The sequence below is a fragment of the Thunnus thynnus genome, chromosome 3, assembly GCF_963924715.1.
Source record: "Thunnus thynnus chromosome 3, fThuThy2.1, whole genome shotgun sequence".
Lineage (NCBI taxonomy): Eukaryota > Metazoa > Chordata > Actinopteri > Scombriformes > Scombridae > Thunnus > Thunnus thynnus.
In genome coordinates this window covers 1,735,276-1,879,454 of record NC_089519.1, presented here as the reverse complement: position 1 = coordinate 1,879,454, position 144,179 = coordinate 1,735,276, and the positions used below count along the sequence as shown (strand labels likewise).

Below are 144,179 nucleotides of genomic sequence, written 5' to 3'. Positions count from 1 at the left end.
TATTTGTGATATTTGTGATTTGTTTTCTGCTCACTAATGCAGAGAGAGAACTGGACACTGGAATCAACAACACTCGTAGAAAGATACTCAAAGATTAATAGTGCTTGATGTCTGCACAACGCTTTTACCTTCGAAACACCTCGCAGACAGTTTGTTCTCTCGTTTGTTCCCAGAGAGGTCTGCTGTCTGCAGTAGCGGCTGTTGCCATGGAGATGAAAGAGAGCTACCTTGATTGGTCGTATTCCACTGGAGGCTACAAGAAAGCGAGGAAGACCTTTACGAGGTAAAAAGCTAAATGATAAATAAGACAAAAGGAAGTGTTAATTAATCCCAGAATGCTTTGGGGCTTTAAATGTAAAACAAACTCTTTTTTAGATTTGAGGCAGGAAAAAATCATCTTTTTTCTTTCCTGTAGCTTGCAGGAAAGTCGTCCGTTTTCCAAGGCCTTTTTCACCAGGATGATTCAGATGGAGAAAGAACAAGTAAGTATCCAGACTGCTGTGTGTGAAAACACTGAGACCTCCGGTGGTTTTAGTTTAGTTTAAACTTGTTTTACACAATTCATTGATTGATTTGGTTTCACTGATAGTTTGATTGACACATTATTATTGTTGTTGTAAAGAACTTGTCGAGACAGACAGTGGACTTTGATATGATTTGTATTACTAATAAGTCAAGATAATCCTGATCTGTTTGATCTTCCAGGAGACTCCCAGGATGAACAATCTGAGGGATTACTACGAACGGGCCCTGCAGGAGTTCGGCTCCTCAGATGACGGTGAGATGATGCGTTTTTAAAGGAACGAGAGTCAAAAAGAAAAGTAGTCCAAAATATTTATTCACAATATCTTGTTATTCAAGTATCACGGACATATTTGTGTTATTTGAGCAGATGCAGCTCAGATCTAGTTTAGAGGATCAGGAGGAAAATACATTCTGGGGGCAGAGACGTTAAAGACCCCACATAAGAAAAATTTACAGTGTGGCTGCTAGAATGAGCATAAATATTTCAGTGGAGACATGGAGCTGTACGTCTCCACCTTTTTAAATTTAGCTTAACATTTTTCCCTGTTGTTTTTATTTTCCTAAAGATTTGTGGCTGCAGTACATCCAGGAGGAGCTGGGAGACCTCGGCCGGCCAGAGAACTGCGGCAAGATCCACTGGAGAGCCATGAAGTTTCTGGAGGGGGAGAGTGTGGAAAGATTCATTTCCAGATACACTCTGCTTCAGACCGGACACTTATGAGAAGATCCAGAAGGTCCAAGTCGTGTCGATAGAGGCCTGTAAACTCAGATGACGACAGCCAAAGTTTCTCAGAACAAGCCTTCTTCTTGTTTCAACGTCTTTAAGTTTTTTCACTTGTGAAGTTTGCTGTCCGTCAGGAACAGGCCTGTCTATTTTCAATCAAAAGGTTCCTCCAGTGTTTGGAGATATATTCTTACATTTGACTGACAGTGTTCTTGGTGATAAGAGTTTTACAGCTGTGATACAATTTTCCATTTTTTATATACAGCTGTTTTGTGCTGCATTTGATATCAGAGTGATGTTGGAAACAAAGTCTTCTAAGGAGATCCTGTTTAAGAGAATTCCACATTTTATTTGGCTTTGATGCTGTTATAATGATATTAAAACAGTCTCTCATTCATGTTGTGGTCCCGTCTGGCACAGTAACATACAGATAAACACTTTCTGAGCTCAGAGTTTCTTCTTTAACAGTCCTCCTGGTAGGTTAGTGAAGTTACTTTAAGTTACTAGAACATCCTTTATCCGCTAAATATAGTTCTGATTTCACATTTACATTTACAGTAACATGTCTAATACTAAGTTCATTCTCACCTTTCATGGTAGAAAATATTACCCTTAAAAAAGCAAAAGCATAAATATGAAGCTGCAGCACATCTATGAAACATTTCAGTCCAAAAAAAAAACTGTTAGTGAAATATATTTATAGTTTTTAAGGACACTTCAGATGGTTGTTTTATACAGTGATGTGACAGCTATGAGGTAAAACATGATGTTAAAGTAGAAATCATGATATTTAATTTTTAAGTCTACCTGTACAATTATACAATTATGTTTTTTTTTTCTCAAAATGCAAAATGCTTACAGTCATCTGACTTAATGGCCTCCTCTGTTCATTGAAAGATGGTCGTCAGAGATCCACGTGGCCTGTGATAGAAAATGATGGAAATGACTCTTTCCCCTGATGTCTCTGTCTTATTAACGTCTTCTACCAAAAGGTCTTTGAGACATCACATCACCTCCAGGCTCTCTGGTCACCTGTTTGACAGACACTAGTGTCAGCAGAGTTCACTTCTGCTGAGACGTCTGTCCAGCTTTGAGGAAACGAGTGAAAACAGAAGATGCTTTAAGGCAGGAGTTGTTATGGTGAAATGATCCCTTTAGATAATGATGAAATAGTTCTGACAGATCTACTGGTTTGCTGACATATAGGCCCGCTTCATTAAAAATAAGATATTGACAGTTGATATTTACTGCTCTCTGTGCTGACAGGAGGCTGTTGTTCTATCAGATATCTACCCTGAGGAATCATTTCAATGTGTTTCAGTCAACAGCTTTGGTCTGCAAAAACCTTCAGGAGCTGCTGAATCACTACGTGTCATCATGATCTAAACGCTGTTTCACAGCCTTTCTAACCCCACAAGTGGTAACACTTTGGAGGGGGGGGGGGGGGGGGGGGGCTATGAATCCTTTTGGCATTTTAGGCATGAAAATGAAACATTACATGAAAATGTAAAGATATTTTATATTTGCACAGACTCTGTAGCGCCTCATGTTCGCCTCCTACAGAACCACTGCGATGCTGATGAAAGACGTGAACCTCAGTGTGTTTTTACTCCAATGATGATAAAAAAGTTTTTAAAAAATTCACCCCATGTGGTTTTTGTAGAGGGTTAAGTTTCTCATGAGCCATCAGTGTGTTGGTTGCATCTCACCACTCTGTCTAAATAAAGCACTCCTGTATGTCTGAGGTCCCTCACCACCTCCTCTTTCATACCTAAAGATTAGATTTTTTACCTTTCACTCTCTGGTAGATGTTTGCTTTTACCACACTGGAAACAAACATTTGATTCTGGTCAGTCCACTTCCCTCTCATGTCACCCCCAGCCTACTCTCGCTCACACATCCTCAGAGCTTCTTGAAGAGGATGTAGGTGAAGAGAACCAACACGCCTGCGGACAGCAGCCCAATCACACACTGGTGGATGGTGATGACGTTCTCCAGGGCGTGGATGCGCTCCTCCATGGCGTTGGTGTGGATGTAGTCATAGATGGAGGCCCCGATACTCCACACTGCCCATACAGCATCCACCACCGCTTTCATGGTGGGAGAGACCATCGAGAGGGCCGCCTGCAGCCGGGTGTCGGCCGCATCCGCCGCTTGCCGGTCCCACAGCACTACAGAGAGAGAAGAGTGAGTGCAGCGAGGAGAAAGCAATGTGTGGGCATGCTGAAAGCCTCCAGCACAGACTTCTGATATCTCACATCATTTGATCCTCGGAAAATCTGTCCTACAACTTTGTCAGAGCAGAACTGCTGTGGGAAAAATTTCTGATCAACACATCCATCTTTATCCATCTTTATGTATTTGTGCTCATTTTTAGGAGTCACTTATAGCATAATCAATCTTGTTATAGGGGCCAATTTGATTTCAATTAGATACATACATAAGAGATCTACATCTATTTGACTGTTGTAGTTTTTGCTGCAGATTTTAAGAGTTTATTAAACTAAAACTAAAGCTTATTTAACTAAAGGTTATAAAATATGAAGCAGATGAAACTAACCGGGATACAAAATAGAAAAAATTAGATTTCCACATGAATGCATCACAATAATAATCCAACAGATTAATATATGAAATAATACAACACTGAGTGATTTTACTGGTGATACTGCTATACTTGTGTACTTTTACTTGGTTGTTGTTTTTAATCTACAGTGAGGTATTGCTGCTTTTAGTTAAGTAATGTATGATGTATTTATTTCCCTGCTTTAGCCACAGCTGCAGTATATCTTTCAACTATGATGTATGAGTTAGTGTTTGTCCTCCTGCCCTCAACTCTTTACATCCCCCCCCCCCCCCCTCCTCCGTCTGCTCTGAAGCACTGACAGCTCGCATGCTGACGTCATTTCTCTATTAAACTTGCTCCGGTACTGAAGTGGATTCACATGATCCGGTTCAGTGAGATCATCCTTCCTCAGAGACACACATGTGAATCTGCGGTGCAACAGGACAACAGGTCTGAAGGTCTGAACAACACAACAACAACGACCAGCAGAGATTATTGCGCGCGGGGTTCATGACGAAGGCAAATATGAATGAGCAGCAAAACTCACCGACAGGAGTCAGATGTCGCTGTGATGATGAAGATGAGGATAAACATCCGTCCTGCTGTAGCTGGAGTGAGGAAGGATCCTGTTTAGGAGAGGCCAGGCCGTTCCTGTCAGGCTCATGACTGTCAGTGTCAAAGCAGTCTGAAGTAAACACGTCGCTTCCGGTCACACCTTTCAAATTAAAATGACTCCATACTTAACATGACTTGCAAAGCTGTTGAGTGACAGAAAGCGAACAGAAATGTGTTTTACAAGAAAGAGGTGTGAGGCCAGCAGATGAAATATAATCGCTATTCAGCTAAAACACTTCATCCAGGACAGAGTGTCGGTTATACTTTGAATTTTGAAAGTGAAATCGCCCCATTTCCGGTATTAATGTGGTCTCCTTGACTACAGTGAAGCAGCTGACTGCTGCCATATGAGAAGTCTCCACAGGCACTGAAAGTGGAGCATGACCCCAAGAGTACAACAGAAAATTAAAGGTGAATGAAATAGAATAGAATAGAATGAGAAACACAAAAATAGAATCTAATAGAAAAGAATAAAAAATAAAAGTGAAAGAATGAAACATATCAAAATAGAAAAATATATAATAGTAGAACAAATAGAATGCAACAGATAAACAATAAAGTATCAGAAAGAACAGAATGAGATGCAAAATAATGCAACGAAGCAAAATAGAAAAGAACAGAGAAAACGGCAATAAAGCAGACGTAATAGAAGAGAATTGAAAGAATTAGTCAGAGTTTGCAGTTTGAAGTGTTAAATCTGGGTATAATCACAACATGGAGATTTATCCTGAGGCAGCAGAAAAGCTCTAAAGCTCCAACTTCCACTACTAAAATGATGTTAATCAGAAGATTAGAGACAAAAGACACAAACAGAAACTAAATATGGGAGAATTGACTTATTTTTCTTGTAGGTTCTTTTTCTACTTTTTTGTTTATTTTTCTCCTTTTCGTGTGTATTTTGTTTTTCTTTATAAGCTGTGTTGTTTTAAGAATAGTTTATGAAGAATTGTGTTCTTATATTTATTTATTTTTGTTTGAAATATAGCCTAAATACACTGGGGGGAGAGAGGAGGAGGGGGAGACAAGAAGAACAGAACATAATGTATTAATGTAGAATAAAAAAGGAAAACAGAATACACAACAGCAGAGAATGAAGCACAGAACAGACTGAGTGGAGACTTTTATTCAATTTCCACAACAATCAGGCTGTAATCCCCCCGACACGTGACCACCACTCAGTCATCTGAATAAAACAATAAAGGTTTGTGTTTGACGTTAAATGACGTGTCGTGTGGCGTCGCTGCCACCAGGGGTCGCAGCTCACTCACATGTTGCTGGTTGTCAGGGAGGTGTGATGAACCTGGGGATGTATGACCAGGGTGCGATGTGTGAAAAAAAAATCAGAGGAGGGGGGGAGGGAGGTGGGAGGGGGCTTGAAACGTTTTTCTTCATGAAAACAAATCAGAGCCACAGTGGGCCTTATACACACTATCAAGCCCATTAGATTATTTCTTGCAGCTGTTACTGTGACATTTATACAATAATTATGAACTTTAATAAAGCTGTTACTAGACTTGAACTTGACCACTGCATTTGCAGGAACATTTTAATCCTTTTTTTAATTTAATTCATGAAGTATTGTGTTATTTTCATTTGCAACGATGTTATGTCAAGTTCACACCTCGTCCTTTGCTCACACAGGAGATGTGATCATACAGGGTTTTGGTTAAATGCTAATTGAACTTGCCAGAATTAAATGATTGAAATCCCTCAATGCTCCTTTCAGTACTGTGGATAGCGCCACTCGGCCAGATGTGCTAAATCACCTGATGTCATTCTTCAAGTCACCGTTTAATTCATCTCTGTGCGCAGCAAACTTCAGAACTGAATAGAAAATAATCAACGTGCTGTCATCATAAAAGTAAACAGGCTACTATATACCAGTCAGACTAACAGAACAGCCTGCTTTGATGATGGACTTCTGTCTTCTTTGAATGCTTTCCTGTGGGGGGGTCCATCCGCGGCGTGTGGCCCCTCTTTTACCCACATCTCTGCAAACCTCCCAGCAGGGCAGGAGGCAACCCCTGGTCCATGTACTGCGTCATCACGTAGCCCAGACGGGGTGTCATCTCTATTGTCACACGAGCGCTGACAGTGAAAGTCCATTTCTGATTTTATAATTGTTTGCACTAATGACTGTTCTCACGTTACAGCGCTTTACTTACATGTTTTTTTTTATAATAGCCTATTTTTATTTGAGATATTTTATATTATATATGTGTGAAGCAGCATGAATCATTATGAGGGGGATACATTTCTGTCCCCACCGGGGACAAAAAACAATACAGCAGTGGCAGGTATAGACTAGAGGGTGTGTGTGATCCCCACCACCACCACCACCACCACCACCCCCCCGGCAAGTCGCACCCTGTGTCTAACCTGAACAGCATCGATAAAAGAGGGAACACCTTGAAAGAGCCGCAGACGAGCCGCAGCCGCAGCGGAGCACAGCGCCGAGGCAGCACACTGCAGGAATGTGTGCAGTTACAGACAAACACACATACTCGGACATTTTAACTCAGTCTAGCGCGTTTTCAAGTCCCCCCTTTCAGAATAATTGGAAATACGGGGCCACATTGCTGCACCCTCCGACGGAAACCTATAATTGGAGACGAGCCAGTGACGCGCTGAAAATAACCAGGTTACCACTTAGCACCGGTCCATTTTGGGGAGGGCCCAACACGAGGGCGCAGCACCATATAGGCTATCAGCTCCTTCCAGCTGTTTGGGAATATCCTGCTCATAATATCGAGGCTGCAGCATGGCAATAGCAGCAGCGGGCTCCTTCTCTCTCCGTCTTCCTGTCTCTCTCCGGCTGTCTCTTGCCAGAATGGATACTGGGTGACGGGGCTGGGTGCTGGGTGCGCACCGGGGATCTCTCGGTGGGAAACGAAGAAGCTTTTTTTTTTTTTTTTTTTTTTTTTTTTTTTTTTTTTTTGAGGGGAGGGAAGGAAGGAGGAGGGGAGACTGGCACAAGGCGCGACACTGTTGCGTCTGCATGTTTTTTCTCCTTGGACAGAGGGGAAAAGATAGGCCAGGGGGACTGTCCGACTTATTCCAAAAGACAATTTGTTCCCCCCACCCCCAAAAGGATAATCTTGCTCAATTTGGGATGCGTGCAACACCAAGTGATCAGATATTAGTGGGGCGGCGGTGGTAGTGGTGCTGGCGGTGGATGGACGGGTGAAGTTAAACTTCGCTTGCAGACGCGATCTCCTCCAGGCAGCCATACAACCAACCAGACAGTCGGCGCGTCTTACGCGATCTCCCCAATCCCCCATATGGCTACTGGATGCTGACACCTGCCCGGTACGCAGGTAACAACAGTCGGGCAGCATCACCTACTTCTCCAGACACTGACAGACAGCAGATGATTGGGTATGTATCGGCGTGGTCACAGATGAAAGCCATCGCATTCCTTCATTACCTTGTCTGGAAGTAACATTTTGTAGTAGCACAGACGACATTTCTAGAATCTATAGGTGTTTGGAGTTTCCTCTTCATTGAGTCCCCGGCGATGGGGCTGATGATTGTGATGGTGATGATGATGATGATGATGATGATGATGGTGTGTGTCAGAGGCTGGGTCTTTGCGGGCAAGGTGAGTCCTCAATTCATTCAACTGGCCTACAAAGTCCCAGTTTCTGGCTCATGTGACCACCAACTTATAGGAAATACACAATATTCATCTTTTAAAGGTCAGAAACAGGCCCAGTCAACAGATGGAAGAGTACAATTATCGCCACACTATTAAGTAGATACCGTAATATCATATTTAATATCGCAGATATCGTTATAAATGGCAGGTAATACTATGGGATCATTCTAGTGTTTCTTCTTTAATATTTAATGTAAAGGCTTCACTTCAGGTTGTGAAACGACACAAGAGAATGAATGTAAAATCAAGCTGAGGGTCAAACGCTGAATGCCATTGCTTAATAATTGGCTAAAAAACCTCCACATTTGATTAGTCAGACTTGAACTTTTCACATGCAGCCAATCGTGAGAGAGAGAGCATGCCCATTAAGTGTCACAGGAAACCAGGTTCTTTGGTACATTGCATACATTGATGAACAACCTTCATGGGTCATTTCTCTGCATCTAACTGGCCCCATTCTGCTCTACAGCTCTTGATAAATTGTTTTTGAAACAACTCAATTTTTTTTCCCCTGGCTTTAAAAAAAAAAAAAAAAAAAGAAAGAAAAAAAAAGCTCGAACTAAAATAGGCCAAATTAGAAAAGAAGAAAGAAGTTAAACATCCAAAGAAAACAGCTGATTTATTGAATTCAAAACTTGAAGCTTTAAAACTTGATCTTCAGGTATTTCGATGAACAATTGAATCCAAACTTGAACCGTGTCTGTGCTATCTGCTTACAGCTCAAACTTTACATAAACTGAAGTGAAATGAACAGAAACAGATAAGAGTTGTCCAAAAAAAAAAAAAAAACGACAAAAAAAACAAGACGTGCAATCCTCTATTATACTGAACAAGTGCGTCAAGTGGGGGAAGAAGTTGTTTTGGAGGCCTGTTTCTATATCTGTCCTGACCCTAGCATGCCGTACATACCTCACTAATGAATTTAGCATCCTGACACTAGATGCTTTATGTAATTAATAGAGCGGAGGGCCACGGTGGCATCTCCATGCTGCAAGTGACACATAGGTAAGACATTCGCTGAAGCATGGGATTTTTATTTTAAAAACTCAGCGAGACCTCGGTGATTATTAAAACACACTTAAAGCAGTCCTGTAAATGAAACGGGCTCCCCTGACAGTCAGAGTAGGTGGGAAAGCATTACATTTATATTTAATCTTTCCGTCAGTTTTACCTCTTAAAAAGCCCACTGCGTGATCATAAGTTATTCATAGTCTGTGTATAACAAATGGGTGGCAGGTCATTTGTTTTTACATGCCTGCTATTCCTCCTTCCAATAATAAGCATTAAGTAATAGGTTAGTAAGTAATAACCTGCTGTGGACTGAAGTTCTTTTTAAAGCTCTAATTAAATTCCTTTTGATTGTAAGTGATATCCTAATGCTAATTAACACTGTTTAAAATATTTCAAACCCTCTTAACTGCCTTGTTGTCAGATGGTTATCGTTAAACATATTTAAAATCAAATGTAGAGACTACATGAAAATGTTTTCGAGTGCTCCCCAGATTGTTAGAGATGCTCTCAACCGTCATCATCGATTCCCTCCAACGTAGCCCACTAAAGTGCCATGACACATCACAGAAAGCAGATAAAACCACTCCAGCCAAAAGCTCTCCATATATGCTGCAGGAGAGTAGGAGCCAGCGCGAGTATGAGAGCTGAGGGCCTAGTAAGGGAGGCTTGGTGGAATGAGCCTGGTTTGAATAAGCAGCATGGCTACGGGGAGCTCTGGGATAGTCACCAAGTGTGCTGATTAAAGTTGTGATATTAAACAGTGCTGGCTGCTACCGCCTGCCAAGCCTCTCTCAGTGGCATTTCACATTGTTTAAAAGGCCCGATCGGACTCATCTCGCCACTTGCTGCACAGTGTTGCTTACATCTTTTTTTTTTTTTTTTTTTTTTTTTTTTTTTCCAAGCACGGCTGTCTCATATTCTCTCTCCTCGCACCATTTGTTAGCAGGGTTGTAGACTTACTTTAAATAGATTTTGCCTACATTTCCCAGGTTTCTGCTTTCTGCTTTGGGTCACTGGGTTCGCTTAGCTCTCCAACTGACCACAACTATCGGTGCACAGGTATGTTAATGCCAGCATCGTATACAAAACTGTGCTAAGGTATTGTGTTGACCTTCTCTGTGAAAGCTGAACTTTCTAATGAACACACGGAGCGCTCCTTCTCGGAAATTCTGCTCTGAACTCATTCAACTCCCTTTAAAAACGTCACTGCAAATCCCAATAAAACTCTGCCATTATAAATATACAATTCATAAACACTGGAAAGCATGCTTGCGTTGTGTGAAATATATGACCCAGCGCCCCCCCCCCCCCTCCCCCTCCCCCCCTTAAAAGGTCAAACTTCAGACGTTGTGGTCACTGCAGGTTGTTGCATTTCTTCAGCCACGATTGAACAGATACCAAAGTTATGCACCGAATCGCACTCGAGGAGCCAGCAAATGCTGTAGTTTGATCTCAAACGTTTGGAATGAGACATAGAACGATTAAGCTAGGGAGGGAGGGAGAGAGAGAGAAAAGGCAGCAAGAAAAGTGAGGGACTTTTAGGGGCAGCTGTGTTTTATTAACCCAGTCATAATGCCCCTAAAAATCCTTATTGCTCTTGCAATGGTCAACAAATCTCCTGTTGCAGCATGTAGAGGATCTCTGAGAAGCGTGTATGGATTCACATCAACAACCTGTCGCACTGCAGGGCCAGGGCACACTATTCAATGTATATATGTAACGTGTCACATTCAGAGATTCTCTCCTCAGTTAAACCACCCATGAAAGTCACAGGGCTTACTGAATTACTGAACACATGCATTTCAGGATGAAGTCTCATGGGAGCTGCTGAAATCGAACAGCAACAGCAGCAACCTTTGAGGTTTTGTCAAAACTTTCACACCATGTTTGCTGATGGCGATTAGTGCAAAGTTGGAAATGTTCACTGTTGTATCAGGGAACTGCGCAGGCAGAATGAAAAGCATCTCTAAACTAAACAATACCAATGTTTCCCTTTTGGCAGACTTATGAATTACGCTGTCATTATATTTCTATCCGAGTCCTCATAGTTTAACATGCAGACAGGGGAGTCGACGGCGCTCTGTGTCCTTCGGTGTTTTTACTTTGCGTTTGAGTGCCAAGGAACAGACTGGAAGACAGAGAGAGAAAGGCAGAGAGGCAGGTAATAGGCTGGCAAGCAGCGAAGAGTATGAAGATACACAGTACAGGCTGGCTGAAATACAGGCAGGCAGATGAGACTGTAAAGACAGGTAAATAATGAGACCTCTTGAAGGAGTCGAGCACGCTGGAAAAGAGAAAATGACAGACAGAAAGGCAAGAAAGACACAGAAACAAGTAAAGACAGAGAAAGACATGGAGGCAGGCAGGCCGTGGAGGACTGGGATCCAGGCCTGGGTGTGGTGTGGTGGGCTGTCGTGGCTGGAGAGCGGGTGGTGTGGAGTGGAGCTCTCGATGTTGGTGAATGAGTCATCGGAGGGAGGCTATTCTGTTGAGTTTCCCCTGTGGGACGGCCGCCGCTGAAGGAAGGAAGGAAGAATCTTCTCCACATCGAGGGAAAGACAGTGAGAGAGAGAGAGAGAGAGAGAGAGAGAGAGAGACAGACGAGCAGACAGACAGACAAGGGGAGAGGGAGTGAGGGAAAGTGTGGACGATGACTCAGGGCCACGAACCACATGGTGATGGAGAAGGGAGGGAGGAATTACTCATCAGAGCATGTGGAATCTCATACGGCTATCACAGGACTGACAGTGTGCTTCCCTCATGGCTGCTACTCACCCGCCATCCAGCCGCCGTCACTCCCTCAGGCTGAAAACCAATCAGCCTCACTCTTACTAACCCAGAACGGAGTGACGATGGGGGATCAGGGTGAGCTGGGGGTCAAATTCACACGTGAAGGGTTCTAAATTGTTTCATCAAAGCCGGGTTGCCCTCCGGTATGGGCACCTCGGGGTGTCACAAGTGACAATTTGATAATAACGGAGTTTTTTTAACTCCTCTATCAGAGCCAAATCCATGCCAGTAGTGTTGAGTCACAGCAGTGGCGTAGGCAGAAATTGTATTTTGGGTGGGCCAATGCAAAAGTGGGTGGGCCAGCTTTTCCCAGAAAAGCGGACTTGTGAAAAGTTACAAGAAGAAAAAAGAACAAACTGAAAAACAAGCGACCGGTTTAGTTTGCAACATTCTGCATCACAAAGGCAATAACAGGAGAACACTGCCAACATGCTCCACCAACAGAGCATCAGACCTGTACATGAGAGTATAGACAGAAAGCCAACCTAAACCCCCCCAACAACCCAACCGAAAATACAGCAAGACCGGCTGTGCATTGGCTCTACAGCACACGGTACTGTTAATGAACTGTTTTATTGCATTTTATTGTCACTAAACATAAACCCAGACAACATGTAACACATCCCTCGTGCATTCATTACAGCCTTCAGTACCGGTCAGCTCACGAAAAATCTAATCTGCACATTTTACAGAAAACTGCGTCCTTACACCTTATTAACTGTCTGTGCCACTTTGATGAGAAGCACCTTGATTTTCCAGTATCAACTCTTCAGGGACATACAGACAAATTTAGCTGTGAACGTGGTTCATAAATGGCACATAAATCGGCGGGTGAACCCGTAGCCACGAAAACATGATTTCAGTTGGAAGTGGGGGGTGCTGACTATTAAAAATCCCATCCCAAAAAATGTTATATAAGTGCGTCTCCCTATTGAGATAAATAATACATTCATTAACACTGAACGTAATGTACTGGAGGCCACACCTATATCGTGGCCATGTGACCCTGCCCACCCCCAACCATTCTCATCTGGTCACCCCGCTGAGCTCCATCACAGCTGTCTAAAACATTTATTTCAGAAGTTACATGTTTAATTCAGTTTCCTCTGTCCTGTCAAGTTGATAACTACAGTTTTTAGTAGAGACAATCCTAACTGGCATGTGTCAACCGGGTCCGTGAGCCGTGCACGTATCACGTCCGGTTCTTTTCCCCACTCCATTCTCGTTACGCACAGGGTCAATTTTTGCCAGACAGGCTCATGCTTGACAGAAAAAAAATGAATTATTGTGACAACACAAACGGGCCTCTAGGCCACAGCTCCCCCAGCACCTCTACTTCCTGCGGCTATGAGTGAACCCGCGTCAGGCCGAGCGGGAGAAAGTGCTTTACCGCCAGGTAGCAGGCGGCCGGGCTGACCTGGTTGTGGGCTGATTAGTCTGGTGGTCGATGGAAGCGGTGGAGTTTCTTCTTCCTTTTAAAAACTTTGTTTAGCCGTTGTTGTAGCGTTAATGTTACATCAGGCAGTTCAGGAACCAGAGCAACCTACAACCTATTTTAATCAGACAACAAATTCAACACACGCGTCAAGCCAACAACAAATCAAGTTCATATTGATTTATTTCCTTATATATATGTTTTATACTTATTGTTACAAACCCGTGGCTGGGTGGGCCAGTGTCACCCAGGCCCATTACTGGCTACGCCCCTGAGTCACATGACTCTTCCCCCAAATGTCTCCACTCTCGGTCACCTGGCTTTCTGCAAGGTCTGAATCCACGTTGAAAATACTGCATCGTTCAATTTCAGCTGACGATGTATATATGTATAGAACAGCCCTCCTGTTAACCATGTTTCTGCTTCAGGTTTGAAGTCCTCCAACAGAAAGTGGTTCTAGTTGTAAGAGAATATGTACTACCAAGTGTAGTAGCTACTTTAGCTTCTAGAAACATGTGAGTGTGGGAGGCTAGACAGGCTTGAGTCCTGGCTTTAATCAAGGATGAGAAGTATTATCGAGTGTAAATATCGTGGGGGTTTTGAAACAGAGTTTCACCTCAGTCCATGTCTGCTTATAGTTGGGTTTTAAATTACTGCAAGTCGGTGCAGGCCTCACCGCTCTTGCTCCGAATTAGGCAATCCTGTCAAAATATTTAATCAAAGGAACTTTTCAAAAGGAGAAGAACTGAAAATGGCTTTATGAATATGTATCTACAGCACGCGGTGAACAGAAGGTGACATTTTGAGTCCAGTATTTTCTCTCTCTCTGTGTCGCTCAGCTTACAAAACAGCTCTTTCATGGCTGCGTACACCCACCTTAACAGTGATAAATGTGCCACTAAAGTGAAGCTCTGGTTGACAAAGTTGCACTGAGTGATGACAAGACAGAGAATAGAAATGGGTGAGAGGGCCACCGACAAAACATGCGCCATGGCTTCTCTTTTATCTGCTTGAGACTCAGAGGCTGAACCTGTAGATGTCCTTGAACGTGACCGGTTGTGAATTAGTTGCTAACAGATGGCTCAGTGGTGGAGTTAATGTGTTGGTGTGATTGTCAACATATCCTGCCACCTCTATTTTATGTGTATATGTGCCTGACGCACCTGTCACTAAGATTTATGGTGTGCAACAAGTTTTTTGGGACCTTTGAATATGTGCATATGCAGCAAAAAAAAAAAAAAAAAAGATGGTGATGAGTGCAACATGGTGGCATGACTCAACAGGTGAAAGCGGCACGCCCATGAGACTAGTTTATGCTCCCCTCTTACTAGTGGCGGCACAGTCCCAGATCTGTCTAACAGAGGTTGCCATTACTGTAGGGTGTGGGCTGACAGCGCTCCCAACACCAGAAGAACCACTCAAATCCAGAGCAAACACTGCAGACAAAAGCGAGAGGGCAAGAAAAACTGGAGCAGACCTTCCCTGTGTGGATCCCACCAGCACCTCTCTTAAAAAATGAGAATGAACCCTCCTGACCTGCTTTCAGCCAATCAGACTGTAAGTTCTGGCTTTGGTATGACTAAAGTAAATAGAGAGGAGTTTAATCAGCCATCACTTATCTGCAATAGTAATTTCCCCTTCCTACTAATACCTTAACCCAAATGAATGTGATGCTTTTGTTGCTGTCCACTGCCTTTGTGGAGCCAGTTGCAGCAGCTCTTCTTATGTTCATACTTGGCCCAGATATAACGGGAGTGTTGAGATTTATGCATCATTGAATGAAAACAGGTTTCACCAAACAAACTAGTTATTTTGAAATTAGTTATGACTAAATAGTTACACCCAGTAACTGCCAAGTGTTACTGTTGCATAGCTGACTGACCGAACTAATGTAGCTTGCTTACATGAGACTCATTTAGACTGAAGAGGAAAAGAGCTAATATGGAATAAAGTCGACACACTGGGAAGATTTTCATTCTTATTTCACAAAAATATACATGAAATTATTAACATTATGCCAATACTGTTTTGATAAATGACCAAATAACTTGAGCTTGGTTAGCATAATCAGATATTCCCTCACTAGTATCTCTGTCACATACATAGAAATAAAAAGTGATACTAACATTTAAACAAGATTGGTGGTTAATTTTAAAGGTTCCCTCCAGACATGCTAGGAAAAAAATTCAGTTAAAAATTCTTAAAATCACATCTACTCCTTTTTCCTTATTAAAAAAACTCAGAATCTATGAACATACAAATATTTTTAATTTCAGAAGTTTTCCTGCTGGACACAGGATGTAAAGCCCATTCTCAGTATATGTGAACAAGTTTCCTCTGTGAGTTGAATACTGGATCAGGGTTGGCTCCGACCTATCTGTGATGTCACAAATCCTACTCGTAGGCCCGCCCCTTAAAAATCGGTTTTTCAGTGAGCTCAGAGAAACTTTCCCCTTTCGGCAGACGAATGTGAAAACAGCCTTCAAGTGTTAAACTCTGCATGTACATCATTCTGCACAGCGAAGCTCAAACATCCAACTGTAGGAACAAAAAGAAAAACACATTTTTGAGCAGAGAGGTACTTTAATGTTACGACTCAATTATAGTAAATCACTAGTTCGAGAAGCAGCTTACTGAGAACCAGGAAAGGAAAGGCTTTACATGCAAACTATTGCAACTATTTGATGAGAGAGATCCATTTACAGCATCAATAAATCACCTCAGAAGGAAACAATTTCCAGTCGTCCCCTTTGAAAAGATCTGGCAGCATCATGTTGCCAGTGTAAACAAATATAATAACAGAGCTGTGCTGTGCAATGCAGAAGGTCTAGGTGGTAGGTGGACTGAAAGGTTCAAATAAACACCAAACATGACTCGCAGGCTTCAGCTATAGGCGGCAGGAGGCGTGTCTCTGTCTCTCACGCACAAATCGAAATGAGATCTGTAGACTCAGGGGTCGGCGCTGTGTACACACAAACGTATACTCGCACAAATGAGACACGTTAACTCTCTACCCCTCGACCTTTCTTTACTCGCTGTTTACTTTGCATATGGAATGTCAAAGTGCTCACAGGTATTGAACTTTCCTTCACTTAGTCGGGTTCAATCGGCAGCTGGGCCTCATTTCCCACTGTTTGTCTTAGTGACTATGTTTGCGGATACATAAGCATGTAGTGCCGCCTCATATTTACACTGTTGATGTTTGCATTGTGTGCAACTATTTGCTATAGTATGAAGAGAAATGCAGCCTTCATAGTCAAGAGCCTGAGCTTCTGTTCCACTTCAATATTTGGACAAGTCATTCCTCCTCTCCTCTCCTCTCCTCTCTCTCTCCCTTGTCAACCATCTACAGAGGCACGTTGGTTTCCAGTTGTTTTCTGGCTATTTGGGGTCAACGATGCATGTTGGCAGACCTCATCCACACTTTCTCTTTGCATTGCAAAATCTGTTGGAGGCTGAACTCGGCTCAGCGTTTGTTTGCCCCGTGTTGTGTAACAATGAGCTCCGCAGGGCGATTGGCAGCTGTCTGTTTAATGCTGCAGATACAGTCATGCCATTGTGTGGAGTCAGCAAGTGAATGTGTGTGTTCATGTGTATAAGGGGTGAGGAAAAGCGGGTGTTTGTTTTGGCAGATAGATCATTTGCCAAAGAAGCTGTTCTACTGCCAAAACTCACCAAATAAACGTGCGGCAGCGAGTGTTTTATCTGTCCAACCTTTTCGCTAGTCATGATGAAAAAGGTAGCCATTTTAGCCTCCGTGCACAGGTTTTTTTTATTTAGCTAATGGTGAGCTGTGGTGAGTTTGTACTTACTGTATTTCAGTGAGGTGTAAAAATAAAAGGAAACAACAGTGGAGGTAGGTTGCTAAATCCTGAACTTCTCTTTAACATTTGTAGTTAACATAATGAAGTTCAGAACATTTTCATCTAATCAGGGGCCCGACAGAGCCTCATGGTCGCTCTGATCTTTTCCTCTACTAGCTGTGGCCGACTTGAAGTCCCATTGTCTGGCCCGAGCAGACGTCCTCCAGTCCAGAAGGCCTCCATGCCAAGCTTGGCTCTGAGACTATTACAAAAAGGGAAAACCCATCTTCCCCAAAACCTTCTTCCATTACAGAAAAGAGGTTTTCCGCTTCTATCGAAACTGTCAATGGAAGTTATTCAAGCCACTTGGAAAACATCAGTTGCTCCTTTTTTCGGTCTTTATGTTGGCAAAATCATCAGTCATGGGGACAGCATGATCCTTCCATGGTTGGTTTTCAGAAACAAGGGAGATTGTGTGTATGTGTGTGTGCCTGTGTTTTTTTTACCCTTGATGCTCTCTGGGGAAATGTCAGCATCTGCATTGCTTTTCTCACTGTAACCTTTGCAAGCTGATGTGGACATGAATAAATTGTCTGTGTGTATGTATGTACGTATGTGTGGAATCTTTTTAAGTGTTGAATGAAGAGCTGTTTTATGTTGGCACCAGAGAGATGGGAGCCACAATGTGACAGGCAGGCCCAAGGCGACCTTAAGCCCAGCAATGTGCCTTCTTGGAAGTTCCTTCTCATTCCTTGGGCATAAGAACAGTGACGCAGCGCCCGTCTGACTCCAAAACCAACAGTTTTGGAAAATATCTTTTACATCTGCATCCCAAATATTCAGATGCGCTTTCATGACAGTCTTATTTAGCATGACAGTTTTTCTTCCTTTATGCCCCTTGTGTTTTCTTGTCGTACTTGGTTGTTTTTTTTATTGACTCATCTCCTCGGCACACAGAATGGGTTATTTTGGGTAATGAGGATGTGTGAATGCAAACAGTATGTACCAAATACAGTATGACTCCATGCAGAAACAGTGTTTACTGTAATTAATACATTGTTCATGTCATCTCACCAACTGTGACATCATCTCCTTTTCTTTTAAGCCTTTTTCTATCGTGTTCCTTGTTTATTCTTAAAGGAACAGTTTGACATTTTTGGGAAATGTGCTTGTTTGGTAATCAATACCACTCTCATGTCTGCATGCTAAATATGAAGCTACAGCCAGCAGCGTGTTAGCTTAGCTTAGCATAAAGACTGGAAACAGGGGGAAGCTAGCCTGGCTATGTCTAAATGTAACAAAATACGCCTTCCGTCACCTCTAATTCTCACTAATTAACACATTATATCTTGTTTCATCACTATGCTTAAAACAAACAAGTCGTCTAAACGTGTCTGAAGGCTAAAGTGTTTATGCCTTTTCCAAATGTTACACTCGAAGGTGGTGCAAAAAGCCTGCCGTCGTAGAGAGGGGTGAACCGTGATGAATTGTGCGAAAGGGGATAATGGCACACACTTTCAGACCATCTCTTCAACATCAGTCATGGTGTTACACTCAGCTGTATACACAAAAAGTGGTGTAATTAGTTGCGTGAAGACTGAAGAAGAGGGGTTGAGAGTTCAAGTCCCGTCTGCTTTCTCGCCTTCGCTGGGTGAAGTGGGCGAACTCGTCAGTACTTGTTTGCAAAGTTACAGAAATTGTCGAACTTGGTCTACTAAAATCCAACATTGGAACGGTGCGAGTGGGAGACACTATCTGCTGATCAGACAAGCACTTTGTTTGAAGCGTACTGACACCTTTAAGTGGAACTCCAGCACTGCGCAATGTACTAATCCTCGTCTGTCCAGATGCTGAAATATTAATGTGGTCATGAATAACCACCTCTATCACAATCTGATCTCACATTCTCTCAGTTTACTCACGTCTGGTGACATTTCAAGTGCTCTGTAAGCTTAATTGTCAAACAGCCTCTGACTTTATTAAGCATGTGGGGAGGATAAAGATGTCTCAAGACAACCGCAGCTGAGGAGTTGGGAGGCAAAAATTTATGCAACAAGCACAGAGTTCTTATCCTATCAGCAGAGCCTTAGCAATAGCTACAGTGGTTTCATAAATCAGCTTGTTCTAAAGGAACATGTACAGTACATAATAGGTTACACACGCCCCTGTTCCAAAGGCTGTATGGGAGTGCGGGGGAGGGGTCAGAGGGGGATGGAGTTTGGAGGATAAACTCAGCTTAACTTTGCCTTGTCAGCGCACCCAAATTCCCCTCATCCGTCTCATGCTCCCTTCTCCACCGTCCATATTAACGTGCTTTACTACTGTGTGCAAAGCAAACCTATTCTGCATCTTAAAAGCTATTAGAGAACCTGAGCAACTTCATTTAAGTCGTTAAAATGTCAAAAGCTTGAATAAGCACCCTTTTATACAAAAAGCAGGTCCCTCCAGGAATAATTGACACAATTTCAACAATTCCTCACATTATTTGTGTGTTTGCAGTTTTGTCCAACTCGTTTTCTGTAAGAAAAAAAAAAAAAGAAAAGAACCTGAAGAGTGCTTGCAGATTTTATTACTGACTGCATTCACTCACATACAATAATCCAATTGACAACCAGCGCTACAAGCACAGGTAAAATCAAATCAAACCTCAATATTGCAGATGTTAATCAGTTAAAATGGAAAACCATTTGTAACCTTATAACACTAACTTCATATAACGTGAAAGTACTGGTAACTACTTGATTTGGTTTGCGGGATGCTCTTCCATGATAACATTTAAAGCTCTGATTTAATTTTGGTGCTGATGCACTTTATTTTAAATACTTAACATTACAGAAGTTGTTGACCTCGGCGACAGACAAAATAATTCTGACTCACATTTTTGGGGTGACTGTGAAGTCCCAGACACTGTGTCAATTGTCTTCCACTACACGGGGATAAAATGAGTAAACGTTGCGGCTAAAGCTAATTTTTATTCCACATGCTCCACGTCTTTCGGGTCGGGTTAATGTCCCGTAGTCTGATCCTGGCATACATGTAAGAAACACTAACTGAAACATCTGAAGACGATTTATACTCTCATTGGAACTTAGTGCGTAAGAAAAAGATGCAAAAGATGTTATTTAATATAAAGACGCTGTTAGCATAGGGAGGTGGCCAATTCACAAATAATCTCTGCAAGATCTTGGCGGGACTGAAGGAAGTGCTGAGGAGAATGAACAATTGGATGATTTATTTCAAACCTGGTGCTGTTTTCAGTTGCCTGCTGAGCTTTTACTGTCATTCTGACTGCATCTTAGATTTGTGATACAGCTTTAGGCGTGTTCTTGGTTAGCTAAATAAGAGCATTTCCATAATGCTGGCGTTCACGATGTTCCTCAAAGCCGGAGCGATAATCTAAGATTGTTGATGTCAGAATATATAATAGATTGTTGAACAGGGATAATAATACTCAACCCTGTTATACCAACCCACCAAAGCAAGCCCTTACATGTCAGAAAAGATGATATAGTTCACTCTGACAGGTTGTCCACCATGCCCAAAACTTTTCCTAACCAAAACAGCAAATCATTAAATTTTTTGAAAATGTGGGCCACTTTTATGCCGGATTTTCCCTCTCAGTCTCATGTTCCAGGCAATTAGGTAGGAAAACACCAAATTTGTAAGTTGGCAGCAAATCTAGAAGCCAACAGTATTTCATTCAGACTATGTTACATTGCAAGGACTTATTTGGGTCGACTTTGGCAACATACTGTAACACCGCTGCAGACATATTTTTCTAATATATTTAATGTCATTTTGGGAATCGTTCCACTCTCAACTTGATCTATTCTTGCGTTTCCGAGCCAGCGGTGGCTGCATGAAAACCAAATTTGACTCTCTAGCTAGCCGGTAAAGCACCATGTTGGCTGCCTTGTTCTTTGTGTGAGCTGCCGGGTTCAGGCTGTGTTGGATTGCAGACATCAAGATAATTAATTCGTCACAGTATAGTTTTCTGGGAAGTCGACTGTATTAGCGAGAATCTCTTCTGTTATGTTCTCACCTCTTCTTCCATTTTTTTTTTTTTCTCACTGGCAACTGTCACACAGAAAGCTATGAAGCTACGGCTGTAAATAAAACGAGATACACGTTTAATGAGCAGGTGTCAAAAAGAAAAAAAAAAAAAAAAGCTTACTGGTAACTCTTGTTTTAGCATCGGCACTCTGTTTACTCACTTGTCAAGGATTGAATCTCAAGGCAGAGGAACTGTTTAATTAAGTTGTCTGTTAACACAAAGAGGCAAAAACAGCTTTTTTTTAAAAATAATTTGACATTTGTTATTGTGTCAGCGAATTCGTTTCTGTTTTATTTCATACTTTCATACTAAGTCTGCACATCTGCAACCAAAGATGGAGACTTTACCATGTGAACTCACTTGTCAAACAGATTAACTTCTGACTGAGACTTGCCAGACGGATATAATGAGTCCATATTAAATACTGACAGTCACTTCTTGTCAGTGATATGTGCAGCACCGGAGAGTAAAATGGAGAAAAAACATTTAAAAAAAAAAAAAGCAAGAAGTAAGGAACTGGTCTTCTACTTTCAGATTTACAGCTGTGGGGTCACCAGTGGAAGTGGAGCTGGAGCAGAGTGGTGCAGCGCTCTCCTCCTTCCCTCCCTCCCTCCTTTCTTTGCCTCCCCTGCAACCCTCCCACCCAATTTCTGCTCTCTCTTACTGTATATGGGTCATACTGCGATTGTGTGTACATGCAGGTGAATATGTTCTCTTTTCCAGTGAGCTTATGGAAAGAAGTGCTCAAACCTTTACTTAAATAAAAGTCAGAGTGGGACAATGCTGCATTGAAAGCTAAAAGGTCATGCATTTAAACTTTTACTTACTTCCAGTGAATGTTACAGGAGAAGTGATTCTGAAGGTCGATGCCTTTCAGAGTTCAAAATGATCGAATAACGGACCTTTAATAACTTTTTTAAAACGTTGTAGCTGTTGACTGAAGTGTCAAAAATGTTTTATGTTTTGCTTGTAACATTTTTCCTCTGACTTTCCTCTCTTCCTATCTGTCATCTGTGTGCATGTTTATCACTGTGTGATAATATACAGATATATACAAATATATAGAAGCCATACAGGACACTTTATTTGAGGAGTTTGCTCACGTGGTGCACTTCCTTCCTTCAGGACATGTTACAATGGAAGGAAAAAGAAATATTGTAATTTACCAGAAAACTACTAAAATTGTAACTTTGCCACAACAAACTGAATCACTGATATATAACAAATATGAAAATATCTTTTTCAAAGAATCTGAAACAAAACATACATTATTTGGTTTTTAGCAGTCACAGAAAATCTTATTTAATCCTCACAAATGTGTGTGTGTGAGTGTATTTGTGTGTGTTTTTGTTCCCACTGGTTTACCTGCGCTGCCCATGAGAAGTTACCACAATCTCAGCCTGAGCAGGAAGGCAGGATGTTTTTGATGAAGCAGAGGGCTTAATTTAGGCCGAGGCATTCTCAGTATCTGTCACCTAACTCCCAACGATCTTAACACACAGAACAGGAGGCATTTGTGTGTGTGTGTGTGTGTGTGTGTGTGTGTGTGTGTGTGTGTGCTCATGTTTATTCAGGCAGGCGGGATATAAATTCAAGAATTGTACACCGACACTTCTTAAAAAGACGAGACTAGTAAGAATAAAATACATGCTCATTCTTTTTAATGATAAGAATTACAGCAGCTTTATAGCACATTATGGTGATATGGTATGATATGATTTTATAATGAATTATGAAAACTAGCTATTAAAAAAAAAAATCAGCCCAAATTTGATTTTTTTTCTTCTAAAGGAATTGGCTTGGTTATAGCTCCTGCTTGGCCATAAAGTAACCAAACAGGCGAAGGCATCGCCAGCAAACCAGCAAAAGCAGAAAGACGAATGCCAACAATCCCTGCCAAAGCCTTAAGCTTGCACCCAGTGTTCTCTTTCTGGTACATAAAGACATTTTCAGCCTACCTCTTTGAATTACAGAATTTATCTGCCTGTATGAAAAATGTTTTCATTCATAACGCTTTAGGAAGGGCTAACTCTGTTATAAAGCAGCTGTATTGTTTAATATAATTACACCAAGCTACATTCTCTAGCCTCCTTTAAGCCTGAGGTGTCGTATGTGTTTGATGAGCGCATGCATGTGCTGAAAAGGAGAAATGTGGTTTTTGGAAACGCCACAAAAGAAATCTCATGACACTGCGACCTCCAGCTCGTCGTCATTTTAATGTTGCATTAAATGAACGTGCTCCGACTCGTCAAGTGACTGCACAGTGAGTGCTGAGAGGAGAGAGGCGTGTGGTCGTCATGCATCCATAACGAATGGAAAGAAAGGAAGACCACACAGTGGCGTGGTCAGATCAGGTTGTCAGAGACCATATTTAAAATTTGGGTCAGAGTCCAGGCCATAACCTCCCTCTCTCTCTCTCTCTCTCTCTCTCTCTGGCTTTACTCTCCCTCTCCTGAAACCTATTTCTCCTTCATCTCGTCCTACTACCCTCTCTTTGTTTTTTCGCCCTCTCACAGCTTTATCTCCTCATCCAGGTCTTTATTTCACTCGCTCCCTCTGCCTTTCACTCTTCTGCTCGTCTTTCTTTCTTTCTTTCTCTCCGCATGCTGTGTGTGCTGCCTGAGTCATCCACACAGGCATAGACGTTGACTTTCACAGGCAGCATCTTCAGATTAACATCATATGAGTTTAATTGTAAATGAATAAGATGAACACTGCATTTAAAAAAATGCAGTAACAATAGCAGTAAAAATGTCACTTTAAACTTTATGAATTGTTAACTGTTAACTGTCTCCCATGAGAATTATGAACATTTGAGGCGGGTGTAAAGCACAGACATATGATTCATATGCAGGTCCAGTGGCAGCCAGATGACTGAGCGTTATGAGTGTTACAATAAGCCTATTCAGTTCAACTTTATAACATTTAAGAAAAAAAAAAAAAAACAGGGACAGCTGTTGCTGCAGTACTTACACAGGACTGAAAAATATTTTCAAGGGCTTCCATTATATGGTAAACAAGACAAAAAAAAAAATATCAGAGTTTAGGGTGGTGAGCTAAATTTTAAAGAAATACTCTGAAAAGTCTACATCAATTTAATGTCTGTGCTTTCAGTAGAGAGACTGATCCAGGATGTGTTAAGCCTGGTTAAGCACAAAAACTAGAGGCCTGGGAGAACAGCTAGCCACTGTCAACAGAGAACACAATACACCTTCCAACAGCACTGAAAAGCTCTTTACTTTCATGTTGTATCTTGTTCGCTAACAAGCAAGCTAATAATACATCATATTTCAGAATCATGTAATTATGTAAAGCTGGTAACTTCACAATGAGTATGGACTTCTGAGGGGCTTCTAACTGTACAGTCTCTGCTCCCAGCTGTTGTTGGTCAGTAAATAGCTCCGAAGCACAAGTTAACTGCTTGTTAAACTGTGCTCAGGATACAATATATAAATACGACTGAGCTAGGCTAGCTGTTCCTCCTGCGTATTAAAACACACAGCGAGTGTTTATTTACTAAAATGAGTATTTCTTTAAGCCATGAAATTGTAAATTACCCACTCAAGTAGTACAGATAGTCTGCATATGTCTTTAGGAAAAATCTGATGTCCTGTTGCTTGGAAACTGTTAAATAGCCAGCGATAAAGTTTGATTTAAGATTTAAGAGGTGCCACACTGCTGCCTGTTCTCTAAGGCAGCACTGGCAGGCCTGCAATGACTTAAGCAGTGCTTGTGCTACTATTCATCATGGTAAAATGGCAAACGCTGTGCAAATCCACTGGCATAAAATGTCCATGCTTCTTTTCAGCTCGGTGAATCAGAACCTATTGTGGAACTATGAACATGGCTGCCAACAATAAGACATGATGACATTGTCCTGTTTTCACGCTGGAGGTCTCCCAGTAAGGAGTTCTCTTGAATACCTCTTCGGAGTGACATGGAGATGGGCCCGCAACTACCAGCGAAGCCGAGCTGAGCAGAGCTGAGCTGCAGAGCTGCTTTAGAGCCCTGCTGAGACCTGCCAGACCCACAGCTTTCCCTGCCAGGGGCCTCGGCTCGCAGTCAGAGTGAGTTACAACCCATGCTACTGACACACAGGCTAATACAGAAACACACATACAGATAGATTCTACTCGTACAGTACGCAGGCATGCAGGCGCATAGATGGAACACACACATATGTGCATCACCACACACCAACACATATATGCAGATAGAAAAAAAACACACTTGCATGTAAGCATAGAGACACATGCAAATGTATGCACACAAGCACCTCACTAACAGTGAGCGTAGCCACAGCGGACAGCTGAAACGTGGAAGGTCACTGCATGCGCAGCTACTTACACTCAGTCTCCAACTTTTTTTATTCACGTTAGCACTGCAGTATTTGTGTATTAAAGTGAGCAAGTCCTCCTCCAGCAGCTTTATCTCTCAGGGTTAGTTTAAGGTCAAGGTCAGGCAAGTTGCTAGATGAGCTGGATTGATCTGTCTGGGTAAACATGTAGGGTGGAAATGAGCATGTTTATGATTAAGGGCTTAGCAAAAGGAGTGTGTGTGAGTGAGAGCGAGAAAAAGAGATTTAGTGAGAGACGGAGAGCGACAGCATCGATATGCGGTTGTATATATCCTGCAGCAGAGAGCAATGTATATCAACTGCACAGGTGTGTCAGTATGTGCTTTCAAATTTATCTTTTTCCTCGGGGGCTCAGACAGGATCATCTACATCCCATCTCAACATGATGAAACGAAGCATATAGTTTACAGAAGGGAATCGATCCCACCGGCTCCTGGTCAGTTAACTGTGATGCTCTTCATGATGAAATGTCTGTAATTGTGTATGTTTTTACCCTGTAAACCCAACTATGATGATTTTCCATTTCCATATATGAGACTTTAGTTATATGTTTACATGGTTTCCTATTAGTTTGGAATATTCCACGGTGTCACACCCACGCAAAGTAATTCAATTTAAAAATGAATTTATGACAGGGCTGTTTTTCTTAGCTCACATAAAGTTAACATCTTGGAGGTGCAGCCAGTGTTCGGGACCTCATTTATGAAGGAGAATAAATTGTATTATACATAATACTGAAGGAAAGAGAGAAATAAGCACTGCTGTGAGTGAGGAAATGACCTCAACATCTCCCCAAAGGCATGTCCGTTTGGTTTCTGATCGCTGAAATCCTCGGTTGGACTGATTAGTTAGTCCAACATTCACAAGTGACAAATAGTATGAATAATATACGGTTAAGTGTGGTCGACTAAAACACTATGGTTAAGGGAAGGGAAAAATAATGGCCATGTTCCAATATTAAAAGACATGAGACTGAGGAGAAGTTGAATGAATGACGTCGTGTTTGGCTGCTCCTGATGACGGCGACTATCTCCGCCAACTATCTGGTTGTTTGAGGTCATTTATCCTTCAAACAAGGCTACAACTAACAATTATTTTCCTTATTGATTAATCTGTCCATTATTTTTCCCCAATTCATTGATTACTGATTTGGTCTCTAAAATGTCAGGAAATGATGTCCATCATAATTATCCCAATGCCCAAGATGACATCTTCAAATATCTTGTTTCCTTTAACCAACAGTTCAAAACCCAAAGATATTCAGTTTATTTTCACAGAAGACCAAGAAAACCAGAGAATATTCACTTTTCAGTAGCTGGAATCAGAGAATTAAAGCCTTTTTTTCTTGAAAGATTATTTAAAATGATTCATTGATTATTAAAATAGTAGCAAACAACCGACTTCACTATACCAACCACTAGATTTTTTCAGCAAAGCCGTTACTAATAAGCTCAAATTATACTTTTTGGCATCAGCGTAGCTGCGAATGTCAGCACATATGTTGTACAGCCCAAAATTTATGTGAACCAAATGCATCAATTCCATGTGTGGACAAATCTGTAAACACACCCAATATAGTGTTACATTTCCGGTCCACCCTGCTGTCCACGTCCACGCCTGTTTGGGCTGCATCGGACAACGAAAGTAGAAGAGGAAACTTTTAAAATGTTTGACTGACACAGTTCTCTTATTTCTATCATTGCGACACACACACACACACTGGACAGCCAGAAAGTGTAACTGGGATTCACTTTCAAATGTGGTATTGGGTACCTGAATTATTTAATGTAGTGACTTCACTTAGAAAACGTGGTTGTCATTCTCTTTTATGAACTGGATTAGATCATAACCATATTTATCACTCACATGAGGGCTGACAACCATCTTTCTACTGGCTGTAATAATTTATCTCACAGCAGTAATATACTGTGTGTGTGCATGAGTAGCTATAAAGCTTGTGTCTAAATTAATCTCAGGAATGTTGATGTGGTCCAGAGTTTAATAGAACGAGGCGTGGGCGTCGAGTAAGAGTCCCCCGGGGCAGAGTTAAGGTCTTAAAGTACTAAAAAGCCCCGACCCAGACCCTACACACCCACTCGAAGGGATGGAGCACCTCTCTTCCAACCCAGCACATGCTTTCATACTTTGACAATGAGGCAAAGACAAGAAAAGAAAAAGATACAAACTTAAACAACAAACATACGTTTCTTAGATTAAGATGAGCACAAAATGTACCCGGCTACGGATGCTGATGCCTTCGCTCGCCCGCAAACGCACACAACCAAACACATCCCTGTTGTCTTGTGTTGCTCGTCATGCAATGAGGAGCACATGACTTAAATCGGGTGTGGTGCATGACCTCTTATCGGACAAAAGCGTCCCACAGAGCGAGAGCTGATGGGGGTGGAGGGAGGCGGGGGGGTGGGGGGGATGGGTGGGGGGGGACTGTGCCTCCCCGCCTGTCATGTCTGTCGGCAGTCATGAGGTCTCCATCCCGTTCGCCACACTGTGTCTCGTGGTTCAAACACCATAAAATGTTTGAGCTAAAAATCCCCCGCTTTTAAAAACATCCAGCCATGGCGGCGTGTTGTCAATAAATCAGCTGCTTAGCCCGAGGAGAGCGGCATTAACCGGGGGGAAGGAAGTGTTCGAGACTTCTTTTTAAGGCAAGAAAGAAGCCTTTGACTTTTTTTTTTTGTTGAGTCTCTTTTTGAGAATAGTTGGTTTGTATTTCATGCAATTACCCCTAAAGCTGCAGTCACCAACCCTGCTCCTGGAGAGCTACTGCCCTGCATGTTAGAGGTATCTCTCCACTCTAACACACATGATTATCATTATTAACTCGTTATCAAGCAGCTGAAGCTTGTCAAGAGCTTGATAACAAGTCAATAATTAGAATCAGGTGTGCTAGAGTGGGGAGATACCTAAAACATGCAGAGCAGTAGCTCTGCAGGAGCAGGGTTGGTGACCACTGCCCTAAAGCCTCGACATGCTTCCGCAGTCAACCAGAGCTAAATGTAAATGTTTTATCTGAGTGTCTGATCTCATTTCAGTGTCTCGCTGATGAACTTGTATCATTTAACTGTCATGATGATGATGATATCTGTGTGTTGGGAGTGATGAGTCATGTGTCTCATAGCTTGTATATCATATCTCAGGTTCAGGACAGGAGTAACTTAACAGCTGAACTGATGTTTTCACTAAAACTTCTGCAACACTTTTAGAGCCCAATAAGGCTAATACTTATGAAAATACCATATATTTTTATGTTGCACAGCAGGTTTCATAGGCGGGTAGTTAAAATGCTTGTGCAGGTGTTAAAACAGCTAATAAAGCAATAAAGTGCTTCACCAGCAGGGCAAGGTATCTTTTAGAAATCAGTGAAACGAAGGCCAGCAAGAAGAAAAGGAAAAGGGAGATGAAGGTTATAAAAGTTTACTACTGAACATCCTGTCAGAATATTTGATTTGGTTGATAGCTGGAACAGGCTGGCAAAGTGGAACCAAAGAGGGTGAAATCAAACTGAGCAGAAATGTGTGAGGATATATGTGTGTGTGTGTGTGTGTAAAAGCCGGCCATCCCATCACAAGGTATCGTCATTGAGAGGCAATGCCCCCAGGCAGCTGGCCACAGTCCACCCAGGGCACTTTAAATTAGAGTAGTGTTCACTAACACAAGGTTACAGGGTTCATCCGCAGTCAAGATATGAAAAGGGCCAATTGTCTCGCCGAGCGCTGATGGCTGCATGAAAATCAAGTGAAAAAGCTTTGAATCGCAGGCCTATATGTGACCGTGGCTAATTGCGGAGTGAATCGAAGGACCAAAAAGGATGGATGGAGGCATATGTAGGCAGATGCAAAGATAGATAGCTGTCCCTTTGAATAATGGCTGCCTTGAAGAATTAACTTCATGAATGTGGAGTATGCGGTGTTAAATGAATGACTGGAGTTTGTAAAATGTTTGATTCCTGGATGATGTTTTCTAATCATGTGTAATATGTTCAATAAAGAGTCAAAATAATATGAACTGTGTTGTGCTCTGTGTGTTTTATACTTTTGAGAAATAAAAAGGAGATAAGATAAATGTTTTCAGTGCCTCTTATTCTCAAAAAGATAAATCTGGTGACATTTATATGATATAAGTCCCGCTCCACTCAGCCATATGTGTTCTTCTTGTTGCCGTTGTTGAATGTTTGACCTTCACCATACAGGATGATGCATGTGCAGAGTTTGACTCCGGAAGGCTTGTTTGCATCTCATTTTCATCGGCTGACGGTGGAGCATGATTAGTGACATCACAATTAGTCCTGGTTAAATATTCAACATACACAAGTGTGATGTGGAAACCTGAAGCCTCCAGTGCACAAACACAGTGAAGTCACACAGTTAAACGTGAGTTTTCAGTGAGGAGTAGATGCAATTTTTTTTTTTTTTACAGATTTTTTTGGAGAAAAAAAACCATATCAGACACAAATAATTATTCAAAGTGGAGTGTTTTATATACATCTTAAAACATGTCTGGATGGGATTCATTATTGTCAACAATTTACATGAAAAGAGCAAAACTGAGGATGAATTGTTTTGACTGACCGGTACGCTCGGTGCAGCCAAAGCAAAGATATATCTTATTCCATCAGTGAACCACACTGTTGCAATTATGACATGTTCCTTGATTACAATGAACATGGGCACTGGAGTTTATTTTCAGTTTGTCCCACAAACGCCGTCCTGCTGCTGTAAATACTTACCAGTGCACCCGACATGCAGATGAAAACAGTCCCCCCCATAAACATACTGTTTACTTAATAACATTTGCTAAAACTACAGCGTCCAGCTCTTTTAGGAAATGATTTAGACTTCTTAAAAAATGAAAGTACATATTCATGAGCTGTTTAAAGACTCATATTATCAGCAGAAATGAACAGACTCCGGGCAAAGAGCCACAGACAGTACTGAGAGACGGACAAACACATTGTTGGTCGCTAGCCTTATCCTTTAAGAATGTTTTTGAGACCCACCCTTTCAGAGGGTATTTAGTGAGTGTATGCATCCAAAAAAAGCATACTTGACAGGTCATGAAACCACATCACCTGTGTGAATGCTATTTATCTCTGCTAACTGCTCTGATAAAAGCCTAGAAAAGGCCAAACTGTTTGTACCCTGCTCTTAATAAATACAGTAGGACAACAAGAAGTGTGATTCATTATTTTGCTGGAGTGTGGGTGACATGCAGCTTTTAGTGATCAGTTCACAATGAACAGCAACAAAATATTTTCACTTCATCTCATTCACAACATCTGCTATGGTTGAAAATGCTGATGGAACAACTAAAGAATCATGCGAGCATATTTGAGGTGAAACTAGGAAGCTTATCCAGCTCTCGGAGAAAGAAAAAAAAAAACATGTTATCAGGCTTCAACTGCTATGTAAAACGGAGTAGTTAGAGCTCCATTCTCTATGCAAAGTGACAGCTAAAGACTCAGTGGGGAGAAGAAATGTGTAAATGATCTAACTAACCTTGCTTAGCTCAGCCTCTCTGAAGATGTGACTGTCACGCACGCACACACAAACACACACACACGCACAGGATAATGAGTCAGACATTCCTCGCATGTAAAAATCCTCTCTGCTCTCTCACACAAATGTTTGATAAGCTAGATGTTAGAGGGTCTATGGTATGTCACATACTTTCAAAAAAAAAAAAAAAACAACAACAAACAAACAGTTAGCTCTGAGAATGAGGAATGACAGAATCACTGTGACTTTAAGATGTTTTAAAATAGACCCTCTTTAATTGCCGCCGTTTTCAGTACCTTATCTGGTATATGTTGATATCACTGTTAGTCATGTCTGAAGAATCTGTGGTGAGTGTTTGTGTGAGTTTTGTTCTTGAGGCACAGTTTGGCAAACCACAAAATTCCTTCAAATCCCCCCAAATTATTAACTGCTCTGAACAAAGCAAATTGTAACCACAAGGAAATGTCCCATGAAGCAAAGAGTTGGAATAAAATAAAGAGCCAATGGACACAAGCAGGATCTCAGAAGTGTTATCCTGATTTCGCAGAATTTTGATATCCTGCTTCTTACTCATGGCTTTAAGTGCTGTAACTGCTATTTTAAGTGATTCCTGCTTATTTGTTATTAAAGCTCTGTATTGTTCTGGTTTCATATGACCGGAGGACTCGGTATATGAGATGAATACTCAGAGACTTTAACTGCATGAGCCAAAGTATTCCGCATTACATGCACTCTGGGTTAAACCGGGCGAAGCACCCCTTGTGTTACTCCGCCTCCACATCAGTTACTCCATCACTTCAGTGTAAGTGATGTATACTACATGAAATGTTACGCAGCTGTGGGAAAGCACCCATCTGATGAATTCAAAGATCTTTTTACTTCTTGTCCAATTTTAAAAGAACAATTGTGTTCCCGCCGTGGATCTGAGAAGAGCTTTAACTGTGAGAGGCTGGTGGTGTGCCCCACCCCGGAGCTGCATCATGTGGCCCATTCATAAGGCCTGATAGCTCAGCCCTGGAGCTGCATCCTGAGGCCTATGCACAAAATGCCTACAAAGCCTGACCCAGGAGCTGCATCAGGAGGCCCGGTCATACAGCCTGCGATCCACACCCCGGAGCAACATCGGAGGAACTGCTTACATAGTCCAGCGGGACACGTCTAGGATTTGCAAACATGCAGACACGCCTTATCTGCGCTGCATGTCTTCCAAGATACCGAACATACACGCAGACGCTCGCAGATAAAACAGCAAAAGGCTCAAAGCCAGATAAACTCACACCTTTCCAACTTTGAATACAGCTCTTCACATCCTACATTGAAAACACCCGCTGTTAACAATAACTAAATGTGGCTACAAGGCTAAAATGTCCGCAGTAACTTGTGTGTTTATCATCAGTAAATACACACAGCTGTTAGCGTCCAGTGTAGCGAGTGAACAATGCTGGCAGCTCCACACCTCCAGCACAAGGGACACATTAAGAGAAATAGTAGGAGGAACTGGCCCACTCGCTCCACAGAGCAGTTCTCAGCGTGTGTGTATGTGTGTGCGTGTGCGCGTGTACGTTTAATGTAAAATGTCCTCATCTTTAGAGTAGGATGTCTTATTGCAAGTCACATGGATTGCAACATGTCCGCAAACTTTAAAAAGTACACGTGTAAGATGAATAAGATGAACTAATACAGACGTGGGAGCCAATATGTTGGATTTACGTTTACTTTTCAAACACATGAATCAAAAGCTTGAAAGCTTCTCAGAAACTATTTACTACTTATTACTCCGAGCTGTTCAGTTCAAAGTTCACTTATCTCTGAATCAGGCCACTTTATTCACCGTATGGGCTTTAACTCGCTAAGTTCACTTCAAAAGTGTCGTCCCTTTGACCTTCACACATTTTCTTACTCGCATTAGTCAAATCCCACACAGGGAGTCGACGTTTCAGATGGAAATAGAGAGAGATGCCACGTTCGCTTAATGGCTTTTTCCATTGCTCAACCTGTTGATCAGGCTCTTTCTCTAAGGGCCTGGATGCATATTTCACTATAGGCTCTTTCTGTTAAAAGCGGCACCAAACGCAGGTGGTTTTGTCTGCCAACAGCCCTGAGCTAAATGAATTATTTATTTGAAAATTTCCATAAACCGGGCATATTGTAAGTATCAGACATGTACAGACTACATGTGCAAGTTCGCGCGAATCAGCACGTATACTGACGTCGCCCGAGAAAGTGTGTAGGGTCTAGTTCTACTTTAGCCTTTCTAAAACTGATACGTTGATAAAGATGTGAGATGTGAAAGGAGCAGTTGTCAGAGAATGAACTTCAGCGTCTGTCTGGGTTTTGCAAGCGTATGAAATCTCCGATTTCAACAGCAATCCCTCCGGCCTACAGCGACACATGACCCCGACACTGCACTTGGTCACTGGGGTGGTTGGTTATGAGCACACACACACACACACACACACACAGACAGACATAGAGACATGTCTGCACGCATACATACACAGGAGGACCCCTCGACTCCCTTTTCACCAACTTACCCGGAGAGCACTCCCTCTCTTCGCAATCCCTCTTTTTTTTTTTTTTTTTTTTTTCCGATGGCCGTCGCGAGTAGCAGACGGTTTTGCCATCCCTCTCCCAAAATAGCCCCCCGTTAGCACAGCCAGGTCAGATGGTTTTGAAACATCCATGGCAAACGGTGCTGGAGTGCAGGGGTGGAGGGGGCATGAGTGTGTGACCACGTCTTGGAGAGCTCCAGAAAGGTGGTCATGGGTGGGCCTCAAGTGGTGGTTTCTTTCACACTTGGGTGACAATGAGTGGTGAGGAACAAAGGTGGGGCGTGTGTGCGTGTGTGTGCGTGCATGCGTGTGTGTGTGTGTGTGTTTGCAAGCAACAGGTGGCATTCATTTAATTCATAACATTTTAACGCAGAGATATTAGTATAGTACGAGTATGTACACGTGAGTGCAGGATTTTGTTGGGTTTTTTCACAGTCAGAGCTTTTGATGGGACTTTCTGCTGAGCAGGAACTCATGATGGATATTCCTAAAAAAAAAGTAAGGAAATAAGGTGGGAAATATTGTTTTCTGTTGAAGCTGCAACACTCGTAAACACACACAGGAAGCGGTTTCTAAGAAACACGACTCTGAAATCATTCTTGTTGATTTTCACAGAATAATCGGAATCATGATGGAAGTGATTGTAAATGTCAACTCGATAGAATTTCGCTGACAAATCTATAGGCAGAAGGAAGTAATCGCAAAAACATCTGGTTTGACTGATGTCATATCGAAGGTACTTTTACTGTAGTAGAGTTGACTTAAAGTTTTAATGATCCGAGCGAAGCAGAAGATAGATTTACTCTTACTCTGCGTGTCTCTTTCGCAGGCAGTCGGCTTATTGATTTATCAGAGAAGTAGGCCGAAGCTCGACATAGCAAGCGAACATGCAGTCTCCTAATGACTTAACCACATCAACTCTTTCTCTTCTGTGCTGTTCACCCTCCCCTCCATCTCTCCCTCCAGGCACCAACCGTGGCTAGAACACAGTGAGTCACGTTGGAACAAAAAGCCCCATTCAAAACACACACACACACACACAACTCCTGATCAACTCTAGCCAGCCTAACTCTTAATAAAAACTCCTCCTCTTCTTCTGCAACCTTCTCTCCCTCCCCCCCCCCTCCCTCCCTCCCTCTCCCACCCCCACCCTCTCAATCTCCAGGCAGAACCAGATCGCCATGGCTGCGGTGAGACCAGATTAAGCCAATCCAGTTGCCGAGCGTGGATCAAGTCACCATTCTGGTGCTGCTCCCAGAAACCAGCAGGAGCCAAACCTCCCGGGGTCTTCCCACCACATCACACACCCTGCTGCCTCGGCACATGAGCGTGTGTGTGTGAGCGAGTGAGTGTGTGTGAGCGAGAGAGGCAGAGAAAAGAAAGCAGGATTAAAAGATAAAAACCATACGAGCAAACCAAATCTATTTTGAAGTACTATGACTTCCTTCCTCAAACAAGGCCTCACTTACTTTTTTGTCCCACATGACACATCATCACGCTCCCTCGCTGGCCTTTTCACAGGACTACGCTCTGGTTAAGGGTGATTTATTCATTTTATTGGCTTATTTTTCACAAGGTTGAGAAATATTCAGTAAGTGCAACTGCAAGTGGCCAGAATTAGCCAACGAAGGGCTGGTCAGCTGAAGAGGTTGTTTTTTTTTTTTTTTTTACTTATTTGTTTTTCTTTAGCAACATTGGATTAGCAATCCCCAAGTGATTCACTGATGTCTGGGTTTGTTTCTTCTTCTCATCTTTATCCTAAACTGACCTCTGTGTGCAACTAACTGAAATTACAAACCGGGCAGGAGGTTTCCACATGCATGTCTATTAATGTCAACACACACTCACATCCTTTACTGGAGTAAAAGTACATATAAGACAATGAAAGGCACATTTTTAAGTATTACATTATTATTATATTAACGTTATTGAATCAATAACTTTTAAGATGCATTTTAATGTTGCGGACGGTCGAGGTGGAGCTCGAAAATAAATGTAGCGCTGAAAAAAAAGAATTCCTCTGAAATGAATCAAATAAAGAGTCAGCATGAAACGGAAATAACTATATTTAAGTGTAGTATTTCATTCAATCTATTTTCAGGAAATGATTAATATACGTGCTAACTAAAAACATAAGTGAAGATCTAGGAAGTTTTAATGGTGAGTCACTTCTGGTTGACAACACGGCAACTCAAACCGCCAACGAGGAACCAACTAAAATAATCATTTTAGTCATTGTTCTGAAGGAAGGCCTGCGCCGGGCTCACTGATGTGCTGCTCTGCTCTGGAGGAAGACTCTCAGGATCTCCTGCACTCATGGAACATGACAACAGTGTCAAACATGTTTTTCTCTTGGCGCGGTGCCAGTATTCACACTAGCGGTCCACATAGGAGAAATGTCTGTGCGCGGGTCACAGAGTTGGAGTTTACATACTGGTGTGAATGCCATGTATAGACTGTGATAATAAGTTCATAGAGAGGCTCAAAGCGCTTTGTGATCTCATGATCTTCTGTGTCTCGGCCTTTTCTATGAGTCAGAGATTTCTGAGCAGATTTTCACATAAGGGCGCTCGCCAGGCAGATGTGGGTTTTAGTCATTTTTTACTAACTTTACTTTTGAATCTAACCGTAAATTTAGTCTTTGCTGCTAACTTTAAAACTAAGATTCCCGTGAGTGACCGAGAAAGAGCCCAGAACAAAATGAAATGAGACATGGAGTCAGGGTAAGAGACCTCTCCAATACCTTCTGTTTTATCTGAACGTTGGAGCTAATTTGCCTGGAAAAGCTGCCTTTTGTCCAGGATTGTTCTCTCTGGGCGTGTAGGGGGGGGTGGTGGTGGTGGTGGTGGTGGTGGTGGTTAAGTTCCCAGTCAAAAAGCACGTCAATTATTCAGCACATTTGCTTTGATATTGTGAGGATGAGGGCAGGATGGGGGGGGGGGGCAGGAGTGATCCCTGAGGGAAACTGTCTACTTGTGAGATATTAGGCAATTATTCACATACACAGAGCTTTACTGCTGACATCAATTCCAGCAGGTTAACTGTCTCTGCATGTTCCCCTCGCTACCTGCTGTCTTCAAAACATACATTAAAAAAAGTTGATTTGCATATTCTCATAAAATAGTCATAAAAGTTTAAATACGGAGCAAATCAAAATTCCCATTACATACATTAGTGATATAGTTGTGATATTTCTCTCAGCTCAATGAAAACACATATTTACATTTGACCTCATCATGTTTATTGACTTCTACTGTTTGCATTCTTGACAATGAAATGTTTATTTGCAGGATATCTTAGTCAGAAAAATATTGGTTTAAAGGATAAGTTCACTTTTTTTTTTTTTTTAAAGTCGGTCCCAAAGAACACTGACACATGTTTTTCTTGCTGTAATCATTCATCCTGTTCACACCGGCCATTAAAAAGATCCCTTCAGAAAGCACTCTCAGTGGAAGTGATGGGCTACAAAATTCACAGCCCTCCATCTGTGCAAAAATGCAATTAAAAGTTTATTTGTAGCGAACATGAGGCTTCAGTCGTCCAAATTACCCAAATCAATTTGGTATCTTTAAAGGTTACCATCTTTTTAGAGCCAAATTCTCTCTTTTTGTTACAATCCTTCCACTGCAGCTGAACAGGAAAACACTGTCTAGACACAAAGAGGAAATTTTTTTTTAATACTAAAAACACTGTAAGATATACACTTTGTTTGACTAACTGTGGCTCCTGAAGCCTTATATTATCTTCAAATAAACTTTTTTTAAGATGTTTTTGCTCAAAACTGGGCTTGTGGATTTAGTCCCCCATCACTTACACTGTAAGTGTGTTTGAAGGGTCACTATGAACAGCAGGAGAGATTACAGTGAGCTGTATGTAGCTTAGTTTGAAGATAGAGGATTTAAACCTACCTGAGCAGGTGTGAATCATTCCTTATACGTTGTTGTCATGAGACAGAGGAGACAAATAATAGAAGAGCACATTTCCTGTGACAGACTGAGTCTCTTTACATTTATGATGATGAACATTCACTATTATGCTCTACAGTTACTGTAAACTTGGATTAGATGTGTGATTTTATGCTGCATTCACTTGAGATGGGAACTGACACCGGAACCACTTAATAACAGAAACTACAGTATTTCTTTTCAGCACGATGGAGACTTTTGTTTAGCTATTTCTTATTTGTGAAAACATCAAAAACCATCAACACACAATAGAAGCAACTGATAAATGAACATGAATTAAAATAAAAGGTATGAAGATGGTATGAATAAATCTGGACATCCATAAACAGTTGGGGAGACTGTGTGCTTCACTGCACATATTTTTAACCCAGTTTTCCTTGTGAACCCGTATTGTACAGTATTCTCAGTCTATTGTGTTTGCTTATCTGCACAATGAGTTGCATCATCTGGAGTACTGTACTGTAGGTATGATGCAAGTCTCTCCCTTAGCATGAAAAATGACATATCTAAAGGCTCCAGTGTATTTCATCCTCACATAGTAGGGAAACAGGAAGGCTCTGGGTCTCTGTTAAAAAGCCAATTTTCTCAGAATGTTTGAGAGGTGCTTTTTAATCTTCCCTTAACACACAATTGGGTCCTGACCCAGATTTTGTGCGTGTGTGTGTGTGTGTGTGGACCTACAGCGCTCCATACAGTGTGTGTAACACTGGCAGGATAGGGTGTGGTAAGAACGGGAGCCATGATGGAGAATATTAATAAGAAAGAGGAGAGCTTCAAATGCAAGGATGACTCAGTGTCATCACCCAAAGCTGTATCTCACTATAAAAGGGTGGAGGTGAAGACCTGTCACCCACCGCCCACTCTCCATCTCCTACCATCAGTCCATCCTCAGACATCAGACAGGGTGGAGGAGGAGGAGGAGGAGGAGGAGGAGGAGGAGGAGAGGGAGGAGGAGACCAGAGGGTGGCGGACTTTACCCCGATTCGGAACAAGATGACACCAACGCAGTGTGAGTCACGAAGGAATTTCCCTGACACATTTTTAACCACAGACGGTCTTTCTTACGTTCAACTTCCTAGTGGAGATGATCGTGTAATCTAGGTCATGTGCACTAAAACCACACCTTAACCAACATTAGCAATCATCTAAATATGTATAAATCTGTTTTCGTATGATTATAGAGCAATTATTAATATAAGCATACCGTCTTATTCCATTCCATTACTTCTATCTTTTTCCTCAGACCCGACATACAACGAAACCACAGAGGAGGCCAGATATAACCGACATGTGACTCTCAACAAACCAGTATTGTCAACCTGTGTGTGTGTGTGTGTGTGTGTGTGTCTTCTTGTTTGTCTGACAGACGAACGGACAGTGATGGAGGGAGCGGAGATAATAAAATACCTGCAGCTGGACTGTTTGATATTTTTCTCTCTGTCTTACTTACACTGTTATAAAAAGGAGATCAGAATAGATTGGTGTGTTTTTGTGTGCATCACAGGGGAAGAGAGAGTCTGAGATGTATCAAGGATGTGTGACTGTGTGTGTATTTGTGCTGTGTGTGTGTGTGTGTGATTAGAGGCTGAAAAGCACAGAGTTGAGGTGGTGTTTGATGCTAGTCTCAGTGGCAGGCTTCAAACAAGCTGTCGTTCTGCTTCTGTCTGAGGTATGTGCACACACACACACACACACACACACACACACACACACACACACAAACACATGTGCATACATGTACTGCATTAGTTTATACTGTAGCGTGTCCATTAACACACACACAGATAACAAAGAGGCCAAATCAGGTTCACCGAGAACATCAGTTTGTATAAAACTCCTTCACTGTGTAACAAAAACACACACTATTGTAACACACACACTTATAGTATGCATATGGAACAATTGTGTGTAATCATACATACACTCCAGAGTGCTGAGTAAATAGATAAAGAAGCGAGTATATTCTCTTCCTCACGTACACACATTTAAACAGCACCCAGATCAGCCGGGGTTATCATGCTCTTTCCTTTACAGTGGGCCATTTCCTTAAACAGATTTATCACCAGTATTGCACAAGCCATTCGATTAGTTCTGTGCATGACTGTGTGTGTGTGTGTGTGTGCGCCCTTTGTGAGAGAGTGACCAACTGAGCCTCTGTGATCGTGTCTCTGTGGGTGTGTGTGTGTGTGTATCACAGGGCCGTGGGCTCAAGCTATTAAGATCAGTACAGTGGTTGGATATGTGATCTGAAGGATGATACTTGAGAGCCTAGAACAAAGCGGATGCTATTCCAGAGAAGAAAACTGTGCAGGGCCAAAATATAAGCCCTGGGGGACCCCTCAACAATGCTAGCTTTAGAGGAGCTATTGTGGTTGGCCAAATATATTACAGCCAACAGTTAAACCTAATACACTATAAAGCACTGCCAAGAAAATCTGCTGCGCTATCGACACATTTAACCATCTGTGTGCAGTGTTCTCTAATATGATATTTTTGTCCAAATTTCTTATTCACAAACCACATATAAAAGCGGGTGATGCATAAAGAAAGAAAGTGAGTAATAAAGTAGAGCAGAATTAAAAAGATAAACAGAGATAAAGACGAGTTTTTAACTAAAGCAAGAGTTTGGAGAGATGGTAAAAGGGATGATTAGAAAAGTAAGGATGGAAAGAGATTAAGACATATATATATATATATGTAGATATAAGAGAACAGGAGGAAGAGGGACATAAACTGATGAATGAGGAGAAGAGCGAGGTGGAAGCTGATTAAGTTGAGTCAAGGCCTCTTCTTTTACAGCTAAATAGCGACTGTAAAAACATAATTAATTACTGTATCTTCATTCCCAGAGCTGCCAGAGCTCCTTCAGGCTACTTCACAAAGGGGAAGTGAAGTTGGGAAGGTCCACCGGGATGAAATTCCAAAGCTACCGTTTCAATGTTAAGGGAGCGACAGATCAACCACGGTGACACATAAAAAATGAATGGAAAAGCTAAGAGGTCAGACTTGAAACAACAAGTATGATAAGTCATCCGGAAAACCGTCAATGAGTCACTGCGCAAATTAAATTAATTTTTTTACATCCTATTGGCACAGAGTGAGGCCACGTAATATTTACCACGTTACACTGAAATTCCTTCAGAGATATTATTTACTTTGACTAAGAAGAACATACGTTATAATACCAAATTATAACCTTTATAAAATTTAAAACAATCAACTTCTAACAAATGATAACATATTTAATTCCCATAGTTGTTTTTCCTCTTCTAATATGATAATAGTTAGAAGAACTATCTACTGTTAATCTATATACTCTCAGAAAAACCTGCTTATATAGAAAGAACATTTATAAATGAATTTATAGGAATTTCAGAAGTTGAGAGAAAAAAAAACAATGAAAATCATTTTCCAGCTTTATGGTTTTTAATTTTGAACTGATGGTAACAATCATAATATGTTGCTCTGTAACATGAGGGAGAGACGGTTTATTAATTATATGAATAAATATAAAAAAAAGATTGTCTAATGTGGGTTCACATGGGGGAGAATTTGTGAACTGGTTATTATTTTTATTAAGAGAATAAAGAAGTTATATATAATTAGTCTTGTTAAAAGAAAATGATTCATTTTAGCTGTGATAAGAAAATGAATGAATACTGTGTTTAACTGCACATTAACAACAGGCTACCTAACCTACCAACTGGACACATTTTTAATTTTTCTAAAGTAATACTGATTTGTATTGTATATTTCTCTTTTCAAATTAATTTTCACATATGAATCTTTTTTTAAAGCTTAGAAATGATTTAGCAAATTTCTATTGTTGAGCCATTTGAAATGTTTAATTGAAATTAAACTTTTTGGAGCTTTTAACAGACTTTTGGACTTTTTTATGCCATTTCCTGGGTCCATGCAATTATTACAATGCAATGAGAATAAAGAGTAAGGGGAATTATTTTAAATGAACTACTTATAATAATTTCAAAAATGGGATTAGTTTGTTGCTTTTGGGGATCTGGAGATCATTTATGTAGAGAAAAATATCAAAGAAAAGTAACAGTGATCTTTTTATGCATCGATGTTGAAGGAAAGCAACACTGAAGTTAAAAGGGCATGACGTGTCTTTTATTAATGTGGGATAATTAATCTGTAATTTTAAGATATTCCTTTAATGGTTTTTCACGTCAGATGTCTTCTTTTTACAGAAAGTCAAAGAAAATACTTGAATGGATACTTGAAAACTGACATAAGCGTGTCAAAAAGGCATTCATTTCAAGCATCGATACGTTCCTTATTTCCAAAGGAGACGACATAAATCAGCAAGAACTCGTAGCCTTGAAACTGTGCTTGGCAGCAACTGGCTGCCTTCAGCTGGCTCCAGAACGACAGTGCAGCACATAATCATGTATGAATAAGTTCAGAAACAAGAACCTTTTTGGTCTATTTTCAACACATCTTTCTCTTTTATTGCACTTATTGAATACGGTACATCTGAAAAAGCTTAAGGCCTAAATTCAGCCAAAATTCTTATAAAGGAATCTTCTGTCAATTTCACTCTGTTTTCATCAGACTTCGCTTTGCGCTTTGGCAGCGGGAGCTGAGCCAAGCACATTTCTCTGAGTCATCAGAGTGGGGGGGCGGAGGGAGGAGGAGAAAGAAGAGGAGGAGGTGGAAAAGAAGAAGAAGAAGAAGGAGGGGGAGGAGGAGAAGCAGGAGGTGGCAAGTCCGGAGTTTCCCTCTTGCTCTTGCAGGCGAAGGCCTACGCTGAGCAGCAACAAGCTGAGAAAACCATACTCTATTGTTTCAGGCCCGCTGGCAAAGTGAGCCTTCCTGAAACTCAGCAAACAACTATCACACACACATGAGGGAGGCGTGCCAACACACTGCTTACAGAGAGACCTGCCAAAATGGTAGAAAGCTGTAGTGTGAGAAGTTAAGGAGGACTTTCGTAGAATCTGTTGTTTTCTTTGCCTGGCTGCTTCACAAAAATACTTTCCGTACAATCTTACAAAATCAGCTCCATGAGAAAGTGTGGTCTGCAATCTCTCGTGAATCATTTGTGACTAAAACAAAGGAGAAACCTATAAGAATCCATGCGTTTCTGCTTATACTTGTCTTGCCTCAGTGTAGCAGTGAGAGTTGTGTGTGAGACAACCTAAAATCACTAATCCAGATCATCAATCAAACATAAATACGTACATGTAGACAAATGACACGTTTTAAATGACTCTGTGGTTACGTGATGCCACTTTAGTCCCATTAAACTGCATAATAATGATGCTAAAATATATAATTTACATGCAGGCTGTGCATCCTGGCAGCATCCCAGCTTTACTACGCAATGCTGACACAGAGGCCTGATGTGGAAAAAGGAAGAACCCGGCAGCGGTCGGTACTACTTCCAAGAGAAAATAGACAATGCTGTGACATGATTGACGAAGGCTTCTAAGAAGTGACTGAACACCTTTTCCTTCTAGGAATCAACACAACTTAATTTAGAATCATTTTCAACATGAGAGGCTACTGCTGAATATTATGAAGTAGACACCTTGAAAGCAGCAGAACCATCTGACAGCTTGGCATCTTCGCGCCAGCTGAGCGCGTAAGGGACTATTTATGAAGGCCAGCACAAAATGATGTATAATAACAGGTTGTGATGTAAGAGGGAGCTTTGACTCACGGTGGCAGAGTTATCGCTGCGTTTGTCTGGAGATAGGTAGAAGGTGATAGGAGTGATAAATGAATGGCGTGGCAGGAGAAAAGGAGCCGGGAGAAACGCAGCAGTGCAGCTCTGAAGTCAAACCTTTTTCATTTCTGCTGTTTTGGGTTCAGTTCAAACTGTCCGCAGGTTCTCATGTCCCCCCCCTGGACCTGTCAGGCAGCTCCACTGTTTGTTTTCCACTCCAACGTGGGGACAGATTTGGACAAGGGTGACAGCGGAGTCTATTTTCTCCACCTGGAAGCTTGGAACGGAGGGGAGGGAAACTCAAGACTGGTTTTACCCGCTTCCTGGAAACGGTAAAGCAAGCGGGAGGCCCCGCTCTCAGGGAAAGGGGTAGAGAGAGAGAGAGACTATGTGACTGAGTGTGTGCAACAGAGAGAGACTGAAACCTCTGGTTGACAGATAAGGAATATGTGTGAATGCACGAGTGTGAGTGTTTATGTGCCTGCCTGCCTGCCTGCCTGTGTGTTTGTGTGTTTGTGTGTGTGAGTGAGAGAGAGAGAAAATGATAGAATGGTAAAGAGCACATGCTCCAGCCAGGGGAATTGCTGATGCCCATGAAGATCTGTTTACAGTGAGTGCCCCTGATGACCCCCCGGAGGATGCAGGAGTCACTGCCAACACGCACACACACACACACACACACCCACCCACACGGACACACACATCACCCCGGCCACATATCTCAGCAGACATAGATACAGGGTGTCTAAAGGCACCTGTTAGAAACATCCGGAAGGCTAGATTCCAGACAAAGTATGTATCCCTATCGTAGCACTAAAAACCCAGCCTGAAGGTAGGTGTTAGTGAATGTGTGATAGTCCAAACCCAGTAGACGATGGAGCACTCCTCTGAACACTCCTTTGAAAACTGAATGGCACTGTGAGGTTGTGTGTTCGAAGATAAAAAAAAAAAAAAAAGCAAAATAAACTTGCACAGCAGTGGAGGCTGAAATGTTGAGCTGTGGGAGTTTAAAGACTTGTTCCAAGGCCCGAAGGTAGAGAGACCGGAGAAAGGATAAGAGATATTCACGCGAAGAGACGGAGAGAAAAGCTGAAAAACAAGGACAGAGGAAGAAGGAATCAAACAAAAGTATCTCAAACAATGGCTGCACTGTAAAAAGAAAAGTTAAACATTTGTTTTATCACCACTCTTACACCTGTATGCTCACTATGAAGCTACAGCCAGGAGAACAACATGTCATAAAGTACTTTCCTCCTCCTCCTCCTCATCTTCTTCTTCTTCTCTGCCCTTCACAGATCAGCCCCACTGTTTGCACATGACGGCAAGGTTTTAAGCCTGTCTGTTACATTTCAGTGGTGGACCCCCTTGACACACAGGGACGTGCACGCCTGCTGACTCACCAACCTGCTCGTCTGTCACCGTGATTAAGTGTGATCAACGCTGCGCAGCAACCATGGCTCTGCTAATGTACAATATTATGGCCTGTGCAAAACAGGCTGGTATTAATGACTAAAGTGGCTGAGACAAAGAGAAAGTCACAGATTAACTTCACATAAGCTCTAAATCATAGGCTGTTGCTTTGATGCTATATAACAGTCAAGGTCAAATGTGTTTATATGTGGTGTGCAGGCACACCAGAGTACACTCAACGAGTACACTTTATGTAAGAATGTAATGAGAGGTAGGGTGAATTTAACTGTGTGTGTGGAGGTATACTGTGCTGCACTGTGTAAATATGTGAGTGTATGGGAATACAAATGTGTCTGTGACCACAGGGACAGAGATGGAGAGAGAGACAGAGAGAGAGAGAGAAAGTGGGACAGACAGCAGCGATACACGCTCTTCCTCCATCCTCCCCTCGTTCTCCTCTCTCTCTTCTGCCACCGAGGGGAAGCGAAGGAGGTCACCCACACCTACAAGCACTCAATCAACCTGCTGGCGACCTTGCTCGTCCTGGATACAGTGCCCGCTCCCTCTGTTTGTCTGCCTGCTACGCTGCCATCTTGCTGCCATCTCTCTCTGCAGCCGGTGCCAGGTTACACCGCCACGAGCACAGAGGTACTGTTGCACCAGATGCCCATTTTTCTGACCGCAGTGTGCCAAAATCCAATTGCAGACGGCTCTGTTTTACGTCAGTGTATATTATTAAGAGAGGTCTTTTGACAGGGATTATGACAAAACATGCCCAGGTTAATTAGTATGTGGGAGATCTTTCCTTTTCATGTGCAATGGTGATGTATTGCTGGAAAGTGATTTATTCATTATGAATGAATAGTTTTGGTAAAGTGAAATATGGTGAATGAGTTCGAGCCAATCCTTGAGAGAGTTGCATATTAAGTATTACCTGAGGACATCATTCAGGAAATCCTGTCAATTACACGTCTAATCACTTTGGGTAATTGATAACCAATTAGAAGCCATGCAACAACAATCTGCTGTGACTCATCAGGGAATCATATTACTGAAACCAAACAAACAAATCAAAGGTATCACGTTATTCAATCACATCAATTATTGTCATATTGATTAATCTGTTGATTATTTTTCAATGAAAGCCCCCCCCCTCCACTCTGGTTCCTTCAGTTGGATGTTTGAGCTTCACGGTGCAGGATGATGTATGAGCAGAGTTTGACACTTGAAGGTTCAAGTAGAAAGTTTCTCTGAGCTAATTGAAAATCTGATTTGAAGAGGCGGGCCTCTCAACAGGATCTGTGACGTCACAACTAGTTTGGAGCCAATCCTGGTCCAGTATTCAACTTACATGAGTGTGATGTGGAAACTTGAAGCCACCAGTGCACATAAACTGAGGATGGACTTTACAGTGAAGTAGGAGACATCTTGTGTCCAGCAGTTCAACTTCTGAGATTAAATATATTTACATATTCACAGATTCTGGAATTTTTAATGAGGTAGAAAGATCAGATGCCATTTGAAGGATTTTAAAGTGGTTACTTTTTTTGTGGAAAGACCATATCAGACACACATTATTATTCCAAGCTGAGTATTTTATATGTCTTCATATACGTCTGGAGGAGATCTTCAATCATTTTGAAAAGTAAAAAAAAAAAGAGTTCATCATAAGTTCTGAGAGCCCAAGGTGACTTTTTCGAACGTCTTGTTTTGTCCAACCAACAAACTCCAAATATATTTAGTTCACACTGATATAAAACTGATATAAAACAGCTGTGGTTACACCATTATTGAAAAGACCCAACGTAGGCTGATCTCAAATCTCCCGTTCATGTCCAAACTGTTAGAAAAGGTGGTTGCTAGTCAATTCACTGCCCATCTATCCAGTAATAACCTCTTTGATGAGTTTCAGTCCGGTTTCAGACCCAAACACTCTACCGAAACTGCACTAACCAAGGTAACTAATGATCTATGAATTGCATCTGTTTTGCTGTTACTTGATTTAAGTGCCACTGACCCTGTGGACCACGACACCCTCCTACAACATCTTGAGATCCTTATTGGTCTCAAGGGGCTGGCGCCTTCTTGATTTCATTCATATCTGAGAAATAGAATACAAACTGTTACATACAATAATACTATGTCTTCTTGCTCTAAGGTCAAATATGGTGTCCCACAGGGACCAGTACTTGGTCCACTTCACTTGTTTTGTGTTTACTTGCTGCCCTTGGGTCACATTTTCAAAAAACACAACATAATGTATGTACTGCTACGCTGATGACACACAAATCTACCTGAAATAGTCAGTGACTCCTCCTAGCTGGTTGAATTAGAAACGTGTTTGTCAGAAGTCCATCACTGGATGTGCAATCATTTCCTGCATTCGAATAAACACAAGACTGAAATGCTGCTTGTTGGTCCAGCTAGATTCACATCACTTTTTTCACAATTAAGAATCTGAGAATAGTATTTGATCCATCTCTTACATTTGAGGCACATATCAAGTATAAAACACAAACTGCCTTCTTCAACCTTTGTAAAATAGCCCAAATACGCCCCATTTTTAAATCAAATTCAGATGCTGAAATCCTCATAGATGCCTTCATAACATCTACAATAGTATTCTGTAAAACACTTTGCTCTAGCCTACCTAAGACAACAACAAAAGGTCTTCAACTGCTGCTAGAGTTCTCACAAGGTCTAAAAAGATGAATCATATAACACTGGTACTGATGTCTCTGCATTGGCTACTGGTTCATGCATGAACTGATTTCAAATTCCTCCTTCTTAACTATAAGACTTTAAATGGATTGGCTCATATATCTCCAGCCTTATTGCTCCATATACTCCATCACGTCCTTTACTTTCCCTTGGTACCGGTTACTTAATTATTCCTCTTCAATAAGAACACTTTTAGTGGTCGAGCCTTTGCCCACAGAGCTCCGTTTCTCTGGAATAATCTACCACTGCACATTTGGGAGGCAAGCTCTGTTGATACTTTCAAGTCCATTCTGAAAACACAACTTTTTCCTGTTTACTATGAACTTTCACCAGCTGGGAACACATATCACTAACTGTTATCCTCCTTGACATACAGCTTCCCCAACCCTGTTAAGGTTTTATGATGTCTGTTTTAAAATGACTAACCTAAACCTCGATGTAATATTAACATTACTGCCTGTGTATTTGTGTGTATGTGTGTGTACTTTTACATGTAATATTGTTTGCTTCTTTTTTTCTGCTGTCATTTTTATTGACTTGTAAAGTGTACAGAGACTAAAGTGCACTTTAGATAAACTGAGGTGGAAGTTGAAGTTGAAAGCAGCCAATCCTCACATTAGAGGCTGTAACCAGTGAGTGATGAGCAAGATATAGTTTGTCATTTTTGGTAAAAAGCCATTCATTTAATATAAAATTTGTTGCTGATTAATTTTCTGTCGATCAACAAATCAATTAATTGGCTGATTATTCCAGCTCTACCTTATTACACTGTTTTATTTGTCAGCCTGACAGAAGTGACTCCTAAAAAGAGAGTCAAACTTAGCAAAACTAGCATATGTGGTGTATCAACAGCCACTGATTTTGACTTTTATGAATGACATGACAGCTTTACTTAAGGGGAAAGTGCCACCACCAAATCCTGGCAGCATCCCAGCGCAGCAGATGGCCAAAGACATCCTGCGATGTAGCATTCTGCGTGTCAGAATGAAAGGTGCAGCTTCTCATCTCCAAAAACTTTTAGGAGCATCACTTTCCCAAACTGCCACCCATGATTTAACTTCGGACTGTGTGTCTAGACTAGTTTTCCATTGCAGATAAAGAAATTTAGCTAACACTGGGAGGCTGATTGAAGGACTGCTGTAATATTACAAGGCTTGACCCGATACCATAATAAAGGAGGAAACAGCTGAACTCCCCACCAGCTACTGCTAGGGTGCAAATTAACACACTAGGCCACAGATATCTATCAGCTGTGACAGTAAGGTCACATTCCTTTGTTATGTGCTGTCCGATGGGCCTTCCCCTACGGAAAGTTAGTTATGACTGTGGATACAGCTGCAAAGATGGCTCCGCTGACCACAGCTACAAAAGGCATGGAAAGACAACACATGGGCCGAGACAGACGAGGGAGGGCGGAAAAAAAGGTTACGTTTTTTTCTGAATGGATGGCAGGAGGGCCGGAGAAGCTTGGACTTGGTCATGTGTCAGTCTGTTCAGTTTGTAGATTGTGTGCGTATGTATGTGTGTGTGTGTGTGTGTGTGTGAGAAAGAGGGAGAGGCAGACAGAGACAGGAAAGTGAATGTAATTCATCTTTAAAAGGGCAGATTCCTGGGTGATATATAGTGTGCAGAGAGTGTGTGTATGTGTGTTTTTGTGTATTGTAGAAATGGGCGTGGGAGGTGTAAGCTAGCTAGCTACAACTCCTCTTATCACTCCACAGAGCAATGTGGAGAATGAGGATTCTAAGTTCTGCCCTGCCGATCAAAGACACAGAAAGGCTGATACGAAATCCCCCAGCAAACAGCTCTCTTTCTTTCCAGCTCTTTCATGCACATGCACACATGCGCACACACACACACACACACACACACACAAAGAATTACAAGCTCAGCAAATAGCATGTAGGCTAATGCTATCAGCAATCACTCAACATTGAATGAAAGGACAGTGGGAGTGTAGCTGAATATATGAGCTGGACATCTCATTTTTAATGAACAAATGCACCTGCTTTTGTATGTGCTCCTAGTTTTTTGAGTCTATTGTACATTGCAGAGTCACTATGTTGGACATTGGACTGCACAGAATAAATTAATAACTTAAATGTGTAGCTTTATTGCATGCCCATAAAGGAGAAAATATTATTCTAAAATAAATATTCTATCACCTCCATTTTAAATGGAGTCATAGCAGAGTGTTTGGTAACAGTATCATGCATGCAGAGAGACTTCAGGGCCAGGTTGCATGATGAGTTTAACTACTGTACACTCACAGTTTTGTATTTTACAACTTATGAACACAGGAGCTCCATTAAGAGGAATGATGTAATCAGACATTTCCATGAAAAGCAACATCACATTTCATCTCTATTTTTTTATAGTAATGAAGTCCAGCCAAACAGTTGGTAATGTCAATTTTCTCAGGAAAAAGAGAGAAGAATTTTGGATTTTCTATTTCAAAAGCTTATTTACAGGAGGCATGAATAAGGACTCAACTAATGAGTTTTTATAGTGGTTCTTAAATATCTCATTTATGTGGTTTTGTAGTGGTTTTTATGATGTATTGTTTTATGATGTGTATTGTTGCTCTTCCTACTCTTTCTATATATAGCACTGTTATAAAAACTTTCTTTAAATTAAAATGTTTTTAAAGTATACCACATCAAATAGGAACATTTTGGGTTAAGGCCTCTTCTGTACAAACTCAAGTACCACCCCTTAGCTGCACTTCTCCAGTTTATGGACCAAATATGGTGTCACCCATGTCCCTTATTGGACACTCCCCTTGCCTCTCTGCCAGTCTGGGACAACAACTGGCCTGAAGCCACATGACCATATACCCAACAAATCTTTGTAGGTGCCCCATTGGCTGCTATGTGTGTGGATGTACATGATTGGTTGTCTTTTATATATACACATACATATATATACATATATATATATATATATACACACACACACATATATATACATATATACACACACACACACACACACACATATATATACACACACACATATATATATATATATATATATATAAAATATGTATATATATTTATTTTTTTAAATTTTTTTTTTGACTTTTTCTGCTTCATACCTACCTTATTTAAATATTGTTTGTAATGTGTTTCATGATGACCCTGATGAAGGCCAAAGCTGAAACGCGTTGGTCTAACAATAAAGTTATTCTTTATACTACAAGTGTTGCTGGAGTTTTGACCTGTTTAGACTTTTTTCCCTTCTCCATGCACCTTGGAAGTAGGTGATATTGTGCCAGAAACTCTGCCTCTATAGTGTTTTACAGATGAGACAGTCTTATCTGTAATACAGATGCAGCTTTCATCACAATGACTGTGTGCAGAGACCCAGGAGTTATACACTAGAGGACTGCCTGTATTGGTGTGTATGCATATGAGCATATGAGAAGGCGTGAGAGAAACAGTGTGTGTGGTGTTTTTGTGCGTATAAAGTCCCTAGAGTTACAGTTTTGCACCTCAGACTAACAGTATGTCTGTGTGTTAATTCAATAAAAGGAACAGCAGCCGAGTGTAAGGCTCTTAATAAGCATTTTACCTCGTTTCTCTCACTACTTCTTTCACTCACTCCGCTATGCTTTCCCACCTATCCATCTGCTTTATCCTCCCTTCATCTCATCTGTCTCTGCTGCTCTCCAACGCATGTCTATCTCCATGTGTTCACGCCTTCCCTACCTCTCACTCTTCTTCTCCTTACTGTATGTTCTCCCTCCCTATTCCTTTACTCCTTTTTTTTTTTATCCATTTATCTCTCCTTTCATCTGTCACAGCCTCCTCCTGCCCCTTTTTTCTCTCACCCTCCCTCCCTGTCTCTGTTCTTGTATGCGAGTGGTGGGTCTGCGGGTTGCTCGTTATCCAGCACCTATCCAGACATCCCTCGGCTGGGAAGCCAGACAGCCAGACTGGCAGCAAGCGGGCAGACAGATAGACAAAGAACAATCAGAGTGGAAGGAAGAGTGACAGCAGCCCGGCAGCTACTGCGGCAAGACTGATGGGGAGGAGGGAAGGCAAAAAAAAATGTAAGTGGACAGCAGACGTTCAGAGAGGCAGCACTGAGACAGCCAGACGAGAAGAGAGAAAGGCCGTCAGTTAGAGGCTATCAAACAGGTAGAGAGAAAGATACAGGTGGCTATGTAAGAGGTAGACAGGTAGGCAAAGCAGCCAGACAAGCAGGTCGTCACAGGCCAGCGCGTAGCAGGCAGTCGCGTTACGAGCTCAGCATCCCAACAGGCCAGAGGGTCAGTAGCTGCATGGCTGATAAACACCGCCTCTGTCTGGGCCTGGCACAGTACTGCAGGCATTAAATGATGCCTGCATAGAGGAGAATAACCCTTTAATTACTGTGTGTTCAGCCCAAGACTTCAAAGAAGAATCTAGAAAATGTAATATGGGTTTAATCAGGATATCGGAGGAATTCAGTGAAGCATAGTAAACATAAAGGTCTATCTGGGCTTGGCAGTCAGCTCAGTGTGAGATGAATATTACATAAAATAATTCAATGAACTTTCCCATTAAAAATAATGTAGTTTATCTTCACAAAGAAATCCGATTGAGAATAGACTGAATGGAATATGAACTGACCACAGCCACAGTAGCTTCCAAAACTAAGATCCTGATAACCAGCTGCACTAAATTCAAAAGAAATTATTACTCATATGTTGCAGGGGAGGCCATGACAAGAACATAAACAAGTCTAAACCAGAGCAAAACTAACTCAAGCTGTATAAACCAAGCCTAGTGTGTTTGTAAAAGGAGAAGAACTTTCCACACAAATTCTTAAATATTACGTTAATAACCCATAACCCTGGGAAAATTATCCAGGCACCGTCAGTCACTTTCCCTTTTTTCTATTAACACTCTGTGGAAATGTGTGTGATGTTAAAGAGTCGAGGATGGCCCAGTCTCATTATATCTCATATCTTATGTTGCATTTTGTAATATTAAGAGACAGTTGTGTTTTCCAATACAAACTGGGCTGACAATGAGCAAAGCTGTGATACGTTGCAGGAGGAATGTCTGTTAAAACGTATTAATTCCCTCTAATAAAATGAGAGTTGCTAATCAGGTTCAAACAAGAATGTCCTAGAATAGCATTACAGTGACTCTCAGGAAGTGAATTCACCAGACTTGTAGCAGTGATACAGTGCTCCAGTTTCACCATATGGTGAAGATTTCACTCCAGGCAAACGCCTCCTGATTCCAATCACTCTGACTCAGCAAAATCTGTTGCCCTTCCTGTTCACCAGATGTGGCAATCATTCCTTACAGAACAATCCACCCCAAAGCACTATTATAACATATATCTGAGTTTAAAGTATGGATTTAGATGTGTACCAAGCTAACCTAGTTGGAAGGACTGTCAGAGTATTACAGAACCAAGACGTTTTTGATTTATTACTGAGTGAAGAAACAGTGTGCATTGTCATCAGGGCTTGTAACCTTTACTGTAGCCTCCGGCCAGCTATGTCCACAGGATGGTCTGTCACCCAGATCTCTATACCCTGGCTGTCTTCCGACTGGGTCATGTCACAATGACAGGAAACCATGTACACTTTTTCTTGGGAGTGATACAAATGGCATTATAGAACCTAAGAGGAACTGAAGGGTTCACATCCTCACAGCCTAAAACAAGCCATTAAATACTAACCACCATTTCCATAAAGTTTAGAGAATTTTAGGTGCCAAGGAGTCATTAAATTTAATGCTGCCAAATTCTGTGAAAAAAAAAATCCCAAATTAAATAACACTGGCATGGATCTAGGCTGAGTGAGGCAATTTTTCCAAGGGCCTTGTAGTTCCCATCTTTTACCAATTTTCACTAGTGGACTGCAGATAATGGTTCTAATTTACCGGAATCCCTTCTCTCCAAAACAGCCAATTTATTTATGTTTTTGTACTGGTTAGTTCTGGCTGTGGTTAGCTAACCACAGGCGTCTTCCTCTACTTGCCAGCATACCATTACAAGATCAATCAAGACAAGGCTCAGAAAATGACCGGACACACTGACGAGAGATGAAAAAGCAGTGACTGGAGGTGAGTCACAGAGGAGAAATGGATAGCTAGCTGCCTGTCTGAACTGGGTGTACAATTTATCAAGCACTGCGGGAGGTCATTTAAAGGAGGAGGAAGGGGGACAGGATCCTATTGATGCAGCACATATTATATGCCGTTTGTATGGAAACATGAGAAAGAAGAGGGGAATTTCTCTGGCGGTCATTCTGCCAAACGGTAACCAGACTGCATCAAAAAAAGCTTTTTGGATTAGAAGGAACATTATTTTCATGTTCTGTTATAAATTATCTTCAGTATTTGGTTGCATTTTGGTTGAGTTTCTTAGTTTAGGCTGAATCAGTTTGGTAAGGCTAGAGTTAAACTTCAGATCAGATCAGGACAAGGTTTCTATTATGATTTGTGTAATATAATACAAGAAGACTACCAGTCTACAGTTATGCTAGTGGCTTTGGACGATGCTTTGAGTAAAATGCTAACATCAGCATGCTAACAATGGCAATGCTAACAAGCAGTTAACAAGGTATTGCGTTTACCATGATAGTTTAGTGTGTTGGCACACTAACATTTGAGGATTAGCTCTAGTATTGGACAAACTGAATATGTGATCTGATGATGGCACTTAATGGAAAGTGAGGGAATTACAACTCATCCTCTATATCCTTTATATTTTTCTATCGTCAACAAATTCCATAAAAGACTAAAACCAACCTGTCTGTAACATGTTGCCCCGATGCCCACTGCTTCCTATTGACCCAGTAATTTCCTAAAAACAGCTGCACAGTTTTTTTTTTTAGGAAACATTACTGTAATAGTTGTAAATAGTGCATTTGTTGGGGATTATTTTATATGGCAGATAAATACACATTTGTCACTCTAGAAAGTATTTACAGCTGCAGTTTTTTTTAAAGCACTTTTGGACAGGTTAGAAGGATCAATTCAATGTTGATTTTGGTCTCTACATGGGATTTGTTTATATTAAGAAAAATAGTAGAATATCACCAGAGTTACCATTTAAGTGGACCTGAAGTTACGACTTGTACTTACAACTGGGCTGTGCAATTGGCTGCTGCCTCAACAGGAGGGATTAACGATTTAGGACCGCACAGTGAGAATAACCGTCATTTTCGTGACAAATGTCTATCCTCTACTGCAATGTGTTTGCTTTGGTTAGCTGCAGGAGGTTGAGCTGACCACAATCCTCCTTCCCATCTCCTCCAGGGTCTCTTCCTGTGCCAGGCTAACAAACCATTATGTTGGCAGATCAATAAAGATGCTGAATGGTAAATTACTGGTCACACTGGAACCAGATGAACCAAAAGGTGGTGATTCACATCTCAGACATGTGGCCCTAAAGGCCTGGAGCTGATTCCCCAAAGTCATCTCAAGACTTTATGGCTTTAAGAGTTTCTCAAGCATTTACAGCCTAAGCTCATTTGCAACGCTCGTCCCTTGATGGGCCTTTATTACGTGGGCGGATTAGTGTACAACCAGTCCAAAAGGTGCAAATGTCACTCCAATTTGCACAACCTTACTTAAAAAAGGAACAACAAACACAGAAAAGAGCAAGGCTGGTCAGTAGAGACCTCCAGAATATCTCTTCATATGTCCAAACACAGGATGTGGTGAAAGGATCCCTTGGGACATGCGTATATGGGGCATTAATCATTCATCAGTATTACAACATATCTGAGACACGCTGTTACTTATGCTATTTCTTAACAACGTAACTCTAATACCACCTCCACAAAATGGCACTGCAAGACTATTACAGCTACTGCAGCAATTCAAGGGGAAATCCACCCTAAACCAAACATACTTTTTTTTTTTTTTTTTTTAAATGATGCTGGATTGGTTAAGATTTTTGAATGTGAAGCGGTCTCTCACAAAGCTAAAACTTAGAGAACTCTAGTATGTGAGCTGCTCCAATGACAATGAGTAACAGATGGGCTTTGTGAGCAGATTGATGGTGTTGAGGGGGACATGAAATGAGGAAACGGGCACATTTTTTTGTGAATTACAGTCATTTCTAAATGACATGGGTCACAGGGATTTGAAAACTGTGACAATACAACCTTTTCCTGTCATAGAGGCAGCTACAGGATTTGATTTCATGATGACATGACAAATTTCTGGTGTCTGGATTTTGGGAGAGTTCTTCATGCTCACAAATATTTATTAAACTGTCGAGGATCAAACAAATAACATATGTGAATTCTGCAGTGGAGTGGATTTCCACTTTAGGGAAAGCCAAGTTTGCAAAGAATGATCATCAGTAGAGTAAATTAACACTGACATTTGGTATGGGTCAGCTTCCTGGAAACTAATGCTTCAACACAATGTAAAATGAACATTCAGACAATCATCCATCCATAAATGTGTTTTATAAGCCACTTAGTCTGGAGGCTATCCCAGCATGCATTGACTGAGAGGCTGGGTAAACCCTTGACAGTGCATCAGTCAAAATGCCATCACATGTTTACACAGAGAAATGTTCCACATTCACACTCACAGTATTTTGGAGCATGTCTTCAGACTGCGAGGGGCACCCGCAGCACCTCGAGGAAACCCACACTGACACGCAAATCTTCCTGCTGTGATGTAAGGGTGTTAACTAATGAGACAATGCTCCACCCTGACAGAATCATCCCTATGATATGTTAGAAACCTTCATGTCATGTTTCTGTCATTTTTGGCACTTTATCCTTAACTGTCTGAAACTCTTATAAACAATTTACACCCAAAAGGAGTGCAGGAGTCCATCTCCATCTTAAGTATCTGCCAGCACCATAAAAGCACAACAATATCGTCTCTGTGTGTGTCATCACCACTCCTCCAGTCACATTTGCCCAAAACATTAACAATGGAACTCTCACAAAACGCAGAGGAACCTCAAAAGCAACTTCATCTCCTTGCTAGTCATGGATTTGATGATGCATACTTTTGCTTGAAAAAAAAAACAAACAAACAAAAACAAAACAGACTTAAAATTCAACTGCAAAGCCTATCAGAGTGCACAGCTGTAGATTTCACCACAGATTACAACCTCAATGTATTATTGACATGGTGTCTGTGGACATGAATGATTTAATATTACTAGATGACATTAATCAGTGCAGTAACAGTTGCCTGCAAATACATCTTTAGTTGCATTCTGAATAAAAGTACTGGGAGAAATGGGGTTAAACAGTGCGCAAGTAAATGCTTGTGTCTCCCAAGTCCTTGGGAATGAACCCAATGAACTCCCAAAGGTGTGTGGAAATAACTCCGGGAAAACAAAATGTTACACCGACGCTACCATCTAGTGGCCAAAAGTTGCCATTGCTTCAAAACTCTCTCCAATAACAACAGATGAGAAAATCAGTTGGTTAATGTGCTAAAACGGCAGTGAGAGCGTCCTGCTTCACATGTGAACCTAATTTTGACTGGAACAGTGACTGGTGTAGATAAACATGCAGGGTCTGACCTCAAGTTAGAAGAAAATTTATTGCGATTGTAAAAATGAAAATGAGGCTCTGAACAGGCAGATAACGATTGGTTGTTGTTACATAATCAAACCATAATTTCTTAGGTTAGGCTTGCTGTCTCATGAGAGTCAAATTAAAATAGTTACTTCATATACTTGCTGTGAACATGTGCAATTTGCAAACAATAAAATTGATCATACAGCACAAAAGAGTAACTTATTTTGACAACAGAATTCCCATTTCAGGCATTTTAAAACAAACTTTTAGATAAAAACGATTACTTCAGTTCTTGAAAGATGAGCAAAATGATGTTGACAAGAAACGACCGTTTCCAGTAGCAACGATAAGTGAAGCGGTAGAACAGCAAAGCATGGTTAACTAAAATCATTCCTCAAGATCAGAAGAGACTAACAAATTTATGTAGCGCAATATAAAACAAATATAAAATCTGAATTTAAAATATAAAATAAAACCTAGGATAAAAAAACAACCTCCAATCTTTCATCTATGATAGCATGAACAGATTTGGATTTGAAGCTAAACTAGAGCAAGTTTTGAATTCCATTTCTTCCACTAATCCTTAGATGAGGAAAAAAAGAAAATCTCTTACTAAACAATTATTCTAAACACATGTATTGATCCAGGATCGCCATTAACGACTAACTAGATCCATAGCAGAACTACGGCAGCATTTGTCTGGCTTACTAGTCAGCGTCTGCGAACTGGTCTGGCTCAGTGGGAATTCTGTAGCAGAACCACTTGATGGGGCGCGGGTGGCGAGCTGAAGGGCTGTAATTGGCTGTCACCGGTGGGTCGACAGAGTCCCTTTGCTGAAGGGTCAAATCCCGCAAAGCAAAATGGAGCACGTCTTCTGGACCTGGAAGAGGCACAGAAAACCAGTAAAACATCTGTACTTGGCCTGACCTGAATTCCAAAAATAGCACAGAAACCCCAGCGTACATGAAAATACTGTATCCTTCAAGTTCATTTATACAACCTAAATATTCATAAATGTATGTACATTTCAAGCATCAGCATATAAGTATCAGTACAGTGCTGGGGATGGAGAAATTGTGATTTTAAAATTGTATAAATGCATTTTATTTACCATAAGATTGGACCCCAAAACACATCTTTTCCCAGTTGGTAACAGTGACCTCTTGGATCTCTTTTTCCCAGTCCTCCTCCTCTTGTGGTGGCACCAGTGGGGGTGTAGGATTCTCAGAACAGGCCAAATCAGTGTCTCTATGAAAGTAGTCAGATTATTACAAATATTCAGTAATACATAATGAGGAAAATGTTTCCTTTACATAGGGACTGCTTTTTGATAAGAGAAGCCAAATGTTCATTATTTCTGTTTATCTGACACTGTTCTTGTTTTTTTTGGCAATACATACTTATTCAATATTTAGTCAGGGAGCAGTGGGAGCTATTACAGGGATAGTTAGACATTTCGTGCCATGTGTTAGATAACAAGATTGATACCATATTCAAATGTGTACACAGCCAGCAACAAGTTCGCTTAGATTAGCATAAAGACTGAAAACTGGCTAGCCTGGCTCTGTCCAATCAGAAAGTATCAAAAAACGTATCAAAATCCACCTACCAGCACCTCTAAAGCTCACTAATTTAATCTGTGCAATAATCAAACTGTAAAAAAACAACACTTGGTGTATGGGACTATGTTCTGGCCTAGCTGTTTCTAATCTTTATGCTAAACTAACCGGCTGCTGGCTGTAGCCTTATATTTAACAGACAGATGTGAAAGTGGTTTCAAACTTTTCATCCAACTCTCAGCCAGAAAGCCAATAAGAATATTTCTCCGAATGTCAAACTATTTCTTTAGCACTAATTGAATTGCACATCTCGAGACAGTAGTTAGACCAAATGATTGAGGCATTCAATATTATCTTGTCAGTTGAAACAGGCCCAGCAAAAACATAGGAGACAGTATTTCATCTTCTATAAGTCATATCCTGTCTTCACTCCACAACACATTCTTTCATCCATCTGTCTGACTGTCAATTTAACCACTACATCTGTCTACCTTCTAACAGCTCACACTTCTGTCACATAAGGGAGATTCAACTGACAGGAGTGAGTACTTGTGAATTAATTTGCATTTTCTGCACTCAAAGCGATGTCAGGTAGGCGGCACACCTCCTCTTATGTCTGAATTTCCTCCTTCTCTGGTTCTTCGCAGCTGCAGACAGGCTGGGCTCTGGTGCCATTTGGTCAGATCTGGGCAAAGTGTCTAGACTGGTGGCCTCATTTACCAAGATAGCACCTGAAGTGCCTCCACTGCTGACCCTGCCAGCTGTTGAGGCATCCGTAACGGCCGAAATTGTGCTTCTTTGTTTCCAGAAAGTCCTTTGGGGCGGTGCTTTTGTTCTCTTGCCCTTGTACCCATGATTAATGTAACCATTAACCATGCATTGTGGTTTGGTACCATTCGGTGTGCCAGCTGGCGTGCTCTCACTGGTTCTAGTGGCAGCAGCTGGGAAGTCATTGTGAACAGCAGCTCCATTAACCAAATCTGAGCCTGGGACCTGACTGTTCATCAGACCATTGGCTCCACAGGTGTTGCGACGCGTTTGTCTTCTTCTGCCCTCGAAGTTCATACCATTCTGGGGCATTGCGTTACCTATAATGTATAGTTAAATTAAACAAAACAACTTCAAATTTAGAATAACTTTATCCTGTTCCATTTATCTTGCATGATTAACATATATATTTATATTAGGGATGTATTAATATCTGTACATAATAGTGAAAATATAAATTCATTCGCATTGTATTTTATGATTAATTCGTTTAAAACAATGTGAAAATCCAACACTTTTGTGACTAGTGAAATATCTTAGTAACTACTGGATGGATCATCATGAAATTTGGATATGGTCTCCTGGAGATGAATTCTAATAGAAAGTATAAAATGGCCTGACCTTTGACCCCCTTTGTACTTCACAAAATCTGATTGTATTGATGACATTAATAAAACATATCAAGTCATATCAAAACCAGTAAATCTAACATACACATTGGAATACCTTTAAAAATATGTTGCAAATTTTACTAAAAGCAAAACCTCAATTTCTGTTTCTTTCCATGTATTATAACATACAGTCCAATTTACCAAAATATGTTTTCGATGCACTTGGAAAGCTGTTGTTGATAGAGGTAGGGAAGTAGAGGAACTTAGACATGAATGAATATTATATGACTTGCAGCTAGAGCACTTACGAGGTTTGGATGGGCATGAAAATATAAGATGAGCAACTCCACCTGTCAATATGTGGAGGGAAGACCATTTTGGTCCAATCAAAGAGTGTCATAAATGATGAGCTGAAGGTAAAGAGTAGGCTTTGTGAAACATGTTCATACATGCAGCAGTTTAAATCAATCTGTGATGGACAATGGTGCAGTCTGATCCATGAGTCTGTTAGGCTTCTCCATAGCAACAGTGGCTGAAGTTTGTTGTACTTAAAACATTTGCTAAACCAAACATGATTTCTTATAAATTAGACTGATTTAATTAAAATGAATGGCCATAAGATAAACTTATATCATTAAATGATCCTTTTAGACTCCCATGTTTTATATGGAGGAAATCGATTGAAAACAACTTTATAATGGGACTTTTACGGTGGTAAAAATACTTCGTAATATAAATTTACAGTATCCAACATTGATTTTGAATGAGAGTCATCTTGGGCAACTGTTGAAAGTTTTGTTTTATTCCACCACTAGCTCTTATTGACACCGTTGTTCTCCTGTATTTTATATTTTATATTCTCCTCCATTGTGCGGTCCAACAGAAAATGTAGGCCATGTTCCCATGAAGAATACACTCGCTAATATTTTGTTGGAGTAATGTCACACAGGTAGTTGACCTTTAACATTTAGCTACTTTAATGAGTTACCTGAATTCTCGCAACAGTATTTTTACCTCTTCAAGACTTGACATTAATCAAAAATCACAGTTGTCAGTGACTTTCAGTGGGACATGCCCTGATGAAAAGACAGCATCTGTACCAGGTTAGCTGCTAAGTTAGCTAACGTCAGGCTACTTGTTGTAGTTAGCATCCTTGGCTAGTTGTGATTGACAGCCATGGTTGTGTTGTTGATGGTTTGGGGACAAAGCAACAACGAACTAACAAAACGCCGGATACAGCCGAGGGAAAACAACAGATCCAGTTGATTTTAATTCATTACTTAATTCTAAATGGCCTTCGGTTTAATTTCACTACATCTCACCTGTGCTGTGGTCTGAGGCACACCTCCTCCGTAGAGCACTGGCGTTTATTCACGGTGAAGGAGGAGACGACAGGTGGCGCCACAACACACCTAACTGATGTATGTGGATTTAATGTTTTTAAGATAGATAGATAGATAGATAGATAGATAGATAGATAGATAGATAGATAGATAGAATAATGATATAATGATAGATATACACACACATGTCCTGCGCATACACTTTTATTTACTGTTGGACCGGGGCTGTTTTTCACAGTTTGGGTTAGGCTTCTAACTTCTAATTAGGGGAAATCTTAATGCAACAGCAGCATACAATGATATTTTTTTTAAAAATAGTGTGCTACTACTACTACTTCCTGTAGTTTTGTGCCAACGGTTTGGGAAAGGCCCTTTCCTACATAACAAAACCCCAGTGCACAAAGTGAGGTCCATAAAGCAATGGATTTCTGGCTTGAAGGAACTGGCCTGGCCTGCACAGGGCCCTGACCTCAACCCCATCCAACACCTATGGATGAATTGCATGGGAACAAAATCCTGCTGTTAATGCAGCATATTAATGTCTATGTTTTTAATACGAAATGTGTATTTTTCTAGTGTCCACATATTTTAGTAGCTGTGGATAACTAGATAGATCTGTGCCTCCCTCCCCAGTTATATACAACCCTACAACATTTTCAGATGTTTTACATTATCTCGGTACTGTAGCGATGTGCCTCCATACTGCTATCCTTCATCATCACAGCAACTGGCAAAATATAGCAAAGGAAAACAGTGCTTGGTATTTTCTCTTGTGACATTGTATCTCCAAAAAAAATGACCTAGCTTGAATCATATTTTTCCAAGGGTCTAGATTTTTATCTCCGAGACATAACAACAAGGAAAATTCAAAAGAATACTGTCTAAATCTTGGAGCATGAGCATGAATACCACCACTGAGTGCTCTTACATTTGCCATAATCACTGAAAGCCAGTGGAATACACTATCTGAAATCAGTCATGCAACCAGATGGGAATGGGTTATTTTCATGCCAGGACAAATGTTTTTATTCACAGCACAGTATGCACATTACAATGACAGCTAAGACATCAGCAGCGTACACTGTAAGCATAGAATAAGTGGTTTAATGTTGTATACTGTATAAATGGAAATGAGGAGAAATAAATGTCGATCAAAATGATAGAAATTTCACGAGACAGCATCACTGCCAAAGCCATTTTTATTGCCATGTTCTGCTTATAGTAACTACAACATATTTGATAGCCCTAATAATTCATAACTTAAGAGCTACAAGAAATGAGTTTGTGACAAATTTTATAGCTCAATGTACTTTTTATTTTTTTCAAATCTAGAATGGGACGAGCAGCCGTAGAGTGAGACGTTTTGTGAAGCAAAACAAGACACAAATCAGCAGGTATTGGTAAATAAGTTAATATTGCTCATAATGCTCACCATTTAGTTTAAGTTAGGAAGACAGCTTACGACCATATAAAAAAGCCAGTTTAAAGCAACTTGAAAAGCAATGGACTTTCTGTTGAAAAATTAAGAAATGCAACAAAGCATTCCCCAAAGCATCATACAATTATTAGATTGACAAAATGCTCCCAAAATGCTAACCTTGCCTGCGTACCATATAATGCTTTGTGCTATGCTGTTTTACTAATAGGACACAATCACAAGTTCTTTCCTGATAAAACTGTATAAAATAGATATCTTAGTATCAATCTGAAAAAGACTGGTGAGTGGCACATGAATACAAATTATCACTATATAATTACAACATTTACAAGTCAAGAAAATATGTCAGACATAGACATAGAATGTACCTTGAAAAACTGTAAATCTATAGCAACATCATCTTGAAAAATGTCCTCAAAAGGCACAGACAGAAGAAAATGTGAACCATGCAAAAGGAAACAAAAAGTTGTTGTTTTTTTTTGTGTGCAAGGAAGCAAAACTCAAGTTTAGAATTATCACGTAATACAGCAGATTGTAATTGTTTTCCCATCTCAAAGCAATGCCCTCTTCATTACAGTACTGAATACCGTACACATGTGTTACAACATATCTTAACCAATTACAGATTTAACTTCAAAAAAAGCCTTTTTTTTGGCCACACAGAGCAAAATATCAAGATGTACATTCATGATATTTACAGTATTAGAGAGTTTCCGAGAGCCATTGGGGCTTTAATTACAATCTGCAACCTGTAGGCTTCAATGAGATTGCTAATGTATGTAGACTTTTGTACCAAAAAGTGAGTCTCCTGTGCATGCTCACATCCAGTATCTGAGGCGATATCATAGAGACATAAAGAGATGATTCAGTAACCCATGTTACACTGGCTACTGAAGTACCTCGGTGCAGTCACACCAACGTAAATCCACAACACATCCTGTACATTCATATCATATCATTACATTTCTGTGCAACATCACTGGGTCTATTGCTAGCAACAGTGTACCTTTCCAAGCTTATGCTATGCTAGCAAATAGGAAGTTACAGTTTAAAGACACTCCTCGGTTGCAGCTTCTGCTCCATAAAGTGACACTCTACTGTTCATCTGAACAAACTAAGGGCCATTTTCTCGGTGAGAAATATTCACCGTTGAACTGATTGAGACTGCATGTGCTGTTGCAAGGTTCCTGGAAGACATGTTCTCAAGATAAAACAAAAATCATCACTTTCAATGAACACTCACCGACTTCACTAAAACCCTCCTTTACCAGCATACACAGTCCATTATCTGACTCCTCAACCTTTTTAGGGAAGAGGTGTTTTACTCTTTCTACCTTACAATCTTAAAGGGTTTCTTCTTGTTTTCCTTCTCTGACCACTTTTGCCACTTGTCTCAATCTTCTCTTAAAATGTGCCTGTCCAAATGCGTCATCAACATGCGTTCTTCAGAGAACACCTACATGACAGATAAGACTGGCAGTTTACAGATCAGGCAACACTTGACCGGTCTGCCTTCACGCCTCCGAGATTCAGGTTTACAGTCTGCTTGCCAGTTTGTAAATCTGTCTCACTGTATTTTTCTAAAAATGTACACCATACCAAACTGTGTGTCTGTGGATAATACAGCTAATATTACACTAGGATACAGAAAAACCCATGTCCAGTTTGTTACATTGTTCCAGTTTTTATGCCAATGTCCAGTGTACTCCTCAAAGCATCCCAGGAAGAAATCACCAGTTTTGTCTCGTGAGATCAAAGTTGTGACAGTATTTCAGTTCACAGCATAGACAGAGATTAAAAAACAGAACAAGGTAGAACCAGTTGAAGAGCCACAGTAGTATGACCATCAGTCAGTGAGCAATCACTGGCTGAGAAAACTCCCTTTAGTACATCTTACCCCCCTTCTACCCTCTCTGCAAAAGAAGTTCTTTTCACCCCACGAACAGCAGGGGGAGACGTGTGTCTAGTTAAAAATGTTCCAGTTTTCAAGACTGCCACTGGTTTCCTGTACAGGTTCCTGACTCGGGTTGCAGGTTCTAATAAAACAACTGGAATGATCCTCAGTCTCCCGAGGTCAAGAGCGACTCTCATTCCAGTTGAGTCACTGCTAGTTCTTGATCTCCAGGATGGAGGGGTTGTGATCCAGGATGGACAGGATGATTTTGTCCATATATTGTCGCAGGCGTAAGTTGATCTCCTCCTGCTCCTTCAGGGCTTCCATTAGCTGCGGGGATAGTAGTATGTCAAACATATTTTTATTTCAGCTTATCAAGGAGGTACACTATCATCTTACCAGTTGTAAAAGATTATAATGAAATAGTTTCTTTACAGCTTTAATTAGAGCTACAATACTCTGTACAAACTATTAGTTACATATAGTTCTCTTTCTATAGGTACGCCTGCTGCTATAGGTGTTTCATAGTTATTCAGTTTGGACAATTTGTTTCAATGCTAATGTAATATTATGCATAATAGATTCAAATCTAGAATAATGTAATATCTAGAACACTGTCATGCTGTGATACGCCCTAGAAATACAGTCATGCTCTAACTATTCAATGTAGCTTGTCCAGATGAAATCCATTTAAAAAGCTTGTTAGATTGCAGATGAAAATCAACAAATGTTGTCACAGAGTGGCTCAAGAATAAAATATACTGGCCATGTTCTTTGTGATGAAGAGCAATAAGTAACTGAACAGCATTTCATTCTCTGTGTGTACATACAGCGCACATTGTCATGACTTTACCTGGTCTCTAGAGGCATTATCTATCTCAGCAGCCAGAGACTGGGCCTTGGTCTGTGTGGCGAACAGGTTCTTGGCTTCATATAGGCTGAGGCTGAGGATCTGACCGTTCAGCTCATCGTTCTGCTCCCTGAGCCGCTGGTTCTCCTAAAATACAGAATCAGGGTGGGATGTAGAGGAGAGTAGTGGGAGGAGAGAGAGATAAGTATCTGGACCACACAAGTGTATCAGTAATGATAATGCTTTTGAAAAAATGGCCACTACTCAAGCCTCACTCAACCCATACAACAAAACACTGCACTTGATGCCTCATCCAGAATCAAACACAGCAATGCAACATCTATTCTGGCAACACCTACAGGACGTAACATGGGTTATGAGTGTTACAGAACAAACTGCTCCCCTGCATTGTCTGGTGGGTTATGAAAGCTCCATGATGAAGTTGCCCTTGCGTGCCAACAAGAGGTGAGTTTGCTCTTCCCTTGTTCTATACTTTACCATTAGTAAGGGAATTGCAGCCCTGACCCCAGCTTGGGCAAGTTCACTCTACTCCATTGAGATTAGTGGTTAATCAGGAGGTCAAAGTCACAGAAGCAATTTTACCATCAGACCAGGACGGAGCAGCGCCCCAGACAACACCAGGTGCTGGATTTCAGGGGGAAGAAAGTCCTGGGACACAAATCGCTGGACACACATACACATACAGACATTTACAGAGGTGCACAGGCAGGCATGAGATAGTGAGTTCATCCTTGTCAAGGACGCCACAGGGAAGTATTCTCTCAGTCACAGCTTTCACCTACACAAATCTACATTATTCGTCCAAACCACAGACAATCAAATTGAATTGTTTGAAATCTAAAACTGCAGGAAGTAGCTGAGTTAATATAAAGAAAGATATACATATCTGCAGATTGAAGCTGGTATTAAACCATAATTATGATTCCTCTTCTTGTTTGCCTGCACTGGAAGTATAATTTCTGATGGTATCACTTACAACTCATGAGTATGAGTCAGACACAGCCTCCTATACAATTTCGAAGAGCATTAACACTTTTACTTGCCTTATCATAGAGGACATCTGAAACACACTATGCACTCCTTTATCTATGTTTACTTTGCACCAGGTCTGATTGGAAACAGTAACATGGCATTTTAGTTTCTAACTTTGGCGGCCAGATAGCCAGAGCCAAAATGTTATTTAAACTAAAGAACACCATTTTCAGAGTTTATACAGAAGATATATACGCTGCAGCTAGTACTCTCATAAATCATGATGTAGCTGGGTTTAGCTGCGCTGGACTCCATTACCAAACTATCAGTACATCATGTCAGGAACTGCTTTTAAAAAAGAATTTATGGGGGATGAGAGGAGATAATGTGATCGACCATGACTGTTACCACTGATAATGTATCATAATATATTCTGCCTAAATGCACCCTGTTTCAATGAGTGTCTGCAGCCACCACTGTATCAGCACTCAGTGGTGACAGTGGTGGCACCAAATGCCTCGATTTATGAAAGTATCATAATTAATGTTCCCGTACATAACGATACATAAACCAAATCCTCAGGATCAACTTTTTTAATAGCAAGGTAAAGTCAATGACTTCTGCATGAATAAACATAACTCAAGTTACATTTAGTATCATATGAACCCGTCTGAATCATTCTGCAAGCAAGAGCTTCAGACCTAGTTATAACATCAAAAAGACAAGTGTAAAACAAGTGTGTTTTTGTTCTGCAACTGTGCCATTGTTCTAAAAATCATTAAATTGCTTGTTTAACTACAAGGCTGTAATTTGGCCATTGTGTGTGAAATGATAATTCTTACAAATAATGCTGGGATTAACTGAATTTGCATTTATTATGATGATAACAAAATTGCAAGTTCCTGGGGGGACTGACAGGGAGTTAGAGTCTTACAGGAAGTAGCATGATGCTCAGTCAAACATGAGCATGATTTTTGAATGGTGAAAAATATATTTAAAAAAGATTATGATATGTAAAGTCAACCTGTAGGATCAATCAATAAAAAAAAAGTCCAATTGAAACAAAAAAAGAAGAAGAGTAATTTCTTCCATGTTTGAAATAAATAAAAACAGCAGCTTTCAGTGCATCATCCATGGTGAGTAATAAATATAATAAATATAGTGAGGAATTAAGTTCATACATCTTATGCAGCATTCACTCTGTAACTGTAATTATGGAGCTCATTTTGAGATTTTGCATCTCTGTGCATCTCGAACATTTCACTGCACCTGAGCCATTCCTTGAATGGGCATCATCTTACCACAACAACACAAATAAATCTGATTTGGTGTTATTACTGCCTCTGTGGAGACTAGCAGTTGTACAAACACCAGTAGATTTTAGAAAGATATACAACAACAGGCGCCATATTGCATCCCATTCTCTGAAATTTACCTTGTGTCATCTCTTCTATAACATTTTAAAGCACACTCACTGTAAAGGCATCCCTGAAAACCACTAGCTACAATACTTACTGAACTGACCATGCATGTAAATAAAGTATTAAGTAAGAGAGCCCTTTATCAGTACCTGCTTGAGCCTCTTGACCTCATGCTCCAGCTCCACCTCCCTGGTCCTGCTGTTGAAGTCTGACAGGCTAGAGGAAGAGCTGCGGCTGCGGCCAGGCCTCTCTGTCTCCAGCTTGAAGAGCTGTAAATGCTCCAGCTCTCGACGCAAGTCCTCTATCAGCTAGACAAGAGAAAGGACAGATGAGCAATGTTATATAATGTAAGTGCAGTATTTTGTAGGTGTAGGTATGTCAGCTGACATAACTGAAGTGAGGAAGAGAGGAGTGAAAGAGAAAGAGGTAACAGAGTGAGCAGTAGAACAAAAAAAACCCCTGATGTGTGTGTCTGATTGCATAAAAGAATCCCTCCCACCTCCTGCATGGCTTCCTTCTCTTTCTGGAACTGGTGTCTGTTCTGTCTCAGTTTGTCCATCATCTTCCTGTAGAGGTCCATCTCATCCTTCAGGCGCAAACTGGTGTCCTCCAGCTTGTCTGTCATCCTTTGCTTCTCCTGAGCATAATCAGACATATAAACACAGTTATAAATTGAAGTTTGTTTTGTTTTATTTCTGTTTCAAATGTCAAATCGGATAAGGAAACTCCACAAAGACACACACTATATCTACATACACACAGGTTTCCAAAAAAAGAAAAAAAAACCACGTCATCATGACTCTAAAGTTCCTCATTATTTTCATCTGCGTGGGCACACATGTTGATCGTAACTTGGCTATTTTGGAAGGGACAGCAGGACTGTGTTGACAAATGAACCGTGATATGGAAAATACAAAGGCCTCATATGTTAAAAAGAGAAACAGAACAGAACACCGGGTGAGTTCAGTGTAAAAATAAAGACAGAATAAAGGCAAACAAGATAAAAGGAAGCAAATATATACAGAAAAACAAAAAGTAAATATGGCTTACCTCATCCAGTTTCTCTGTTTGTGACTTCAGCCGGCTCATGTTAATGGACATCTGACTGTTGTCATCCTCCACCTGCTTCACTCTAAAAACATAAAATCGTTGCATGTCACTATATTTTTATATATAAGCTGAGTGTGCCCCACAGTCAGATGAGGCATCCACCATATGTATATATATACAGGTCCAGAGGCAACTGACTAACCTCCGCAGGAAGCATTTTACATTCTGCATTTTCTCTTAACAGGCAGACATGTTAATTCCATTACCAAGGTATTTAAGAGCAACGCAGTACGTCCGGTTCTCTTACATTAAAAAGCCCTCACCTAAACTTTATCTCATTTTGATAGAAATTAAAAACATGTCAAACTAATCAAATTGTTTGTCTTGTGTGTATTTCTCACCGGTTGGTCAGAAGCTCAATCTGTGTGTTTTTGTCTCTCTCCATCTTGCTGTAGGCCTCTCGGTGTCGTCTTATCTCCTCCTGCATATTTTGCTCTGCACGTGTCTCCTGGTCTTTCAGCTGCTCCTCCAGCTCATGAACCCTGCCATGATCAACAAATCACACAATTTATTTTTGATACAGTATAATAAGTGAGCTAGTCCAGTGAGATGCTTATTTATTACTTCTAAAATGAAACCCAGTTTTCCGACTGTACCTGTGTACTAGTTGTGTGTTGTCCTGCTTCAGCTTGGACTTGAGATCACTATTCATCAAAATCTCACTCTCGAGGTCTGCCACCTTCTTCTCCAGAAAACTCACCTGATTGAAACAGAAAATAATTTACTCAACGCTGTAAACTTGACTCAATGTGAAGATAAAGAGTTTAAAATGATGTTAGTTAGAAAACGATTGTGAATGTGACAATTTGTAATATACTTAAAAAAAAAACAATTTGTGTCTGTATTGACACTAGATAACAACATTTTTCACACTTTCCAAAACTAGTTATGCAGTGCACAAGGTTTCAAAGGCTATAAAATCATGACATTCATATACAGTGAGAGGAACGCTGACAGGGCTCATCATAAGAATTAGCACTATCAACTTCAATTTTGCATCCAACAGGAACATCCCTTCAAGGTGAGCAATATTTAATCTGAAATTTTCAGTAGTCACAAGAGCTTAGTTAAATAAAGGTCTGTTGACACAGATCAACATATGGACAAACAAACAGGACAACACAAACTGACACAAACACATTCTTACCTTCTCATTGAGGTCGATATCACAGGAGTCGATGCTGTCTCGGAAAAGGTCCTCCGTACTGCCGTTGCTGCTGCTCAAGTTGCTGTTGTGGAGCAGCTGCCTGCTCAGACACACAGAGACACAGCAGAGATGCACAAGCTTAAGAGGAGGAATCTGCTGGGAATAGATCCAGGTGGGAACCAGCTGGTTCTGAGTGTTTGCATATGTGAAACAAAGTGTCTCTGTCCTGCAGTGATGCTGCTGCAAGGTAGGACAGATGATACAGGACTATAAGCCCCACAGTGCCAAGCAGAGAAGCTGGTGCCAACTGCATTGAAATTAGAACAAACACTTTCTTACAGCAGCCTCACAAAGGCACCTACACAGGTGAGCTTATGTCTGTGACATGTGACACACATTCAAGTGTGACATTTATGCCATGATGTGACTACAGCTGCCTCCTCTTTCACTGATGGAATAACTTGACAACAGCAAGCTTTTGCTCCATTACTGAGATTAGTAATTTAGAAAGGAGAGGAGACAAATGAAAACAAGAGGAAACAGAAAGGAGAAACAGATAAAGAGAGCAATAAAGTGGAAGAAGTAATCAAAGCAGACAGAGAGGACAGTACTGGGAAGAAGGAGAGAGAGCCAAACCTTATATTGAATACATAGATCAGGCCTGACAGGCCATTTTCACTCTGTCACTATAACTCAGTTACTGTGGGTGAAAATAGGACAAAGGCCTAGATACAAAACAGTTCACCCAGTACAGACCAACAGGCCATGTAGATGGATATATGGTTGCCACTCAAAAAGCTGACGCTCAAACTCATTTTCTCAAGTCTGGAACAATAAAAACAGCACACCTGGTGACAAACATCCTGTATTTTCTCTGAATGACCTATTTGTAATGAACTGGTTGTTATGGTGGGTACAATGGAGGGACAGCTGAGTGATAAGGAAGCAGTAACTGCTAATTTCACTGTGTGTGTGTGTGTGTGTGTGCCTCTGTCAACAAATAGAGCAAACACGTGCTGTAAAAGATGTATAATGCACAAACACACAGAGCACAAGTTAGTGACCTTCCCTGAAACAAACACATACACACACATGCAAACACATTTGTCTTTCCATACTTGTGAGGACTGTAATTAACATAATGCATCCCCTCACTCACGCCTAACCTTTACCACCACAACTAAATGCTTAACCCCAACCCTTACACTAATCCTTACCTAAACATAATTATAATATTAACTTTAAAACCAATGTTTAACCTTTAAACAGTCCTTTCAAGTAGTGAGAACCAGCCAAAACGTCCTCACAAAGATAGAAAGACAAGCACACTTGAGCACACATATACAGGTGAGTGACCTACCTTCCAAAAGCGGTGCTGGAGATTTTTCTGTTGGGGCTGCAAAGGGAAAAACAAAATGACAAAATGACTTGATAAACGACAATTTAACGAGTGAATTGCCACGGATACGTCTAGACTTGCAGCTGAACAACGCGCTGCAACCGACTGCTGATGGCAATTAAGATTTGGGCTATTCAGTATGTCAGATATGTTGGAAAGAGGAAGAGAAAGAAATGCTGAAGGACCTGTCAGTGATAATACAATTTCAGTCCTGGTTCAGTGAGCGGGGTTTCTGTCAGCTCAGCAACTGTCTCAGGGGGACAAAAGCCGAAAGACTCTCTCAATCTCATGTGTCTGTCTGTGCCGGGCTTCCAAATGGATTAACAAAAATGAGCAAGCATACTGTAGAGTCAGGCAGATGAGAGTTCATGTAGACATAAAAAGGCTAAATTAATATAGCAGAATATACAAAATCAGGGCCGTACAGTACAATCTAGTCTGTTCAAATACAAAAATGATCACAGTTCTAACTTGTCCTAAATAATTTGGAAGTTGTAATCAGTCATGTCAAACACTATTTTCACTTCTTAAAAAGTCCAACATTGGAAATAATTTCCTTAGTTTTCTGATTAACAGTAACCAATAATATAGTTGTAAAAACTGTGAAGAAGCTCAAAATTGATTAACTATATTCAGAGCAGACAGTGAAGCAGTCAGAGAACCAAAAAATGAAATAATACTTTTTAAGTGGCTGGGTGGGACGATAGCAAGAGACTTCACAAAGAAAACACGGGGTGTCTGAAGGGCTGATATTCAAGGAGGATCCTCTCAGCGCTCAGTTAAAGCAAAGTTTTACAGATACTGTTTAATCCTGAGAGATAAAACTACTCCCCTGCAGCTGAATCTATCTCTTTGAAGAGGTCCAGAGGGCCAAACTGTACTGCAGAATTTATTCCAGCAGAATAAACTTTTAATCTATGAACTTTTGACTTGTCCTCTGTCTGAATAAAACAGATCACGTACACATGTATTATTGGATATATTGCATGTGCTCTTGTTTTATTTACCAGTGTGACTAAATAAACTCATTGAAAAGTTTCACCTTTAGAATTAATAGAGAGAGGACAACTCAGTCCTTGGAGAAGTAAAAGTACACATTTATCATCATTATGTCATGTTAAGCATTTGTATATCTTTTCATTTTGAGATCAGCTGAGTTTTTTTGTATCTTTTATTTGTGACGCATGTTTTTTTTGTTGTTTTTTTCTTTGCTTGAAAAGACTTTTGTTTACATTATATTTGACCAATTAGCATGAATACCACATACCGCATTGACTGTCTGAATGTATGTATGTATATGACCTATTTCCAAATGAACCAAACTCCACCCACTAATTTCACCCGTGCTTCAATGTGGCCAATTGAATTAAATTAATTGTGTGTAAAATAGCCTGACATGCACATGTAATCCTTTAAATACTGTACGCTACTTAGCAGCAAAAGCTCCTTCCTCTGTCCATTCTTTATCCATTTTGTTGTGCCAAAAATCCCTTTTTGGATCTTTATGGTGCTTTGTTTTACTTTTTAGACGTTTTCTGTCCACATGACCTGCTAAATCTGTTTATCCTTCTTATTCATCAAAATCCATTCCCGCCCTCATCCTATTCAAACTTCCTACTGTATGTGCTCACTCACCTCTAAGTCATTTCTCCCATCAATCTATTTTCATTTATTTTCATCACCCTCATTCATTATTCTTGCTCTTTTCCACTCTATAATCATGTCTTTCTGCCCCATTCTTTCTGCATTATTCATAAGGGGAAAGCATTGGTCTAGTTAAGAGAGCCATGTTGGATTATAGAGCCACTCCCCTATAGGGAGAAGTCCTGCAGAGTCAGCAGGTAAAAGAAGAAAAGATGACTCCACAATCCACACAACATTCAAGATCATTATTCAACAAAATGACTCTGTGTCTGCATGTGTGTGGGTGTTTGCAGGCAGACTGAACAGCTATTAATGGTCACCCTTGATTATGTTTCCAATAATAGGTTCCCTATTACAATGCCTGATGAGGTAAGTGCAGGAGTGCCAGCCTTATATAAGAATCAATTAGTGTTTGTGTATGTGTGGCTCTGTGTGTGTGTGTGAGTGTGTGCGTGTAAATGATGATGTGCTTGTTCATGCATGAAACAGGGGGAGGAACATTTTTCACGCCTCTGTAACAATATTGCGTCAATCTTGATGATGAATTATAATCAAAAAACAGCCCCTGAGTCAGCCTCACTAGTCCAATGTGAGCAGACCAATACACTTCAAAGCCCTTTATGTGTATCTTAAACACACAACAGCATGATGTATAGTTCTTGTCATGTATAATTATTATGTTATTGTCTTTCAATGTACCATGGTTGTGTCTAAAATCACCTGCCAGTAGAAGTAACACAGAAATAGTTGTACATGTACAGTAGAGTTACTATTAAGTTCAATTTAAATAAAACTAGCAGTAAGAAACAGGTGTATGGTGGTCAGCAGAACAAGTTTTGAGGGCAGGAAAGGAATGAAATCTATTTCAAATTGAAGTATTTCTTGGCTTGTAAAGTTGCTGTGTGTACTAGTAACTGTGATGTGTGTGTTGTGTTTGTACCAAATGTGTGTCCTACCTGTTAGCCTTGAGGTTTTTGAGGCGAGCCTCCAGGTCATTCAGCAGGTTGACCTTTTTGCTGCACTGAGAGCAGTAGACATCCATCAGTTCACCGGTATAATGCTGACGCACCTTACGAGGAGTCTGGCCCGCACTGTAAACACACACACACACATCAAGTACAGAAATTAAGTTGGCATCTGATATGATTTGATTACAAGTGCATTTGTGAACATGAGTACGTAAAGAAGAAAAAACCATGTGCCAAGACATCTGGAGAATTGAGAAGGAGAGAGGGCGAGAAAGAGAAACATTTCTGACCATCTATGACACTACATTTAATGCACGGCAATAAAACGATGGCCTCAATACCACAACAGTTTCCAAAATAAAGAAAAGCCATATTGTGTTATCACTTTCAAGGTTCGACCTCCCTGATTTTGCATCAGTTTCTATTAACTCCCCCAAATCTTATTATTTTCTCCAGGATGTCTGTTGAAGCTTTGAAAGTGAACACAGTTGAGTTTTAGACTTCAAACCTCAACCTTAAAACCTTCCTCTCGGCTCAACAATCAGTAAAATGCTTGGTTTAGGAGGCACTTCACCAAAATTAGTGAATGTACCTTCAACCTACTTTGTACTGTAGTTATTTAAACTTCTCTCCCATGCTGACTTGTCTAAGACTTCTTGTAAATCCAGGCCTCATTTTGAATTTAAATCTCCATGCCAACTCCATTTGAGTTTTGTCTGCTTGGTATGCGTGGAAGGAGCATGAAGCAGTATTGCCAGTCTATCAGCCGGGAGACTTAATCCCATTAAACACAGGACTTTGATGAATATTAATATGGCCTTAAGGGCAAAAGCTCCTAAGCTACACTTCTACAGTCAAGACTCAGAATAATATGAGTCAGGTAATGAATCTGGAGCTTGCAGAGTGGAGCCTTAAGTGCATAAAATGAAAGAGAGTTGAAGCTACTGAAACTGGTCAGTGTTGCATATATTTTGCTTCATCATGACTTTACCTTTGAGAAACAGCACAGACACCTACAAACACCAGTAGCACAATGGTACCCAACTCTGGGACTGTGGAATATTTGCTACTAATCTGGGAGGACAGTTAATTACATATATTTAATTATATATATATATATATATATATATATATAAAACTTCATAGGCTAATGAAGGTTATTGAAGGTAATTGCATTGACCTTGTGGTCTGTTAATACTTTTTCCACTCCACTCCCTGTCACATCCAAAACAACAGGACACTTATTTTAAAGTAGGTCATCAGTACACAAGGTAATCAATCCGTCATCACCCACTCAGCTACTCAATTAGCATGTGCGGTGTTCCTATTACTGTTGAAACAAGCTGAGGTAAATTTAGGTAAAGAGCAAAAACATTAGGCTGTATTTAGACCAAATCAGGAGGTGCAGCACACCTCTGCAGGGTTGAGTGGAGGTGTGTCGGGGTGTGGGTGTGTTTATTTGTGCTCTAGAACATAACCATAGTGAAACAATCAGAAAATAATGTTTTATTGATCTGATTCATCAGCTTTCTCACCACCAGTGCTCCTTCTCTTCATTCACTCTCTAGCTCACTCAACCACAGCTGCTCTCTCTCTCTCTCGCTAGCGCTCTCAGCTGCTCTCTCTCTTTTTCTCTCGTCTTTTTTAAAATGAGTCGGGAAGCCGACAGCAAAGTCTAACTTTACTTTAAACGTTATCAAATGATGAGAAATGTCCTCTCCTCCTCCTAGTAATATCTTTGTACTCCCTCATGGCAGGATTTTACAGCTCTGATCAGTCTGAGCCACCCAGACCCTCATAAATGTAGGATAGTCTAAACAAAAGCCCGACTAGACTATATTGGGTAAAAAATATCTATTTTTCTTTTCTTTCTGTCAAGGCTTATCTTTTATTTCATACATTATTGATTCTTTTATGATGTTGAGGTCATCATTATTTCAGGTGAGGTGGCTTAAAATACACTGTAGAAACTCCTGATATAACAGTTTCTTTTAAAAATGATCATAGGCTCAAATGAGTATCATTTTAAATAGTTCAAAAGTGTTGCCAACACAATACTGACGTTTGGTACCAAAATTCTTACCTTGAGGGAACAGATGAGCCGAGGTCAGAGTACCCGTTGGTACGAGTCTCGTCGTCTGGACTGGGGCTGCTTGGAGTGTAGTCTGGTTCTTCCCCTTCTCCGTAGTCCTCAAACTGCTCCTCGTTGAGAGAAGCCGAGGATAGGTCAGAGGTCACTGAGATGCTAGTCTGTCCACACCTGTCCATACCAGGAAAAATATGGAGATGTTGGTTTAATACTTATTATGCAGTAGTCACTCTGTGATCGTCATCTTCATTTTTGAGTGGTGAATTAAAACGCAGGCACTTAATGATGACGTGATTATAAAAGTAGCTTCCCATTATATACTTTTATTAGGTTTTAGAGAACACATCTGCCCCAAAATATCACTTATAGATACAAGACAGCTGACAGTGGTTGTAGGACTTGACTTCAAAGTAATGTATCTTTATTTTTAGTCTAACAGAGAAAAGAGAAGTGAAGACAAATGATGCTGAATAGAAACTATACAGATAAATGGTTGTGAAACAGACAAGACAGGAAGGTCTCTACCGTACGTAGCACAGGAATAAAGAATGTGCACTGGAGATTTAAAGACAGTGAGACAGACTTAAAAAACAGAAGTAACAAAAGACGGCAGCAGTTCTTACTTCTCCCCGGGGAAGAAGAGATCCCCCAGTGCGTCTTCCTTGTCCCCTGGTCTGGTCAGTCCCTCTGAGGTGTCTGACCCTTGTGTGCTCTCCACAGCGCTGTCTCTGTCTGATTCCCTCTCCCTGCCCTCGTCTGCCACCTCCTCCTCAGGCTCCTCCACCTCTTCGGGGAACAGCTGGCACTCAGGGACTGGGTCAGGATAGGCCCGCGTGCACATGATGACCGGACAAACCCGCTCCTCCTCACCACCCTGGACAATGATGGGATGAGAGGCAAAGAAGAGAGGAGGAGGAGGGAGAGAAAGAAAGAGTATATGATGAGTTAAACAAATTACAGACACTGACCCATAAAAAAAGAAACATTTCTTCTTAGCCAAACTCAGTGTTAACACTGTAACTACAAAGTACTTCCAGAAACTGGATTACTCCATTAGTAAATTCCATTATTGTGGGAATGGTCTACAGTTTACACACAAGGGGTCTGAGGGTTATAAGGGTGAAAGGGCAACTGGTCAAAGGTCACGTGTCCCGCTCCATCTAGTTGCACTCGTCAACAGCTCAAATGTGGTACAAGAACAAGGCCTTATCTATCAACATGACTGAACAGCTGAAACACACATCAGCATGAAGGAGAGAGGCAGGTGAGACAGAGAGAGAGAGAGAGAGAGAGAGCAGTGATATATTGGGTATGAGTGAGTAAAACAATCAAAAAAGTGGAGAGGGAGAGCAGTAGTAATGGAAGAGGGTACAGATGGAGAGGAGGAAAAAGGGAAAAAATAGAATAAAACAACCGGTGAAAAAAAGGGAAAAGAGTGCACCAGCAACAAAGCCTGAAACGAATGAAAAGGAATTAGTAATATAGCGTGTATGAGGGTGAGATTAGAGGAGAGTGTCAGAGCTGTTCAGAAAGAAGAAAGATAACAAGGTAGCATGAGGACAGGCAGGTTGATATTACACAACAATACAGACTAATATAAATTCAGACTGTCAGCCTCTGTTGCTCTCTCTCTCACTCACAACTCTGACTTAGCATCTTTCTAAGCTACACTGGTGTAGACAGCTTCAACAGCTAATATTCAATGCCGTGCCTAAACAACCATGCACACATGTCATCAATACGCCCGCAACTAGCAATTATTTCCATTATCAATTAGTCTTATGATTATTCTCACAATGAATCGATTAATTGTTTGGTCTGTAACATGTCAGAAAACAGTGAAGAAGGCCCATCACAATCTCCATAAATTTAGGATGATGTCTTTAGGTATTATTTTGTCTGATTAATCTAAAAAGAAAACAAAGATTATCAATTTATTATCACATAAGACAAAGAAAAGCAAGAAATCCTCACACTGGAAATGCTGGAACCAGACGAAGTTTGAAGTTTTTGCTTTAAAAATTACTTTAAAAAATTAATCGATTATCAAAATAGTTAAATTGATTGTTTCAGCTCTAGGCATGATCAACACAATCTACACGACTAAATTAAAAGGTACCCTTTAGACACAGGCACCGAGGCTCTGTACTGCTACAAAGAGCCGACATGAGGTCTGTGGCTAGAGAACAAAACAAAGGATAAAGGTCTCTTTTGCATTCCTTAGACCAGCCTCCTTATTTCCCTGCAGCAGAGAAAGAAACACAGTGTGAGGCAAGGAAATAGGCAGCACCCCCCTCTGTACTCCACCCCCACAGTTAAAAACAACTGAACAAGCTAAGACGACGGGAAAGCTTGACACCTGTTGAGTTTGTTATGTGGAAGGAAGATAGAGGACGGTTTTCATACGTAGTGCTGCTACTTCACATCATGCAGACAATGATTGTTAGAGCTTGTCAAACTATAGGGCCATCGTCACAAAATACCCTCATTATAACATTTAGGTTAAACTTCCTGAGTTATTAATACCTTCATTTTCAATAACTATACTATATTATGACTATGCTACACTAATACAATATGCCTACTAAAGGCTGCAGACTGCTCATTTCAAAGCATTAAAACTGCTTTATTTTCTTCTGTTCAGGTGAATGTGTGTCAGGATCCTTTCATTCACTCAGGCGTCCTTGCAGAAAAATAGAAACAACACATGTTGAGCAGTCAGTCAAGTACCATTTTCAGGAGAACAGAAGCACATGTGCCATCATTTAGGCTGCCAATTAAAGCCTCTCTGACAGTTCTTGTTTCGGGCAAAGACACCGACGGACATTAACATTTCACTGTGTGTGTGTGTGTTTTGAACCAGAAGCGCTTTGGACTCTGACAGCCACTCTCATTTTGCTCTGACGAGAATAGTAAGAAAAGGGATGATGTGTGTGTGTGTGTGTGTGTGTGTGTGTGTGCAGTATGCCTCCTCCCGTACCAGCAGAACAGCCCAGGGGCTGTAACTGCCAAAACATGAGTCTACAGAGTGTTTTGAGTTGCTAGATTCCCCAGAGCAGAAACACAGCTAAGCTGCCAAACTGCATCCAACCTGCCAATGGCTCTGAACTGACGACGCCAAGATCTGCTGTGCTTTTAAGAAGAAGAGGAAGAAGACAAAGAAAATGAAGAAGAGGAAGAAGAAGTACTTTATTGATCCCTGTGGGGAAATTGATCCTCTGTATTTGACCCATCCTATACACACAAAAGGAGCAGCGGGCAGCCGCAGTGCAGTGCCTGTGGGCAAAATCCGGTTCCTTTCTTTGTTTTTTATGCCATTGCCAGTGGTCAGGGGCACTGACAGGAGTATCAACCCTAACATATAGTACATGCAGCCTAAAGCCTGACATGCCTTCACATCCCCTTTGACCAAAGGATTTTTCTATGGCCATTACATTTTTGGTTCTTTTTTTGATGATTCACAGTATCAACAGGAGTCTGAAGCCTCTCTTCATGTTATTTACGACAGTATACTGTACTAGCTTTGCACACTCCTGTCTTTAATTAGCATTTTTAAAAATACAATTAAATCATGTTTGATCCAGTTTTTCTTTAAAACACCAACACCAGAACACCGTTCAATACTTGTGATGCTTTTAGCCATAACTTATACCAAACGTCAGCATTTATGACGTATGCTGCATCATGCCAAAGGGCCCAAATGCATAACAGAACATAGTGATGAAAGAGCATCTGTACAGTTCTGTGTATTGATCCACGTTCATGTTCATGGATTGCCTTTTTCAGACGTAAAAAATGAAAAAAAAAAAACCCGACAAAGCTTTATATCATTACTTGCAGTTGAAATAAAATAGCAAAAAGATTTTTTCTGATCTCTCCGTGAGCCTGTTGCTGCAGGGTTTGACCTAGTTAAAATACAGACATCCCTACCCTGCTCTTCTTCCCATTCTCCCAGGTGAGACTAATGTCAGAGAGGGAAAAGATGGAAAGATGAAGAAGACAAGGAGAAAGAATCATTCTCCCTCAATTCAAGTGTACTGTATATATGAATGATCTCTGTCCACCTACTCACTTAGACAAGCAATCAGTGATGCTAAATTACCAACACATGACAACATCTCATCCATCACACATCATGTGTGGCTGTAACCTGACGCGCCAGATGGTTTGTAGCACAGAACCATCTGAGAAGTCGTCCTTGGAAACTGGAAAAGGGCACGCACTTTCAAAAAGAGAGTTGGCAGGTGATTGGATAAACCGTCTATCACTGTCTATTACGGGCTAACTTCTCGCTGTCATCAAACCTTAACTATACACCATTCCTCATGGGATGCTGATTGGTCCAAACCACTTTTCGTTCACCCACAAGCGCATAACTTGAAGCCTGACAAGATGGATTCTCTTCAAACTTTCCCTGGAAAAATACAGGTCAGACACCTATAGTATACACACAGACACATACACTTGAAGATTGACAGCCAAGATTTTGCGAGGTAGAAAAACAGTTGTTCAGCATGAATGGTTATGTATGAGACAAACACAGGCAGGCTGTCAGGGAAGGTGGATGAGTGAATATGAATGGCGTATGTATTATTTACATCCATTGCAGCTGCGACAGAAACGTAAGAAGTGAGGAGTAAAGAGAGAAGGTGTGGGTACACTTGTCACTTCTCTCAGATTAGCAGAAGAAAGACCACCGCACGTCAACTGGAGAGAAATATATGGAAAGTGAAAAAGACAAGAGGCAACTGAAACCAACTTAAAAAACAACAAGCACCACTAACCAAAGAATATGCTTCCAATACCTAATTGGTAATTAATACCACATACAACTTTTTGAAGTAATTGGATAATAATTATGTCAAGCTCGGCAACAACATTCATTTTTCAGCAGTGCATAGATGAAAATGTACGTAAGGAAAGATGACTACTGTTAACACTGTGTTGACACAGTTCTGGGACTCAAAATGTTGCGTAATGTATTTGTCATTCTACAGCTGTTGAGCAACGCCCTGAGGTTACAGTACAAAAACTGTAAAATGTCAATAACATTACCGTATTGATATTACTGCTTCAATATTTGTTGCTAAGGAGACAAACAGGCAGTATTCTCACATTGCATAATAAAGTGTGTGTTTGTGTAACCGAAACTTGGAGCAAAACAGGTGAGTGGGAGAGAAACCGAAAGTTTATCTCCAGTCCTCCTACCCAGATTCAATACAATGCTATTTTATTTCCTCTGATGTGACCTGTAGTCAAATCGTGAACCCATCCAAATTCTTGATGCAAATTCATCATGGACATAAATATAACAGAGGTGCATCAGTATTCTTAGGAAGTCAAATTGACTTGTTATTGGTAGGAAACTGAGAGTAGATGGACTAACAGAGTTTTATCATTCTGGTCTAACAATAACATTAATGATGGCCACATGTTATTGGTAACAACTGTGCTTTTATTGCTTTCAGCTGTGTGACCATTGAGTCTAAACTATGGTCTTGGTTTAAATTTGACATGTTTCTAACTGACATTGACGTTGCATTGTACTGTTTGTTGTTGTGCTGTTGTATGTTTTTTGTCGGGGACGACAGATGCAAACTTCAAGCTAACTCTGGTGCAGCACATCTTCAATGTTTCAAACTGCACACTGTCCCGGTCAATAAATCAATCAATCAATGAAAAGTCAAAAGGTCTGTCTTAATCATCTTTAGTTCAACAAGTTAAAGAAAATCATTTCTTTCTCTTCTGTGTCTGACAGTTTCCCCTTTTTACTATTTTCACAGAGTCAGTAACTATCCCACAGAGCCGAGACCATATACTCTTGTACACAATAAAAGCTTTACACACACGCATACACAAGAGAGTGACAAGCGGAGTGATTGGAACTAATTACTAAAAGGCCAATTAACTTACGGTTAGTGTTCAATCTCTGAGCTATCAAAGGCCCAAACTCTATCAAGTTGAACAACAACATTTCTGGAGCCGCCATTAAAGAGATAGACTCTCCATCCACCTCTCCTCACAGCCTCTTAGTTTATGCTGAGTGCTGAGGGTCAATACCATTTTAGTGCTGAACAAATCATTAATCTGCCCTCCTGGCACAGCGGAGAATTATGTGGATGACCATGCATTTCAAGACGTATTGATCAGAATGTAATAGGAGGGAGAAAAGGGCTTTGAACTTGCCAGACTATGACTGGACACCAGCCAGTACAGTGAGATGTCCACACGTGTGTTCAAATTCACTTTCACTCATTTATCGTCAACTTGTTTTTTTGGAATATTTACTGAATCATATAAAAGTATCTCATCATGTAATAGGTGTTCATAGAAGGCAGGAGATTTCAGACAAACTAATGATCTGCCTTAGAAATGTAGGAAATCACATTTTTAAGCGTCACCATTTAAAAGAGCTTTAACACTCTTAAAAAGCTTTCAGATGATCTCTTTTGAGGAGTGCCCTCCAACAATATTTAGGGAACATTTTTGTGGTGTGTCATTAGAAATTAACAGCATTATGTAGCTTATAAGCTTTTAAAAAGTGTTGCATACTTGTCATATAGCTAGTTAGACAGTAATCACCTTGTTGCTAAAGAATAAAGCCAAACAAATGTTAGAGAAGACAATACAGAGACAGAGTGCTACAGCAGAGTGTGTGGGTGGGATTGGATGAGCAGACACATGAACTGACATCGACTGGATCGATCCACACTGACGAAGCTTTGATTTAGTGTGAGTCAGCAGTAAAGGGACGAGAGGATGAGCAGAGGAGCGAGAGACACGTTGATAAAGGGGATGGATGGACGATGGAGAGAAAAAAGAAAGAAGGAGAGGAGGATTGAGGAAGGAAAGCTGGAGAGAGAGAGAGAGAGAGGAGGGCGGCACTGAAATAGCAGACGGAGAGCAGCAGAATCTCTCTGCTCGTCTTTGTCAGACTGAGCTACGGAGATAAGAGGCATTTCTCTGCAGAGGCTTTTTCTTCATCTCTCTCTTTCTCTTTGTTCATCTCTCTCTCTCTCCTCTTCCCTCCATTCCTCTCAGTCATGAGCTCCTCAAGAGCTGCCACCACAAAAATATTCACCTTCATTAAATGAATCGTTTAATGCTTTTTTTTTTTTGCTTTGATATTCGGCAATTTCACTCAGCAAAGGCGGCTTCTGTCATGTCAGATCCCCACAGCTGGTACAAGAAGCTCCGGGACAGGAGGGTATAAACGGCTTTAAAGATTCACAGATATGTTACACTAAAGCTGAAATAACTAGTTGATCATAGTCAACCAAACATTTGTTGGTTCCAGCTTCACAAATGTGAAGATTTGCTGCTTTTATTTGTCTTACATGATATTAAACTGAATGTTTTTGAGTTACTGTTTGGACGAAACAGTTGAAGACGTCCTTTTTGTTTTGTTATTTTTCACTATTTTCTGACATTTCATACACAAAATGAAAATAACCAGCAGATTAATTGATGATGAAAATCATTAGTCACAGCTCTAATATACATATATTACTATTAAACATAATTAATCTGCTGAATAATGATTATATTCACATCTACATCAATTATTTTCAGTATCACTTTCGCGACATACCATGACGGGAACATAAACAGTCATTATTTAGTGTGTATGTATCTGCCTGTGTGTGTGTGTGTGTGTGTGTATTAATCAGCTCATACGGTAAGCAAAACTCTTCCTACGCACTCACACACTCACTCATTACACTGAGGGGAAGTTATGACTCATGACTTCGCACTATGAGGACCTTGAGTTTCGGCAAATGAGAAACACACACACATGCCCGAGTGACATAAAAAAAAAACAAAACACCTGAGACCTGAGAAATCCTCCCTGCTCATTCGTCTTCATCAAAACATTGACACAAGGAAGGTTTTTCTTAACAATACAACTCTATCTGCACAGGTCACACACAAACACACACTTGTTTCCACCTGAGTCCCGATGAGAACAGGTAGCTGCTTGGATTACCAGGAATGTTGCTCTGGACAAAGGACAGTGTAGGGAGGGACTGGACTATTCTCAATGAAACACACAGGAAACTTCAAGATGTGTGACAGTGTTTGTGTTTACTCTTGTATTTCTGAAGCAAATGTCCTTGAAAAAGTAGAAAGACGAGAGGAAAGAACTACATCATGTTGGGGATAGTTTAGAGAATAAATGAACATTCAGATTAGGTTTTATGAGCTGAGTAAAGGGTTAAAACCAGACAGGCAGAGGTGACAGTTCAGTTTAGCTGTTAGGGAACAGTGTGTCAATCCAGATGTTGTTATGAGTGTGTGTAGGTGTGTGTACAGGCCCGTTATAAACAAGAAAAACTTGAAATTCATCTTATGATTCAGAGTTATTTAAGTGTTCTGTTACATTGTTTGTTTGTTTGTGTGTGGACTGTATCTTTAATTACAAAGACACAATCCTTGAGAGCGTGACAGAACAATTTAGCTTATTAATTGTAGATTACAATTACTGGTGCACAACAAACAGTGAATGCTCTACATGAGCAAGTGTGACTATCAGTGTGTCTCAATGTGTGACATTAACGAAAAGGCACAATCCAGTTGAAATGTTTAACCAAGTGTTTTACTGTCTTATCTGTGCATCTGTGCATGTTAACAATCCTTGAGAGTGGCGTCTACTGCAGAAACACACAAGGAAGCTTAATATATGTGTGTCTCACAAAAATCCAAGTGTGGGTTGATCAGTATTAGTGTCATATTGAAGAGTAATTAAGAGGAGCTCATGCCAAGTAAGCAGGTGTGCGTGTGTGTGCGCGCGCCTCCAGGAAGCAACCACCTGTTTTAAACTCTTAAATGTTTGACAACTGCTCATGGAACGGAACAAGGAAGTCAACATTAACATCGAAAGTCAAACTAAAGCCATGAGTCTGTTTTGTTTTTTAGTCCTCTAACACTATAACAGCTGTGTAATAAATGAACCAATTAATTTAACCTAATAAAACATCAGATAATAGTGAAACATGCTCCTCACGATTTCCTGCAACTACATGTAAATTCAATTTGTCAGTCGACTAATTAAATCATGTCAGTGCCTCAATCTTCTGATTTTGCATTTGTGATGTGGTTCAGTCATGTTCCCTTGAATTACGGATTACAAGAGGAGAAGTTATATTTACCTTGAAGGAGAAGCACAACACCCTGACTCATAAGTAGCTGCACAAACACTTGACAACTCTCTGTCTCGTTCATTGTTCCAAGTCTGTTGTGTGTGAAGTTTGTTGTGTCTGGCGTGCTGATTGTCCTTTCTGTGTCCTCAAATGCATGTTCAATAAGAAGCTGTTTTTTCTTTAACAAAGTGCATTGTCTTTCTTTACGCGTCAGCCCTCTTGCTGCTGCTCTCTTGAATGGGGGCATTTCAGTGTCATTAGTGGCAGACCCTCAGCAGGTGGTCGAGCCCCGGCATCTTTTCAGCTGTTGCATGTGAATTTTGTCAGTTAAATTTTTGTATTTTGTGCTGCAAAAACCCTTTTTAAAACATTTCCCAACAGGGAAACAACCAACAAGTTTAATGTCAATATTTAGCTTTAAAACTACAGTACATTAAATCAATGACTAAGAACTTGTGAATGTTTCAGAATGATTCTTTGTTTTGTCTTGAGATTATTGTTTGCTCACTCTTGTGTTAGAGAGTACAGAAGAGATCATGAAATAGGAGTGTCTGTTTTAACTGCTGCAGATTAGCTTCCATTCATCCAGTCCAGCTCAGTACTGTACTGCATGTTAATCTAGTTATTCTAGTCCTGGTGTACACACTGTGCACAGTCTAACACGCCTGGATGAATGGCGGTCTTGTTTAAGGAAACAAGACAACAAGTTACTGCAAAATTCAAAATGCTACAACAAAAATGCCCACAAGCTAAATGTGTAAAGAGAAAAAACAAATGTCTTCCAGGAATAAACTGAGCCAGAGACAAACAACAGAGAACGTCCTGCTCGGCTGAAGAAGAGTTAATCTCATTATGTAATGTCCAGTGACAGACCAGGAGTATTCAAAACGACTACAGAGTCTGATGTCACGTTGCTATTGAGATTCCTACAGTACAAATACAACTCACCTTGCCTTTCTATTTTTGGAGTAATGAATGCGCATTAAAAAAAAAGGTACAAGAGGCTCAGCGAGCATCAGTTGTACTGTCAACAGCACATGACTAAAAAGGACAATATTTGTGCACGGTCACCTTTTTAACATCGACTAAACGTCGCTGTATGATCTAAATAATAGAAAAAGTCACAAAGACGTTTAGCTGGGTGTCAAAGTTATTTGTTAATTGTTAACTGTAACATGATAAATTTACAGATCTATACATTTACAGGAAATCAGTTGTCTTTATAAATTTTAAGTTCTACAATATTTTGTCTGGGTATTATGAATTATATAACAGAATACCTACAATCCCTTGCAGCACTGTGAGTGTGGTTGTTCAAAACACAGCGTTATGGTTGAAGGGTACACTTCTCTTTTTTCAATGAACTAGAATAAAACGACGGGGATGTTACTGGTATTTATATAGAGAACATTTTTAATACCCATGATGGACTAACATTTCCATATCTAAATCAGAACAGTCGACACTGTCTTAAATAAATATTGTTCACGTCAAACCCATTCAACAGCAAACCTGTCACCTACTCCTCTGTCTTCTTTCTTTTTCTATCTGCACACGGTCAATCCATCAGTCCACCTCCCTGCACACTTATTTTAATCACTCTCACTGTCATCCTCTGTCCTTCCAACAACCCCGGTTTCCAATTAATCCCATTAACATCAGAGACACATGTTGAACCGGAACAGAGACGCCAGAAACTGAACGACATAGACTGAGAGAGGGATAGAAAGCGACGCTGGAAAGCAGACAGGGATGTAAGAAAGACAAGAGAGCGAACAGGACACAGACACCACTAGCTGAGCGGGACAGACAGGCAAGCTTTGAGACAGGGTCAACTCCATATAACACACACACACAAACACACACACACACACAAACGGATTGGGAGGGGGGAACAATGGACTCTGCACTGCCGTTGAGCTGCCCCCTCTTTAACTCACCAGTCTTCCCCCCTCATATAAACTATCTAGGCTTTCTTCTTGTTCTTTCATAAAACCTTGCATCTCTCTATTGGCTCCTTTCTCTGTTTTGTTCTCTTTCTGTCAAGTTGCCTTTCATCACCTCATATTCCAGCTAGCTGGGTGCAGTCTGATGGCTTACCCCGTTTACTAGTGAGGGGAGTCCATGGTCAGCAGTCCCCCTCTTTCCACCAGCCAAACCCTCATCCACTGAAGTCATCCACTCGCCCCGTTCACCAGGGCTAAGTCCGCTGTCTCCGCTCTCTCTCTCTCTCTCTCTCACACACACACGCACACACACACACTCACACAACACACACAGGTGTTCCCTTCAAAGGCAAGAGGAGGGAGGAAGCGACGGGATAGTCCAAAGGGTGAGTCCCTGTTAGTGGTATAGTCCAAAGAGAGGCAGAGGAGCACTGCACTGGCTGCCTGCCTTTTCTTACACCGACAGAAACTGCAACACACACACACACATTCACACACGCTCACACACAAAACACAAGCACAGACTCTGCAACTCGCACCCTCACACTTCCTCCCTCACTGGCTGGTTCGCCGGCTGACTCGCATTCACACAGTGAGAGCTCAGATCAGGCAACAGTTGTTGAATTCATGGCACCTCCTCCCCCCCCCCCCCTCCCTCCTCATCCCTCCCCCTTGTAGGTGGTTGCTTAGCAACTGGCTTCTGTGGGCGGAGCTTGTGAGAGTCCTAACATTGCTGCACACTCTGCTCTTGGCTGCCGCCTACTCAGGCGAAATTTGCATGTGAAGCCCTGCCTGCCTGTGTCTGTCTCTGCTGTGGAAGAGGCCAGTGGCTGTGTGGGCTGTGAAGAGGGGGAGGGAGGAAAAACAGTTTGTCTTCAGTGATGCAGCAGATTCCACAAGATGGGTCCAAAAAGAAAAGACGCACTGGTTAGTCACAATGGGAAGGGGGGGAAAAGAGCGGAGGAAGCGTTAGCCAGAAGGAGAGAGGTGGCAGAGCAAATAAAGATCATATGTTGTTTATTTTTTCACCCAGATAAAAACTTGAAAATGAGTTCAGAAAATCACTTATGCCTGAATCTGTCCCTGTGGCATCTGGCCAAATGGACTTATCAGAAGAGCAGAAATGGAATATAATATTCATAAGTATGTTTTAATTAGTGTATAATGACCTGAAAATAAGAATCATTCATAAATTCTTCATAAATGTGGAGACAACAGGGAAAATGAGAGAGAGTGGAGGGAAATAACAGATGAACATAAAGTCTTCCACGTTATTAAACTGATATCTTTGAGTTTTGGACAGACAGAAATATGACAGCTTTGGTAAATGGTGATGGGTGTTTTTTTAACATTGTCTGAACATTTTGTGGACAATTAATTAATTGTGAAAATAATTAAATGATTCATCAAAAATTAAAATAATCTTTCGTTGCAGCCTTATCAGCATTATAATGACCACAATCTAATCTCATATAATTATATAATCTGTATGACACATAAACTCATTTCACTGTGGTAACTTATCAACTCCCAAACAAGTGAACATACAGAATGTTGCTGTTGGCTGAAACTGATCCAGTGTAGGTGACTTAGACGTTTTCATTTCATTTGTGGGATCATATGATCCAAAGAAAATCCTCTAAATCTTTATGAAATCCCTTCAGAAATGCACAGCAGTCAATCTGTAAATAAACCTGTTTTTCCTGGTTTTCGGTAAGTTTAAATTTTCCAGATACAGTGTGCGGTGATAGTGAGGAACAATTTAATTCCAAAGATTTTCAAAAGAGGTTTGGAGGTTATAAAAGGGTTGATTATTACTTTAAATACTAGTCAAACTAAGAGAAATGCCATGTGTTATGATTTGATGGGCAGAATAGACAAACTTCCCACTGCAGCTTCTAAAAGGCAAAACTATTTTTGTGAAAACACTTCCATAATCTATAACTAACTTTTTTCTGCTATGCCATCTCTGCTACATTACTACATATCTTTACACAATTTTAGGTCTTATAGATTTGCCGTTAAGCATAAAATTTATTCCTCTACCAGGACGGTGGAAGTAAATGAACAGAAATATTCTATGTGTGTATATACTGTTGTTTCTCTCTCAGCTCTTATCTCAGCTCCACAGAGCACTTCAATCTTTCTTTCAGCTGTCACTCCATGCTTCACTCCTCAATTGTATCTTTTAAATTGCTCCTCTTCTGGCTGGATGCGGACCAGACTCTCTTACCGGAGTCAGGGAAACAGAAAACAACTTCCAGATGATCATGTTTGTTGCTCTTGTTTGGTGGCATCAGTCTCAACAGTGGAGCATTTTCACATTAAAAATTAAACTAAACTTCTATTTCCTTTAAAAGACAGATTAGCTTGTTAGCCTTTACCTTCTATTTGTCTGCCTGAGTTTACTGTACAGGATTTACAGAAACTTGAGATCACATGAAATGTATTACTGTATTTAATAACTTTACATCACGCATGGGCCTCCATGCATTGTGCTCTTAATGAATTGGATTGTACCAGTCGCAAGTTAAAACCTCACCTCAAATACTGGGCTCTTTATATTTGCTCTACAAGTGGCTGACGGGTTCAGTTTTTTATTCACATTATGTTTCACCGCCAATAATTTCACAGGTGACTGAACAAGCTACTACGATGATCAGCTCTCTGTTAATACTGTCATCTGAGAACTTCCCTGCCTGCCGTACTGCTGCTGTCCTACTTACTGTACGTACATTTGAAGGACCTGTTCCCTCTGCTGTGGAAACATAAATCACACACTCTATCGCCATCTCAACACATCCCCTTCGGCTTCTGTGCCGTTTGTAATAAAGACATAGATTCTGTATTTTTTTTTCTTTGGCTTATATTGCTTCTGTGCCTTTGTTTTAAAATCCCATCACCTCCTGGCTCTCTCCTCCACACTGGGTTTCATTCAGACCCAAAGAAAACTCATTATATTGTTAATTTAATAATGATAAAATCTCATGATTTCATATTAATGTGTGTTTCTATGCTTCTGTTTGTATTTTATTCACTGAAGTTTCAACACTTCATGTCTTGTTCCAGTAACTGGACTCAGCAGCCGCTGGCGAGGGCTGACGGCAGCTGAGCCAAAACCCTAATCCTGCTAAAATTACAAGGAAATGTCAGTGAACTTATTACCTTCTTGCTATCTTTCTATCTTCCACCTGTTGACATATTTTCACCATATCAGTGTTAATTTGGTGACTCATAACCTGCATGCCGGCCAATCTCTGTATCTCATAGAATATGTGTCAGAGAGCTGTGGCTGCTTGAGTCCCGACGCTTGGTGCGAGTGTCCTTGAGCTGATGGAGGGATGAGAAAAAGAAAGAGAGGTGGTGAGAAGGATGACAAGGAGGGAAGAGATATGATCCAAGCTGAGGGAGCCAAATAAAACCTAATTATGTGGACAGGAATGCAGCCTTCCTACAGTCTCCTTTCTTTCTCTCTCTCTTTTGCTCTCTTTCTCCTTCACTCCTCAAAGACGTTGGCAAGGGCTCAACCAATGGCCTGTGGCTATTTGTTTATGTGCAATTTGTTAGAGGGCTGGCCCCTTTCCCTCTTTTCAAAGAAACCATTTACAATTCTATTCATGTCTACCTGCCTCATTCAGATGGCAACACATAGTTATGGACCAAGGGTCTGGATTTCACTACATGCTTTCAGAGAGTGTTAAAACAGTTTTGTTAATACTATTCAGAGAGGGGAAGTCAGAGGAAAACATTATGACATCACTTTCAGCGATGGTGTGTAATGGACTGAAGGGAGGTGCTGTAAAAAGTTATTCAGAGTGCAAGAGATGCATTATACTCCTTCTAGATGAATGGACACATGGGGCTATGCATACGGGGTAAAGCAAACACACACACACACACATATATATAAGCTTTAAGTTGTAAAAAAAATAAAGCCAACAACTGTGCGTGTTGCAGAGTTCAGCTGAAGCAGCTCTGTGGGGATTCTCCACCGGCTGCTGGCATTCGCATTGCAGCAAGACGAATGATAGAGAGGAAAGAGGGTGGGGGTAGAGATGGATAGAGCGGGAGAGGGAGGGAGAGGCCCCACAGCAGAAGAGAGGGAAAGGAGAGCACAGGCTTACAAGAAATAAATGAGGCAGGGATACTCTTTAGGGGGGCAGTGGGTTGGTAGGCTGTTTATTCGGGCCGAGTGCTGTGAATGCCGATAACTCTGCTGCTACTTGTTCTAGATACACACAAAGCTGTGGACATATGAGAAGAAGAGTACACATACATTCTGTCACACGCATCGTATGTGTGCTTAAAGTTTTCTTGTGACATTGTTGTAATTAAGTACATTATTATTTTCAGACCATTAGATCAGCACTTCTGCCTGGTGTCCTTTAATCAGGCTACTGGAACATACCACATTCACAGATTGGATTTTTTTATGGTGTATAATTTCTGGTAAAATTGATAACTACATGTAATTTGAAAAGTTTTTCTTTTTATTAAGCAGCCTAAGTGTCCTGTATTATTAAAGGATTAGGGTTTGGAGGAGTATATCTGCAGCTAACATCTGGTACAGAGCAGTAGATCTGACAACATGCAAACACCATCTGCACAACTTTGTGAGATTCACTATAATAACAATGTAGGCAGTGGAGGCGGCGAGAGGAGGGATCAGATAGAGTGAGAGAGACACTGAAAAGGCTCAAATCTGCAGTATAATTTCTGATGCTATCTTGCGTTTATCAGGCTTGATAGAAAAAGTGAGACCATGAATAACTGAGTATTGTTTGCTCTGCTTCAAACTTGACAGGAATAGAATTAAAATGACATAGAATATGTATCATATCCAGTTTCATAGAGAATATTTGAATATTGAAGGGAACTTGCAGCTCAAATATGTAAAGAGTGGACCACTTCCTACTGCATTACACATCCATCTGTTGGTGACTATTCAGCTGTAGTATGAGTGAAACCAGGCTACTGGGTTACTGTTGCCTGCAGGGAAAACTCACACCTAGTTGCAGAGGTATTGATTACTGTTTGCATAGTCAGAATGCAATTGTTTATGGAAGGACTCAAATATGTCAAAGGACACTGTTATGAACGACAAGTATCAAGTATACAATAAGATTTCAACTCTGTTCAGAGCAGATGGTATGCACACACACACATTTACTGTAAAAAATATACAATATATAGCAATACTGAAAATGAGCGTGTAACTGAGAGCTCCACTGCAGTGGAAACGCATATTTTCACCTTATGATCTGTGACCAACAAGAAGCTTTTTTTGTGACAGGGGTCCTGCTGTCACAATGCAATTCAACAACTGAAAACTCATTTTTACTGCAACTGAAAGTGCAACTATAGCAAACCACTAGGACTGCTACTAACAACTATTTTCTCGATCAGTCACTTTGTCTATAAAATGTCTATAAAATGCCTTAAAGGTGATGTCTTCAAAGGTCTTGTTTTATCTTTTCAGTTTACTATCATGTATGACATATACAAGTTTCAAATCCTCATATTTGAGAAGCTACAACCAGCAAATATTTGGCATTTTTCATCATAATAAATTACTAAAATGATTATATGATTATAAAATAGTTGATTCTATCTATCAACTAATCATTGCAGGTTAATAAACTACTACAGCGATCCTCAAACACCTGCATAGTTGTTTTTCTTTACTTACATATTCAGGTTTATACCAACTGTTGGGTAACTGATACAGTGCTTGAAGATAAGAGCATTGGCTTTTAAACTGTTATGAAGTTATAGATACTCACACAGGTTATGAGCTATTCACAATTATAGTTTTGTCCATTTAGGCCTATTTCATTCCTGACAAATGGCTGGTAAGACGAGACACAATGAGATCAGTGTTAAACTTTTGCAGGTAGGAATTATCCCTTTTAAAATCTATTCTTATTGTCATGTCATGTGTGCATAACTTCTCTGTCCTAGAATAGTGGAAATGAGATCCTTGGTGAAATGAGACAGAGAAGCAACATACAGACTCCTCTCTGTCAGCGTGCTGAGCAGCTGTGGCAAAAAGCTGACTGACAACAGATCAAAGCCTGATGATCAATACACAACCTGACCACCCATCTATCAAATCACTATCAGACCACTGGGGCAGCAAGTGACAGTGGGATCAATGAGGAAATGAGGAAGAGGAAGATAAAGACAGGTCTGATTAACAGCTGAGATAAGAAGAGAGGAGACAGAGAGAGAGAGAGAGAGAGATGGGAGAAACAACGAAAAGTCTGAGGAAGAACAAAAGCAAATAGTTGAAGATAAAAAGATGTAGATGAGGTTAATAAGGCCTGACACCATTCTGTCTGAAATATTACCAAGTAAAGATGCCACCCTTTCTTCAAATGAGTCATCAACAAATAATGATATGTTGTCTGTAAGTCTGTCAGTTTGCCAAAGTTTGTCCAGACTGCAGCTCAGTGCTGAAGAAGAGAAGCTTCAGCAGGATGTTCAGGCTTTAATGGAGGCTTTCACTTTCTCTATTAAAAGGTTACAGTGAGTAGAAGCACACTTGGTGTGAGCTGAGCTGAAACAGTGCAACCAGACAACGGATGCTAATTAGCCTGACATAGAGGAGGGAAAAACACTGAACCATGAAAGGTGTTATGAACCAAGGTCATGGAATATAAATGCACATTGCAAAGAGATAAACAAACACCCACACGCAATGGGCGAGGCACAAACTGCTCACAAACATTTTAATCTTCTACTCTAAACAGACACATTCTTAAGTAAGTGAACTTAAATCGATGGCTCACATGAAGACAGCGAACACTTCCACATCTTTGTGGTGAGCCGCTGTAGAGCTGCTTCTGTAAAGTAACTTGCCACAAATGACACAATGCACTGTAAGGTTAGTGTGCACTGTGCAAACCAAACAAAATATCTATATAATGTGCACAACTGCAACCGATACATAGCTTATTTGTCTGAAACTAAACCACTGCAGTATTATTCCACTCACACAAAGAGAAATCCTCAAACGTTCTGTCACACAGTTCTCGTTAAATGCATCTGTGTGTCACCTTGTTAGGACACTACATTGCTAAAACACCTGTTGAAACAGTTTGAGCAAGCATGAACTTCCTTTATAGCTACCTGTGGGGTTGAGGCAACACGTCTGTGTGAGTTTGGTCTGTAACCTTCCTACAGACTCTGTTTATCACAAGCTTTCTCTATGCTGCCATCTTCACAGCTGTAGCCATTGAAGTTTTATCTGGTCTTTTATCTTATCTTCTTCAGTCAATATTCCATGTTTAGAAACAGGGAACATGTTACATTTAAAACAATGCTGTGACTCATATTGTTGTGGCCCCCGTATTGTAATTTCCACTGGGTTTGATGAAACGACCCACAAGTGTGATACGATGCCATAACTGTGACTATATGTGTGTATGTGAGTATCTGTGTTTGTATGAAAGAGAGAGAGAGAGGGGGGAGAGAGAGAGAGAGAGAGAGAAAAGGAGGGAGCAGTGATCCAGAACTGAGCTCCTGTGACAGCGTTTCTATTCAGTCGACACAATCAGCGACCTAATTAAACAAACAGAAAGAGAATGAGGGAGAAAGAGGGGAAGAAAGAGAGAGACAGAGAGAGACGAGGGGAAGAAAAAGAAAGTAATGCTGGAGAAAAATAAAGGATAAGTGGACTGATTGCAAGGGAGAAAAACAAGGTAGAAATGGTGACCGAAGAAACAAAAAAACTGCAAAGAGAGAGAGAGAACGAGGGGATCCGAAGAGCTAGTGCAGAAAATCAATGATAAAATGAGGCAAGGCCCAAATAAAAAATGAGCTGCAGAGTAAAAAAAAAAAAAAGGGAGAAAGTAAAATAAATAGAAAAGGGGATGAGATGGGTTTAGTGAAGAGCGGTGCAGTGGTTTTACACACCGGCCTTGAGCAGCGGAAGAAACACTGACTCAGATTTGGCGGCAGAGAGAGCGAGCTCGGGGAAACAGTGCTGTTGCAAGCAATTCAGTTTATCCACTTTGAGAAGAAGAGGACAGGGTCTGGACACTAATTATGGATAACAAGACAGAAAGACAGACAACAGAGCTTAGTCCAGACCTCCAGCACTGGTCCGGGGAGATAACAGGGGGAGAGAGATGAAAGGAGGGAGGGAGGGAAGGGGGGAGGGAAGGACAGAAAGTAGGAAGTTAGCCATTTTATTTAATGAGACTCAGGGCGCACGGGTGGCACTGGGGCTAAGTTCTTGGACACCACTGTAGACTTTTAAATTTCCAGTAGCTGTACCAGCGGCTTGGTCGTCCAGTCCAACGAACACAGTTGGTCGCGTTCACGGGTGGGTCGCTTCATTAAGCTATTCAGGGTGCCTGCACAGTAACTGAGGGATTAGTTGGGGGCGTGGAGAGATAATATTTACAGTAACAATTGTTTCCAATATTGATTAATCTGCCAATTATTTTTCTATTTATTTATTTTGTTGATTATGCATTTGGTCAAAATAGTAAAAAGAGGCTATTACAAAATAAAATAGTGACAAGTGCCATTACAATTTCTTTTTTGTCTCATCAACAGTCCAAAACCCAAAGATACTGAGTTCACTACAATGTGAGATAAAGAAAGGCGGGACATTGTCACATTTGAGAAACCATCAAATGTTTGACATTGTTGCTTGAAATATGACTAAAACACAAATTCCAATAATGTTTAAAAAACAAACAGACTGCAGGAAACCGAAGCCAGACACCATGACCCTGTCAAAATGAGAACGTATCCCGTTGGTCACACTGATTCAGCTATCTGACACTTTCATTTAAGGCATCGTTTAGATTCTGTTTGACAAACGGCACAGAGCAGTCTGTGCACATAACACGGTCAAAACTGTTGTGACTGAGAGGGTTATTAAGGGTCATTTTGTGGTGGAATTGCTTCTTAATACATTTAGTTTGCTACATATAAGCTCTCATTTCAGCTTTGATGGTGGGAACTTTGTGTGTGGTTTTGAGTGCTTGTGGCGATGGGATTAATCTGCATATGCATTAGCACACAGTGTGAATGTGAGCTAGTGTTTTATACAGACATGTGCATTAAGAAATATGTCCAATGTGCCTGGAGATCTATGTTTAGGTCTGCAACAGTGCACATCATTGTGTGCATTTGCATGCACAAGCATTTTTCTGTGTTCTACTAAGTACTGTGACTCTTCCGTCTTCTTTCACTGGAGAAATTACACTTATCAGCTGTGTGAGTTGACATGTGGAACGATGAAAGAAGCACCCAGACAGAAAGAGAGTTTGTTTGGACATTAACAGCTAAAAGTGTTGGCAAAGCAAAGTGTTGAGAGGGCTGTCATCATGAAAAGAAGGACTACAAGCTCACCCACACACATACTGAGATGGACGGGGAGGACGGTATACTGTATACTCTCCATCTCACTTTCAAATGCACATACATAGCAGAGCCCCAAAGCTGTTCTAGTTGGTCCACCAAGTCAAGTCAATTTATTTGTACGTCCCAAAATCACAAATTGCCTCAAAAGGCTTTACAATCTGTGCAACACTATCCCTATCATAAGAACAATATTCTCACTGCTGCTTAATGTAAAATGTTTTATTAAAAGGTACATTTTGGTCACTTGGTATACATAATAGTAATTTTGAGGGTACAAACGACTGGGGTACAAAAAGGGTACTTTACTGTAAGCTTTATTACAGAAAGTACAATTCCGCTCTACTTTTTTTGAGAGAACTCCATTGTCTCAATCTGGTAAAACACAATAGAGTAAAGAGAAATGTAAACTTCCTGTAGAAGTCAAGGGCAAAACACAAAGAGCATGGCCTTAAAAACACAAAGAGCATGGCCTTAAAAAGACATGTTGAAGGTGAAAATGAATTGTCCTCTGACTGCCTGTGAAACTCAGCTTGAATATCTCTACTATCTATAGTACTTTTTTAAATTACATTATATTTACATTGCAGAATTCACTATATTCCCTGTATACAAGCAGACTAAATAAATGAAGGTATGCAGGTATACACTCGACCTACAAGTGTGTGTCTGTATGTGTGCTTCATGCTATCCACCCAGATGCTCCTGGCAGGAGGTGACCTCTGTCCTCTAACAGACGGTCTGGACCTGTGGCAACACAAACACACACTCATACACACACACAGGGAGAGAAAGAGACACTCGAAGCCTGCTCAAAGTCACAATAAGGTCATGTAAACTTCCAGAATAACTGGTTAAAGAGTAACGGCAGAGATATGAAACCACCGTGAAACCACCTTTTTCAGCTTCCTCTCTGACTCCAGCCTTCCTCATCACAACAATTGCAGTTCTCTTCCAAATGCTAATTCATCTCACAACACTGCCTCCAGCTCGAAATGTAACATCATGTAATATTCTCACATTAGCATTATGAATGTTGCTATAAAAAGATTTTAAGCACCTTTAGTGGAATTTGGACACACACACTATCATCAATATGGTGGAACTGGCTGAGGCCAGTGAAAAGCATCATTTATCAGAAAATGGAGGGAAAATTACTTTCGGTGTTTACAGATGCTCTGCTCTTATCAGAGATGATGAGGGTGAAGGGAGGGAATGAGAAAATATGGGGTGGTTAGCCATATATATGAGAATATATGAGTATTCATGCAAAAAAAACAAGGTTGATGAGGAATATGTAAATGCACATGTACAGTATGTACTGTCTATGCATAAACATTAAACTGGGGAATAGGTCGGCACAAGAGGAATGAGTGAGAGCCACCGTTCTCATCCTCAACTCGTCACGTACTGAAGCTTGGTCAGGACCCCTTGGCGTCACTTTTTAAACACACTGGACACCCCTTTAGCTTAATTTTTCAACGTGTAGGGTAGTTCGATAGACCTCTGTGGAACTTCCACAATGTCTAAAATTGATGCAATGAGACCAATGATGTTTAAGGTGACAAGTATCCATATTAGGAGGAGGTGGCATGTGTGCAAAAGGTGGTAGTAACACCATGTTTCATAGTCCTATCCAAGTGGTTTTTGTGCCTAAACCTAAGCAGACCTTAACCACAGTGTTGTCACACCATAAAGCTCTAAAAGGGTACAACGTGATTGTTAAAAAGTGATGCCAAGGGGCCCTGACCAAGCCTCTACATGTGACAAGTTGGGAGTGATAATGTGTTATATTTATAGCCTTTTCTAGCCAGTGAAATCATGGGAGAAAGCTAATTGTGTATGTGCATGTGTGTACAGGAGAGAGTCAGAGAAGGAGAGAGAGGGAGGGTCTCGGGGTGAACGAGTGATGTTTCTGTTCATTAGCAGTCCTTCCTTATAGCCGGATAGTAACAGGATAATCATGTCTGCTTGGTGGTGGCTGTGTCCTTGATTATCATTGGTGGGACTGCTGGGCCTTGTCTCTATTCCAGACTGTGTGTGTGTGTGTGTGTGTGTGTGTGTGTGTGTGTGTGTGTGTGTGTTTGTATGCATATGAGAGTCTTTCAAAACTTTAATTAACTGACTAAGCCACACACACTGATGCCAGAAACTGTGAGGCTGCATTGTGTTAGCTCTTCCAAATCAATAAAATACAATCCCCTTCTTTTCCAGTCAGCCTACAGTGTAAGCATTTCCAGTCCTGTGAGAATTTGATGTATAACTGAGACAATAGTAACAGCAGTGAATGCCAAATTCTGCAGTTAATATTTTCTTACCGGCATTTTACCTTTTTTAATATCTGACATCATGACGCACAAAGAAATAGGAGGATAGAAAAGGGAGGAAACATAACAGCGATCCTTGAGCAGATGCAGTGTGCAGTATGTAGCTGCATCTGGTCCTTGAACAGATGCAGACACATACCCCCTTGTCCCATTTTCACAAGGATGCTCTGCTGCATTCCTTATTGATACTATCCATTGATCGCTCTCTGCTTGAACTGAGTTAGAATGATTCTGCAACTCCACGATATCGGGTTGACTGGCTGATTTTCTCAAGGATATCTTCCACACTTGTGCAGCGCGATAATCGATGGGTGAAAAATTGAGCATCCTGTATTTTCCACACAGCTGCATCATAATTAACATTTTTTCTAAAGTTTTTCCAAATCCTAAAAGTGCAGAGGGATTATCTGTTTTGCTAGTCAATTCAGCATAGCGAAACACAGATTATATCTCCGTCAGATAGATTTAAGCAATCCAGAACTGGACTGTATCATCACTCCGGCGAAAGCCTCACGAAGAGTTTTCAGTTCTTTAGCGAACAGGCTGCTTGTTTCATAAAGTAATATTTAAAACTTCACACTGTTTCAATGTCAGGTGGAACGCAATAACAGCCAGTTTATGAAATTACTGTGAAAATGATTTAGAATCACCCAAAAAACATTTATGGCAAAATACTGCAGGGACGAACAGCAACTATGTCTGTAAGGTTCCTAACTTCAGTAACTGACTCCTGTTGATTGTTTGCACGATAGTTCTTTTATTTCTGATTTTTTGTATCTTTTGGTTTATGTTTTTTCACTTGTGTTGCTTCATTTTTTTGTGTTGTTTATATCTTTTTTAGGTAATATAAGTTATACATTGATAGATAATCTGTTTTTTTTCTTGTTGTATACTTTGCTCAGTGAGGAAACGTTTCCCTGCTATTTTCTTGTATTAGGTGTATGTGACAAATAAAACTTATGCCAACTTAAACTAAATCTTTTTAAGTAAATATAAAACAAACAATTCAAATATAATACTTGACTGCATTCAAGACTTTTTCAGGACCGTACAGCAGTCACGGTGCAGACGCCTCGTCATCGTTGCTTGTTTTGATGACCATGTCATCCTTTCCTTTTTCTGGACACAGAAAGGTCGTTGACTGATTTGGAAGTGAGACTTCATGAGTGTCATCTGTACTAATGAGCTCTGTCACTCACGACCACAGGCCAAATGGCTCATCCATTAATAAAATTAGATAAAGGTGCTGTTTAGTTTATCTGACTCTGTGGTTCTTCTGTTCTTTCTCTTTGTCCACCTCTTATCTTTTCTTTGTTCTCTCTCTTTTTTCCCCCCCATTTTGTTCCACGTTTCAGACTGACTGCATTCCATCTGCTGCTCTTATCTCTTTCCAAACTCTCGTTCCCTTCCATCCATCAATTCACACTCAACACTCGACAAACCACATCCCATCTCTCTTTCTTTTCATGGTTATATTTCCTCTCCTCTAACGGCCTCGTCTTTCTCTCGCTAAATTTCTCCCTGTGTCATTCTTTGTCTTTCTGCTGTCACCATAACTCCATCATTTTCTCCTCACTCACTCAGAGGCAGACAAGCGTACACAGTTAGTATTCACATGCACGCTCGCTTTCAATAACCTCCTTTTGAAGTGCTCAAAGTCAATATTCTATCAATATAGCAAACAAAATGCAATGAATACCAATTGATTGTTGCTTGTGGCTATGTGTGCTACAGCTAGTTCATCCACATGCCTTGCTCCTCCTACAGTACACCATCCACATGCTACAGTAATAATATGACTGTAATAAAGTATACAGCATTATGAACACTATGCAGATTGCTATGAGTAGATATTTGGGATATGTTATGTATCACTACGCTATAAATACCATACTGTTCTGGGTCCCCACACAGAATAATATTACAGATAAATACTAACCAGTTTCTTCTGGATAATATTACTGTACATGTCACAATGAAAATGTGAAAAAACCTCCAAGCTGATAAGTGAAGTTGAAATCAGTCCGGTCACCAGTAAAGGAAGTGCAGTGCAGCAACTCACTGGTACCTTAAAATACATATTGTAATCAAATTGCATAATATACTGTTCCTTTAAAGTTTGTATGATCCAATTCAATTTTCTACATTAATCACAAATATGTGAACAGTTTGACACCAAAACACTGCAAAGTTTGGCTGAAGGTTAAGTTAACTGAAACATACAAAAACCTCATTATCTGGGTTGCAAACATTTCATGACAGATTTACTTTTGACACGGCGTGTTTTGTTGCAATCATCATATTATTCAGAGGTGAGAGATGGAATTAATGACATTATGGGAAATTAAACTCTCACATATTTGTGATTCTGTAAGTGGGCACTTTTCTCTAAATCACCAGAAATATTTGGAAGATGGACTATTACACTGCGCATTTTGCAAATGAAGTGTAATTTAAGATGTAGTAAAGTCTACAGAGGATGTAACACTGACTTTACCCTCCATTCTTCTATCTGGCAGATGATGACAGCTGTCTTAAATTAAATTTCAAAATGAATTCAACCATGGCAGTTGAGAAAGGTCTGGGTCATTAGCAAGCATAAAAAAAGGCCCACACTGCCAACAATATCCTCTGATCACAAGAAAAATGGCAAATCTAAAAGACAGCTTATTATAAAGTGCCATCACATCACATCACACCAGATGGTTCACAATGTGGCATCACATCACGTAAGGTTTCCATGGATGTCAGCGGAGTTATGAGTCAACTGAGAGGCTTTTAATGTGGTCAGAAAGTTTTTCCGTGTTGGTTTTGGATTGTCCGACAGCTCACATGCCTGCAGGCGTTCACAGATGCAAGGCACTCACATGAACGCTGTTCCACACGTGTGTCAGAAACATAAAACATACACAAAACACGCACAACTCAAACATGTTAACGTCCACAAAAGATATGGGCGGTCTTTGTCGTTATTATCTGCAGTAAAGATCTGTCATAACTGGACTCTTGGTCCAGTGAAGTCTCAAACATTTCATTGATTTACTGAATAGTATCAGTAGGAAAACTTTGAAACAGTAGCATACACAGTAAGACAAGTTGATTTATAAGCCCTGATGTAATTTTCAATCCATCTGCTTCCATCTTGAGCTGCTTCTCCTGGTCAGCAGATGAGCAGAGCAGCAACGTCCTCCAGAAGCCCAAGATTTCCCAGCCTGAAGGAAGACTGAATCCCACCAGGGTGTTCTACATCTGCCCCCTTTCTGCTAGAAAACCCTTCAAAATACAAACCACATGCCTTTTATCTATCTAATACTATATTACCACTTGTTAGGATGGAGTGGACCTGTCTCTGCCCTCCAGTCATACTTTCATTATACATAAAGTCCTCCAAACCCAATGATAAAGTATCACCAGGACAACATTGTCAGTGTCCTCCACAGTTACTAATATGCTTCATCTGTTTCCCGCTTTGCATCCACTAAGGTTTGATTAGGGTTAAGGTCGGGGAATGATCGTGGTTAAAAGAAAACAAAGTGGACTGATGGTAGCAAGCAAGATGTAAAAAGCCATCTCTGTTGTCAAACACCAAGCATGACCTCCTTCCTGGGAGGTTCTGAGGTGCTATAACACCATCGTGTTACATCCGCCTTTGTTTCTGATAAACAACACTCATAATTTGCACAGCCACAGGAAGTCCCTGTCAAGTAAACACAAACAGAGGTGTTTGAAATAATGACTATCACTGTTGTTTTTTTGGTTAAAGTAGAAAACTGGTCTGATGTTGCATGAAGGGATCCTGTATACAGTTCATCAGTCCTAAGATATGCAGTTGGGGCTGTTAGCTATTCATTGTGTTTTATGGGATAGATTATTCTTGCATCAAATAACTGTATGAAGTGAAGCATGAGCCATTTGCATCATTGCACTGCTGATTGTAAAGAACAATGCATGCTGCATGAACTGAAACATGATGCAAACAAACTGATGTTGACCTTTAAATAAACTTCTGCTAACTCTGACTAAATAAACAGTCAAACAAATACCAAACATGCAGCTCTGATGAAGCTCCGTTGATAACTATCGTGGGGATGTGTTCATGCTGCAGACAGTGAGAGGGAGGTTGGTTCTGCTACACAGTCTGCAATGCAGCTCGGCTCACTAATTTTTGCATCGTGCTCCTGCACAAACAATGGTAAACAACAAACAACCCCTTTGCACTCTCTCTCTCTGTTTCATTCTGATTCCTTTTTTTTTAAATACTCTTTGTTTTTCTTTGTTTCAGCTTTCTCCTGTATTACTCTCTCCTGATGTTTGTCTCGATTCCCGCCTCACTGCTTCACTCCCCCCCCCCCCAATCTCAGTTGTTTAATCAGACCATGAAATGACTGCAGAGACTGGCAGAGCAATCTCCTCCTCGCTGTTCATCTGAAGTGCTAATGCGGAAGGAGGGAGGAGAGGAGAAAAGGGATGATGGAAGTGGGAAGAGATGGAGAAATCAAAGGAACGGAGAGGAAGACGAGCCATGGGCGAGAGAGGGAGAGGAAATGAGTGGATAGCGGCGAGTGAAACGAAGAAACGAGTGAAAGAGAATTCTAGAGGAAGATGAGATGAGAACAATGTCAGAGCAAAACAGAAAGGGGTTCGCAGAAGAGAGTTGGGGAGTGATGGATAATAAATAAAAGCAGGAGACAGGCTCAAAACAACAGCATGTATCAAACGGAGGATGGGGGCTAAAAATAGAGGGGAGCATAGAACAGAGATAGAAACGAGGTGACAAGATGAAGTGTCAACAAATTTTTGTGCTTGTGTCTGACCTGCAAACCCTCCAATTCTGCAGCCGTAACACACACACACACAAACAAAATAGTCTCTGATGATAATCCAGGGAGGATGTGTGATGACTGAGAGCACAGAGATCAAACGAAACAAGCAGGAGATGAAGAAAACACACAGACAAGCTTTGACAGGAAAGCAGATTAGAGGTTGAGAGCTCAGATGATTCCTCTGACCTGCTAGAAACCCTGAGGAGAAAAAGAAAAATTAACATCTCTCCACGCGAGGACAAATGAGGTGTAAATTATTGATTATTTTTCTGCAGTGGTTGAAGCAAATCTGGGCCACCACAGAGTTTCCACACATTTCCAGGGTCAGGTTCTGTGAGGTTTCCTGTCGGTTAAGAGGACTGGTGTGGCTTATAATTAACCTCTCAGTAAATATGAGGGGATATTAGACAAAAACGGGAAAGATATATTTTCCAAAATGTTGCACCATGCTGTTGCGATCAGCATTTTAGAAAGCGATTAGTATAATCTCGAATGTTGCTGTTTATATCATTTCAATTTCATGCTAGGATTCTTTCTCTGTGGGAGTTTACCTGTTAACTGTTTCTAACATAATTAATTAAGTTTAATTGACCTGAATATGGAAGAGAAATGAGTATTAGCAGGTTAAGTACTGGCACTATCGCTATGATCAAGTGTGTAATTCCTTTTTAAATGGTGACAACTTTCTGGCAAGCGTTTAGTTCCAGATCAGATCATTATGAGTAACAACATGATATTAAACAGGCTGAGCTACTTAAAGCTGCACTAATCAATAGGTTTTTTAAATAATGAGTTAAATGTGCTTTCTCTCTCTTTGTTACTTTGTAGCTGAGCTACATTTCCACACACACATATCCTCTCAGGTGCACCTGTTTAATTTGCCTTTGCTACATGCCAAAATTAATTTTAGCACCTGCCTTGGCCATGCTGAGTCTATCCCTGGTACTCAATATTTGTGTGAGTGTGTGTGTGTGTGTGTGTGTGTGTGTGTGTGTGTGCTTGTGTGTGTGTATGTGTGTATGTGTGTACATGTCCGAGTGTATGAACCCAAGCAGCAGGAGTTAGAAAGCTAATAAATCCTCTCCTACGACACCCCCTGCAATAATGAGACACTTCTCACTTTTCCTCCCTCTCTTCTTTCACTCCCTCTCACTTTCCTCTCTCTCTCTCTCTCTCTCACACACACACACACACACACACACACACACACACACACACACACACACACACACACACACACACACACACACACACGCATACCTCTGCTGATCTACCCTGGGGAGCTCTGGGATTCTTCCCTCCTCTTGCTATGGCAACAGAACTTTACTACTTAACACTTTTCCCACAATTGGACACCCAGGCCAAGAATAACTGGGCTTCTATGGATCATAAACATAATTTGTTAAATATGCAACATATCTTCATCCAACAAAAGAGAGAAAGTGAAAATGAGATAAGGAGACCCGCTGTAGACTGAGGAGATGTTAATAAAGTGGTTGCTATCAATGAGAAGTTATCTCTATCCACTACATAAGGAATACTGTACGTCTCTGCAGATCACACTATCTGTTTCTGTACTGGAAAACAAAACACATCGAATGGCTGTGACTTCCAGTAAGTCCAAATGCAGTGGCTGCTTTCCAGTGCAGCAGTTTAGAGATTTAGATTATTTCCCCCATGGGAAACATTCAATAAAATATGGAAACATGAAGAGATTTTTTAATCTTTCAATAGCTGTATCACTGCTCTTTTCACCACATCTCTGTGTAAATGAGCCTCTATAGACCACCTAACAGATCAATTATGTATACAGACGGAGCAAGTTCTACTCATATCAACAGCTGTAAGCAGAGCTACCATCACAGCACTGAAACCAGGTTAAGTGTCGAGTGTCGAGTGTTTTTTCTCCTGAAACAACGACTTGATGCTCAGTGTAAGTCATCATTACCTTTAGCACAATCACAAGCAACAGCATCATCCTGGTCATCTTCATCACATCAGTTACTACAAGTTACGTTCCACCATCAGTGTGATTGTAACCTATTAGAACAAACATCTATTTAACAGCTTTTAGTTTTGTCCCTACACTGTAGCAGCAGACATATTTCTGTCCTGCACAATGATTCAACTGGTTGATTTGACAATCTCAAGTTCAAAACACAAAAATGCATTTTACTTCAAACACACAACTGACCAATACCTGCAACTGCAAATCACACTTACCTTTCACTATGTGGAGAAAATAATAAAAGTCAAAAGTAATGTTAGATGAAGGCAAACTCTTCTCTCAGGAATGTAAGATGAGTAACTGCTAGCAGGAAATCATTCATAAGCCATGTTTCACAGGAAAGCGTGCAAATGAGACAGCATTTCCAAAAAAGAGAAGTGTTTCGTGTTGCCCATCAAAGGCGCAGTAGGGAGGGACTAGTATTGCATTTCACCCAGTGTGAATATTTCAAGAGCACTTCTCCATTGGTACACTGAAATGTTATACTGTACCAATGGTAGTGAAAAGACTTCCCTTTACCTGTCAAGTTAAAAGACCAACACTGCAAAGGTAGAAATGAAATAAACAACAGAAATCCCTTATATTCCTCTAAACATTCGGGACTCAAAAAATATTGATGCCAAGTCTTGCACAGGATATTCTGCGACAATTATTTCCTGACTATGAAGCTGAGTTGCCATTTATCTGACTCTGTTGCTATGCAAAGTACCCATCTTATTAATGCAAGAGGACAAGGTTACACTAGAGGGAGTGGTATTATACAAAGTTTCAAATTTCCCAAGAGATAACTACAGGAATTTATGAAATATGTGTCACATGTGTCTCTCTCTCCTTAGACTATGATGTAATGAACCAGTTATCTCAGCGTACCTTGACGTCAGTTGGAGACTGCGTCAAACAGGAGATGTTGGGCAATACTGTGTGTCAATGAGAATAAATTACATCTAGAAAAACTTTCCATCTGAAAATACTGAAAGATAAAAATGATTGAACTCTTGTTGAAGTTTCACAGTAGACAATAAAATTAGGAAAACATTTAAGTTGAGCTGTTTTCTTATTTAACCAGGAGGCATTCAAAGCCAAAATCATATATCTAGAAGCACTAATCTAACAGTTTAAAGTATCTAATCCTAGAAGTCTCCAGATAACATTAGTGGTCTTGAAATATGTTGTCCTTGTTGACATTACTAAGTTGCTGCATGTGTCTGCCTGAGAGAACTTCTGCAGATAAACACTGCCACCAGGTGGACAGTATATGTTAGTGCAAGCTACAACCTTACTGCAGCATTTTTTGCTGCTGTCTTGTAGTTTAACAAGTCAGGACTCTAAATATAGCTGTAACATTTTTGTAAAATATTAAAACTGTCTGAAGACAATGTAACTAGGCTTATATTGAGTGCCACACTTAACATATAGCACATTTTCCACTTTTTGGAAATGTGTAGCATACTTATGTCTATAAAATAAATATAATTGTAATTCTGGTACAGTAGGACTTTAGATTGATGTCAAACCGTTATTTATTTTACCACTGCTCAGTGTGAACAACTGGACTGTAAAATGAATCCGGAAAAAGTCACAGGATGGCGTCCAAGTATGTTCAGTGGTGTCTGGATGAACCCCAGAATTAATCTGGAACTCACCTCATGTGCTGCAGTGCTGATATGAATCTAGATTGATCCAGCATTGGCAGTGATAAGTACAATTAATCCAGATTATCATCGTAATTTAGGAAAAGGGGGAGATAATGTGAGCGTCAAAGACTGATGTGGAGAAAAATAAATGGTTAGCAATACATATCAGTGAGCCAGCAAAGTTGGGGACACTTAATGAAGGATACACACACACATACACACACACACACACACACACACACACAGACAGACACTCACACACACAGACAGACACTCACACACACACAGACACTCACACACACACCCACTACACACATTAAAAACTTACCTGAGAGCAACGTTTTGCTGACTCATATGGCCCTGAGAAAAACTGTGCTCCACTTGTCTTTTTAAGAATCCCTACATAACCTGCAGAGAAAAAAAAGCATGCATTACTCATCTTTGTCTGTTTCAGGTTCTGCAGAGAAATCGTTTCCTATCCATGATGAAACAACTGCATGTGCTCTAAAAAGCAGCATACAGCACAGCTGCTATTGGAGATAAAAATGTAAATACTTGTAGATTGTGTGTTGCTTAGGGGGAATTCACTAGCATGCTTGTTTTCATGGTGATGATGAAGTTATTTTTTATTATGTGAATGCATTTTAGGTTATTTAACTGGATTTTATTATTTGAATTCACCTTCAATTCGCCTAAATGACAAAATAAAAAGAAAAAAAAAACAGTAAAAACCTAATGCATGATGACATGAGAGACTTCAGAAAAACTTACTGGCTACAGGTGAGCAGAAGTTTTTTCATAAATTATACTTACACTTATGATATAATAATTTGCATAATATTCTAATACAGGATAATTATTACAGTAAACACTAACCAATGTTCCACAATATGCTCATATTTCATATTCTGTCTGTTTTTGAAGAGCCTGGTGAGTGCTTGCATGCAACTTTTATTCAATAACCAGTTAAGATTGGTCATATACAGTCACATATATTATTAGACTGTTTCAAAAGTATTATGGTCTGTTATATGCTTACATGCCACACATTACTGTAAATGAATGCTACTGGTAAAAATGTCAAAGTGTCCTTGAGCAGGACAGTGAACAGCACACTTGCATGGTAACTCGCTGCTGCCATCGGTCTCTTAGTGTGTGTTTTGAATACATGCATGAGAGGCACATTGTAAAGTACTTTGGATAAAAGCGCTATATAACTGCAGTCCATTTACCATACTGAAAACGTCTCGAAATCCACAGCTACTCCTGTGTAATTTGGATGTCAAAGCAGTTTTTCTGTCCAAACCGCCTTGAAAACCATAACTCTGGCTGCAGTATACATGATGTTGCCACTTATTTCTTGCTTACCTTCCAATAAGTTTCAAAGCGAATGGAAATCACATGCTGCATCATCCACATATTTAGAAACAGATCATTAACTGCCACTAAAAATTTGAAATAAGCATCTTATTACTGCCAGGTCAAGTCCATGTCACTCTACAATGCAGAACCAGAAACCTGATTTGTCCCACTCAGGGTTAATAACAGGCTCAGTCCCCTCCTGTGTTCTGGTTGGCCTGGGTCCACTGTAGTGGGCAAGCTGACCTGGTTTTACAGAGACTCACAGTCTGGGCAGAATACAAAGAGAACAGGACTGCCACAGGAAATATGATGAGTCGGCATAAACACTACTTTATTCCACGTGGTTAAGCATGCTAGCCTTAGGGCTTCACTGCAGCCACACATACAAAAAATATACAGTGTGCACTCATCATATTACAGTGACAGTTATGCTGCAGTAATCTGATTGTTGTAGCTAAAAACATAAAAAAGTACTAACCTATATACATAAACTTCAGTTCAGTTAGCGTGCTCCAGAAATGCAAACAGGCAGCTATCATATACCATATTTAAAGGTTGGTTCAACCCATTTAGATGCTTTCTCACCACCTTGTGGTATCTAACCACAAAACCACAATACAAAGACAATGAATTCAATTTGATGTGCAATTTCTTGTCATTGGTTGTGTTTTATTCACAAAAGCTGATTTTCATACCATCCCTGCATGCATGTAGGCATATAAGTAATTTGGCTGTGTAGCAATTAACATGCAGAAGTGACTCCACAGTAAACCACTTTGGATAAAAGCACGTATTAATACAACAATAAAAAATGATGCCAGTGCTGAAAATGTTCTGCTTAGTGTAGCAAAGGTAAAACTCTTTCTTGTAGCACTTAGAGTTAATAGCTTAAATAGAAACGTATATGCTAAATCATTCCCGAAGCTAAGTTGCTACACTGCAGCTGGATTCCTCCCTGTTGATCAGTTTCTGATATAACCTGCTAGCAATGGTGACATGTTAAATAAATATGCACACATAGCATGTACAAACCAAACACACACAACCAGAAAAGGCACCAATAAACACACACACACACAAAATGAATGCCATCAGGTGCCATATTCATGCTCATTCTAACCTTTCATGGTGAGAACACCACGGCAGAAGTCTTTGAAGTCAATCCTCCCACGAGAGTCGAGATCCAAACATTTGGCCAACTTCCTCACCTGCAGGAAAGAACAGAGAAAACATGAAGATCTCTCAGAGTACACAGGAGGACAAATTCACAAGTTAGTGCACAGTCAAGTTACAAAAACATGGGGTTGTGTTACAGCTGCTATATACATGCATTTAAGAGATTTGGATTATTTTAACATACATTTTGACATTTCATAGCAGGAAAAGCACAAGTGTGATTAATAACATCAATGATGGCACTCATCGTTAGTGTTATTAGTTACACCTGTGCTTGTCTTGCTATGAGAACTCAAAATGTGTCTGTTATCAGTGCACAAACTCTGGTATCTTACTGGTGTCAAACCATTGAATAGCCTCTTCAACATGTATTTGCACGTGTGCACGTGTTTGTGTATCAGTGCAGCTCTGGCACCACGTAGTTTCCCAGACAGAGAGGTATCGAATAAGTATATTACTCATCTTCACTTTCAATATTACACCAAGGCTCTTGTGAAGTGATGTCAAGGCTTTCATTACTTCAGAAGTTTAACAGTGGTTTGACTGTATTTCTTCACGCTGCATCTATTATAACTCTGACAACAGATTACTGCCTTTATCATATTGTAAACAAGACAAAATATAGGCTAACCGGTGTGCACTGTAATGTTAACATTAATGTACGTGGGAGCACAATGCTAAAGTGTTGGTTTGAAAATCCACAACATACCAGTAATGATATGATTTTTGTATTCTTACAGTGGTGGAAAGGCCATGGAGTCATTAAAATCAACACGGTTTATCACTCTGGGAATTCAAGCCCAGACAATTCATGACAATCTGCCTATTAGATTGGGTTATATCAAGTGTACAAAGATGATATTTTGGCCTGAGGATGGTACACAGATCCAAAAAATATCCAAAACGGATAAGAATTAGCCTTTGGGGAGAGTGAATGTGCACAGTAAAAGGCAATGTGCTAATTACATTTCAATATTTTGTTGAGTACGAGTAGAAATTTTGTTGTAATAATGGCACTAGATGAAAGTTCAAGAGGTCACAAATATTACAAGGAAATATTCTCTTAGAACCATGATAAGAAATAACAATTTACATGAACATTTGGCCGGTATCTTTAGATATATATTCTACATCTAGACCTGCTTACAAACCAACAGAGTGGGATTATTTACTAAAATAACCTTATTTACATTATCACATGTATGTGCTGTAAAGTACCTGAAGTGCAGGCGTACTCTCACTCACGATCCTCCCACGTTAACATCACTGAAGAGGGCTGCTTCCTTTGAGCGCTCTGCACTGCAGCTGAATAAGGCATCATTCTCTTTGCAAGCTACCCACAGCCATTTCAAATTTAACAATGATAATTTTAGCAAAGGTTTGTGGCCGAAACGGAAACGGGTTAAAAAAAAAAAAACGTAGGACAGATTCTGATGCTTCTGCTTAGAGAGGTAGAGCAAAGTGCCACATAGAGTTAAGAGTTTACATGAGAAATAGGAAAATGTTATGTTACTACCCTGGAAACTGGATCACAAAATCAACACTGTACAGCACAGTGTACGCATTTTAAAGTGTTTTAAAGACAACTTAGATTGAAGATCTGTTTCGATCAGATTCTGTCGACTGGTCCTGTTCAAGACAGTCAAGGTAGCTGTTTCTGATTCATCCTCAGATTTTTAAGGTCAGAGCGAAGGGTAAAAAAAGATGTGGGAGCAGGGGAGAAACTAGAGGATAATGTGAGTGAGAGCACATGTGCACGTGACTGTACAACTGAGAGAGAGTCACCTACCCCAGTGTGCACAATAGTAGGTCAGCTTCTCTCTAAGTGGGATTTGCTCATATAGGACAATGACATGAGAGGTCAACACATGCGGTGGAACAAGGAAGCAGCTCAACACAGAACATCAGTTATTAAAGGAACACCAGCTCAAACTCAACAGAGTAGATGTAAAGTGTATGTGTTTGTTTTTCTGTATGCAAGAGTCTCAGTATTAAACGTGCATCACAAGTATGTTAAATAAAGATTAAAATGAGTATAACTGGAATTGTGCATTATACTATACAGTACTAGCATACGTCATCCTATTGTATGAACCCAGCTCCCAGGTCAGTGACAAGCGTCCCCTTGGAGCTAATCAGTGCCTCCACAATGTTCCCGCTGATGAGGAACACAACACTGGGGAGCCAATCAACGACAATCTTCAATTAGCTTGACATGCAGTGAGACACAGAGGCATGAGGGATGTCCACTGCGACACATGCGCTGGTGAAAAACATCTATAATGCAGCCGCTGACACTGATTATTTAACTCAAACTAAGCTCTTTGAAGTTAGAGGCCATAGTTTCTTCTTGTTTTTTTTTGAAATTATGTTTTTCTAAATGAACTATGATTTGAATATATCCTCAAATGAAAGAGCATCTTAATCAAGGCTTATCTGAAAAACTAAAGTGAATTTAAGGGGTTTTAAGCTTACATAACCCGATAATGACATGCAGGTTGTAGCTGTTCTCTGCATTTCTAAGCTTCACACTCAATTAGTTCCAAATATTAAAGGCCCGATGCACCCACAGTTTTGCCTCTATGGTAATTTGGATTGCTTGATTTTCAGCAGCTTGCTAAAGAGTCTCTCAGCAGCAGTTACTGACAAAGACCAGAATCTGTCCCGTATATCCGTCCATCCATCCACTTACCATTTTCTAAGTTTCTTAACTTGTTCAGAGTTGCAGAAGGCTGGAGCTGTCTTATTGGCATGGTACGCTGACCTCGGACAGGTTACCAGCCTAGGCTTAAATACACCGCATATGCATAATGCTGGATATTTTCTTTATAACTCAATCACTACTGGATTTTTTTAGGCCAATATTGATAGCAATATTTTAAAGTTTAAAAACATATTTTGCAATTTCTTGTTACCCTTTAGCAATATAGCTACAACAAGCTAATATCAGCAATACATTTATCACCTCTGGTCTAATTCTCCTTATAGTAGGCTTGTGCTTGATACTGGCCCTCTGTTGGGCCATTTCTCAATTTATTCAATACTGAAAAATCTTTTTCCCCTGGTCTTTATGTCGGTTCATTTACTTAAAGTGTCTTTTAATCAACCACACAGTGTTCCCAGTGACCATTAAAGTTACTTTCATGCACTGCTCCAGTAGAAATTAACTATCTCATTCGACACACAGCTTTCAGGTCAGAGAGGAAAAGGAGCTTCAGGCTGTTTTGCTGGACTGTCGTACAGCAGCTATTCCCTCTGTCTCCACATTGCTAAGGGACAAAAAATTTCATTCTGCTTGGTTCCAGTCTGGAAAACTTTAATTAGGAACTTCCATTGCAACAGTATGCACCCCAGGTCCAGCTGGGATCTACCCAATTAGCCTCTCATGTGTCAAAAAATAACAGTGGAACTTCATAGCAACGAGAAAGGCCGTAATTATATATTTCATTAGGCAAGATGCAGAAGCTTGTTAGGCTAATCCTGAGAAAATAATGAGGGCGCGTTGTTCGGTTGCCTACTTCATTCACACAGACGAAGCATATTAACAGGAAAAAAAACATACAATTAAGTCAACTTAAAGGTCCAGGACACATGTTCTCACCTGCTCTGTTTGTCCAAACTGAGAACCCAACTGCAGCAAGTGTTCAGGGCGGATAAAACCGTCTGAGTCCTCGTCGCACACGTCAAACACCTCTTTGAGTTTCCTCAGAAATATCAGCAGATTTCCCGCCTCAGGCAGAGACTCTTCGTCCATCTCTTTATTGCTTTATTAATTTTCTTTCGGGATGTTTTTACCCCGACATGTTGTTTGGAAACCACTCGGGCTTTACGCGCGTGCGTCACAAGAGCTCGTGGATGCAGCTCCTGCTGCGCGCGACAGGAGGAGGAGGAGGAGGAGTGATGCTGATGGACAGAGGAGAAATCCCAACACGACAGCGAGGGGCGGAAAAGTAGTGCTTTCATAGGAGTTCACTTTTCCTTCATCTCCCACTCAGTTTGTGCTCACAGTGAAGTGTTAACTGACACAATCATGGCTAATTGCCCTCATAGCAGTAGTGGAAGAAGTATTCAGATATTTTACTCAAGTAAAAGTACTAATACAGCAATGTAAAAATACTCCATTACAAGTAAAATGCCTGCAAATCCTACTCAAGTAAAAGTACATAAGTATTATGAGCTGGATGTAGTTAAAGTATTGCAGTAAAAGTACATAAGTATTATGAGCTTGATGTAGTTAAAGTATTGCAGTAAAAGTACATAAGTATTATGAGCTGGATGTAGTTAAAGTATTGCAGTAAAAGTAGTGGTTTGGTCCCTCTGACTGATATATTATTATATATGACATCATTAGATTATTAATAGTGAAGCATCAGTGTTAGAGCAGCATGTTACTGTTGTAGCTGCTGGAGGTGGAGCTAGTTTACACTACTTTATATACAGTTAGCTAGTTTAGTCCAGTGGTTCCCAACCTAGGGATTGGGCCCCTCCAAAGGGTCAGCAGATAAATCTGAGGGGTGGTGAGATGATTAATGGGAGAGGAAAGAAGAAAAAACAAAGTTCTGATACACAAATCTGTTTTAAGATTTTTCTCTAATCTTTGATTTTTGCTGAAATATTGGATCATTTGAACATTTATTGAAATGAAAGCATGTGAGAAGTTTAGAGGGAAAAATCACTATTTGGTGGAGCTGTTAACAACTCATAGACATGTGAAATGTGACCCCGACTACACACTGCTTTTTGTAAGACGTCAAAAGACAAAAAGGTTGGAAACCACTGGTTTCATCTTTAACAATGTGTTGTATTTTAAAAGCTTGTTATATTATCCATTGTGTCAAATCTTCATCTGAAAAGTAACTAAAGCTGTCAAATAAATGTAGTGGAGTAGAAAGTACAATATTTCCCCCTGAAATGTAGAAAGTAGCATCACATGGATATACTCAAGTAAGTACAAGTACCTCAAAATTGTACTCAAGTACAGTACTTGAATAAATGTACTTAGTTACTTTCCTCCACTGCATTGCAGCCAAAACTAATGTTTCCAAAAACTTTCTTCAGTGAACTCAGGATAGACAGAAGTCAAGAATTGGACCGACACTATCTTGTTTACATGGCCACCATCATATACAAATGCAACCGTTGACAGAGTAAACAAATCGAACGGGTCAGGAAACATATTTACATGACTGTAGAAAGTGATGTGTCCATAAAAACTCTTGATGAAGAACCCCTGTTTCACCCACATTCAGTTTCCTTCAGATTGCAGAACATCAGCAGCTTCACCCAGAAAGCTCAGCGGAGGATGTACTTCCTGCGGCAGCTGAAGTTCAAGCTGCCAGAGTCACTGATGGTGCACTTCTACACCTCCTCCATCACCATCTGGTACACTGCTGCAACCGCCAAGGACCAGTGCAGACTGCAGCGTGTCATCCGCTGTGCTGAGAAGGTGATTGGCTGCAACCTGCTGTCCCTCCAGGACACTGAGGCGAGCGGGAAAGATCATGGCTGCCCCTCCCACCTTAGACATAAAGTTTTTCAAACACTCTCCTCTGCCAAGAGGAGTGCTTTAGTCTGTCAAGACTAAAACCTCACGCCACAAAAACAGTCTCTTCCCGTCTGCAGCGTGCGTCATCATCAAGACCCCCATTGACATGCACCCATCTCATCTCATACTCTTCAATTTAGAATTTAAACCTGTAGCAGCTCTTCTCACTTAGAATGTATTTTACATATTTTTTTGTATTGTAAATTATTTCTTTCTTTCTTTCTTTCTTATATATTATTTAGGACTGCTTAATTTTGGTATATTTTTTGGCTGTTACAAACCTACTTGGCAGTAAACCTGATTCTAGTTGGAGACGAGGAAGTCAACCTTGTCCTTACATGAACTCACTGCCGCCCCTTCGGTTTGTCCGATGTTGAACTCTAGAGGCATGTGACGGGTTCCAGACTGATTAAAACCTCTTTATCTTTAAAATATCTTCACACCTCTGCTGTCACAGCGCCACAACATTTGAAATGTCAACAAACCGAGAATCAAGTTGAGATGTCAGGAAAGTAAAACAGCAGCTGCATGCGACTGGTTTTCATGTGTGAATACCAGTTAACATTTCACATGCATTCATTTTACAGAGCTGAAGGTTAAAGTCCCTCCTCCTCTTTGTGTATACTTTTGCTATCTGAGCATAAATAACATTATTTTTCAATCTAGATCCTTGTGACTCAGATCCTTTCATCCCAGCATCTAATCAGGGATGCATCTAGCCTCCCAGGATGAAGAGTAAACACTGTTAATCAGCTGGCGGAGCACAAACCAAGGACCAGATGTAAAACCATTGATTTATGAGGAGATGTTGTGCGACTGCTGGCAAAAAAAACACAATTCTCCCTCTTTTGTAATATCCGCTGAAAATAGGATATGTTATTCTGTTTTGTAGATAAACAATTGTAGTTTTTCGAGTTTTAACCCTGATTTCCTGTCCTGATTTGAAAAGCAGTGATTGATATCTGTGCGATTGTTGTCACGATTTCATGGCACGGATCCCAGAGTTGCATTTGAAACGTGTTTATTATAGATTGATGAGGCAGAGTTTAGTCTGTTATTTTATTTCGTAACAGAGGGAAACTCATCTCTGACACCAACCCACAAACACACACATGGTTCAAATGGGGAAATTTTAGGTTTTAGTTAGAAAATGATTCAGAGGTAACGACTCAACTTCTTCCTCAAAAATATAACAGCTGCATGCCAGTGTTTGCTTCCCTTTACATATTTGTTTGTATACTGGGTGGAAATGACACACTTTAAGAGATATTAAGAAGAAAAAGATAAAAGTCTCTCGTAAAAATAATTTTCTTCTTAAGTATGAACTCTTTCATGCAGATATTGTGTTGACACGCCACATTTTTAGGATTATATCAGGTAACAGCGTCATGGTGAGTCACTGGCAACTCTATAAAAAGCAGACTCTCAAAAGAAAAGTCACTCTCAGGGATATATATATATACATGAGAATATTTTCATGAGTAGATTCAGAGGCGCCTGGTTATGTATTAAAATGGGGGAGCAAACTTTGACAGATACATAATTTGGGGGGGGGGCTCTGGGGGTCCTCCCTCAGAAAACACATTTCCTGCATTTCTACACTCGCTAACCTCAGCCACCTGCACTAGTCTAGATTAGTTAGATTGAGGGTGCTTTGAAAAGCAGGAACGCATCAAGAACAATAATTATAATTGGGTGGATCAGGACAGGAAGTGATTATTAGAAGAACAGCTGTTTCATATTTGAAATTATATTCATAAAAATATTATGTAGCCTAAAATGTTAGTAGGTTGCAGGCTACTAGGCCATCGTCAAGGTTAAACAAGGACAAACTATGTATATAAATGAAATATTTGTATAATTAAACCTGATTAAACAATGTTAAACAGAGTGATGGGTCATCACATTTAAAGATAATTCCATCCAAAGTCTGACTGAAACTGGAACTTAAGCAGAGTATTTTGCAGAAGTCTACGTAAGCGACTCTCCACACAGAACATTTGACTGTTTGTTTATTCAGACATTTGGAACTTTCTGTTGCTTGTTTTTGTCAGTAGCTGAACAAAAAAGTTATCATTGATAAAAGCTGTAATCACCTGATTACAGGGACTGTATAATTTAATTTTTAAAAAGACAATAAGTGGGGTAGCAATGATACCTCACGGGGATGTATTGGCTCCACTGGCACCATTGCTCAGGTGCCTGTGAGTAGATTTACTGCTACTTCTTAACTGGCCTCACTGTCAATGAAATACTCATGCGGCTAATCTTCCTTTGGATGAATTGATGATGAAAAATGACTCTTCATTTTGCACCAGTAGAAGTTAGCAGGGTAATGTGATTTGAACTTGCACCTACAGTATATCATGTACTCTCAGATACTTTGACACCACTTTGTTCTGTGCACTCTACTTCTAGTTCTATTCCCATCTATTACGTAAACTTAACTAGCTCTACTTAACAAACACTCAAGTTTGGAGTTGTTGATGCACTTTCTAAACATTTTCTATTTGACAATGAGCTAACTCTTAGTCACTGTTATCAAATTTCTCTTGACTTCCATCATCTGACTGCAGATGTGGTTTTTATAAACCTTTCCCACATGTTTTGTCTTTCTGTATAACAAAAAAATGAGCTTTTGCTTTTAGACTCTAACAAAGTTGTTTTCAGGCCACTTTCAAATTTTTAAGTGTTCATACTTTGCGTTTTGAGGAGATGCAGGCCATCTCCCAAAACACAAAATAAGAATAAGATCCCTGTCATATTCCTTCTAGGAGTCTTCTGTGTGTCCATCATTCACAATAGTGAGTTGACATTGTTGCACTCTGCTTTGATAATCTGCTGTATTAATTGTAACTTTATTTTCAGATGTAACTATAAAAGCATCAAAAGCTGAATCAAATAAGCCGACTGACAGAAAATTAATCAGAAACTATTTTGATAGTTGACTAATCTTTAACACAACACCAAACATTTGAGATTTCCAGCTTCTCCAATGTGAGAATTTGCTGCTTTTCTCTGGTTTATATTATCAGAAACCAAAGATCTTTGGATTTTGGATTGTTGGTTTGACAAAACAAGATAGTTGATGACATGACCTCAACCTCTGGGAAGTTGTGATACGCATTTTTCATATTTTATGGACAATGAAACGAAAGAAACACCAAAAGGTAATGAAAAAATAGTTAATCATGACAATATTTCTATTATACACAAGACACAGCTGTTGATATACTGAACATCTGTGTCTTGAGGGCCTGCTTATATCACAGCACTTCAGATTTTTTTTTTCCCACACAAAGAAATTCATACACAGATGTGAAAGATTAACATCTGACTCGCTGGGAGATTTTAATTAGTAAAGATGATGGTTAGTAGATGATAGCTTGTTTGAAGAGAATTTAAAGACTTTTGCTATTTCTCCAGTAATGCACTGATACAAATATTTTTACATGTAGATTAGTGAGACTTGCTATTTACACATACCAAAAAAGGAAGTGTGTTTACAGGTTCCACTTCCCTTATCGTTCAGTCTTCAAGAGGATGTCATATGTATTAAGAAAACAGAGAGAGGAAGAGGGGGAGAGAGAGAGAGAGAGGAGGAGGAGGAGGAGGAGGGGGGGGGGGAGCAGACGATGCTTGGAGGTGCTTCTCCAGTCAGACTTCTTCTTGAGTCAAAGATGCAGGTTGTTAGTGGTGAGCGATCACTTTGGATATACACTCTGCTGTTTACTTCTCTACAACTTTGGGGTAAGCATCATACTTTAATGTAGGCTCTTCTGAATATTCACATTGTTTGTACACATATTTTCAGCCCATTCACTGATTTTTTTGGAGGATAAAGACAAAGTAAACATTAGTGAAATTGCTATGAATTGTATAATAATGAACACAAACAATTCTGTCTGCTGTAAATGTAAAAAGAAGTTACAGCAATCAGCAGATTGGTACAAAGTGAGCGTCACTACATGTAGCAATCACAGCAGTGTTTTTATACACGACTGTTGAACAGCTGCACTGTTGCTCCATCCACAAAAGTCATCTGTGAAAGTCAACTGATTACCTACCTTTCTCTCTCCTTCCTAGGAGGACTTTCAGCTTCCACTTCCTCTCCCAATCTTCCGGCACCTCAACTTGACATCCATTCGAGGTCAAGGGACTCAGTGGTCCTGATCTGTGGGGTCCCAAAGGGATACACCGGGGTTGTGTTCATGTTGTACCGATTGACGGAGAGGGTGAGAATGTGTGTATGTTTTCTGGAGAATCTTGTGCTGCTACCAGACTCCTTTGATTCTAGTTTTTCTGTATTTCTCTTCGTTCGTTGAGGTGGACTCCCAGGACGTGCAGTCCGGTGCTGAGCAGGCTCTCTTCACTGTCAGGATAGAGGAGGGGGACTCAGCCCAACACAAACTTTTCTGCTGTCTGTACAGGAACCAGCAAAACCTCTACAGTGCATTCAGTCCCTATTTGCAGATAGACCAACTAGAAGGTTAGTCTGTCTTTTTAAAATTGCATTTTTCGATGGGAATTTTGCCTGTTACAAAGTTAAAATCTGATTAGTGATCTGATTTGACTCTACTTTTGTTTCACACTATTACACATACTTTATTACTGTCCTGAAACCCCCCGCCCCCAAAAAACGATAAAATAATAAACACGTCCATCCGCTGCATGCATGCAGCTGCTCTCTGTGGTCTGTTATTGTCTTCTGCTCTGTGGGTGGGTGTGTGTGTGTGCGTGGTGGTAGTTACATCCTGCTTCATACAGAAACCACACACCCAGACACACTAAACATCAAACACAATGTGTGCTGCCCTGAGATGTCGACAGTTACAAGAGGAGGTTTGGTAAGCAACTGTGGCGAACCAAGGCGTACAGCGAGAGGTTTGACTGAATGATATCTGTAAAAGCAATGAGGCCACAAACATATAGAGATAATGATTTCCTCTCCCTCTCTGTGCTTTTCCAGCTACTGCCCCTCCTCGCTCCATACCCTCTGTCCCTCCTCCAGTCCTGTCTGTGGAGCCCTCTGCTGGTGTGGTAAAACGTGGAGACATGCTGACCTTCAGCTGCTCCGTCCCTGCTCTCATGCCTCAGTCTCAATCCCAGTCCACCTCTAAGCAGAAACCAGTGTCCTTCCTTTTGCTGAGGACCGCTGAGGGAACAGGAGAGACAACCGTTATCCACCAGCCTCGGGGCAGCAAGGTATCAAACCCTGAACCGCAGTCGGGGGTCTTCAGTGTCGGACCGGTGAGGGGAGGAGAGGACGGAGAGTATACCTGCCTCTACCAGACCACCAGAAGAAGGCGATTGGTCAATTCAACTGTCAGTAACATCGTTCAAGTCACCATCACAGGTGAGGACTGTCAGGTGCTCCAACGTTACATCTTGTTACCTGGTTGACTTCTTTTAAATCTTTATTAAAAAGTCATTTTTATAAACTCATTTGTATAAGGTGTTCAAAACCGCTGTTTCTTTGTATTGTTCATATAATTACTGCTATTTTTTAGTTCTAGGATGTTTGTTTTTTTCCTGTGAAGCACCTTTTAACTTTTTTTTTTTTTTAAATCAAAGCTTAGTATTACTATATTTAGATTATTTCTCAACAGTTTTTCAAGGCAAGTGTTACAGTGGTTAAACATTTGTTGCAACTAGAGCTACAACTAACAATTATTTTCATTAATTACATTTTAGAAAAACGTCCAATTATCACAATTTCCTAAAGCCCAAGTTGACATATTTAAATGGCTTGTTTTGTCCAATCCAGCAATCCAACTCAGTTTATTATCTGAATACCAAGAAGACGAAGAAAAACATTAAACAGTCACATTTAAGAAGCTTAGAACCAGTGATCTTTTGCTTAAAATGACTTCAAATGATTCAGTCATGACACCTCATTTATCTAATCTAGAAACATGTTTTTATATAATAAGTTATAGATGTCAGCAGTTTTCTATCTGATTTTATCTGCGGTCAGATGTGCTGCCGGTGCCCACCCTCGTCCTCCAGCAGCAGACAGCAGTTTGGCGTTTGCTCTGCATGGGGTCTCCTTCGTACCCCGGCGCTGTGTTTTCTCTCTACCTGGCGGATCATGACGTCCCTGTTGCCACTCACCACGCTAAAGTGATCCACCATGAGGTTGCGTTCCCAATGCCTGTCCAGGACAGTTCAGTGTCTTGGTACCGATGCCAGTACAGTGTCCTCCTGGGAGGGAAATGGAGCCAATCTGAACTCAGCCTCCCGCTGGCTATAACCGGAGGTAGAGATATATGTCTGAACTGTATGGATGTGGTTTGCTCAGATTGTCATTTTAGCCAAAATGTGATTGTTTGCTTCTTTTTTCATCTTTCAGGAGTTTCCCCCACATCATCAACAGGTAGCATGCCATTATGTAATATGTGATTTTATCTATTGTGAATCTTGAGCCACATGAAATAAAACACTGAATTAAAATGTAACACGGCTGTCTGAGCTGCAGCTAATATTACTCACAGTCTCTTTTCTATCTGATAATAACACCAGTGTGATGTCTGCAGATTTCTTAGGTGTGGACTGGCCTCTTGTACTGGGCTGCTTCTCCGCTGTGGTCTTATTCCTCTGCTCAGTAGCTCTTGTGGTTATGGTGGCACGCAGGAAAGGTATTTCACAAATGCACCGTGAATTTCTGCTTTTTCACAGATATGTTTATGTTTTCATGATTGTCTGTCTTTGTGAAACCACCTGGGTCATTTCCTCTCTATCTCTTCTGTTTTCACTTATCTTTGAAGTAAAAGCAGCAGCCGAAGAAAAAAAGAAAAGGTATTGTCTTTTTCTCGCTCATTGGTCATAGTTTAGACCAGCAGATAATCAATGTGTTTTTTTTAAATCTAGAATAATTTTGTCCTCCTAAAATGATCATACAGTAAGTGTGATTTACTGGGCAGCACTGGGACTAATATACATGAGCAGCGTTTAGAGGCAGTTTTAACTGCAAAGTAGTTTTCTTTAACTTGGCAGCATAATAAACTGTTTAAAGCATATGTCAATAAAACATATGGTGGGGTTTGCAAGTTTGCTCCAATATGATATGTAGAGGTTTTAAAATGTATAATTGCCTGTAGAGAGAAGTACGAGCAGTTTATTGATCCATAGTCTCATAATATCATCAGGTTAATTTCCAGATAATCTTATATATAAAATGTATTACAGCATCAGTATTTGGTGTTAAATCTTGTTGAACTGTTTCAGGCAGGATGAACAGTTCTGGACTCAAGTTCACGCTAAGGACCATGTTGTTGGTGAGTTTTTCTTTTTCTCCTCTGGATTTATATCTACTTCATTCTCTTTTCACTCAGATTTCTCAAATTTCTTCCAGGCAATTTTAAATGGAATATTCTATGTAATGATTTATACTCATACAAATGTGTTTCCTTGTTGTTTTTTTTTCCAGACCTTCCGCTCTCAAACTTCGCCTCTCAGGTAATTATTAAACATCATCTGTATTCCTCTGTATATCAGAATCACAAGGACATACAGACAGAACAATCTAAGCTGAACAAAGATAATTAAACATTAAACATTATGTACAATCACGTAGGTGAAAAAATATATAACAAACGGACAACCACATACAATGTCTATATACAGGTAGAGCTGTTTTTGTAAGTTGTAAACAGGATACAAGTAGTGCAAGGGTGTGTGAAATAAGTTACTTTACACTAGGTGCTAATATACAGAATATACACCCTGCTTAAATATATATTTAACAGTAATGCATGATATGTATACATGTTATTGCACATTTTGTATTTTAATCTAATATAAATATGTATAATTTCAATTCTCAAGTGATTTATCAACTAAGATTAAGCTTCCTTTTACCTTTATCTTTGGTTTTTGATATTGTCGACACCTCCCACAAAAACATCAAAACCAACAATGTATTGATCCCTTTCTCAATACTTCCCCAGAATGTCTGCGTCAGTCAGCCCCAAGCCAATCGGTTCCTACTGAACACATAAATCTTCACAAATACAGAGTTATATTTAAAAAAAAAAAAAAAAAAGCCTAAATAATTTTTTAAAACAGCTGGACGCTGGAGGACAGCGAGTAAGCAAACATTACTCAAACAGGAGTAAATAATTCATTATGTCGGGGACTAGTTACAGCTCTATCATTCCGGTTAGTATTTACAGCAGCAGCGCCCTTCTTCATCATTATGAAGGAAAATGTCAGCCAGTGCAACAGTGTGGCTTCTCCTTGATGCACTTTTATTATTTATAGTGTTTGGACAACAATGAAGGTCCATGTCACCGAGGGATCAGACTACAGCGAAAATACTTAAGAATAATAAGATCAGTTTGCTCTTCTCAAGGTGTTTGTTGACAACAAGAAAAACATAGAATATCCTCAGACTTATACTTTAGCATCTTCACCTCAGCAACAGCAAACCTCAATGTGAGTTGACAGAAATGAGACTAATAGCGAGCAACTGTCTGACGTCAGTTTCCCTCTTTCTTTTGGTATTTCTGGTATTTCTGCGGCCTTCTTGGGTTTCTTCGGTAGGCTCACTATGACAAATATTTGTAAACTTCCTTGATCCCCTTTGCTGTAAACAAACACACACACATACATACCGCACACGCACGCGCATACGTACAAACTGCCAATCACCAAACAAACAGCCTCTATCACAAACACGCTGTCAAACTCAAGCCCACACATATTCCTCATTAGTGCCGTCGTACAGGGCCCGCCTCTCATCAGCTGTAATCACTTTCATTAATTACCTTCATGAAGGGCTCTCATTAGACTGAAGGCTCTCTCCAGGCAACAGTCGGAGAGGCTGCCGTCACCAGCTGATGCAAAGACCAGCCAGCTCTTGTGAAACAGCCGTGACAGGAACTGAGAGCCTTCAGAACAGATGTGCATTTAATATTAGATGTGTGTCTCCATCTCAGCAGCGATCTGGAGTGTCCTCATCTTCTACTTAAAGAGCAGTAATTTAATCATTTACACTTTAATTTGTTTTTGCAAAGTACACACCGTACTTCAGCTGCACGGCGATGAGAGACACGCTGTTTTCTCTCCATTTTTAATTTGGTGATTGTAAATAATCTACCAACAAAATAATTCTTCATCGCTACGGAGACTGGAAGCATATTCTCATCTACAAATAATCATTCTGCAGGTTGTGTGGGTTATCTAACAGGTTAAGGATAAGCTGGTGATTTTCTTTATTTTTCTTATTTTCAATTAATCTCATGTGCAGAGCCAAAGCAACAATGAACTGATCCCGCTTGTGAGTATTGTGTATGTTTATCCAATCCCTCTGTGCTGTAGATTTCCATTGTTGTCCAAAAAACGATTAAAAACATGCCAATGAGCCACGCTGTTGCAGTGGGTGATCGCTGTTATTAGTCTTTGGAGCTGTTTCTAATCTTCGTGCTGAAGGAACATGTCACCCAGTGCTGCAGTGTGCTTCACTGATGTGTTTTTAATCGTTTTTTGGACAACAATGGAGCTCCAGTGCACAGGGGAATAAGATATATCAGGCTTTAGATACACGCACAATACTTGTAAGTAGGATGAGTTCATTGTTGGTTTGGCTCTGCATATGAGGTATGTTAACAGTAAGACAAATAGAGGCTAGAAAATCGGCAGCATTATACTTGAAAGCGGTGATACAGTATGAATCATGCCGCAGGAAATTATATCATGCTGAGAGCTTTAACAGCTTGTACTTGTGTTTGTGTGTGTTTGTGTGTGTAGGAATGGGCCTGTGGGGACTCAACTACAGAGACAACCTCCAGATCCCCTTTATGGAACTCTCTCTCCACATTCACAACCCCGATCCATCCCGTCCATTAGAAATGTTTATCTCTCTCTCTCTGTTTGTGTGCGTGTGTGTTTAAGTGTGTGTAAGTGTGTGTTCATACTTTATTCTTGCGTAGCGATGTAGCATTGATCGGAGCTACGCAGCAGGACAGGAAAGGCTATTTCCTCAGTTCCTATTTCATGTGTAGCAGTGCGGTTGTACAATATGGCAGGATATGATGTTTGTTTGATCTTACATGTTGCTGAGCCACTAAATCTAAATACAGATTGTTTTTTTTAATGAAGTTTTCTTGTGGGAGATGTATTTTTTGAATAACTTACCTTGAGCTTTTAAGTTTATTCTTGACCTTAGAAACAGCAGCTGACAAAACAATCTCACCTCAGGATGCTTTGAGAAGCTGCTCTGGAGCATCAGCAACAGCCACATAACTGCAACGTCCCTGGTTTGATTCCAGCCAAGGACACTTGTTGCATGTCATACCATCTCTTTCTCTCTCTCTGCCTGCCTCTTTGCTGCCCACTGTCAAGCGAAGGGAAAAATGCTAAAAAAAAAAGAGAAATCTTAAAAAAAAAAGGGTTTAGGTTATCTGATACAGCACTCCATCACTCTCCTTCCTGGTCAAACAGTCCTTACATAGACTAGAAGTGTGTTTTGGGTCAGCACAAACCAGATGGGATGGTGTCTCTCTGCAGAATATTGTGGTAGCCATGCTGGTTAAGTTGCTAACAGTGTCACCAGCAAAGCTAAATATACTGACACTCATTTCCAGAAGGCTTAAAGCAAAGTCTTCACCACATGTTTTCCAAAATACCATTTTAGGAATAACAAATTGACAATAAAACACAGACGGCATAACATTTTGTGTTTATGTTGATTCTCTGTTCCCTTCTCTTGAACATCATACTTCCCCTCCATGCTTCACCACACACGCAGATACCATCCAGTCACCTTCTCTGCGTCTCTCAAAGTCACAGCAGTCGAAACCAAAACTAAACAAACTAAACACCAAATTTGGACTTATCAGACCAGAGTACAGATTTCCACTCGTCTAACGTCCATTCCTCGTGTTTCTTGGCCCAAGAAATTTTTTTCTTATTGGTCTCCTTCAGTAGTGGTTTCTTTGCAGCAGTTCGACTGTGAAGGCCTGATTCACCCAGTTTCAGTCGAACAGCTGATGTCGAGATGTGTCTGCTATTTGAACTCTGAGAAGCGAAGACGTGGGCTCTAATCTGAGGCGCCGTTAATCATTAAATCTCAGCCTCCCTTTCCTGGGGCGGTCCTCATGAGAGCCAGTTTCATTATAGTGTTTGATGGCTTTTGCGACTGCACTTTAACTTCTTGAAATTTTCCAGATTGACTGACCTTCATGCCTTAAAGTAATGACGGACTGTTGTTTCTCTTTGCTTGGTTGAGCAGTTCTTGCCATAATATGGATTTCTACAGCAGTAAAAGAGGGCTGTTTGCTGTGTACCAACACTACCTCAGCACAACAGAACTGACTGTCTCAAAGAAGGCAAGAAATTACACCAATTAACTTTTGATAAGGCACACCTGTTAATTGAAAACCATTCCAGGTGACTACTCCATGAAACTGGTTGAGATATTGCTAATAGTGTGCATCAAGGGAAACAGTAGCTACTTTAAGGAATCTAAAATATGAAAGATATTTTTCCTTTGTTGACACTTACCACATAAATCCGTGTGTGTTATTTCATAGTTTTTATGTCTTCAATATTGTTCTACAACATAGAAAATAGTCAAAATAAAGTAAAACCCTTGAGCGAGTAGGTGTGTCCAAACCTGCATTTATTACATACATACTGTAAATATACCAACCTGCATACGCACATGAATGTGCACATGCACACAAATTTCCCAGATTGAATAAAATTATAAAACTTTTGCTAAAAAATACATTTGCAGAGGTGAATTAAAAGAGGGTAGTGATTTTGTAAATCTGAATTTGTTAGCTTGGTCCTCTCTCCAGATATTAGGCTCTCACCTGAGGACTGTGGACAATGTGCAGGCTGATAAGAGTAATTCACAGATATAATCTGAGGCCAGGCAAGGACATAATGACGTGTCTCACAAATTTTAGCATTCTATGCTGGTACACACGTATAATACTGCGCATAGTGACAGAAAAAGAAAAGGCACAACACATATTGAAATTGGTCTGCTGCAGTTTTGCTAAATATTCTGCAGAGGGCACCGTTTATATATTATTTGAATGTCAAAAACACCCACAGCACAGGACGACAGAAAGAGTTTCATTATTATGCTGAATTCCTTTATAATGACAAAACAGGTTTTGTGTTCAGTTTAACAATGCCGCTCTGACGTGCATGAAGCCAAGCGATCCTGGTGTGTCCACAGTAACACAAAAGCAAAAGTACTGTAGCTTATTTTTTACCATGTGATGATGGGACGAGCGTCACACATAAGGAAATTACATCTGAGCCCTGATGAGTGTGCTTAGACTTCAGTACTGAAAGTGTGAAAGTAAGAAAGTAAAAGGAGATTCACCTCTCTTGTGTTTATATGGTTTTTATGGTGGACAATAATAGGCGTCGTTGTACTTCAGGAAGCAATAGAAAGCCAACTCTATATAATTACTGAATTTTTATTACATTTTACAGTCCTCCATAGCAGTGCAGTGGCAGACATGCGTTTCTCTTTCATACACACAGGAAAAAAAAACAGATATTTGAGGGAAGGGAAACTTAGATAAGTGTTGCTAAAGTGCTTGATTTGTTTTGCTCATATTCATGTCTGAGTCATCTCTTTGTGTGTAGTTACACGCAAGCACACACTGATAATATTTAGCGGTAGATAATGACATTAGGCAGATCTGTTTGAGTAAGAGAATAATGATAAGAGGCCTGAGCAATGTGAGTCCGACGTGCACCCACGCCACACTGGATCGTGGCAGCCTCACCCTGTGTATATCTTTGTGTACATTTGTGACACACTGAATTATGAGTCAGGTTGATTTTAAATGACATTTGCAATCTTGATATTGGTGATAATTGCTCTTTTAATGCCACCTCATGCCGTGTGCCCTGTGTATTAGCTAAAGGAGTGTACGCAGAGACCGAACATGAAGGTGTGTGCTAGAATCTATGACTGTGGGAGGTGTTGGCATTTCATCTACACCCTGGAAGTTTTGGCAGCTGGTTTGGGTTCACAATTTAATTTAATCTGATGCAATGCACATTATGAATTTAGTAAGTTCATTAAAGCCACTGTGGCATGACTAAAGCGAGGATTTAGGCTGGTAGCAATACATCTCAGGTGATTTTCTTTAGTCGCTTATGACAAAGAAAAATCCTGTCACTGTGTCCATTTTCCTGACCACTTCAGACATTATAGCTCAAGGCTCTTTGTCTGCTGACAGTTCAGCCCTCTTTGTCAGTGGCTTCACAGGAACTCGCAGTAATATAAATCAGACAGCCTCGCAGAATAATTCATATTACAAGGGCAAGAGCAAGTGTAAATTATTGAGTGTAATAATTTTCAGTGACATAATCAAGATATGAAATGTGAGAACACTTTTTGAAAATACTTCTAAGTTTTTTTTCACTCTGTACTAAGTGCAGCACTAACGTACTGTATATGGAAAAACAGTCTGACAGCAACACAAAACAAGGGCGACGTTACAGGTACAGGGGTCAGCTCGTAGTCAGCGTCAGAGAAGCAGCTGCATGTATATCAAGTATTTTCAGAGCAACTTTTTAAAATGGTCTAATAAACTGATGACTCGTTTAATTTAAACAGAACAGTACGGAGAGCATCTCCTACTGTAATCAGTGACAGTTTGACTGCTTGATGTTTTAAACAGAAGCAATAATGGATTCTACAAGCTCTGTTTTATAGATAGTAGATATAGTCATGTCATCAGATAGTGAGTCCAACAATATTATTTTGACAATTCAAAAAAATGCCAAGTGGTTTCACTACTTTCCTTTACAAATAGGTTTATTCAATGTTTTTTTGGAATTAAGCATATTTTTTCTTTTCACTTTAGGTATAATATGGTCGTATTTAAATATACTGACACTCATCTCCAGGAGTCTTGAAGCGAGCTGATTTGGAAAAGATTAAAAAGAAATTCTCCCCGTACAGTCTTCATCGCATCTTTTCCAAAATACCACTTTAGGACTCATATTGACAGAATGACTCATTAATAGACACAATTTCATGTTAAGATGGAGATGAGTGCTTGCAGTACAAGACCTGTTAAATATTTCCTCTTCCATACAATAAATAACAGATGGCATAAAATTTGCTGTCATGGGTTTATGTTGATTCTCTGTGACTCAGCTCTGCTATCATTTTATTCCCCCCTTCTCTTGAACATCAAAGCCACAGAACACACACCCACACAAGTATTATGATATGCAAAAGGCCCATATATGAGAAAATCAAAAGAAAAAATCTTTTATTGTCTGCTGACATTACAGACACATATAGAGGTCTGTGTGAATAGCATCAAACATATACTACAGCGTAGCAAGATGTGAAATTGGCCCACTGGTACATACTTATAAAAGTATACTTTCCATGACTTTCTACAAAAGGACTTAAACAATCAGCTGTTTCCTTATTCTTATTATCAACAACATCCTCAGTAACATGAGTGCAGTGGGATAAGTATCCAAATCTTTTACTGATGTGTAGCAATACCACAATAGAAAGTATGACAGTACAAGCAGAAGTCCTGGTTTTAAAATGTTAGTTTTATGAGGCAGGGCCAATCTCAACTCCAGACAGTTTTGGGTGGGGTAGAATAATAATAGTGTTTTTAACTGTTTCCAGTCTGGTTTTAGAACACGTCATAGTACAGAGACAGTTCTCGTTGAGGTTACTGACCTACTGTTGACTGTTGACAGAGATAACTGCTCGATTTGAGTTCTTTTAGATTGAAGTGCAGTCAATCATGGTATCCTCTTACATCAGTTACATTCATATCTCTCCAGCAGAGCTTTTTCTGTAGCTCTACTTCCTTGATGACTCAGTTGAGTTGTGGTGTCCCTCAAGTTTCTGTTCTCGGCCCCCTTCTGTTCTCTATATACATGCTGCCTCTCGGCCAAGTTATTCACGGGCATGATGAGCTTCACCATTACGCTGATGACACTGTTATATCTGTCATTAAAACCCACAGATCTTTGCAGCAAATCATAGAACTTGCCTCTCTGATATTAATGGATGGATGGATGTCACAAAACTTTAATAATTTAATGATGATAAGTTTGAGGTCATTCTAATTTCATCAGCCTTTTTGCTGCTTACGTTCTGTCAAATAATATTAAGCAGACTGCAGGTAATCTAGGGGTAATATTTGATGCTAACCTCTGTTGTTAAGTCATGTTTCTGCCAGTTCAAGACAGTTGCTGATTTACAAAAAGTTGTGCTTTTATCTATTCTTGGCTTGATCATTGCAACACACTTTACTTGAGTATCAGCCAGAGCGCCGTCCACCGTCTCTAACTGGTACAAAACGCTGCTGCTCAACTTATTACTGGAACAAAGAGGCATGATCACATTACCCCCGTGTAAACACTTTTAAACAGCCTGGCACCTAAATACATCCCTGACTTATCGACCTGGTATGTGCCCTCTCGGCCATTAAGATCCGTGGATGGAGCCCTGCTGGTTACTCCCGGGTCATGGTTGGCTACTAAGGGTGATCAGGCATTTGCTATTAGAGCTCCCACTCTATCAAACTCTGCCTGCTGAACTCTGACACTCTCATTAGCTTCTTTTAAATCTCTTCTTAAAACTTTTCTCTTTGTAAAAGCTTTTGTAAATGTTTCTGCAACATAAAAAGTAAAATATTTTGGTACAGTTTTATTTTACAGGGTCTGTAATTTGCTGTAAAGTTTCTGTGTAATTCAATACTAATTGTATGCAAAATAGAGACAGTGTTCAATTGAGACACTTACAATTAATCAGTTTCAATTATTCCAAGTGAAACTTAGAGAGTCTTTTAGTAAATGCATGCAGGACAAGCATACGATTCAAAATACATGAAAAGTTATCAATAATAAATGCATTATGAATGAATGAATAATAATAATTCTAATTTGAGATTTCTTTGAAGGAAATTTGTTTTCCTCCTCTTAATTAGTACAGAATTGATTATTTCTTTACAGGAAAATGTATTATTAAATATATAAAAATGAAAGGCCTGTAAGATAAAGCTGAACTGATATTTATCCATGAAAAGCTGAAGTAGCATAAAATGGCAGAACTCAAGTATACAGAAGTACCTTCAAATTATATTGTGCTTAAATACAGTGCTTGAGAGTGAATGTACCTGCTGTAGTCAGGAAGAGTTCATTTATACACACACAAACACACTCACATATCACACACACACATTACAGTAAATCTAAAAACTACACAATTACATCCCATAGACATCCTCTTATACTTCCGTCCTCTTGACAAAGAGGCATTACAAGAGCAGCGGGTAACACATTCACTGTCTCACACAATGCTGCTTCGATGACTTCGTGCCAGCTGGACTTTAGAAGACCGTGATAATGAAATATCATGGAAATGAGTCTGGAGCTGAGCAGGTGATAGACAGGTGCACAGGCGTATGTTTGGGTCACCAGATCTGAAAAGCAGCCAGATTAGATATCAGAGTGAGAGATAAATTGGTTTGGTTGGTTAGCCGGGACGTGCTGCCATGTTTGATAGTGTGAGCATGAAAAAATAATCTTTGACTCTGACATTATTCCTGGGTAACAAAACAAAGGCTACAAAGTTCATCAGTGCCAAGCTTTAGTGTAGTTAGTATGTAGTGTACAGTAGTTCATTTCAAATATGGTGACAACTGATGCATCACTTGCCCTATATTGAGGCCTTTGGTGATGTGCCATCACACATGGCAACGTGGCAATACAAGGAAAGTTGCCTGGTGAAGAATAAAGCTTATTAATAATTTTGAGGACCTAAATTGCCGGGGCTCCACCATGATATTGTACTGGCGATGTCACTGGGCTGCGTCCAGTCAGAATGAGGTGATAAATTATTCACAGGAGATTGGGAGGTCACTAAAGCGTGGTCTGCTGATCTCACCTACACACACACACACACATACACACACACACACATACACACACACACACACACACACACACACACACACACACACACACACACACACAAAGGTCCATCAGAGCATTTATGCTGCTCAATTCTAGCAAAGAGCATCTTCTGAAGCTGTATCCATGGTGACACATTTCTCTTTGACCACTGAAAGTGCGAGAGACAGCACATACAACAGTTTATAATGTAACATAAATAGTTTCAGTGCTAACAGGTCAGTCTGTGAAGGAGACGGTCCTGGAGACCCCTCGGCCCTCTTGAACAGCTCAAAGAAAGAAACTTAACATTGCATCACATGACTCTTATATAGATTTGCTTATAAACATGATTTTACTTTGATGACAGAAAATTATGCATTACTATTGTTCAGGTTACATAAAATGGACTTGCATATAACAGTGGTTCTCGACCTTCTTCCCGTCAACGACCCCTAAACTGACACAGATTAGACCACAGACTCCCATCTGATAAGATTTTTGCTTTTAGATGTTTTATTACAGAAAGTGTATGAAGCCTGTGACAAAAATAGTCAAATCAATCTAAGCACATATACAATATATGTATAGAACATGAAATATGTCCTTATTTGAGTAATAACAATGCTTTCCCATAATTATAATATTTTATATATGTATATATGTATGTGTATATACATTATAATGAAAATATGCACATGCTCAAGTTGTGACAAAGTAAATGATTACAACTTCATTACAAAAAAAGAAGAAAACACTTTAGAAGGAAAAATTTTGTTGATTTTTCTATTACTCTAATAATTTGTATTTATTTATTTGTTTTTTGGTCTGCGGGACCACAAACACTGATGAAATAAAGCCAATGTCAACACAACACTGTGGGTTAAGATTATAAAGACAATATGGACATGAGCCCAACACTGAATATATTAATGTTATGTCTGATTCAGCTGGATAATTGAGATAATATGCATATCAAGTTTCATTCCAAAGTACGACATCTGCTGCGTCAATTAATAATATTACAAGTCTTACATTACAAGTCTTCTTTTATTAAAGTATTAGGTGTGTATTATGAACCATCATTCAGTTCTGAAATCCAGATTTAAAGAAGGTGCTTTATTGCACTATAATCCACCTTTTAGTAGTGATGAATGAACAAACCAAACGGAACTAGCTATTCATGGATTAAGACAGGTGCTATAATTCAGTGGCCTACATACACTGAATTACCAGTTCATTAGGAAAACCTCAACAATGTGATCCGAAACAATAAGCCTGCAGTAAATTCTCTTTTCAGGGCTATAGTGAGTGTTAATGTCATGTGTTGTTTATGATGCAGTCAAATACAACCCCACCACCAGCTGCAGCCTCTAAAATTCTCTCTGACACAATAAAAACTGAATAGTATGACCACACAAAGATAGGATTTATTGCATAGCTATTGTATTGGATGGCATTAGATTGTAAAGGTGTAATAAACTAGTATATCCGTTTAACACACCCTTAAAAACATAAAACTGGTGGTGACTATTTTTTTTTCATTATGAGATACATTATAAATATATGTAACTGAAACTATTCTCATCAACAAATAATAACTCATTATTATTTCAAAAAAAAAATCCAATGGTAGAGAAGTTCTTTTGGGTCTGAAAATCCCAATCCGACTAAATTTGCATTTCTCTCTTCACCAGTGCAATGCATTATTATTATTATATTTGCCTTTTTACATTCATTAGGCTCAGAGTTTTCCTGTGTTATCCAACAGCACCAGAAGCAGGCCAAGTGCTTATCCACTAATAGATGGTCCCCCTCCTCCTTTTTCTTTCTTCCTCACTGAAGGACTCTTCAGGGTTTTCAGTCCACCACCAATCCTTTTTCCTTTTCCTCCCAATCCACCTGGCCCCTTTTCTAGCCTCAATCCCTGACCTCTTTCTCACTTCACATTCCTCCTCTTCATCAGTGCTCCCTCTTTTTTATGTCACAGTCTTTCAGCCCTCCAACTATGGTCTTCGTAAACCTTCCTCCCTTCCTTAGTTTCCTTAGTTTGCTCTGTCAGTCGTCATCCTCCTCATTGTGTCTGTTGACTAGGCCTGACTCCCAGCGTTGCACAAGAGGAGTCTTCTGTCTGGGGGTCCGGGGACTCTGGAGGAAGGATAAGGGGACAGCAGGAGTGAGTGGTGATATTGTAGCAAAGTGAACGAGGAGGGAGGCATGTCAAGGGAGAGAGGGAAAGAAAGAGAATAAAAGAGTGGAAACATCAGATGTGTGGGAGCAGGAGACAGGACCAATAAGCCAACACAGGAAGAAGAAGCCGAAAGATAAAAAGAGAAGGATGAATTTATTTCCTCCAGAGGACTTCTCTTTAGATGAGCATCATTAGCTCTGTAAGTCAGAGAGAGGTTAATGCGACTGTGATCCAAGGCCATGTTAAGTATGACTAAGTCAACAACTGAGGCCAGTTTCTCCTGCAATCCTTCATTTATTCCTGAACTGTAATCAGGAACCAGGTCGTGTGCAGAAAGCAGATAACCAACCAGCTGAGAGAGAGGAGGGGGGTGGGGTTAAAACGTTGCTAATGCTAACATCAAACTGAGCTGTTCAGCTAAAACCCGGCATATCAATGTCAAACTGAATTACAGAGCGTAAGCCAGAGTGCAGCACTCAACTGTAATCAGAGATACCACAGTTTCAAAGAGATGCGACGCAGGTAACGGAAATCAGTGGGACTGTCAATTGACTTTCTCTCTCTCTCTCTCTTTCTTTCTCTCTCTCTCTCTCTCTCTCTCTCACACACATATGCACACACACGTACACACACACACACTCTCTCTCTCAGGGCTGTTTGCCTCCTTCTCTTATCTATAAAGATAAGCTCCTTACTGTGTGTTCAGTATGTTATCAGATGTTTGTGGCCCATATTTGGAGCAAAAGAGATGCTAACATCCTCCCAAGAGCCTTTCTTCATTGGACCTTTTACAATCCAGAGCAATTTTAAACATGCATTCATATTCATGCCACTGTGAGACTGATTGAACCCCCCCTCCCCCCCTCCCCTCCCAGCTACAGTGCAGTTTATATAAACTCTTGATGATGGTGGAACCTGATATCTTCTTAAGTGCAATTGAGGGAGACTCATGGAGATGATTTGCTTACATTTCCATGTCCTATATCAAGTGTACGTAATAGGTAGGGTTGGTGTGATCATTTATAGAGTGAAATATTAATAGATTGTCATTGTGAGGTTTAGTATTTCTCCTCATGGTTAAACATTCAAGAATTTGTGGCAAGTGGCAGTGCAGAACAAACTGTCATGTTGACACATCAACAGTGACTGACCTCTGGCCGGTGAATCTTTTCTTCCTCAGCCTGGGCTGGGGGCCACACGCTGAACTTGCCAATGGACTGACGTGCTGGAATAGAGAGAGAGAGAGAGAGAGAGAGAGAATAAAATTGGATGAGTGCAGTGAGCAAGACGTATTGAAGTTGTTCCTCTGATTTTGTTTGTGCTCCACACTGCGAGCAATAAAACCTCTTGAATCAAATTAAGAGTGAACGTAGTGAAGCAGCAGGGTGAAATGAGAGGAGACAGAGAGGAATGAAAAGGGAATTAAAGGCAAGAAATATGTTTGATTGGAAACGAACATGGTGAAGTAGAAGCAAAAAGAAGGCATATGAAAAAGATTATGCAACTCATTGTCTATAAGACAATGAGTCATTCACAGTCATTCAAGTCCTGCAGTGGCACACCCTGGTCAGTTTATTATCAAGCTGTTAAGCCTACAATGACTGGTGACACTTTAATTTCTTTGTACACACAGAAAAAACACCTGGAGAGCTCTCTCTGCCAACAAAACACAAACTTATACTCAAGCATACTTGAAATCACACAGAGATTCACTTTAATAACTCTTTCTCTCAGCAGGCTGTAAAGGCAGCACTGTATGCCACATTTAATTTTTGTTGTCAAGAGTCTCCAGGCCAACACTTTATCATCATAAAACTGAAAACAAGTTGTATGCAGTTTTTGAATGCTGGATTAGGATTTCATCTCAGAATTGGACTCCATCGTGCTCTTTTCTTGCTGACACAATAAAGTGTCGGGATAGGACTCTCCCTCACCTTGGATTTTGCAATTAATAGCACAGACCAGATGCTACATTTATTATGGAGTTACAGAAATGTATTTTCTTATTGGCCAGCTTGTGATCTCCAGTGCAAAATTATTGCCCCTAACAGCTAACACTGGTTTCGATAGCTGTTTTGAGGTTTTCCTGACCATGAGAAAAATGAAATAATGCTCTTGCTGTTTCAGGGGGTTTTCATCATCTGACTGCTGATATAAAAATTGCAAACACTCCCACAAGCATCCATACACACAAACACATTGTTTGAGCTTATAGGCACAAGCAGAATCAATTACAACCCACACACACACACTTTTAGCATGGTCGAACACCAGCGCTACACTAACCTGCTGGGGATCCAGTTCCGCCCCCCCTGGATGATGAGCCAGGTAAGTCAGGAACAGCCAGTCCATTCAATGAAGAAGAAGACAACTTGGGACTCTTTCCCTCCATGCTTGATGACCTCCCACTACCTCCTGCTTCTCCCACCCCTTCTTTTGCACCCTCTGTGCCCCCGTACAGGCTGATCCTCTGCTTCCGAAGCTCCTTTTCTCTCTCTTGAGCCTCCCGGATATCCAATTCCACTAAATTCGTGGAGGAGCGCAGCTTGAAAAAGGGGTTCTCTTTGGGTGCCATCTCCTCCTCCTTCTCCTGTTCTCTCTCTATAATCCCACCAGGCGAGACATAAGGAGCTCCAGAGTCGACAGCTGTGACCGCCTCTGCCTCTTGTTTGGCATGGTAGAGCCTCTGTGCTGGGACACTCAGGTTATTCTCTAAGATGACGACCTGGCAGCTCGTCCCCTCAGAGAAGCCTGGTCCTCGGGGAGTCGAAGAAGTGGAACCTCTGCTATTGGCAGAGTTGGGGCTCTGTGAGGGACTCAGAAGATCTAAACTTCGTCTTCTCTCCACATCTGAGCCTCCTACTGTGGATGCCTGTGATGAGATATCTTCCTGGTTCTCCAGGGTCGAAATGTCACTGGCCGAGGACCAGGATGTGGGCTTACTCCTGCTTGAGATAGTCAAGGTTGAGTCACTGGGTTTCTGAAAGGCCTCAAAAAGCTGTTGCCTCTCTTTTAGTTGGCGAACTGTGCCTTTGTCATAGAAACCTGGAACTTTCCCAAGCTTGACCAGATCCTGCTCCCTCCGGGCCTCCTCGTGGATCTCATGCTGCATCTTTTTGCCTGCAAACTCTCTGTCTTTGCCTTGACACTTCTCAGACTTGGCAGGTAGCGGCTGGCTGAGAACAGTTTTCCTTAAAGGCACATCTACATACTCTGGGGAAGTGGGTGGATTTGGAAGCCCTCTCGACCTTCTCAGGCTTTGTTCACGTGCTATGGCCCGTCTGATCTCCCTCTCAATGGGGGTCTCTTTGGGTACAGTTGCAGGAGAGCCTGTAGGGATGGTGGTGCTGCCCTCCAGAGTGCTGCATGGGGAGAAGTCCGCTGATACTCCACTGTCACTCTGGCTATCGTCACACGAGTCACTCTCCATCCTGGTGTGACTGATGTGTTTCGAAGACACACCACAGCTGTATTTTTCTGTCTTCTGCTCTTGTATTTGGTCTGTTTTTGAAGATCTTAACAGTCCTCCACCATGTTGTTGCTCAACCGTCTTGTTCCTTTCAAGTCCACTCTCTTTCTGCCCTTCCTCTCCACCTGTTTCGCTATCTCCCTCTGTCCTTTCCCCCGCCCCGCTGTGCCTTTCTCTCACAGTGACAACACAACCAGAGCCTTGAGAAGCTGCCCCGCCCTGGTTGGATGACTCCATGGCAACGGTTGACAAAGGTGCAGAGCTCTGACTGAACACCTGTTGTGCAGCTTCCTGGTTTGTTCCCTTGGGGGCAGGCTCACATTGGCCTTGGGACAACAGTTCCTCCTGCTGTTCGGTTGAGGTTACTGCAGTCAGGGCTGAAGTTGGGACAATTGAGACATTGGCAGGATTTGAAGATTGGAAAGGCTTGCTTCTGATATCTATTGCACCCTGCTGCTGCTGGCAAGATGTAACATCCATGCTCATTTCCTCTTCCTCTTCACTTTCATCAGCAAAAGGAGGAGAACCAGCTGTATATACATCATCTGACTTGTTCCTGTCAGGGGGAAAATGGTGAACAGTTGAATTTGTTCCATCAGCAGCAGCAGCAGCACCTGATGTATGATTTTCAGGTTCACTATTGCTGAAAACATCTAGTGATAACTTTAGCTGTGCAAGATTCTCCTCTGTCGTCATTTCATCTCCTGTCATCTCCTCAGATGTTGAAATTACCTCTCTATCAACCGGCTCAGTGAGCTGAGATGTCTGTGGAAACATACAGTCTTCTACTGGGTTTGATATTATCTCGACATCACTGATCCACTCAGCAACCTCCCCCTCTAGGCTGAAAAAACTCTCTTTCTCAAAGCATTCCTCTGTTGATAAGGCACCAAGATGAGGTGGAGATGGCAAAGCATCTTCACCTAATAGATTCATGCACTTTTCAGATTCCTCATGAGCCTGTGTTGTTTCTGATAGTTGGGGAGCTAATTCTGTTACCATTTCTTGAGTTTTGTCCTGAGCTCCAGGCTCCAGGATGTCTATGTCCTCTTCAGGTTCTGCTCTGGGAGCCTTTTTATTTTGCAGAGGGGAATTAAGGCTTGCACCCACTTCACCCTGCATCCTGGACTCACTGACCCACTCGTTTAGAGAGTTGGCAGGACCCTGTTCCTGCCAGGCCACAGGCTTTGTTGCCATGGTGACAAGTCTGCTGATGTAAAACTGTTCGGAGCAGTCAGGATGTTCGGCCTCCAGCCAGTCAGTCAGTCTGAGTGAAATCAGAGGGACACAGAGGGGAGTGAGGAATAACAGAGTGATTAACAGAGTACAACAACAAACATCATTATTTCAGCATAGATTAAATTATGAGTTATAGCATCACAGAGGGAGTGAATCAACATACTGTATTTATTGTGACATTTACTGTGCGATAGTTTTGAAATGTGTGCTTTGTTGACATGTTCTGGTTTGTGTTTTCATACCTCCTTCAGCTGGTGTTGCAATTCCACTACAAGTAGAAAGAAAAACATGTTTTAAAAAACACACTTTAAAAAGACAAAGTAAATAATTTGTATTCAGTCTGGTCTCGACATCTGGCATCAGCCATGTTCATCAGTCCTCAACTGCATTGCACTTCTTTTTAGAATTATAATGTCAACTTTAGTTTCCTTTAATGTGCAAACATTTTGCAGCATGGACACAAGCCTTGTTAGAATTGCCCAAAAACTGAAGAAAAAATCTGAACAAATGAGTGTAGAAAGGGCTCGATTTATGGATTGATATGTATGTGACTCATATGCTCTCGCCTTCACCAGATATCAAACAAGACTGAGCGCCTGAGGGTGATTTTGCAGCAACGTGGTGGATATTGATCTCCTCTACTATCATCAAAACAACAAATGATAGAATATCTTTTGGAAACATGCTGTTCATCCCTCTAGTGGAGACATGGAGAATATGTGCCAAGGGGTGTTTAAACTGTTCTGGCTTGTGGTGGCCCAACACCTTACGGAGACGCTTAATGTTGGGTTTTACTTTAATTTATCACCCACCTGTGCATTTATGCAAATAACTGTGTACAGTAGCTGGATTGGAGTAGTAAAGATGCAGTTGTTGCCTGTGATGATTACCACTGCATTTGTGTCCTCTTTTTAAAGCCAAATAGTGAGTGCCCTTCTTATTGTATGACAGGCAGGTTGTTTATAAGGTTGTGCTTGCTAGTAGCCACACATACTGTCCGGCACCACTCTATTCCACCGAGCAACATATAAAGTTTTCTGCTGAACGCACCTTTCTTTAATCAGCTTACAGGCTGGGGAATAGCTCAGTATTACAAACACACACACACACACACATGCACACATAATCTGAAATAACAATAGGATTGTCTGCAGGGTATACCGACTAAAAGGAGAGTCCAGCTCCATCAATATCTCTTTTTGTTTAATACACACACACTTCTCTATTTCAAACTTGCCTGGTATCAATATTGTTGCCCTCTCCATCTCTCTGACACACACACACACACTCACATACTCACAAACCTCTCTGAGCTTTGTGTTCAGCCTGCACCCTGACAAACTCTCATTCCCATCCACTGTGATTCTTGCCAAGCCGCTCTGACTAGGCTGGACTCCAACACTGTAACTGATCATTAAGGGGGATGTAGATCACAGCACCGGGGATGACCATTCTCTGATGGATTGGGATGGATGGAATTATGGACAGTCAAAAAGATAAATAGATAAATAGATAGTTGCCATGTAGATATAATGAGGAGTGACAGTATGACATGGCATGAAGGATGGGGGACACTGTGGTAATAATAATGGTGGAGCATGTTGGCATCATGGCAAAACAACGTGGTGTAATGCGGGTAAATTAGGATGAGAACAGTGAGGGAACATGGGAGATATGTCAGACACTGTTTACAATCAACAACAGCTGGTTTGGGGAACCACTCATCGGCTGCATACCATCACTGTATTTGGGCTGTCATTGGTAAAATTGTGCACTCCACCTGCTGCTGTGGCAGTAAATACCCATTACTGTGTTTCAAGGTTGTTTTCTTCTCTAAAAACATAAATATATATTCAAATAAAACAGCTTGTGTCCTGCTGTATGTCTACACGATGAACGTATTTACTGTATGTTCTGTCATTTAGCCGTTCAGCAAACAGCTTTTTAGAGTGAACTCAGAAATTGCCACTGACTCCATTCAGTGCCCGTTATGAAATGTACTGCGGCTGATGTCAGATTGGCCATTTTCTCACAGAGAATGAGCGAGAGAGGGAATGTCATCGCTGTGTCAGAATGAAACTGAAATGAAGCTCGGCTCATTGACTTGAGTTTGTTAATACTGCACCTTTATATATTCCAGACACGCAAAAAAACCATCTGGAGAGGGTTAAACTGCCGTCAGCCCTGCTGCACAGTAGGTCAAACCTGACCACATCTCGACAGACTCAGTCAAACTCATGCAGTTCATAATGATAGCAATAATATGTCACTCATTGACCAAGTTCTCAACATGAAGTTTCAGTGTGAAATAGGGCATGAAAAGCAGCATTTTGTCACAGTGAGAAGGAGATTGTTGTAACAGTTTAAACTCTGGCAAGAAATCTATTGCAAATCTCTGCTTAAACAGTTTTATTCACCCACACCTGCTGAGTCTGTTGAAATCCTACTGAAAACAAACAAGCTTAAATCAATTAGTACAATGATCCGACAGCACTACAGTGAAACAAAACCCTAATTTATATTGCAGTGTGGTAATGTAATCTGGCTACTCTGATCGTAAACTCTGGCATGGCCTAATGCCATTAGTTTGCCTCAACAAACTAATGGCATTATATATCTAATATGACAGGCCATTTTGTTTTTATTTTCGAACATGCTCAGAGAAAGCTGGCAGAATTTAACCAAAGTTTCTCCAACTCTCTGGTTGGGTGAGTAATGTTGCAAGAGATTGCGGGTTAAAACTGCATTACATAACACGCTCGTGTTTTGCTCATTATCTACAAAGGGGCTCACTTTATCAAAAGAACAGCCAAATCATGATCATCATTAAAAATATATCTGCGACGGGCCTTACAAATAAATTTGCCCTCCTTTTTGGGGTGGGCACTGTCCTAAGGTAGTTTGAGATCTGAGGGCATTTGACAAAAATGCAAATGAATTTAAATAAATGCAGCCAACTTCATCCCTAATTAGAATGAGTTCTGCTGCTATATAATGGATGCTGACATAGTTCTTTGCACATTTTACAGTCACTTACTTTGATATGCTTTAGTCACTGTGGCAAAAAAGTTGTATCAGAAAAAGCAGTCTCTACAGGCAAGACTGTTTAGAATAATTTCTGTAACACAGTTGTTTTCTCTTGTAGTAAGAATTTACCAGACTAGATATTTAATTTATACGAGTGCACAACATTTGTATAAGTTCAACAAACACAGAGCAATTCACAGAATACAAGAATATACAGTTGCACCTACCTGTTAAAAAAATGCTGTGATGCCCTCCAAATAACAGATACACATTTCTGAGAATACACTCTTTTCTTGTTTCAGGTCACTGATTATAAATCAACACAGAGGAAACTCTTTGCTCACAGCTCTATTGCCTCGCTGCCTGCATCCCCTCCCCCCTTGTGCCCACTAACACCCTCAGCATACGACTGTGCACGCCCACATTTGCATATTAAGCTCACTAGCAAACATTCACAAACACATACACAAGAATGAGCATGTGCACATGCACACACGTGTCCTAGAGGCTTACCCCATTGTTGTGGATTAGAAAACGTATAGTACTAATCCAATTAGTGAGCAACACACGTTAATTATCACACCAGGCGAGTGAATGAAAGAACCAGAGGGATGAGGTGGTGATTATATCACCACACGCTTTTTGTCCACTTATATCTGGGTCAAAACTGTGTGTTTGTCACTGAGATTACATTACATTTTTTTTTAAATTACATATTGGTAGGAATCATGTACGCTAGGTACTTGATGATTTTTTGACCACACTAAAAGTCACTGAGTTTAAATTTGTTCAGTTTAGGTCAATATAGCACCAATACAACATTGAGAGTAGCAATCTTTTATTTTCACCCAGTGGTACACACAACAAGCTTAAGCTTTAGCTGTATTGTTTCTTGTACAAAATTATGTGCATATGACATTCAAAAGACACACAAGTTATTAACAGTCAATAACAAAGAGTGACAAGTACGTTTAAAAAGAGTAAAGTAGATTCTCACAAGTTTTAGTTTGGGTAAATAACCCAACAGTAAAATGAAACACTAAAGCTGTATGAAAACAACCCCTTGTCTTCAGCGACTTTATGGGAGGCATTAAACTGGTATTGTGTCGGTGCTATATTGACCCAAACTGGGTACAATTTGAACCCAGTGATTTTTAGTGTGCAGATACAATCACAGTACTGTATTCATTTCTAAGGTAGTCAAATCAAACCATGTCAATTTTATTGGTATAACCCAAAATCACAATTCATAAATTTGAATCAAAGGGCTTTACAATCTGTACAACATACAAGACCTGCTATCCTTTGACTCCCAAATGCAAAAATTGAATCTGAAACTCCTAACAAGATTGCTAAAAATAACAATTTCATATTTACTGAGAGTTAATGGCCAACAAATACAATTATGCAGGTGTCCACATACTGGAGAAAGAAACATTGCTGCATTCCTGTACATCAGGGATGTGTCTGCTAAATGACAACACAAATATATAACAGCAAAAGACATTCAAACAAAATAAATCCCATCATGCCATGCTCTATTGGCAGCATCCAAGGGGTGATTTACGGGGGACATCTCTCCATGCTGAAAAACTTTCATTGTGTACAGTATTATGCCATTACTCAAGCTGTTTAGAGGAATATAAGGAGTGTGGAAACATCTAATCTGCACAAAGCACCCAGTTACATCATGAACAAATGTGCCAAAGTCTTTCATGCCCTCTGGTCCACTGTTTCCTCCTCAGTCTGAGCTGCTGCTGTTGGTTGGTTCTCAGGCTGTTCTGCACAAAGCTCCTTGGTAGGATCCATCACAACGGGTGCAGGCAGCTGCAAACACTTCAGCTGAGCCATGAACTCCTCCATTTCTCTC

General features: G+C 40.5%; 5 protein-coding genes and 2 long non-coding RNA genes across 14 annotated transcripts in view; 3 read left to right on the top strand and 4 right to left on the bottom strand.

Moving 5' to 3' along the window:
* The window catches only part of utp6 (UTP6 small subunit processome component), a 6,945-nt gene extending 5,299 nt beyond the window's left edge, over positions 1–1,646 (top strand). Inside the window, exons 16-19 of the mRNA XM_067579868.1 lie at positions 174–283; positions 416–482; positions 706–778; positions 1,092–1,646. Of these exons, the coding sequence (XP_067435969.1) occupies positions 174–283; positions 416–482; positions 706–778; positions 1,092–1,246 (405 nt within the window). The 3' untranslated portion in view covers positions 1,247–1,646. The remainder of the gene's footprint in view (positions 1–173; positions 284–415; positions 483–705; positions 779–1,091) is intronic.
* A 451-nt stretch (positions 1,647–2,097) lies between these two features.
* On the bottom strand, positions 2,098–6,792 carry LOC137174524 (uncharacterized). The gene is made up of 2 exons (XR_010925384.1): positions 4,363–6,792; positions 2,098–3,420 (listed from the first exon to the last, which is right to left on the bottom strand). It is a non-coding gene; the product is annotated as an uncharacterized lncRNA (long non-coding RNA).
* Positions 6,793–6,955: 163 nt separating this feature from the next.
* LOC137174529 (uncharacterized) lies at positions 6,956–36,887 on the top strand. 2 transcript variants are annotated; one of them, XR_010925388.1, is made up of 3 exons: positions 7,377–7,808; positions 24,990–25,248; positions 34,772–36,887. It is a non-coding gene; the product is annotated as an uncharacterized lncRNA (long non-coding RNA). The 2 variants fall into 2 exon arrangements; XR_010925387.1 differs by lacking the exon at positions 34,772–36,887 and having other exon boundaries at positions 6,956–7,808; positions 24,990–29,560.
* A 20,015-nt stretch (positions 36,888–56,902) lies between these two features.
* Positions 56,903–61,260, bottom strand: LOC137174504 (uncharacterized). Of its 3 annotated transcripts, none has more exons than XM_067579839.1 (4): positions 61,160–61,260; positions 59,063–59,546; positions 58,011–58,147; positions 56,903–57,779 (listed from the first exon to the last, which is right to left on the bottom strand). In XM_067579839.1, exons 2-4 carry the CDS (start codon positions 59,536–59,538, stop codon positions 57,607–57,609), a joined length of 786 nt encoding a protein of 261 aa, XP_067435940.1. In that variant the 5' UTR covers positions 59,539–59,546; positions 61,160–61,260; the 3' UTR covers positions 56,903–57,606. The 3 variants fall into 3 exon arrangements, with proteins under 3 accessions (XP_067435940.1, XP_067435949.1, XP_067435959.1); XM_067579848.1 differs by lacking the exon at positions 61,160–61,260 and adding an exon at positions 60,826–61,101; XM_067579858.1 differs by lacking the exon at positions 61,160–61,260 and adding an exon at positions 60,852–61,101.
* A 915-nt stretch (positions 61,261–62,175) lies between these two features.
* On the bottom strand, positions 62,176–119,675 carry rab11fip4b (RAB11 family interacting protein 4 (class II) b). Of its 5 annotated transcripts, none has more exons than XM_067579800.1 (16): positions 119,540–119,675; positions 109,872–109,959; positions 107,718–107,797; positions 76,757–77,007; positions 76,128–76,304; positions 74,033–74,167; positions 71,394–71,429; positions 70,034–70,133; positions 69,483–69,586; positions 69,228–69,368; positions 68,827–68,908; positions 68,276–68,413; positions 67,926–68,084; positions 65,966–66,046; positions 65,366–65,509; positions 62,176–64,842 (listed from the first exon to the last, which is right to left on the bottom strand). In XM_067579800.1, the coding sequence occupies exons 2-16, from the start codon at positions 109,876–109,878 to the stop codon at positions 64,726–64,728; spliced, it is 1,752 nt and encodes a 583-aa protein (XP_067435901.1). In that variant the 5' UTR covers positions 109,879–109,959; positions 119,540–119,675; the 3' UTR covers positions 62,176–64,725. The 5 variants fall into 5 exon arrangements, with proteins under 5 accessions (XP_067435901.1, XP_067435879.1, XP_067435890.1 ...); XM_067579778.1 differs by lacking the exon at positions 119,540–119,675 and adding an exon at positions 113,529–113,803; XM_067579789.1 differs by lacking the exons at positions 65,966–66,046; positions 119,540–119,675 and adding an exon at positions 113,529–113,800.
* LOC137174496 (uncharacterized) lies at positions 119,077–125,572 on the top strand. Its single transcript, XM_067579825.1, has 11 exons — positions 119,077–119,222; positions 119,559–119,707; positions 119,799–119,961; positions 120,442–120,828; positions 121,450–121,731; positions 121,825–121,848; positions 122,009–122,110; positions 122,240–122,270; positions 122,700–122,749; positions 122,902–122,930; positions 125,223–125,572. Exons 1-11 carry the CDS (start codon positions 119,108–119,110, stop codon positions 125,319–125,321), a joined length of 1,431 nt encoding a protein of 476 aa, XP_067435926.1. The 5' UTR covers positions 119,077–119,107; the 3' UTR covers positions 125,322–125,572.
* Positions 125,573–133,414: 7,842 nt separating this feature from the next.
* On the bottom strand, positions 133,415–143,636 carry misp3 (MISP family member 3). Its single transcript, XM_067579766.1, has 5 exons — positions 142,537–143,636; positions 139,525–139,550; positions 136,861–139,310; positions 135,726–135,799; positions 133,415–134,531 (listed from the first exon to the last, which is right to left on the bottom strand). The coding sequence occupies exons 3-5, from the start codon at positions 139,238–139,240 to the stop codon at positions 134,442–134,444; spliced, it is 2,544 nt and encodes an 847-aa protein (XP_067435867.1). The 5' UTR covers positions 139,241–139,310; positions 139,525–139,550; positions 142,537–143,636; the 3' UTR covers positions 133,415–134,441.
* Between the last annotated feature and the right edge of the window lie 543 nt (positions 143,637–144,179).

Bases quoted from the DNA above. Each gene is read 5' to 3' on its own strand.
- LOC137174496 (XM_067579825.1), top strand. From the start codon at position 119,108: ATGCTTGGAGGTGCTTCTCCAGTCAGACTTCTTCTTGAGTCAAAGATG. The intron at 120,829-121,449 runs GTGAGGACTGTC...ATCTGCGGTCAG, and splicing joins CGTTCAAGTCACCATCACAG to ATGTGCTGCCGGTGCCCACC. The intron at 122,271-122,699 runs GTATTGTCTTTT...GAACTGTTTCAG, and splicing joins GCCGAAGAAAAAAAGAAAAG to GCAGGATGAACAGTTCTGGA.
- rab11fip4b (XM_067579778.1), bottom strand. From the start codon at position 113,681: ATGGACGAAGAGTCTCTGCCTGAGGCGGGAAATCTGCTGATATTTCTG. The intron at 71,430-74,032 runs GTAGGACACACA...TTCCCTTTGCAG, and splicing joins AAAAACCTCAAGGCTAACAG to CCCCAACAGAAAAATCTCCA. The intron at 68,414-68,826 runs GTAAGCCATATT...GATTATGCTCAG, and splicing joins AAACAGAGAAACTGGATGAG to GAGAAGCAAAGGATGACAGA.
- misp3 (XM_067579766.1), bottom strand. From the start codon at position 139,240: ATGGCAACAAAGCCTGTGGCCTGGCAGGAACAGGGTCCTGCCAACTCT. The intron at 135,800-136,860 runs GTTAGTGTAGCG...TCTCTATTCCAG, and splicing joins CGGAACTGGATCCCCAGCAG to CACGTCAGTCCATTGGCAAG. The intron at 134,532-135,725 runs GTCAGTCACTGT...TCCTTCCTCCAG, and splicing joins AAAAGATTCACCGGCCAGAG to AGTCCCCGGACCCCCAGACA.
- LOC137174504 (XM_067579839.1), bottom strand. From the start codon at position 59,538: ATGCCCCAGAATGGTATGAACTTCGAGGGCAGAAGAAGACAAACGCGT. The intron at 58,148-59,062 runs GTGTGCCGCCTA...CTACTTTCATAG, and splicing joins AAATTCAGACATAAGAGGAG to AGACACTGATTTGGCCTGTT. The intron at 57,780-58,010 runs GTAAATAAAATG...TGCCTCTTCCAG, and splicing joins TTTTGGGGTCCAATCTTATG to GTCCAGAAGACGTGCTCCAT.